This window comes from Macrotis lagotis, chromosome 8, assembly GCF_037893015.1.
Source record: "Macrotis lagotis isolate mMagLag1 chromosome 8, bilby.v1.9.chrom.fasta, whole genome shotgun sequence".
Taxonomy (NCBI): Eukaryota; Metazoa; Chordata; class Mammalia; order Peramelemorphia; family Peramelidae; genus Macrotis; species Macrotis lagotis.
In genome coordinates this window covers 134,268,414-134,412,592 of record NC_133665.1, presented here as the reverse complement: position 1 = coordinate 134,412,592, position 144,179 = coordinate 134,268,414, and the positions used below count along the sequence as shown (strand labels likewise).

The 144,179-nt window shown below is 37.5% G+C and overlaps 1 protein-coding gene across 1 annotated transcript; it reads left to right on the top strand.

Annotated features, from left to right (window-relative positions):
- Window positions 1–40,922: 40,922 nt before the first annotated feature.
- On the top strand, window positions 40,923–122,186 carry KBTBD12 (kelch repeat and BTB domain containing 12). The gene is made up of 6 exons (XM_074198423.1): window positions 40,923–40,970; window positions 56,320–57,497; window positions 60,930–61,200; window positions 68,132–68,282; window positions 104,326–104,523; window positions 116,660–122,186. Exons 2-6 carry the CDS (start codon window positions 56,416–56,418, stop codon window positions 116,833–116,835), a joined length of 1,878 nt encoding a protein of 625 aa, XP_074054524.1. The 5' UTR covers window positions 40,923–40,970; window positions 56,320–56,415; the 3' UTR covers window positions 116,836–122,186.
- The last annotated feature ends 21,993 nt before the right edge of the window (window positions 122,187–144,179 follow it).

The following is a 144,179-nucleotide window of genomic DNA, read 5'->3' as shown; positions in this document are numbered from 1 at the left end:
AAGATTAAAACTGAGAAATTACAAATCAGAGAACCATTAAGAGACAAACCAACTTGCTTCCCTTGTTTGAGCTAAAAGGTACCAAGAACGAAGCCTTCCTGCTTTGAGCATGCCTGGCTGTTCTGTCTCTGTGCAATCTTCTAAGTCCTGAGGCAGTTAGTTGTAAGAGAAAGGGAAAAGGGATTAAGCTTGCTATGCTTAACCCCAGAGAACTATGGGCAATGGTTGGAAGCCAGAAAAGCAAATTTAGAGTTGATATCAGGAAAAACTTTCTAGCAATTAGAACTCTTCAAAAGTGCCTTGAGAAGACATGGGTGTTAACTAGGCTTCCAAAGGAGATTGAGTGTCCACTCAATTAAGAATGTTGTAGAAGGGCTTCTTGGATGATACATTCTAGACTAGGTGATTCCTGAAATTTTTTTTCACCTCTGAAATTCTATTAAAAACCATATAAGATATAAGAAGAGATGAGTGATCAGAGTAGGGGAGGGTTAATCAGAAAAGGCTCTGTTTTGAAGCAAAATTTCAAGCTGAGGAAATAGCTAGCTTGCCAGACTGGAAGAGTAGATTTTCTCACTATTTTTAGCCTTAAATTAAATGGAATTTCACAGGCTCTCAGAACTGGCACCCTGTGTTGGTGTAGGGAGAAGGCATTGCCCGGTGGAGGAGGTAACTTAGGGGTTCAAATATAGGCAGTCACATACCCTTAATCTTTCAGGAAAGCATCACTGGCCAGACAAGTAAGTCATAATTCAGGCTTAATGATTTGAAGCAAAATTCTATAAAGACTCAGATTCGGCATGAGAAGACCTGGTATTAGTCTTGGTGGCTTTGCCATTTACTGACTACTTGACCCTAGACAAATCATTAAACTTGGTTTTCTCATTGGTAAAATGAGAGACTACGATTAAGCCACCTCTAAGGTCCCTAGAAGCTCCTACATTCTATGATTCTGAAGTATTCCTTTAAGGAAATAAAGGCCTCAGTAGCATTTGCCAGATTTTTCAGGGACAACTAGGTGTCAGAGTGGCTAGAGGGCTAGTCCTGGAGTGACAAAGATCCAAGTTCAAGTCTACTCTCAGGTGCTTACTAGCTAGGTAAATACAACTTTACCTCTGATTGCCTGTTTCCTCATCTTCTAAATGGAAATGATGATAATAGCATCTATCTCCAGGATTGTTGTAAGAATAAAATGAGATATTATTTGTAAAGTATTTTACAAATCATAGATCAGTCATTATATAAATAGCATAATTCAATAAACCTCATCATAGTCTTAAGCTGATCATGGCTCCATCCCTCTAATCCTTGACTTCTTAGAACTTGTTTAGCTTATGTGTGGGCAGCTAGGTGGCACAGTAGGCAGAGCATCCTCCTTAGAGTCAACTCCTGGGATTGAAGCCAGTCTCAGACACTTATTGGGTGATCTTGGGCAAATCACTTCACCCCGATTGCTTCACATTCAGGACCATCTCCAGTTATCCTGATTCATATCTGACCACTGGATCCAGATGGAGAGAAAGTGAGGCTGGTGACTGAGTTGACAGCACTCCCTCACTCAAATCCAGCTCACTTGTTTGTCATGTATTACCTACTTGATATCATGGTCTTCTTTGAGAATGAGAATTCCAGTGTAAAATCACATTACAAAAATAGACAAGTTTTATAGGAACAACCCACTTAATATGACATCTCACAAACTAATTTACCCATGAAACATTTTGAGGTGTGAAATATGGAGAAAGGATCTGAATGTTCTGGCCCAGGGCAGTTCCAGGGGTATGAGTTTGCCAAGAACTTAAGGGGGTGAGGAATTGGAGGAAATTGGAACAAAAAAAGAAAATTGAGCCTTTTCTTTCATACCCTCCAAAGGTCACACAGAGTAAATGCAAACATACAGATTTTATCTTTTAGAAGGGAAAAAAATCAGATCAATGTTTTCTCATGAATCTTTTCATTACTATTGCATGTGACACAAAGGTTCTGCCAAACACAACTCAGTTCAATTTAACAGTTATTTATTAAGGAGTTACAATGTGCAAGGAACTGGAGAGGTACAAGATAGAAAAGCATAAAAAGGACAAAATCTTTGACTTCAAAGGACTTGAATTCAAAAAGAAGACTGCCATATGCAAACAGATAAATATCATACAAGGCAAGGAAAGGGAGATCAGGCAAAAGACTGGAAATATTTGAGGAACTCAGGGACTCAAAGAGAACCAGGTGGAACAGTAAAAAGAAGGCTAGGCCTAGATTCAGGAAGACCTGAGTTCAGACCTGAGGCTCTTTTCTTAATAGCTATTTGGTCTTGGGTAAACCTTCTAAACTCTGTAAAATGGAATAACATTAGCATCTGTCTCCCAGGGGTGTCTTGATGTTCAAATAAGAAAATATATGTAAAGGTAATCTTAAAGCATTGTATAAATACTTGCTGTTATTTCGTAGAGGAGGTGAAAGTCCACTTGATTCTTAAGGAATAAGGCAGAAAAGAAGGAATGTATTCCAGGTATAGGGAAGGAGGATTGAACAAATGAATACAGCTCATGCTCAGTGATTTGTCCATTTTAAGATAGTGTTTTTGTATAGTAGTCACATAGAATAGAGTTAGAATGGAATCAGATTATAGATAGTTTTAAATATCAGATAAATTGAGTTTTCATTTCATTTTAAGGGAAGTTGGGAGTCACTGAACAGGGAAAAACAACCATGTCAGAACTCTGAATTAGCAAGATTATTATGCCATCTATATGAAGAAAAGGAAGAGGGGACAGTCAGGGAAGCCATGAGGAAATGAATTCAGTAGAATGAAAATGCCTTTTAGGACAGTGACTCCCATTTCATTTTTTGATTTTATATAATTAATACCTAAATCCATTCATCCTGGGTGTATCATAGGGGCTTAATAAAGGTTTACTGAAAGTAAGTTATTACCAACAAAGTCGGCGAGACATAATGATAGCCAGAACAAAAATGGTGGCTGAGTGAATGGAGATTTAGGAAGAATGTTAAGTGATGTCAGGGAAATAAGATTTATAAGACCTAGCAACTGATTGGATACGCTGCCAATGAGGAAGAGGGGAAAATCAGAGATAGGTAGGATGTTTCTAACCAGGGTGACTGTAATGATGATGGAGCCATCAACATAAATAGGGAAGACAGGTGACGGGGACAGATTTGGCAAGAAAAGTGCAAGGTGATGAGGAGCTTTTGACAAAGGAGTTAAGATGGTAACTGGGGCTGGGTATTGCAAAAGCCCAAGTAATGGTTCACTTTGGGTAAGCTCCATAAAACTGTAGTTTTGTTGTTATTTTTTAAGCCTCTGAGGTATCATATGGAAGCTTCAGTTGCTGCTTCTGCTATTTTTAGTCAGCCCTGCATGGGACTGAGCTAGCCACCAGGTGCTGAAGCTAGCAGACCGGCTGCTGCTTCAAGGGACATTTTTAGCAGGACCAGCCATGAACCACACACACACACACACATGCACACACACACATATTGGTGTAATGAGAGTTTATATAATATGTAATAAATTCTTTTCTTAATATTACACATTTTGTAGAAGAAAATTTCTCTACATGAGTAGTGCCTAGCTTACAGACAGGGTCACATTCCAAGCATTCATTTCCATGTCAGTTGTTAAGAACTTGGAATTTATTTTATGCTATTAGGAGCTTGGAATTTGTTTTCTCAGAGAAAACAATGAAAAATTATCCAAGAGGCAAAGTGGGCAAATGCCTTGGGGTCTGTCACACCTAGGGGACCTCGAGGTTAGCAAAAGCATTTAACCTGTATCCCTACCCATTCATTCTGGTGAAGAATTTGCTTCTTTGGACTCTTGGCTTCTCAAGATGAGAACATGGGAACCACAGATTTACAGGCCTGGTTTGAGGTTTGGGGGGTTTTAATAACTGGAAAAAACATAGAGATCATTTAGTCCAGGCTACTCATTTTACAGATAAGGAAACCAAGACCCACATAACTTGTCATCTCCTTCTCTGACAGCTTGTGTCCCACAGAAGCTAGAGCACTAGCCTCGGAACATGAAGACTTGAGGTTGTATCTGACCTCAGACACTAGCTCTGTGATATGTGGCAAGTTACTTTACCATTATTTGCTGTTAATAATAGAACCTATCTCCAGGGTAGTGGTGAGGCTCAAATGAGATACCATTTGTATAATGCATTTGATAAGTACCTGGAAAACAGTAAGCACTATATAAGTGCATATTCTTCCTGCTCACTCTGCCTCTTCCTACCCACCCACCCACCCATTCCACCCCCCACAAGCCAGGAAACTAAATCCACTTATTTTGAATATTAGTGGAGAGATTACTAATCAATGAGGAACCTGTGAAGCAGAGGGATGTGAACCCTTTCTAACATTCAAAAGGATCAAGTCTAGAAGGGGGGGGGGATGATGGTGAAATGTCTCATTTCCTTGTATCTTAGTGAGATAGTTTGAGTAACTTTATAGGAATCAAAGAGGAAGGATTCATCATCCCTATGATCTTGCCAGATAGTTCAATCAAGGTCAAAGGGGTTGGTGGATAAAAGCCCAGAGAGGGGTTAATGCTGTCTCTGGATAAACCCATAATTTATTTATTTTTTCAATTTGTTCTCATTAAAGATATTATTTGAGTTTTATAATTCCCCCCCACAGAAAGCAATCTGTCAGTCTTTACTTTGTTTCCATTAAACCCATAATTTAAATGCAATCCTGATGTTTGGAGTTTGGGGAGAAAGGGGGAGGGGAGACCAGATTCAATGTCCACATGGGCCCAAACTTCTGACCTTAAGTACTTTCCAGATCCCCTTCACTCCCTCTAGAGCAGAGGACCACATGATCAAGATCTACCACCTCACCAGACCCAGAGTTCTGCTTTTCCTACAACATTGCCTGCCAAGCCAGGAGGAACAGACCTTCTCTCTCGAAGCCATCCTCTACTCAGCTGCCAAAGTGATTTTCTTACAGTGAAAGTCACCCCACAGCTCAATAAGCTCCAGTGACTCCCTGTCATAGCCACCAGGATAAAATATAAAATCCAATTTGACATCTAAAACTCTTCATAGCCTGGCCCTTTCTGCCTTTCTGTATTTTCTTCTAGGCAGTCCACTAGCCAGTTATGCTGGTTGACTCATTCTTCCCCAACTGTTTTTGTACCAGCTGTCTCCTCCATTGGAATGTAAGCTCTTTGAGAGCAAGACCTGGTTTTTATTTTCTTTGCATCCTAAGCCCTTAATATAATACACAGGATAGTGCTTAAGAAATACTTTTTGATTGATGTAATAAGATCTACTATCTTTCAATGCTATCCAACTTCTTCCAGAACAAAGGACAAATATCACATCAGTAGAAACTGAGCACATCTCAATCCATCTTTGGTTAGCAAACACCCACTACCTGTTTATGAGTGAACTAAGAGATTATGTCCTTAGCTGAGTGGGAGGGGATGAGGGAGAAGTGGAAAGGTATAAAGCATTACTTAATCCTTGACCATCTAGAAATAAACTTCCAGATTCCAAGCCCAGTGCTCTATCCACTGAGTCACCAAGCTGAGCTCTAATTTCTTAGTCTTCCAAATCTATAACCTACTCCTAGACTTTTTCTCAGTTACACAGAAATTAATCTCACCTTGGATTTCACTATTACCCACAAGCATTCCATTTTCTTAATAAAAAGTAAATAAAAAAGAATTAAAACTCTGACATTCTTTTATCAGTCCATAACTTTCAATCACTTCAATTCTCCTTCATCCCCAACCTTCTTATATCTGTTATTAACTCTTATTTTTTTTGTTTTTTGTTTGCTAGTCAGTGGAGTCATGTGATTTGCCCAAAGACACAAAATTAGGTAATTATTAAATATCAGAGGCCATATCTGAACTCAGGTTCTCCTGAGTGCAGGGCTAGAACTCTATCTACTGTCCCACCTAGCTGCCCCTCTTCACACTCATTATTGTTATTGCCAACTCCTTCATCTTTCATGATTTTCTCAGATCTATACCATTTGTCCTGATTGTCCTTTCCTCCTAACCTTGACCCTATTTTAAACCAATTCAACCTCCCACTGTCTGTGAGAAAAATGAAACATGTATTAAATCCTATGTTCCAGGTAAGCCAGGTAGAACCTGATCCCCAGGAGCTTATATTGTAATGGGAGAAGACGAGACATAAAGGAAGAGCAGTAGGAGAAAATCTGATGAGAGTGGGAACAGAAACAGCAGGCCTAGAGATGATATCCAAAAAAGCGAGGTGGAGCCCTGATTCTAGCCAAGACAAAAAGTCAACTAAATTCTAGGGAAGCTTCAAGTATCTTTGTCTCACTCTTTCTCTCTATCTCTATCTCTCTGTCTCTCTTAGACTCTCTCTCTCTCTCTCTCTCTCTCTCTCTCTCTCTCTCTCTCTCTTTCTCCCCCCTCACCTGCATCCAATTTCCACTCATCCTTTACTAAACCCCAAGCCTGGATCTAGTCCCACTATCTATTTCTTCCACTCCTACTCACAGTCTATTCAATGGAGCAAGACGTTACAGGATACTTGCTGGGAACAGTACAATTTGTGTATCTAACCTCGTGGGTTCTAACTGTAGAATGATAATCTTATTCCTCCCTACCTCATTCCTTATTTTACTGCTTATAAAATCATTCAGAAGGTTATTTTTCTTTCTTTATAATTTCCACATTTCTCCCTATTCTTGCCCTCTCACCTAAGGACATTTTATTTCACTCAAAAAATTAAGATCATTTTCTACAAGCACCTCAATTGTCTCTCCATCATCCACTTCTCTCTAATCTTCAGATTTTATCTGCTCTGGCTCTCACATCTGCCTTCAAATGAATCCAAGTCTTACTTATTCCATAAGAAACTTTCATTAGGCTCTACCATCTCCTCAAGATATCATCTGTATCTCTCCTCTCTTTCTCAAACTCTACCAAAAGCTGCCCGTAATCATTGTTTCCATTGACTCCTCAAATCTTAGCAAGCTGGTATCCAATCTTCTCACTCAACTGAAATGTCTCTCTTAATGACCAGAGCTGCTGATAGTTTCACAAGCTTCATTTTTCTTGACCTCTCCCCTGGCTTTGGCAGAGCTGACTGCTTTCTTCCTTGATCCCATATCTTCCTAGGATTTATGATGTTGTTGTCTCTTATTTTTCTTACTACTCCCTTCTCAGACTCTTTTGATAGCTCATCCTGACTCCCTAACTGTGAATGTTCTGACTTGGGATCTCTTATCTCTCTCTGTCTGACTCTATCTCTGTCTGTCTTTCATACTCTGGGTGTCTGTCCCTATCTCTGTCTTTTTTTATGCTTTTTTCTCTCTCTAGCTAGCAAACTATCTCATTAATCTCTTGGTAATCAACAACTCCCGAGAATTAAAAGGATGATTTCCAAATCAACCCTCTCTTTGGTTTCCACTCTACAATGCCTACTGCCCGCTGGATATTTCAAACTAAATACTGTAGGGACGTCCTAAATTCTACTTGTTTAGAATAGAATTCATTAACTTATCTCACCATACAAATCCACCTCTCTATTTCTATCAAAGATGTCACCATTTTTCCAGTATCCCAGGGCTGTTATGTGCCAGATCTCACCAATTTCTGCTTCCACAACAGCTGTTATCAGCTCTATCTGATCTTTTCTCTATCCTCACCAGATCACAACCTTACTCTAGGCCTTCATCACCTCTCTCTCAGATTCCTTAAAGACAGCCTAATGAGATTTTCCTCCCTCAAGCCTCTTCTCTCCCCAATCTGTTCTCCAAGTACCTATCAAAGTGATTCTCCTTCAGCAAAGTTCTCACCATGTCCCTGTCCCACTCAATAAACCCTAAGGGGCTACAAAGTCTTCTGTTTCTCCCCTGGCTATCTTTCCAGCTTTATTATATCCTATTCTCCTACCTGCACTCTGCAGTCTAACCAACCTGGCTTTCTCTCTGTTCCTCTCACAGTTAATCTCTTGTGTTTTTGTACTGGTTAGACCTAAATGTACACAGTGCAACCTAAACTCACCTCCATTTCTCACTTTCCTCAAGAAGAATCTCAATCCCCATTTGCAATACAAAGACTTTTCTGATTCTTCCAACTGTTAGTGCCTCTCTTAATTATTCTCTATTTAGCCTAAATATGAGGGCAACTAGGTGACACAGTGGTTAAAGCACCAGTTCTAAAATCAGGAAGACCTGAGTTCAAATCCAGCCTCAGAGCTTGGGCAAGTCACTTAACCCTGATTGCCTGACATCCAAAGCTATCTCCAGTCATCCTGATTCATATCTGGCCACTGGATCCAGATGACTCCAGAGGAGAAAGTGAGACTGGTGACTTAGCACAGCCCTTCCCTAACTCAAATCCAATTCATGTGCTTGTCATGGCATTACCTTCATGATGTCACAGTCTTCTTGAGAACAAAGGGCAAACATCATCAGGCTAGATATATTTAGATAGTCCTTGTTATCTCCCCCAATAGGATATAAACTTCCTAAGACAGATTGTCTCATTTTTATAGTCACAGCACCTAGCAGGACTGGGTATGTGACCTTAGCCAAGTAGCTTAACCACTCTGGATCTGAGTTCTTTATCTGTAAAAATGACAAGGTTTGACAAGGTGATTTTAAGCTTCCTTTCAGCTTAACTCTCTGATTCTTGTTAATAGAACATTAAAAATGCCTTCTACCTATTCCAACCAGCAATTAAGAGTCTTAGACAGTTATCTGGAGCACAAAAAAATTGAACCCAGACCCCCAAAACCTGTATGTGTCAGGGTCAGGCTGTGAGCATAGACCTTCCTGACTCTTGACTCTCAGTCCAGCTCCCTTCCCACTTTGCCACACTGCCTCATGATCGCAATGGTACTATTACAAAACATCCCTGGACAAGGATTCTAATACAATTTCAGCTATATTATGGGCTTTTATGGACACACCTGAGTATCAATCAAGTCTCGTTTCTATGGAGAAAAATATTACCTAAGACATACTACAAGAAGAGATTGAAACAGTTCCCTGGATATCTCTCCTATTCTGTAAAAAGGGTCCTTGACTTTAAATAGAGGATTTGGGCTCAAATTCTGATTTTGATGTGCCCATTTTCTGGGGCCTCATTTCCTCCTCTGTAACATGACTAGGAAGATCCAAAATATCTGGAAAGGAATGCATGAAACCAAGGGACAGGCAAAGAGAAGAACATAATGATTTGCATGTTGTCTTTATTATGAGCTCCCTGAGAGCAGGGACCATTTTCAGCTCTTAGGACAGAGCCTAGAATGCAGTATTATTAAAAACTTGTGAATTTATTGAAGAAATTCTTCTTCCTCTCCATGGCTTTGGAAGGAGCTAACTCAGGTCCAGTATTCATAGGGGACATACATGGTATCTTCACCACTCAGAGGGAACTTATTACAAAAGGGTAACTGTACTGTTAGAAGGACATATTTGATATGCAAAAGTCAGTGAAAATAACCAAAACATTTTTCTATAATCTAATCATTCAGACATTGCCTCCCATATTTATTTTTCTTTCTTCCTTTTGTTTAATTAGCTTCTTCCTCTGGTCTAATTTCTTCACTGATATAATTCATTTCTTCCTGTGTTCACTATTTTAAATGTAACAATGAGGAATAGACCCTGAACCACTTAAGTCAATAAGGCAGCAGTCTGAAAAAAAGATTGGCTTGCAGATATCCTGATGATGATAGTAATTGGGGAAACAATCCAGAATTCATTGGATCATGAATTGGTGGCTAAATGGGATGGTAAAGAACACTGAATCTTATCACCTCATTTGACAGATGTGAAAACTAAGATATAGAGGGATTAAGGGTTTTTTCTAGGATCAAACAGCTAGTAAATGTCTGAAGTAGGATTTGAATCTAGGTCTTCCCAACTGCATGTGCAGTATCCTACTGCATCTCATTACTATGTGTACTTTTTGAAAAAATTGAAATGAATTACCTGGATTAGGCCCCACGAACCATTCAAAGAATGGTAAAATACTGTCCCTTTCTTTAAGAAATTTGCAACCCAGATAGAAAAATGAGATCACAGAATCACAGAGTTAAGCTGAAAGGAAGCATAAAATCACCTTGTCAAACCTTATCATTTTTACAGATAAAGAACTCAGATCCAGAATGGTTAAGCTACTTGGCCAAGGTCACACTGACAGTCATTGGCAGAGCAAAGATTTGAACTCAGATCCTTTAACTTCAAATTCAGTACCCTTTCCACTTCTGCATACTGCCTCCAAAGATATAAACATATTCAGAGTTAACTACCAAAAAATTTATTCATATCACAAGCAAGTGTGATAGTTTCTGAATTTTTAAATTCTAAGAGGAAGAAATCCAAAGTAAGTGAGAAGCTATTTTTGGGCTATCTTTTTAGTCCCAACATACCACCTGAGTGGCAATTTATCCCTGAAGGCCCAGTTAATTTAAAACCAAAAAAAAAGTATATAGCTGAGCTGTAGTTCTAGCTGCAAGACAACGCTTCAACTAGCAAAATGTTCTCTATAATCAAGACTTAAGGATTTTTCCCCTCTGGATTGAGTAAATATCCATAATTTCAATAAATGTATGGTTTCAATCATTGCTGAAACCCTGGAAATTCAGCTTTTGCTTTCATTTAAATTGCTTTAGAAGCAACTTAATCCAATCCTTCATTTTATAGATAAGGAAACTGAGGCTCAAAGACAGAGTCACTACTAACAATTCTATCTGAAGTAAATCATGAGAAATTCCCTCAAACTGAATTTTAAATAGAAATATATCTGAGAATTGAGAAATACACTGAACCTCAATACATGAGATCCCATTGGAGAAGTTTTCCCCAGGACACTGCCCTAAGATGGGGAGACAAAGGCCCCAGGACATTGGTTTCTATGTGACAACAGTGAAGGATTGTGGAGAAAAAGCAGGAGAACAGGAGAACACCTCTTCATGTGACATAATTTCTCCTTTTAACAAAATCTTTTTTCAAAACTTAGTTGCTTATATATATGGAAGCAGGACAAATACTATCAACAAACATTATATTTTGGTTCCTGGAATAAAACTCAGATTACAGTTCCTTAGTTACAACTCTACCAGGGTCACACATTTTATTAGGATTTGAATTCAGGTACTCTGGCTCCCAAAATGGTAATGGTAATCTTTTCATTGTGTTACACCATTCTCTCTCTCTCTCTCTCTCTCTCTCTCTCTCTCTCTCTCTCTCTCTCTCTCTCTCTCTCTCTCTCTCTCTCTCTCTCTCTCTCTCTGTCTCTCTCTCTGTCTCTCTCTCTACACACACACACACACACACACACACACACACACAAACACAGAGTGCTGGAGGTGGTATTTGAAAGGAACTTGTAATTTCATTTGTGCAATGGCCCACACTTACAGTGTGCTGTAATGAAAAAAATCCCTCTACCTAATGCAGATCAACAGCTGCTCCACAATGTACAGTATTAGAGAATTGCCCAGGACATTGAGAGATGAAGTGCTTTATTCAAGGAGGCACAGCTGCCATTTGTTGGACCTGGGCTTGGACCCAGGTCTTCCAGGCTCCAAAGCCATCCCTCTATTTCGCATTGCCTCTCCTAAGCTTAGTAGCCAGTGATATTGCTGACCTGATTTTCAAGAGTTCTTTCATTTCTTCATGACTTCCAATTCTGTGCCAATCAGTGCTGAACACATTGGGTGATGCAAATGATGGTGGCCATTGCCTATGAATGAACATCTGGGTGTATAGACAGATCAGTGTGTGACCAATAGTTCTTTCTCTTTATAAAAACAGTCTATGCATTAAATGAACCTTGACCTTTATTTTTTTTAGGTTTTTGCAAGGCAAACAGGGTTAAGTGGATTGCCCAAGGCCACACAGCTAGGTAATTATTAAGTGTCTGAGGTCAGATTTGAACCCAGGTACTCCTGACTCCAGAGCCGGTGCTTTATCCACTATGCCACCTAGCCGCCCCGACCTTTATTTTTAATTAAATTTTGTTTTCAGTTAATGAGAATCTATTCTTCTTACCTTCCAACTTTCTGAGAGAAAGAAAGAGGGAAGAAAGAAGAAGAAAGAAAAAAGGAAGGAAGATGAAAGAAAGAAAGAAAGAAAGAAAGAAAGAAAGAAAGAAAGAAAGAAAGAAAGAAAGAGAAAGAAAACCTTTGGGAGGACTCTATCACATAAGCCTAAAATCTGTTCAAAGTCTCTACTCCAAATGTATCCACAAACTCTATTCTTGGCACCTATTGTTGACGGTTTAGATTGGTTTTCTGATTTTTATCAGATACAGACTTGATCTGGCATGACATACATGGGCTCCAAGCATGTTTTAACTTTTTCTGACTTTCCTTTTAATGCTTCCTTCATTAATTAATTCAAAAGCAAATATTTTGAGCCCTCACTGTTGTACATTTACTACTGTTATGTTTTATTGGAAATTCAACAGCCATAATGACAGACCATAAGACTCCAGCTTGGTTTCAGCTCAATACAAAGAAAAGCTTCCTAACAAAGAGCCTGGGACCTTAAATAATGCATTAAGCTGCCTCTTGGCAACATCCTCCCCATCAATGAAGGTATCCAAGCACAGAGTTGAACAAGGAACAATGGGCAGAAGATGGTGAAAGAATGACTTGGATTCAATTGACAAATGGTCAAAGGGTATGCAAAGGCAATTTATAGATGAGGAGATCAAAGCAGTCCATAGTCATATGAAAAATTGCTCTAAATCATTACTTATTACAGAAATGAAAATTAAAGCTTCTCTGAGGTACCACCTCACACCTCTCAGACTGGCCAATATGACCAGAAAGGATAATGATCATTGTTAGAAGGGTTGTGGAAAATCTGGGACACTATTACATTGTTGGTGGAGCTGTGAACTCATCCAACCTTTCTGGAGAAAAATTTGGAACTATGCCCAAAGGACAATAAAAATGTGCATACCCTTTGATCCAGCAATACCACTACTGGGTCTATACCCTGAAGGGATGATTTAAAAGGGTAAAAACATCACTTGTACAAAACTATTCATAGCAGCCCTGTTTGTGGTGGCAAAGAATTGGAAATCAAGTAAATGTCCTTCAATTAGGGAATGGCTTAGCAAGCTGTGGTATATGTATGTCATGGGAACACTATTGTTCTATTAGAAACCAGGAGAGATGGGAATTCAGGGAAGCCTGGAGGGATTTGCATGAACTGATGCTGAGTGAGATGAGCAGAACCAGAAAAACACTGTACACCCTAACAGCACCATGGGGGTAATGATCAACCTTGATGGACTCACACATTCCATCAGTGCAACAATCAGGCACAATTTGGGACTGTCTGCGATGGAGAATACCATCTGTATCCAGAGAAAGAACTGTGGAGTCTGAACAAAGACCAAGGACTATTACCTTAAATTTAGGGAAAAAACTGATATCTTATTGTCTGATCTTGCTATCTCTTATACTTTATGTTTCTTCCTTAAGGATATAATTTCTCTCTGATCACATTCAATTTGGATCAATGTATACCATGGAAACAATGTAAAGACTGACAAATTGTCTTCTGTGGGGGTGGGGGGAGTAAGATTAGGGGAAAAATTGTAAAACTCAAAATAAATAAAATCTTTAATGTAAAAAAAAAAGAATGACTTGGATTCAATTTCAGAAGAAATGCTAACAGTTTGAGCTGTTCGTTATTGTAATGGTTTCCTCAGGAACAGAGGTTTACCCAGGGTGTCTGCTAGGAAGATACTTCCTCTGGTCTAGGTCCTTAGGATGTGTGGGTACACATCATGTGCCATTCTAGGCACCCCTGGGCTCACAAGGTAGCGAATTTATCTTCACCAGAACAATTCAAGACAAATCAATAAACATTTATTAAGCCCCCATAATGTGCCAGGCTCTGGGGATACAAAGAAGGGCGAAAAGAAAAACTATCCTCAAAAAAACAGTTCCTGCTCTCAAGGACCTCACAGTCCAATTATGTAGAATTCAAGTTATAAACAAATATATGTACAAACAACATATGTTCAGGATAATTTGAAGATAATCATAGAAGAAAGACACAAGCATTTAAAATGAATTATAAAGGGCTTCAGGAAGAAGGTGAAATTTTGTAACTAGGACTTGAGGGAAGCCAGAATGTGGAGGGGAGGAGGGAGAGTATTCCAAATATGGCAGACAACCAAGGAAAAAAGTCAAAAGATGGCCTATGGTGTAGGAAGTCACTGGATCACAGAGTATTACTTGTTGAATATCAAAGATTTAGGGCTGGAAGGCAAAAAGAGTCCATCTAGTCCTTCTTCCTCTCACTTTATTTGAAGAAATTGAAGCTGGAGAAAATTGACTTGGCCAAGATCACACAGCTGATAATCCGATGCAGGTGAAGGGATTCTTGATCAGGTAAAGCAGGTTGGGCTGAGTGAGCTCCCTTCCTACCTAGGTTATGCAAGTTGTGACCATATGTAGAAGGTGTGGAAAAATCACTAGATTTGAAATCAAGGCACCTCAGTTTAAATCCCAGATGTGCTGCTACCTGTGTGCCCCTGAGTAAGTCATTTACTCCTGATAGTTTCACTTTTCTTAGCTCTAAAATAAGAGGATTGGAAGTAGATTTTCCCTGGGCCCCTTTCAGTTCAGGTTTTCTGTAATCTTTTTAAAATTTTGGACTTGGGGTCAGAAAAACCTCAAATCATTTAGGACCTCGGTTTCACAAATATTCCTCCTTCTTTGACTTTAGTCTCTATATATCTAAGGAATTCCTTCGCTTCCATTTCCAAATATATTCAAAAGTCTTTTGTTAAATCCTTCACTGGACACTGTTTTCTCTCCATCTTTTCTGTGTCTTTTGTTCCCCATCTTTTCCTTTACCCTTTCTCTCATCTTTTCCACTTATCAAATCTGCTGCCTCACAAATGTACATTGCTTATACATCCATTTCCTTCTCATTGTTTTTGTTTTTATTTTGGGGGGTTTTGCAAGGCAATGGGGTTAAGTGGCTTGCCCGAGGCCACACACACACACACACACACACACAGCTAGGTAATTATTAAGTATCTGAGGTCTGATTTGAACTCAGATACTCCTGACTCCAGGGCAGTGCTCTATCCACTGTCACCTAGCCACCCCCTCTACATTGTTTTTAAATAGATGGTTAGGTCAGTAAGACTGTTTTTTTCCCCATCACTGTATTAAACTGATACAATTTAGATCTTACCATTTTACTTAAAAAAAAACAAACCAAAAAAAACCTCTCCTACTAAAATAGTCTCTTTCTTGTCATATCCCCCCCATGATCCTCAAAATTTTTTTTCCTCATCTCCTCTAAAATACTGTGTTCAAATCTGAGTCTATATTTTCAGAGAGATGTTGAAAAACTGGAATATAGTCACTTTATCCACTAGGATATAGCGGAGAGACTAAAAAATAAATAATAGAAAAATTGGTTGACATTGTTAAGACTCCTTAGTCACAAGGAGAAACTCCGAAGGATAACATATTCTACTCTGTGTTAGGGGGGTGAATTAGAACCAAAGAATGGAATTATGAGGAAAAAAGATTTCCCCTCCTTCTGAGGCACACCAATATAGCAATAATCATTATCTAAAAATGCTCTGGTCTGCCTAATAAAGTTGGTGGGGTTCCTCATCACTAGATGGGTTTAAGTAAAGGCTGGATGGTCACTTTTCCAGGATACTATGGAAGGGATTTATGCACTCAGCAGGAATTGGCCTAGATACAACGCTTCAATAATTTATGACTCTAAGATTCTGCCACATCTCTTCTCCTGAGACTGAAGGAAAGCATGAAAGCATAGAACTAGTAACAAAGTTATGTTGACATAACAAAGGGAAGTACATGGGGAAAACTCATCTAAGTCACTGGCCTCAGTCTTTATAATCAAATTTGATACTAAACCCTTCGCTGTAAGTGGATGGGAAGGGAGGAACACTGATACAAAGAATACAAGAAGGAGAATGTTTGGGGAATGAGCCAAGGAGTCCATAAGGAATTAATGATGAGATAGTTTTGCAACAAGAGAGCAACATCAGCATGTGAGAGCAGAAATGTATCTCTCTTCAATAAACAAACCATTAGTTTCCAGATAAAAGGTCAAGGTAGCCAATATTTAAGAATGTACTACTTTTCAGCTGGCTGCCAAACTTTAAACTTAACAAAGCTTCTATACATGGTGTGTGAATAGAAATATGCATACGTTTATGAATTGCTATTGTCTCTGATCACAAAAAGTAGGGAAAAAATACCTGTGCTGTTACCTGTTTTCACTACTTTGAGAGCAGCATTGGATGTGGAGCAAAAAAACTGGTGTTTCTGCCACTGTGTTTCTGAACGTTCTAGAGATAAATGAAAAACTCCTCCTCCAGGAACTGTCAAACCTATCATAAACCAAAAGCTCGCCAGACTTGTCAGTGACTGTGCTGCTCTCTGCTGCTTCTCCGCCTCTGGTTGCTCCTCACATCAATCCATCCTCCTCCAAGTGATTTTTCTTAACTCACAGATCTAACCATGTAACCCCCCTATTCTTTATTCAGTGGTTCCCTATTAGCTCCAGGATCAAATAGGAAATCCTCTGTTTGGATTTTCAAACCCTCCACAAACCAACTCAGCTTTTCCACACTTTGCTTGATTTTTTTTTCATGCTTTCTATTATACAGCTAACCTGGACTTCTTGCCATCTCTCACACACAACTCTCCCATTTCCCAGTTCCATGTCTTTCCTGACTGTCTGTCACCCATGCCTATCTCCCTCCTCACCTCTGACTCATGGTTTCCTTCTGGATTGAGTTCAGATCCCATTTTCTACAGGTCTTTCCCAGTCTCCACTTTTCTCCCCCCACTTAGTGCCCCCTTATGAGATTACCTCCCTTCTGAGGGTCATCTCCAGTCATTCTGATCCCAATCTGGCCACAGGACCCAAATGGTTCCAGAGAAGAAAGTGAGGATAGTGACTTCACCCAGCCCTCCCTCACTTAAATCCAAGTCACCTGCATGCCATGGCATCACCTCCCTGATGTCATAGTCCTTTTCGAGAACAAAGGACAAAGCACAACAAAGCACAACAAAGCACAACTACTATGTATAGATCTGCATGGACAGAGTTATTTACAATTTGTCTCCTTCACTAAAATGGAAGCTTCTTGACAATAGCCCAAATTGTTGTCTTTTTTTGTATCCCCAGAACTTAGCAAAAGAACCTTGAATACTTGATAAAGCCTGATGCCTGATTTAAGTCTTTGACCTCTGAATCATAAATATCAGATCATGTATTGATATTTCATATAATTTTATGATCGCCATCTTCTAGCTGTGTGACATTGGGCAAAGTCACTTAACCCTGACTGCCTCACATTCAGGGCCATCTCCAGTCATCCTGATTTATATCTGGTCACTGGATCCAGATGGCTCCAGAGGAGAAAGTGAGGCTGGTGACTTAGCACAGCAACCCCCTCACTCAAATCCAATTCATGTGCTTCTCACCACACCTCCCTGATATGATGGTCTTCAAGAATGAATGACCAAATCAAAATACCAAGAAATAATTTCATAACACCAACATGACTTGTCTTCACAAAAATGCAAAAAGTATATGTGAATTGATGGATAGACAATTAAAACTTCAGAGACAGTGAGTTTGAATTCTCATTTTAAACCTATGCTGTATTTTCTATCAAGAAATTTAAGTGTGATCTAACTTCCAAGAGATATCAAATTAATTCTCATTCCTCAGTGAAGGCCAAACCATCAACTGGCAGCAACAGATGCCTTACTGTGCCATTACAGAAATGTTTAGGAATGTCTGTGTGGGTTAAGGGAGAACAGAGTGGAGGGAGGTCCTTTTTGTAACAATAACAAATGTCTAGCCTATGCTAAATATAGGGGGAAGATTAACCTTAGTTTCCTACTTGATAGATGCCTTCTCATGAGTATAATAATGGAGAGACAGCATGGCAGAGTAGAGGGAGGGCCCAGCTTTGGAACTAGAAAAATCTGGGTCCAAGTCCTGCCTTTGAAACATACTATATGATTTTGCTTAAGCAACTCTAAAACAGTGGATCAGAGAATCACTTTTTGTGGGAGAGGGAGGGGGGCAATTGGGGAACCCTGATTTGCTCAGAATCACACAGCTTAGTAACTTATTAGTAACTCAAGATTATTCTTAAAAATTGAGGACCCGAAAGAGCTTTTGTTTATGAAGATTGTATTTATTTATTAATATTTACTGTAACTGAAATTGGAGCAGCTACTCAGCAGTGAGTAGAGCACCAGGCCTGGGAGTCAGAAAACCCTGAGTTCAAATCTATCTTCATGCACTTATTAGATATATGATCCTCAGGGGCCACTAGGTGGAGCAATGGATAAAGCACCAACCCTAGAGTCAGAGGGACCTGAGTTCAAATTTGAATTCAGGCACTTAATGATTATCTAGCTGTTTGACCTTGGGGAAGTCACTTAACCCCATTGCCTTGTAAAAACAAGGAGAAGGAGAAGGAGAAGAAGATGATGATGATAATGATGATGTATGACCCCCAGACAATTCACTTCACTGCTTGCGTTATCTGTCAAATGAGCTAGAGAAGTTAAATGTCCAACCATTCCAGTGTCTTTGCCAAGAAAACCTCAAATGGGGTCACAAATAGTCAGTTAAGAAGCCCAAAACAATGAAACACATTAAAACAACAATAATAGATTAAAACAGAAATATTTTATAATACTAATTCATTTAAAATAATGATTTAAGCCTATTGGATATTAACTTATAACAAAATTTTATGAAAAATAATTATTTTTCAAAGCAAAGAAGTGAGAGAAATACTGTTGTTTTACATATTTTTGCAAATCTCTTTACTGTCTGGCTTGTCAACCAGTAAGTTGGGATTCAGAAAAACAGGCTTACTAGAAGACAGCTGAAAATTTTCGAGTCTGCTTTGGCATTCAGTCTGTCATGATGCTGTTTGAGTTTAAGTACATGAAGAAAATCTCATCTCACATAGACATGTAGCTGGAAGAAGGAGTCATATTTTCATCAGCAAATAATATCTGTCTTATTATGAAAATAGCTTTAACCTCAAAGATCCCATGAAAGGGTCTTAGGAATCTGAGGATTTCCCATTTTTAGAACAATTGCTCTGGGACTAGAATTTGAAGAGAAGGGGCATATTTGCCCTTTCCTCCCTGAGAGTTCCTTATGTCAATAAAATCTCAGATATGGCCCAAAAATAATAATAGAAATAATTCTTCTTTGTTATGGTGTTCTATATTTTAAATGGACTTTCATACCAACTATCTCATGGAATCCCTAGCTTCCTCCAAAATTTTTCAAGCATAGCAAATACAAATAGAATGAAATGAATGATCATGAGATTACTGCTGAGAATCTACTATGTACAAGAAAGACACTGTGATTCTAGCTTCCCTGCTTCTAACCAGTATCCCTCTTTGACTACTAAAATTCCTCAAACTTATGGTTTCCAGGGATCCTTTCAACTTTTATCCACCCAATGCTTTTTTTTTTTAGGTTTTTGCAAGGCAATGGAGTTAAGTGGCTTGCCCAAGGCCACACAGCTAGGTAATCATTAAGTATGAGGCTGGATTTGAACTCAAGTACTCCTGACTCCAGGCAGGTACTCTATCCACTGTACCACCTAGCCACCCCCACCCAATGCTTTCTTAACCTCCTGTAATCTGCCTTATACTCACATCATGCTACCCCAAAGAGATCAAAGAAATAGGGAAAAAATCCACATGAAACAAAGTATTTATAGCTGCTTTTTGTGAAGGCAAAGAACTGGAAACAAAGGAGTACTCATCAACTGGGGAATGACCTAGTAATTTATGGTATATGAATGTAATGGAATATTATTGTTAAGTAATAAATGGCAGAATAGATTATTTCAGAAACACCTAAGAAGACAAACTTCTGCAGAATGAAGTAGCAGAATCAGGAGAATAATTTCTACAATAAAAGCATTGTAAAGACAAAACAATTTTTAATTTTTTTAATTTCTCTAGTGCCTTATTTTTAAAAGTGTTTTATATTTCCCTATTACATGTGAAGACAATTTTTAACATTCATTTTTTTAAAATTTGAGTTCCAAATTTTTCTCCCTCCCCTTTCCCTTCCCTAAAATGGTAAGCAATTTGATATAGACTATCCATGTGTAAGTGGGTTGAACACTGGCCCTGGAGTCAGGAGGACTTTAGTTCAAATTCGATTGGGAGACTTAATAATTATCTAACTGTGTGACCTTGGGCAAGTCACTTAACCCCACTGCCCTGGGGGGGGAAAAACAAGAGAGAGAGAGAGAGAGAGAGAGAGAGAGAGAGAGAGAGAGAGAGAGAGAGAGAGAGAGAGAGAGAGAGAGAAGGAGAAATAATATGCTTAGATCTGCATCCAGACACCACCACTTCTCTGGAGGTGAATAGCATTTTCTATCATTAGTCTTGAAATTGTATTAGATCGTTGTATTACTTAGAAGAGTTAAATCTGTCATAGTTGAACATCACACAATGCTCTGCCGTTATTGTGAACAGTGCCCTCCTGGTTCTGCACATTTGACTTTGCATCAGTTCATGTAAAGGAAAAACTCTAAAGGTTTTAATAAATGTGGTGACATATCACATTTCCAGGGGGCTGATGATAAAGAATAATTCTCACCTCCTGAAATGATGACTTCAAGATATACAATGAGACATACATTTTTGGCATGGTCAGTACAAGAATTTGTTTTGCTTGACTATGCATACTTTATTATAATGACTTTCTTTTTCTTTTCAATAGAGGAAAAAATTATAATTAAAATTTAATATGAAAAGCCCACATAATTATACTTAAGTTACAGCCTTTTTCAATAAAACTCACAACTTGGAAGGACAGCTAGGTGGCAAGTAGATAGAGCATTGACCCTGGAGTTAGGAGGATCTGAGTTCAAATCTACCTTCAGACACTTAGTAGTAGCTGTGTGACCTTGGGCAAGTCATTTAACCCCTTTGCCCCACCAAAACCAAAAAAAAAGAAAGGAAAAAAGAAAACCTCACAACTTGGATTAGTTACAAGTATGCCACACTACTGCTTCATAGCAAAAACTTTCAAATATTCTGGATGTACTGTAATTGTGAAGTTCCCCTATGCCCCACAACCACAAGCAAACCCACAGGGCATCTGCCCCTCCCAACCACAAACAGCTTGGCAGTGGGAGTTATAAAATGCTTCTTTGTCTTTCTGGGATATTACTTGAAAAGTAATCAGAGTTAGATACTCAAATGAATTTGTATCAGATGGATTCTACTGAACAACTCTAACTCTTCAGTATTCAGAGATCATTTCACTCTGCTGTAAGAATTTGACTCCTGAGTGGAACAAGAGCATATATTTTGTCCTTTATATTCCTGGGACAATGTGGATCCTGATGAGAGGCAGTGATTATGTGCCTGTGGAAGAAACTAAAAAGGAGTTCAGTGTTAGTCAATATAACAGGGGCTGTGACCATTTGCAAACTTTGGACTAGTTGGATAGACTTGAGCTTGAGGATGGTGTCCTGAGACTGCATTAGCATCATGTTGTAGAGGAATTTTGCAAAGAAACCATCACAATAGAGACAATCTTTTGAAAATGTGAGCCAAAAGAGAAGGAAAAATGTAAAATGTGACCTAGGAGACCATTAAGATTGAAAAGGAAAATTTTATGTTAGAAAGCAGAAAGGAAGGAATCAATGGGATGGGAAGAATTGAAGATAAAAGACAGAGACAGAGACAGAGAGAGAGAGAGAGAGAGAGAAATAGGAGAACCCAACCCAATGTCTTGGATGTCTTAGAATCCAAAGTATAAGAGTATAATATATAGAGAGAATATAATATATATAGAATCCAAAGTATAAGAGAAGGAGTTAGATTTATAGAGGAAAGTTCAACTATGAATGTTCAAGTATAAACACAGGGAAAAAAAGATTATATTAAGGTAACAAGAGGAAAAGCCAGAGATACTTGCAATTAATAGTCTCAGTCACAGAAATGCTGAGTTGGATGGCATCCCAGATGTCATACAGTCCAAGCCAATGCCTAAGCAAGAAAATCCCTAAGTGATTACCTGGCCTCTTTTTAAATACCTCCAATAATAGGAAACTCACTCCCTTATGAGATCAGCTTTACTTATTAAAAAGTTCTGTCAAACTTTTACTTCTTAGTCCTAAATCTCTTTTGGAGCCATGCAGAAGTCTAATTCTTCCATACAAATACTTGAAGACATAAATAATACTATGCCTTCTAGACTTTTTTCTTTTCCAGACTAAACATTCCTGATGCCCTCTACTAATCTTCATTTGACACATCTTCAAGTTCCTTCACTTTTTTGATGAAATGGAGTTAAAAACCAAAAAAAAGATCTTTGGCATGATTAGGGTAGAGACAGAGGTACTAAGAGTTTAGGGAAAAGGAATGTTGAGAATGAGCCATCATGTCCAAAAGAGAGGAGTAATAAAGCTGATTTACAGTATCCAAGGCCAAACTATAGTTAGAGAACACAAAATTATATGTGTTCAATAAACAAACCATTAATTTTCCAAAAGCAAGGTTAATAGTGGTGCACACTATGAATGTGCTACTCTGAAACTAAACAAGAGCTGGCTACAAAATTTTAGCTGTAACACATTTCTGTATGATATGTATATGTGGTACACTAATTAATTATTATTGTTTTATGGGGTCAAAAGAAGCAGGAATAAGCATTGCTAAAGCCCAAATCTTTTTTTTTTAAGTTTTTGCAAGGCAAACAGGGTTAAGTGGCTTGCCCAAGGCCACACAGCTAGGTAATTATTAAGTGGCTGAGGCTGGATTTGAACTAAAGTCCATAGTCTTATCCACTCCTCCATTTGGATCAGCCTTGGTGTTTGGGGCAAAAATCTGTGTCCTGGGGGGCAGCTAGGTGGAGCAGTGGATAGAATACAGGCCCTGGAGTCAGGAGGACCTGAGTTTAAATTTGGCCTCAAAAACCTATTAATTATCTAGCTGTGTGACCTTGGGCAAGTCACTTAAACCCCATTGCCTTAAATTGTAAAAAAAAATTTAAACTCTGTGTCCTGGGATCTTTGAGATACCAGCTTTGGTTCTCTTCCCTGTTGCCACATGGGAAAAGTCTAATTCCTCTTCCATATATGGCTTTTCAAAGGCAATGGAAGATAAGGTGGCACTGCTAAAATTACTCTTCTAAAAGTTCTAGAGAACATTTAGAAATTCTACCTTCAAAAACTGTCAAATTCAGGACTTTTAAGGACCCAGAAACTCAATAGTAGGGTATATATGACTTAGGCATGAAAATGATAATGATAATAGTTATAAATGTCATGTATAGTACCTATGAGATAGGTACTTTAAGTATTATTAACCCATTTTACAGATGAGGAAACTGGGAATCAGTTACTCATGCTGAGTTACTCATGCACATGGTCACTAGTATCAGAGATGAAATTCCAGGGCTCTCCCTTCTTCAATGCTAGCATATTTTCCATTATCCAACCCTGTCTCTCAATAACACAATTATGATTTAGATGAAAAATTACCAATAAATCATAGATAGTAAACTCTGACTCTGATTGCATCACCTGCTCCCATTACATTTTAATGTGGGAGTAAATTCCAAAAGAGATATAATGTATTTCTCTGCCTCAAGAGAATATTGAACAAAATATATAATACAGAATAGCATATGACTCTGTCATTGCAGAGATCAATGAGGACAAAAGTGCCCCTTTATATTCCATTCAGTTGCCTGATAAATACCTTTCTGCAGTGAATATAACAGGAAGAATAACTTAAAAGTTTCCTATATAATATACTCCTGTTCTTTAGTGCAATAGCAACAACCATAAAATGACCCTTTATCAGAACCATAGCTCAGATACCTAGTACTTGGAGCAAATTCAACTGAGCAGTGTGGACCAGAGTGTTAAAGACATGAGAATTTCTGTCTGAGGTTGAGAAAGACTGGAGACCAAGATCACAGAATTTGATAAGGTTGAGAAACTAGGAGGCCATTTATGGAAAGGAGTAGGAGTGAGATGGACAAAAAAGATCAAACCAGATAATGCACTTCTTGGAGAGGAGGGCAAGTGGCCTGATCGTCCACAATGACAACATCCACAATCTAGAAAGAGTGGAGAAAATTCTAAAAAAAGAAGGGTGGGTTTCTAAGTGATGGTGGCAGAGGGAAGGGTTGAAAATAGGTATGGGGAAAAAGTAGTCTACTAGACTCTTGACCCTTATGTGCCATCAGAAGGAGGACAGTCAGTTTTGGCATCTTCAGGAGAAAGCTACATTTCAAGGAGCACCAGAAGATGAAAGGAATGTGTGAGGAAAAACAGTGCTCCTGGGTCTCAGTGGAAAGGAGGGATAAGGGCAGTGGTGGGATTCAGCTAGTTTGCACTGGTTTGGCATAACTAGTACCTAATTTTATATTGAGTTCATTGAACCAGTTGTTTAAATGGCACTTATGATCAGGGTTCTCTCTAAGTTGGGCTCCTGGGCAGTCACCCAATGTAAAAATCACAAATTTACATTCCTTACTCTTTTTTAACATTCATCTGCACAACAGTGTTTTCTAAGCACCCACAGTGATGTCCATTCTGACCGTAGGAAAAAAAAATGATGGAGCTATTCTTGTCATATTTATTTATTCATTTCTTAAAACTCATTATACCTTTAATGAAATACTACAGTCTAACTCCCTCATTTTTGTTACTTCTGTAAACAAACATATAGCATAAAGAGAAAAAGTGCCAACAACCAGGGGGTGACAAGTTGTCATTTGTTTCCACCCTGTGTTACACCCCAAATTCCCCTAAGGTGTTATGAGTATGCTAGTGTTCCCTGAATGGTGAAACCAATGGGAAGCTAGGACAAATGAATCAATAGAAATATAGATTTCTAAGGTTATCTTATAGCCCAATTTGGAAGCCATGGAAGTGGAAGGAAAAAAAGAGAATTTCTATTGGTTCTTGCATTGGCTGTTGTGGTCATGTGGCTGCTTTCACTACATAAAGATATGTTTGCTTATTGTAAATAATATAATCTAGTTTTGTGTACCTCTTTTACTGTTCTTATTTAAGTATTAAATGAATGTAATATTAAACTACCTTTAGGTATAACTTTTTGTAGAATTAAAAGTCATTAGGGCAGAGAACCAGTTGTTAATTTATTTGCAAGCCACCACTGGATAAGGGAGGGAAGAATTTACTGTATTTACTTGTACAAAATACAAAGGCAAAAACATAGTCCATCTCTCAAAGAACAATTATGTATATGCAACTCAAGTTTCAAACTTGTAGCATCTGACTAAGATTTTCCATATTGCTGGAGAGTGATGGCTCAACACACATGCTTGTGTAAGAAGTAGTAGACCACAAGGTGGTGCCATACATGGAGCATCTGGCCTAAAGTCGGCAAGATCTGAGTTCAAATCCAGACTCAGATGCTTGGGCTGGGTGTTCCTGGGCAAGTCACATAACCCTGTTTGCCTCAGTTTCCTCATATGTTTCTTTCCTAAGAAAATCCTTAACAGTCATGTAGTCAGGCATGAATGAAAAATGACTGAACAGATCAGGGAAGCTAGGTGACATAGTGAATAGAGCACCAGCCCTGGAGTCAGGAGGACCTGAGTTCAAACTTGGCCTCAGACATTTAATAATTACCTAGTTGTGTGGTCTTGGGCAAGTCACTTAACTCCACTGCCTTGCAAAAAATAAAAGAAATATTATTCATGTGTAGGAGAGAGAGAGAGAGAGAGAGAGAGAGAGAGAGAGACAGAGAGAGAGAGAGACAGAGACAGAGAGAGAGAGGAGAGTAACTCTTCTCTTCAGGAAGGTATTCATGGAGAGAAAACAGATTTTGGAAGGCAGAAGTGTAGGGGAAAGCCTCAGTATGTCCCAGAATTTTAGCTTGCTTCCCTAGTGCCTAAGGGATTTCTCCTTGGATAAGATCAAAGCCTATTTTTCTGATTAACCTAAAATATTTTACTCCCAAGGAAAGAAATTATTCATTCTCTATACTTCCACATGCATTCTAATCTGTATCACTTCTCTGATTTTTATTTGTTATCTACTTGGATAAATGTATTTCCCCACTACTCATGATTTTAAATGGTTTTTGTGTGGAAAGTTTATCTTTAGTGGAAGATATCAGCCTTATGCACATAAGCTTGGGGTACACCTCCCCTTTTAGAGGACAGCCAGAAAAGTGACTTGAATATAAAAAAATCATTTTCTTCAATGAGTAATAATTAGTGAGGGAGACAGTTATAGTTTAAGACTAGCACCCCTTTCTCTCTGAACAAATTGATCAGCCTCATGGTCCCTTCCCCTGCTCCTCTTCAGTCAGGAAACCAGTTTCCCTTCAAGAGGAGTGGGCAAGACTCCAAAGATTCGGGTCTCTCTAAGAACTGCATTTCAGCAACTATGCAAAGAAGTCATCTGCACCATACATGCATATAAGACAAATACAGAGTAAATGGTCGATAATCTCAGATGGAAGACATCAGCAGCTGGGAGATGGAGACTAAGAAAAATCTCCTGCAAAGACTGAATTTAAGGTAACTCTTGAAAGAATACAGGAAAGCCAGGAGTTGAGGAAGAAGAGCATTTCAAGGAGAATAACCAGTAAAAAGACATGAAAAAGGAAGATAGAGAAACAGTGTAGACCAGTGTAACTGAATTGTAGAGTATATGAAGGAGAAGACTAGAAAGTGTGTGGGACAAATGTCACTTAAATAAATTTCAGAGATTTCTCAAGGTATGAAGAGAAAGTTTTATTCATTTCTCAAGGAATGGACCCCAGTCAATTAGAGAGAGACTGAGGCAAAGCAGAAGATCCAAGAATCATTTTTATCCTAATGCAATCCCCTCCACTGACCCATTCTCATTAGTTAAGAATGTGGTCTTTATAATCTAAACACATACGATAATTTAAATAATGCAATCAGAGACTTGTGTCTCCTTCCTGAAGACTCAGTAGATAAGGAACCAAAGTCAGTTGCTCTTTACATTCCTGTCTAATAACACTCACTGATATCCCAAAAGTTGTTTGTCAGGGGAAGTGGGGCAGAAGAGACACAATTCTAATCTATAATATTCTACTGAAGAAATCTCAGATTTTATCCCTCTCTTTAGGAAGGGGTCAGGTTGTAAAGGTCTTTAAATGACAAACAGAATTCTATACTTGATCCTGGAGCTAAATAGAAATTCACTGAAGTTTATTGAGTGTGTGTGTGTGGGGGGTCGGTACAAGGTTTTGGAATAATTTCACTTTGGCAACTGCTGGATGGGTGGAGTGCAGTGGAGAGAAATTTGAGGTAGGGAGATTAATTAGAAAATAGACATATCCAGGGGTCATTGTACTAGAGGCTGTGGGGGTAGAAAGCACAAAAGATGAAAACAGAATACATATGTGGGTGGGGTGAGTGCAAATGAAGAATCAAAGCCAAACCCTGAGTTACTAGAAAGATGGTGGTACCTTTGTAAGTAAGAACAAAGTTGGGAATGGGGGAGGTGAGGAAAGATAATGCATTCTGTTTTGGACATGTTGAGTTTGAAATACCTCTCAATTTGAGAGAGATAGTGCCAAGAATATTATGGAGTGGGGTGAGAAGGGAAGCTGGTCAACCCATGCTATCTTCACTACTAGTCTGACACTATCCCCGAACAAGGGTCCCCAAGCCACATAGATTTTCAGGACAATCAACCCCTAGTGAAAGTTGGGCTTGGGAAAAGGAAAGTTGAAAGATCCTAAAGGTGTTCAGTATATAGTATATACTCCAGTAAGGCAAACAAAGCTTTACCAGGAAAAGGAAGCATGCTTCACCCTCTGGGATTGTCACCTGGGCCAAAGTCCAGTCACCCCATGCTATTTCTGGCTCTGCCTTTTGTTGCATTTTATACTTTACCAAATGCTCACATACCCACTATCTCATTTGATATTTTTTTAGGGTTTTTTTTTTTGCAAGGCAAATGGGGTTAACTGGCTTGCCCAAGGCCACACAGCTAGGTAATTATTAAGTGTCTGAGAATGGATTTGAACCCAGGTACTCCTGACTCCAGGGCCAGTGCTTTACCCACTGCACCACCTAGCTGCCCCAAGTATTCTTTTTTTTTTTCTTTTTTAGGTTTTTACAAGGCAAATGGGGTTAAGTTCATTTGATTTTTGACAATAACTTAGTGAAGTCAAATATCATTATGTCCAATTCACAAATAAGGAAATTCAGACAGTTTATAATACCTCAGTTCAAACTAGTAAGTGGCAAAACCAGAACACAATAAGAAAGGTCAAGATTTATTTCATAGAATAAAAGATTTGGAACTATAAAAAAACTTAGAGGTTTAACCTCCACATTTTGTAGATGGGGAAACTGAGGCCCAGGGAAATAATGTGCATTACCTAAGGTCACACAGTTATTAAAAGAACTAGAACCTATGTCCTTAGATTCTAAATCCAATCATTTTCTTATCTACACCAAAGTTGCCATGATTAAGAAATTCTGCAACTAGCTGAGGGGATAGGTCTTTCAGCACCTATCTAGGGTTCTATCTCCATTTGTGAGCTCAAAATCTTTCCAGCTTCATAGAACATGTCAGAGCTTGTATCCCACTGGTACAGTCTTCAGGACCATGGGACAGTTCACCATGATGAAATATTAAAAGGAAGTTTTTAATGCAGTTACTTTATAGGAGTGTTTAGAAGTTATAATTAAACTACATACATATGCACACACACACACACACACACACACACACACACATATATATATATATATATATATATATATATATATATATATATACATATATTTCATATCTCTGGTTCCCAACAGGCAGTATGGCATGGTAGATAGAACACTGGACTTGCCAGGAAGACCTAGAATTAAATCTTCTTCATAAAGTTTACTATGACCATGGGCAAATTTCTTAACTTCTCTGAACCTTGATCTATCTGCTAAGTTATAGATAGGAGGTGATCTTTATGGGTGAAAGGCATTCTTTCATTGATGAAATCACAGATCTTGATGTACCTCCAGCACCAATTTAGAACATTTCACATAAGAGGAAATTAATAAGCAATTAAATGGCACCATAGTATACAGAATTCTGGAGTCAGAAAGATCTGAGTTCAATTCCAATCTCAGACACTTACTAGTTGTGTGATTCTGAGCAAGTCACTTATACTCTGTCTCAATTTCTTCATGTTAAAAAAAAATCACACCTACAACCCAGGATTGTAAGGATCAGAATTTGTGTTTTATAAAACTAAAAGTGATACATAAATATTAGTAATTAAAAATAATAAAAATCTGTGTTGCATCCTGTCTCCTAGTTTGGTAGTCTGTTTTTTTATACTACCTTTCAACTATAGCAAATCAAAACTAAAGCAACAAATACGCATTAGGTGCCCATTGCCCACTTTACTATGGAGAAAGGGGGTATAAAGAAGGAACATGGCTTCTGCTCCCAAAGAATTTACAGTGCAGTTAGGGAGATAAGACATGTAAAGAAAGAACTACAATTACAAAGCAGAATATATCATCAAATGGATGAAGAATGCCTTTCATCCATATTATGCAATGCAGTGTATGGACCATGGATTGGTCCATCAATGCACAGTCATGGATAGACACTGCAGGTAGATTATGAACCAGACCTAGAATTATACAGAGGGAAGACAGGAGATGGACTGCATCTGGAGACATGCACAGTACTTTCAACAATCTCAAACTGCTCTCTGTAACATGGATTCATCTCTTCAATACCAATATTCTTCTACATGTGAATGGTACTAATGATAACTAGCACTTAGTCTTAAAAGTTTACAGACAATTTTACATAGATAATATCATTTGATCCTCACAATAATTAGATGAAACCAACACTATTATTGCCCCCAGTCTACTGATGAGGAATTTGAGTCTCACAGAAGCTAAGTGACTTGTCTGGGGTTACACAACTAGGAAGCAGCTGAGGCAGGATTTGAATCCAGGTCTTCATGTTGTTAAGTGTAGCACTCCATCCACTACCACCTACTTTCTGAAGGATCAAAACTACAGACGAACCAAAGGGCAATGGAGAGACTTCTGTTGGGCAAATTAGATTGCAGCATATTTCCAAAGATAATTTGCATACAAGAAATGAAATAACCAATATCACCAAAGAGAAATAGAACTAGAAAAACAAGCAGACTGGTCATGGAGTAAAAGCAAAGAAAAACAGATGGACAGTTAGAGTGATTTGTTGGTGTTCCATTATGTAAAAGATTCAGAGCAGTGCCTTTAATATATCGAGTAGAGAAATGACGGTCATGACTCATGCAAAGAGAAGATGTAGATAGATTTTCATCTGCAATGGAAGGAGCACCTCCATGTATGATATCATCAATCCATTAAAAAGTATGATATCATGTAAGTAGAAGAAATAACACATCTGCTCAGGGTCATAAGAATTAGAGATGGAAGGAATATTAGAGTTCTTCTAGTCCACTTTCTTTTTCATGAATGGAGAAACTAAGTCCTGGTGAGATGAAATGATTTACCTAGGGCTACATAGTAGATAGCAGAACTAGGATTTAAGGAAGCCTCTGTTTTATGACTCCAAAACCAGTGTTTTCACTAAGATGCAATTAAGAGTCTGCTAGTTCTCAACTTTCCTAACTCCTTGTCTCCCATAATGGTCCCTATACCTTTCCTTTCTCAATTTGGTTTAGCAAGACCACTATGGGAGTGGAAGGTAACCTTGAAGGCCAGAGTTGGACTGAAAACAAAATTCTCCTGGGAATAATTAGCTTTTTCGGGGATGAAATGGAATTTAGAAATGTTGTCAGATCAGTCATGAGGATAGACAGAGGAGGCTTTGAAGTAGTAAAATGGGGCAAGATTACTTTTGAGGTGGGTCTTAAGCACATTATTTTACTGAAGATGAGAAAATTGAAATGGAGGTAGAAAGTGAAGTGACTTCAGTTGAAAGGAAAGGCTAGCAAGAATGAGGACTGATGAGAGGAATACTTAAAATTTCTTCCTGCTGTTTGAGGCAGGCTGAAGGCAATGAAGGATAGGCAGGGAGGTACCATCAAAAACCATTGATTAAATATTCAGTCACATATAACTCTACTACATTTTATATGAACAGAATTAGCCAGACCTTTAAACCCCAAAGGACCTCATAATTTAAAATAATTTAAGTCAGGAATGCTTAACCTTTTTCAAAGAACAAACTTGACATTTCTCTGAAGTTTTGAGATCATAGGAAAAGAGATTAGAGTTGGAAGAAAGATGAAATAATGACAGTCAAGTCTTTAAATGTTAGGTAAGAAAAGTTATATTTAGTGGCTGCGATTCTTTCCCTAATGCATGTTATGGAACACCTTTAAGAACACCATGAGATTAAAAGGAGTTGCATAACAATAGTACCTATTTGGTACTGACCTACAATGATCCTGACCTGAAGAAATCCTGATCTAAAGGTTGGAGAAGGTGCTTTCCAAAGTACCTTCATAAAATTCAGAGTATGGCAAGTACATTAGAAAGATGTATAGAGTGGGTTTACCTAAGCATTATCCTGAGTCCTCCTTGTCCCTCTGTCACTTCTCTCTGTTCTGGCATTAATGATATTCCCTGAACAAGGACAATGCTGAGTCCTTAAATTCTTTTCTTGTCCAGAGAACTAGTTGCCCCATTGACAGTACAATTAATAATGATGACTGGTGGATGATTCTCAGTCAGTTTAAATTTTTGAATTATGGCCTTGAGTTTTAAAGGGGATAAAGAATTTCTAGGTATAGCTCCAATGAGGTCAAAAATAGAAAGAAATTGTCATCTTTATATCAAAATATCCCAAATCATACTTTTGTGATAGTAAAAAAGTAGAAACAAAAGTGGTTATCTAAAGATTGGATAATGGCTAAACAAATGGTACATCAGTATAATGGAATGTTATTGTGTTATAGAAAGTAATAACTTTCAGGAATTCAGAAAAATATGGGGAAACATATATGGTCAAATGCAGAGTGAAATAAACAAAATGAAAATATTTATTACAAAAGCAAAAAAAATCTGAATAGTAATGTAATTAAAATGACTAATCTTAGTCACAGAAAAGTTAAAAGGGGTTATCTTTGGAGAGGTAAGGGACTATAAGTGTCAAATATTGCCTACACCAATGTGTTGGTTTCTTTGTCACCAGAGAAGTTTCACAGGGGTAAGGGTGGGAAGAAAGGAAGGAAGGAAGGAAAGGGTATATCCAGAAATTATTCTTATAAAAATAAAAAACCTAAATTTTTAAAAAATTAAACAAGAATAACAACAATAATAATATGATAATTGAATAAGACAGAAAAAGAAAAGAAGATGAAGAGCATTACGCACATATTGATGAGCAACATGTACAAAGTACAGACTCTGTTCCCTGGAAGGAGTCCTGTACATTGGTAGGATATCTCCAAGGAACCAGGAGGAATTTCAATAGATGGAGGCAATGTCAGAACACCGAGTAAAGTGCTAGACCAAATCCCTTAGGTTCAGAAGAGGAATTAGAACAAGAGGAGCAGTCTGACTCTACCCACTTTCTGGATCAGGTGAAAAATGTTCATACCGTATAGGAATTAGAGGCAAAGAACAGCAAGGAATAGATCCAAAATGTTGCTGCTGTGTTACAAGGACTGTGAAGGTCCAAGAACAGTGAGTGGTTCTCTAGTGACCCCTAAGTTCTTTCCTCTTGTGGGAGATACAATCCATGGTAAAATACTCCTAGGGGGAGAAGGCGATTACTAGAAAGACAACTAGAGAAAGAGAATAGGAAGCTTGGGTGCAATTCCTTTAAGGTTTTTGATTAAGTTCGATAAAGTCTGTCCTATATTTGATGATTTGTTAGCCTTTGTGTTTATCTGGGAGCTGAAGGTCCTTTTTCTCTTGTGGAATTTTAGACAAGAAACAAAATTCTGATAAACTCTGGAGAAAGCACTAAGTAGGTCATGAGCCAAAGAGGGAAGTTTTCAAAACCACACCCAATACATGGTCAGCTCAGACCTTTAGTTCAGGATGTAGGCTATATTTTTAACATTTCTAGATAAATGAACTTTTGAAACTTTTTCTCCATCTTTTTGTAGAGGGAAGTAATAGAAATCAAATGAAGAACAAAGAGGAGAAAAGTAGAGAATAGTTTAAAATGCTTTATTTTCTTTTTGTGTTATTTTCAACAAGAAATTCCATTGGTATAAGAAATGAGGTGTTTGGGTTTTCTTTATATGTGCAAAACAAAGCACTTTGCACATGATGAAACATGATAAATGTTTTTCATACTTCTGGTATAACTCCAACAGTTTTAGACTCTGGGGTAAAGGGCTTTATGACCTATGTCAAAGAAAAAAAAATGAATACTAATACTATACTTTGCCATTTAGGCTCTAGTCTACCAGAAACAATTTTATTAATTTACCATTTATTTAGAGTCAAGCAATTTCTAAGTTGGAGAGAAAGATATTCAAAATAGCATAGTCTCCAAGTGCCCTTCAACATGGTTCCCTTGCCCCAAAACAATTTAAGGTAACATTTGGGAATTTTGAACAAAAAAAAGATCACAAAATATTAAAATATAGTTACATTCCTAAATAGTCACTACTCTGTTTATTTCTGGACTGTTTCCCTTAAGGAGTTCCTGTAATCAAAATCTTAACTTTAAATACAAAAGAAAAGGTCCTTATGGGGTTCTTGGCACCCCTTACTTCAGAGAGTAGAGGCAATAATTTTATTGAGACAAGAATTAAGCTTAGTTATCACCCTTTCACCATTTCCCAGAAATCTTTCCTAAAAGGAAAAGTCTGGAAAGGAGTTTAGACTGGAGAAATATGATTTCTTAATACTTCTAGAAGAACTAAAATGCATATGCTTCCATACCTAATTGAAAGAATAGTTGAGATGAGAATCAGGAAATCTGGCTTCTGATCCCAGCTCAGCTAATTTCCAAAGTAATCGTGATTTATTTAACCTCCCTGAGTCTCAGTTTTTCATCTGTAAAAGAGGGGTAAATATTACCTTTACAACATGTTGCATAGAGTTATTGTGAGGACCAAATAAAATAATGTGTATAAAATGTTATATAAACCTTAAAGTATGTAAGCTATGAGTAAAGAGGAAAATTATTTATTATCTATTTGCCTCAATTTCCTCATCTAGCAAATGTCTTATCCACCATACTAAGTAGTTTTGAGACTAGCACAGGTTTACCTGTGCTAATGAGTGATGTATCCTAGGAAGCAGAATGAGAAGAAAGAAGAGATCAGAGAGTTCAAACTACACTGTCACTTCAAGAACATTCAAGGATAGCCTCTTGTTGTTCATCAATGATGGGAAACCCTCTGCCTCCTAAGACGGGTAGCTCATTCCTCTTTGGAATAACTCTAATTATTAGAACGTTATTCCTGATGGTATTACTGAGTTGAAAGTTGCCTCTGCAGTTTTTTCCTAATTCGGTGTTCAGGGGCCAGGCAAAGCAATTCTAATCCCTCCTAAACACTAAGGTCCTTCCTATCCTTGGAGACAGTTATTGTGCTCCCCTAGGTCTTCACCATCCTCCATGTTATCTAGCTCCTTCAGTTGACACTCTTAACAATATCAGCTTCTGACCCCTCAGCATCCTTCTTACCATTCTCTAAATTCACTTTACATTGTCTTCTCTAAAAGAAAAGCTTTAATGTCAACAGCAGTGAGAGAGGATTACTTGGCTAAGCAGAGCTCAGAACTCTCCCCACCTCCCAACCCAACTTTAACCAGGGGGAGGGATGATTTCAGCTGTCAGCTGAAAATGGGAGTTTTATAGGAGAGGAGTGATAGAAATAAGACAGAAGAGAGTACAGCAAAAGGAAGGGAGGAGGGGAAGGAAGGAAGGAAGGAAGGAAGGAAGGAAGGAAGGAAGGAAGGAAGGAAGGAAGGAAGGAAGGAAGGAAGGGAAGGAAGAAGAGAAGGAAGGTAAGGAGGAAAGGAAGGAAGGGAGGGAGGGATGGAGAATGGAAAGGAGGGAAGAACTATCACCATGCCAAATTTATATACTATGTAAATCAGTTTGGGTTTTTTGGGAGGGGAATGAAAGTATAAAAGAGAATTGTAGCAAAAAGAGACTTGCCCACCTGCAGGTGCTTTTTATCTAAAGACAGTGAAAGATTTTCAGCAGCACAGGGGTCAGAATTTAAACCATATGGTTCAAAAATGCAACTGAATGTAAATGTGAAATCAGGAACATGGTTTTAGACTGAGAACATTGTTGCAAACCTCCAGAGTTTTGGGTAAAAGAAGGTTGGGAAGCTCTTTATGAGCTTATTGGCAAGGAAGTACTCATTTATGGCAACTAGTAAAAATTGTTGCCACACAGGGGAATTGGGTACAGATGAACCAGATTTGAGGGAATGAAAAGGAAATTTAAACAATTGAGCTGATGACCTTTACCCAAAATAATATAGGAAATTTATTATGGGTGGGAACAGATGGGGATGGAAGTAAAGGGGATGATTTGAAGAAAGAAACTAAAAAAAGATAGATTTCAAGAGATGTCAGTTAATCTAGTAGGTCGATCTGAAACAGTCCAAATGAACCTTGAATTGACCCCAGAGCTGAACATTGAAGACTGGATTGCTTTCAGGTATCTCAAAGTTCTTTTATTGTACTCATTTCTCATAAAAATAAGGGCTTACCTTTTCAATGTTTGACAGTGAGATATGAAATACCACTGCCTAAGAAAATTCAGATGTGTATGGAGAAGACAGTGGAGAAGCAAATGATGGATGTGAACAGGCTCCACTATACAGCCAGTAAGAAACTCTGAAAAACAAGAGAATAGAATGTCATCAAAGAATGTGATGATAGGAAGAAAATCTGGACTGGTCATGTGGCATGAGTAAGGAATGACAAGTGAACAGCCCCAGGGCTCCACTCTCACAGGTTAGGAGAAGGCAAGAATGTTGGGTGGACCCCCATCTCTTGTGGAAAACTTTGGGGAGTGGACAGATGACTTGTGCAGGATGTACAATCAGAGGAAGAGTTGGGATTTGCATTACTGGAAGAAGCTGCAAAAGCAATGAGATCACACATCTATTTCAGATTGGTAAAATAGCAAAGGAAAAGAGAATATTAGCTAGAAAATATCAATAGGAACAACAAGAAAACAGAAAGCAGAATCAGAGTCACATGTAGAAAGGATCTCAAAGATCATCTTGGTCCACCATTTATTTTATAGATAAATATAGAGGTCAGAAGAGGTTGACTAGTCCAAGTTTTGACAGAAAGGAAGAGTATGATTAGCATCTATATCTCCATTTCTCATTCCAGGACTTTTTTTTCATTCCACAGTTCTTGCAGAGTGCAATGGGAGACAGGCTAATGGGAAATCAACCAAAGGGAAACCCATCTAGTCCTCCATTATGAGGACTATAATCTTGCAACAAAATCCAGCTATTGAGGGTGTCACTATTCTCTCAGTCAACCAGACTTGCCCATCTATTAAAAAATTACATGAGTTACCTATGAAGAATACAGACTTTTCATCTATTATCCTTCACTCTATGTGACAGACATTTTAAAATCCTACATCCTGAAATAAGTTGTGGTATGGGAATGCAATGGAATATTATTATGCAGTAAGAAATGAAGTAATGGGGGCAGTTAGGTGGCTCAGTACTCCTGAGTTCAAATCCAACTTTAGACACTTGATATTTAATTAGCTGTGTGACCTTGGACAAGTCACTTAACCCCATCACCTTGCAAACAAAAGAAAAAAATGAGGCAATGAATTATTCAAAGAAAAACATGTGAACTGGTGCAGAGTAGAGCAGAATTGGCAGAACAATTTTCACTATAACATTAATATTATAAAAATAAACAATTTTGGAACCTTTTATAAAACTGATGAAGAATGAAATGAGCAGAACCAAGAGAACAATTTTGATAACAACACACAAAAGATAAATAACTTTGAAATTTGAGAATTATGATTAATACAATGACTCTCCATGATTTCAGATGATCAGTGATAAAATATACTAACCACTTCCTGATATGAATGAGGTACAAACATACATATATACACATATATATGTATGTATGTATATACTTCATTCTGGACCCTAAATCTATCATTATATCTCTATATAATATATAATTTTATATCTATCTAGTTCTCATATAATCTATATATATCTCTCACATATAATCTCATTCTGTACCATATATACATACACACATATGTTTTTATATAGCCAAAGAAAGGATTTATTTTGTTTGACTATGAATATTTGTAACAAGGAATTTGATCTCTCTTTTTACTTTTTTTTTCAGTGGGATGGGCGGTGGGAGAGAAAACAGAATTCTCAATTAAGAAAACAATTTAAAAAATAAAGAGGTGCTATAGTTGAGGAGCATTGCATATGCTTTCAGATAAATTCACAATATTGTTAGTTTTTATTGAATTGTTTTGCTTTGCTATAAGAAGGTGTATTCTTTGTAATGTTTGTAATGTAAAAATGTAAAAAAATAAAACACATCAATAAAATTCAAGAATATTTCCTAGATATCTTTTTTCTACTTCTTGTATATATCATTGTTAGCAGTAAATTGTAACTTCCTTATGCCAACCATATATATTGCCATTGTCATTTGCATCTCCCACAAAGAGTATAATTTTTTTTAATTAAAAAAGGTTATTTTTTGTTTTAGGAGTAGTTGAAACTGCTGAGCAATTTCCCAAACAGTCCTGGCTGGAACAGAGTAGGAAATGGAGAACTGAATGATGAGCATAAAAAGACAACAACAAAGCACTAATAATGACGTACTCGGATCCCAACTCATTGTCTACAGTGTCTGTCCAAGGTAGTGATGAACTAACACTGCAGGAACACCATAAGAATAATAGCACCAGGTTCATAGTTTATTGGATTCAGAGGAAAAGGAAATAATGAAAAAGAAGGGGAGAGAAAACAATGGAGTAAAGATCTCTATGCTAGATTCAAAATCAGAAGACCTGGGCCTGACTCCAACCCTTACTTTGACTATTTATTAACTATGCAACCTTGGGAAAAAACTTTAGCTTACTCAATTTCCTATTCTGTAAAATAAGGGGGTTAAGCTAAATGGTCTCTGGGATCTACTCCAGCATGGATATTCTGTGTATATGAGGACTGGTTGTATATCTAAATATGTAGGAAATGGGAAAAATTGTTAGAGTTTAAGAAGAGTTGCAAAAAATATAAAATGTAAAAATATAAAATAAAAATATAAGATATTTCATTGTAAAAAAAGTTTAAAAATGAATAAATAGAAGCTCATTTTAAAAGTTAAAAAACACTTTACCAATGTAAGATTTTGCAGAGGTTTTATGTTCTATTTTTGATAACACATAGGAGAGTGCTGTGCATATAGGTAGCATTTAATATGATTCAACAAGGAGTCATTTTATCTCAGTAAAGGAAGGTCTCCAGGTGGAAGAAAGTTCCTTCTCTTTCACATTCTGGAGCCATTCCAAAATTTGCAGTCATTGTAAACTGCCCTTTCTGTTTTCTCAAATGCAAGATACAAGGTTCAGTCATTTTAATGGATACCAATCTAATCTGACAGTCAGAAACAATTTTTTACACTTTGAAGAGAAGCATGGGGGTAGGTGAGAGAGAGAGAGACAAAGGCAGTCAGAGAGAGACAGACAGACACACAGACAGAGAGAGAGAGAGAGAGAGAGAGAGAGAGACAGAGAGAGAGACAGAGAGAGACAGAGTCAGACTCAGATACAGACACACAGACACACAGGGAAAGAAGCTTGGAGATTCCCTACTGAGGCTGTCCACAACCAGGCCTCTCTCTCTACTTTGATGGCTAATGGAGGGAACCAAATACCAGAACACCAAAGGCAAAACTCGTAAGAGTCATCTTTGAAGAGCAAGGAGATCTGACTCTTTGAACCAGTCCCTGAACAAGGAAGGGAAATATTTGTCTTGGAATTTGAAGACAAAAAAGGTCTATGTCTCTGTGTTTGAATTTTTGCATAGCAATTTAATTAAAATGTGAGAAGCCTTTCAATATTGACAGCTTCTTCTAAAGAGATTAAATAAGGACATAATAACTTGATTTTCCCTCTCCCATTTTTTGGTTTCTTTTTTCCTTTCTTTTGGCTAAGACTTATAATTTCATATGTGTATATAAGTTCCCCTAGGGAAATTCCCTCCACGCATGCACATTGGCAGCTCTCTTATAACTTAAACCCCTTAGAGAGAAGACTCATGAGGGAATCCGTTTCAGTTGTAATATGGTTGGAGATAAAAACAATCTAGTGTTAGGTAGAGGGTTATGGTCAACCATTACAGGGAAAGATAAAATTGATCAGATAAAGGTAATCCCACTAGTAAAAACAACTTGCTTTTTTCCTATGTCTGTAAAATGAAGAAAATGCTTTCTATAGAAACTGTGCCTTAGTGTATGTTGGACCTACCCTCCTCTAACTCTTTCAGGGCAAGGCTTGTTTCACGAAGATAGGATTCATCTAGATATTTGCATTATTGCATGTTGTTCTCGATGAACAATATTACAACATATGACATATGTTGCTTCCCTCTGGATAGGACTTGGAGTTTTTGAGGGTAAAGACTGTTTCATGAATTTAATAAATAGGCTGCATGTGTTTGCACCTATTGTTTCCCCTCTGGATTCCTCTCCCCAATATTTAGAGAAGGGTCTGTGTCCCCTGTCACATTAAATGCAAGGAGGGGAGACTGTATTTTCAGTCCTACTGGGTGCTAAATAAGTGGGCAAATAAGGAGAAATTGTATCTCTCTAGCCCTAATAGGTGCTTAATAGTAAATAGTGTGAATGAGTAGGGTCTCCAGTTCTACTGGGTGCTTAATAAATGGGAGAATGAGAAGAAATCTCTAGCCCTACCAAGCATGTAATAATTGCATGAAAGAGGGGAGAATGTATCTCCAGTCCTACTGGGTGCTTAATAAAGGGGCAAATAAGAAGAAATGGTATCCCCAGCCCATATAGCTGATTAAATACATGAAAAAGGGGAAACTGTTATCTCCAGTCCTGCTGAGTGCTTAATAAAGGAATGAGAAGAATCTCTAATTGCATAAATGAAGGGAGACTCTCTCCAGTCTTCCTTGGGTGCTTAACAAATGAATGAATAAGAAAAAACTGTATCCCTAGCCCAACTAGGTGATTAAATAAATGCATGAGGGAGACTGTTTCTCTGATCCTACTGGGTGCTTAATAAATGAATGAGAAGAATCTCTAACCTTACTAGGTGCTTAATAATTGCATGACTGTTAGCAGACTGTATCTCTGCTCCTCCTGGGTGCTTAATAAATGGACAGATAAGAAGAAACTGTATCCCTAACCCAACGGGTTGCTTAATCATTGCACGAATGAAGAGAAAGAATGTATCTCCAATTCTATTGAGGGCTTAATAAATGGGCGAAGAAGAAGAAACCATCCTTAGGCCAACTGGATGCTTAACAGCTGCAGGGACGCCGGTGAGTCCTACCAAATGTTTAGTAAATGGGTGAGCAAAGAGAGCTTTAACAAATGGGTGCATAAGAACTGCGTCCCAGCCCTAGTAGGAGCTGAACAAAAATATTATCGAGGGAGACATGGAAATATCCTTGCCACAAGGCCAGGATCAGGCAGAGGGGGGATTTGAACCCGGGGCTTGGCACTGAGAGCCCTCCAGCCGCCTCTCTGCGCTCTGCCTTTCAGCAGCCCCCCTTCCTCTGGGCACAGCCCCGGGGGGCCGCAGCGGCCTCCCCCTCCCCCCTTCTTCAGCAGCCAGCTCCCCCACCCTCCCCACCCCCTTTTCTATTTATATCGCTGGCGGCCGCGGGGAGGCCCATACTGGGCCGGGCGAGTGTCCGGCGGGGCTCCTGAAGCCGCCCCTGCGCCCCGGCCCGGTGGGCGCCCACCCGGGGCCGCACCCCGCTCCCGGGAAGGTAGAGACTGGGGGAGGGCGGAGGAGGGGCGAGGTCCTGGAGCGGGCTGGGGCTGGGGCCGGGGCCGGGGGCTGGTGGGCTGCGGCGGGACGGCCGGGGGCCGCGGGGCCAGCTGGGCCGGAGAGCTGAGAGGGCCCCCTGGGCCCGAAGAGGCCTGGAGAGGGCAAGGGGCCGCGCCTGATGGGAGCCTCGGACCTGTTTCTCGCGCCGGAGCCCTTTCCTGATGCCCCTCCAAGCTGCCAGCGGCTTGTGGGGCACCGGGGACGGAAATAAGTGAATGACTCACTCAGGGAGGCGATTTAGGCACGTCTAGGACTAATAGCAAGGAGGCTAACTAACAGCACGCGGTGCCATACAGGGCCCTGGGGTTTGCCAAGCGCTCCAGCCAATGGAGAAACTTGGCATCCACTTGCAGTGTGCTGTGGAGCTCACCCTCTAATCGGGAGGAATGTCCCAAACAGCTGAGGACCAGCAGAGTTTAACTTGGAATACCTTGATTCAAAGAAAAGTTGTCTATAGGCAGATGGAAGGGCCTGGAAAGCCTAAAGGGGTGGGTGATGGGGGTGGACGACAATATATATGTTATTGTGTGTCTGTGTGTGTGTGTGTGTGTGTGTGTGTGTGGAGGAGAGTAAGGATGAGAAGAAAAATGACTTTAGCTATGGTTGTAGTTCCTCCACAATCGGGAAATGGAAGTCTGATAGTGGGAATAGTGAACCGTGTTTATAAATAACCTGAGTGTATGATTTGTAATCACAATGAAATGAGAGACTAGAACAAGACAACACTTCAAAATGCCAATCCAAGGAATTTTCCTTTTATCCTAAACGCAATGGAAAATTGCAATTTCTTCATTAGGGAGAAGCTTGTATCCTCTAAGAACATTAATTTGGCACTGGGGCAAAATTTTGAAGAAGAAAATAACTGGATTCAGGGAGGTCAATTAAGAGGATATTGCTGGGGCAGCTACATAAACGTAGTGGACAGAGCGCTGATCCTCAAGGCAGAGGATCTGAGTTCAAACCCAGTTTCAGACTAGATGTGTGATTTTAGGCAAGCCACTTAACCCCATTGCTTCAAAAAAAAAAAAAAAAGAAAGATATTTCAATAGCCCAGGCAAGAGGTGTTTGTATTGGACAGAGTGTGACAAAGAGAATGTAGATCTACAAGAGTTAGCAACTCATCAGAGTTGGAGAGTGGATAAGAGGATGACCCCAGGGTCTTGGACATGAGAAGAGTGTTAGTCTCAGTAGAATTAGGGAAGTTAGCAGGAAAGAGACGTCTAAGAGGAAAGATAATTAGTTGTGTTTTAGAAATGTTGAATTTGAGGTGCTTGTGGAAGAACTGGTGGAGATGTCAGTTTGAGATTCAATGTCAAATTTAAGAGATGAGGATTGTGTCATCTGCCTAGAAATGACAATTGAACCCGTGGGAGCTGATGAGATCATCAAGAAATAGAATGCAAAAGAAAAGAAAAAAAAAGAAGATAGCCCAAGACAGAACCCTAAGAGATACTCACATATAGGGGACTACAAATGTATAATAATCTTTCAAAAAGTCCAAGAGGTAGGAAAAGAATCTCTTGTTTGGACTTTTGCAATTCATTTCCTTGCCCTAAGTCTCTTGAGTATTCTAACCTATCCCTCACCTAGCCACTAAAGTGACTTTTCTAAAGAACAGAATTTATTGTGTTACCCTCCCTCCTCAATTCAATAAACTCTGGCGGCTTCTTATGACCTCTAAGATCAAATATAAATTCCTTTGATTGGTATCTACATCATTACTCCATCCTACGTTTCTAGCCTTCTTATATATTACTCTGCCCTTTGCCCAGTGTATTGTCCAAATGTGCTGATCACTTACCCTTAACCCTCCATCTCTCACCTCCATGCCTCTTTATTGGCCATCCTCAATGCTTGGAATTTGCCTCCTCATTAACTGCTTGGGGGCTAGGAATCCCTAGCCTTCATAGAAATTCTTCTTTTGCAGACTTGGTACACATTAGTCATCTTCATTCAGTCTTTTATATGTGTTTCATATGTATCTATCTGTATACATTTCTTTCCCCTTAGAATGTAAGTTCCTGGAACAGCTAGGTGGCATAGTGGATAAAGCACCAGCCTTGGAGTCAGGAGGACCTGGGTTCAAATCCGGTCTCAGACACTTAATAATTACCTAGCTGTGTGGCCTTGGGCAAGCCACTTAACCCTGTTTGCCTTGCAAAAACCTAAAAAAAAAAAAAAAGAATGTAAGTTCCTTGAAGACAGGAATTGGTTTACTGAAAGAGGTGAGCTTTGGAGAAAAGATAAGGTTTTCTGTTTTGGACAAGGTTAACTCTGGAGGCAGTGGAGGTACTAGAGCTTAAAAGTGGAATTGGGAAAGATTGAAGGCAGAAGGAAAAGGAGACAACAGAAAAGGGACATAACTAGATGGTGTCATGGAAACAATGAACATGAGCTTGGACAGGCTTTGGGAAATGGTGTGGGATAAAAGGCTCTGGAGTACAATGGTCCATGGGGTCATGAAGAAACAAACATGAATGACTGAACAACAGGAAGGAAGAGACCAGGAAGCATAAATGAGGAGACAGAAAATTAAAGAGAAAAGGACAGAAATAGAAAATAAACCATCCTGTGAGAGTTCCAAGTAAGTCGGTCAATCTGGTTAAATCATATAGAGTGTGAAGAGAAGTAATATGCAATTAATATGGAAAGGTAGGGATTAAATAGAGACTAAAGACTGCAGGAAATAGAAATGAAAAGGACGAACATTCTAGTTAGGAAGGATTGTCAGGGGACAGCTAGGTGGCACAGTTGATAGAGCACCGGCCCTGGAGTCAGGAGTACCTGAGTTCAAATCCAGCCTCAGACACTTAATAATTACCTAGCTGTGTGGCCTTGGGCAAGCCACTTAACCCCATTACCTAGCCAAAAAAAAAAAAAAAAAAAAATAAGGAAGGATTGTCAGTGAAACAATTAATAGTAATGCAGGATATAAAATAAACTCATATAAAGCATCATCATTTCTATGTTTCACTAACAAAGACACAGTAGCAAGAGACAGAACGAAAAATTTCATTTAAAGAAACTATAGACAACACAAAATACTTGGGAGTCTTCCTGCCAAGACAAGCTCAGAAACTTTATGAAAACAACTATAACACACATCACAAATAAAATCAGATTTAAATAACAGGGAAAATGTCCATTGATCATGGAAGTAATATAATAAAGATGACAATTCTACCTAAATTAAATTACTTATTCAGGACCATACTAATTACACTTTCCCAAAAAATTATCTTATTGAGCTGGGGGGGGGGAGCTACTAAATTCATATGGAGGAACAAGGGAATTAATGAAAAAAATTCAAAGAAAGGTAGCCTAGTCATACCAAATCTAGAATTATATTATAATTTAATTATAAATTATTAATAAAATTAATGTTATAAATTAATTAACAATTTATATAAAATATACAGAATATATAAATTTCTATGAAATAATTTATACAATTATGAATAAAGTTAATATTATAATTATAATTTAAAAGCATCAGGCATCAAAATTGTTTGGTATTGACTAAGAAATAGAGTGGTGGATGAGTAGAATAGGTTAGGTACAAAAGAAACAGTAGTAAATAACTATAGGAATCTGTTGTTTGATTAAGCCCAAAGATTTCAACTTCTCAGGTAAGAACTCACTCTGATAAAAACTGCTAGGAAATCTGGAAGATAAGTATGGCAGAAACTAGGCTTAGACCAACATCTCAGATCCTGTACCAAGAAAAGGTTGAAATGGATACAGGATTTAAATATAAAAGGTTATATCATAATCCAATTAGGAGAACAAGTTCATCTATCAGATCTATAGAAAGGGGAGCAACTTATGACTAAAGAAGATATAGAAAACATTATAAAAATCAAAATGGATAATTTTGTTTACATTAAACTGAAAAGTTTTTGCACAAATAAAACCAATGCAACCAAGATTAAAAGGAAGACAGTAAGTTTGGAAATAATTTTTAGAACTGGTGTTCCTGACAAAGGACTCATTTCTAAAATATATAGAGAACTGAGTCAGATTTATTCCCCTTGATAAATGACCAAAGGATATAAAAAGACAATTCTCAGACGAAGAAATTAAAGCTATCTATAGCCATATAAAAAAAATACTAAATCATTATTGATTGGAGAAATGAAAATTACAACTCTGAAGTACCACCTCGCATCTATCAGATTTACCAAAGTGATTAAAAAAGGAAAATGATCAATGTTGGAGGGTGTATGGGAAAACTTGGACACTGATGCATTGTTGGTGGAGTTGTGAACTGATGCAACCCTTCTAGACAGCAATTTGTAATTACACCCAAAAGGCAATAAAACTATTCTTACCCTTTGATCCAGCAACACTCCTGCTAGGTCTGTTTCCCAATGAGATCACAAAAAAGGATAAAAAACCCATATATGCAAAACTATTTATATCAGCTCTTTTCATAGTGGCAAAGAATTAGAAATTGGGGGAGGGGATGCCCATCAATTGTGGAATGGCTGAGCAAATTGTGGCATATGAATGTGATGGAGTACTATTGTTCTACAAGAAATCATGAGAGACAGAACTTCAGAAAAGCCTGGAAAGACTTGCATGACCTTATGCAGAGTGAAGTGAGCAGAAACAAAAGAACATTATACACATCAACAGCAACATGGGATGATGATCATCTTTGGTGAACTTGTTCATTTCCATAACACAGAGACAATTCTGCAAGACTTATAATGGAAAATGCCATCCATATTCAGAAAAGGGAATTTGGAGTTTAAATGCAGCTCATAGCTTGTTAACTTCAATTTTTTAAAGTTGTCTTATGTATTATGCTTTTGTCTCTCTAATTTTTCCCCATTTTGATTTGATTCTTTCACAAGATGATTAATATGGATCTGTAGTTAGAATGATTGTTTGAGTAGGGTCTTTGTTAGATTGCTTTCTGTCAGGAGGGAGGAGAGGGGAATGGAAAAATGTGAAATTCGAAACCTTGCAAAAAAAGTGATTACTGAAAACTGCCATTGCATGTAGTTGGAAAAAATAAAAAAAATATAATTTTTAAAATGTCATGGAGGGAGTGGCTAGGTGGCACAGTGGATAGAGCACCGGCCTTGGAGTCAGGAATACCTGGGTCCAAATCTGACCTCAGTCACTTAATAATTACCTAGCCCTGTGGCCTTGGGCAAGCCACTTAACCCCATTGCCTTGAAAAAGAAATCTAAAAAAGATTGGAGACAGGAGATGGAACACAATGTGCAAGGAATAGCAATTGACTATTAGGGCTGGATCATCAAGATCGTGAAGAGGATTAAGGTATAAGATTGAGAAAATAAAACAGATTAATGTTGTAAAGAGCTTTAAATGCCAACCAGGAGTATATGTCATCCTATCAGTGATAGGCAGCCTTTAAAGTTTGTTGAATAAGGGAGTGACAGTCAGATTTGTGCTTAGGAAAATAATTTTGGCAGCTATGCAGAAGATGTATTGGAGTGGGGAGAGACTTGGGACAAGAAGATAAATATGAGGTGATTGCAAAAATCCAGGTGAGAGATGATGAAATCCCTGAACTAGGATGGTGCCTGTGTAATCTGAGAGAAGGAAATATATGTGAGCAATGTTGTGGAGGTAGAGATGTCAAGATTTGGCAACTGATTGGAAATGTGGGGAGGAAATGTGAGGAACTGGGTGTGATGCTAAATCCGGGTGATGAGAAGGATGATAGTGTCCTTGTCATTAATTAAGCTTAAGAACAACCCTGTTGCTATTTGTCCTTCATTCTCTAAGAGGACCAATGATACCAGGGAGGTGATATCTGAACCTGCAAGTGAATTGGATTTAAGTGAGCGCAAAGCCTTACTCTCTCCTCCAGACTCTTCTGGTTCCAGTGGCAAGACATAGATCAGGATGACTATAGTTAATACAAGTCTTATCATCTCCATTTTGCTAATGAGGAAACAGATGATCTTTTGTCACCCAACGATTAAGTATCAGAGGAAAGATTCAAACCCAGGTATTGCTGACCCCAAATCTAGCATTATGCCAGAGAGATCAGAGGCTTTAGTTTAGGGTGGAGACAGAATCTAAAGGAGGAGAAGAATGAATTGGGGGCATTTGTAAGAACTCTAAGGTCTTAAGAATTCTTGTGAACCCATCTTTCTAGACTTATCACACAGTATTGCCCTCACTTAAGTCACAGTGCTGCTTAACTGACCTATTCCCATGTGATATTCCATCCCCTGCTTCCATACATTCGCACATGCTGCTCTCCTTCCTTCTATGACCAAACTTCTCAAGAAAGTCTCCTTCATATGGTGCCTCCAATTCTTCTTCTAGCATAGTGGCTAAAACTCCAGGCCTAGAGATTCAAGTTCAAATCTAGCTTCTGACACTTACTAGCTATATGATCTTAACCTCAATTTTCTGATCTATAAAATAATGATAATAAGAGCAACTACCTCCCAGGACTGCTATGAGGAGCATATAAAGTAATAATTATAAAACATTCAGCACAATGCCACATAAATATTGGGGATTTGTTATTATCATTATTATGATTATTATTATCATACCCCCTGCAGTCTGGTTCCTAATTACATCATTCAACTGAAATTTCAATCTCCCGTTACCAATGATCTTTTAATTTACTAAATCAAATGTCCTTTTCTCAGACCTCATCCTTGATCTCTTTGCAACATTCAACTCTTGTCATCTCACCTAGAGACTGTCCTCGCAGAGATTACTCAATTTACCTAATTACTTCTTCTCAGAATCCTTTACTCTTCAACAATATCAAATTCATTCACCATGGCAGTCCACTGAGGTTCTATCCTAGTACTCTTCTCTTTTCACTCTGTACTCACTCATTGATTGAATTAGCTTGAATTATCATCCCTGAGCAGATTCTCAGATCTTTCTATAGAACCCTAGTTTCTCTTTTGAGTTTATTTTTAAAATCACTTCTTAGACATCTTGAACTAGATTTCCATAGTGATCTCAAACTTTGAAAAACCCAACAACCGATTATCTTCTCCCTAAATTTTGTCCCCACTTCCCAACTTTGCTTTTTTGATTTGAGGACACCAGCCCCATGACCTTGGTATCATTCTCAATCTTTCCTGTTGGTTCCCCTGGCTTCCTTCAAGATTCAGCTCGTGTCCTGCCTCCTGCCAGAGGTCTTTTCCAGTCCCCTCCTTATCTCCTCCCAGCTATTAGTACTTTCTCTCTCACTCTATCATCCTATATATTTCTTTTATCTGCTAAGTTCTTTAATTGTTTTTTCTTCCATTAGAATGTACCCTCATCTGCAATGAGGTATTTTATCTTACTTTATATCTCTAGTACTTAGCATTGTCTCTGAAATATAGCAGATATTTAATAAATATGTATTAACAACCATCTTCCATACCTCTAAGTCATTTCCTATCCATCTTCTCTCTCCTAGAATCCTTAGTTTCCCTTGAAGCTTGGTGTAATTATTAATTGTTATGCAGGAGTTGAGTTCAAATCCAAGCTAAGACACTTAGTATCTGTGTGATGATCCTGGTTAAGTCACTTAACCCTGATTGTCTCCAATTCCTCAAATGTAAAATAAGCCAGAGAAGGAAAGAGCAAACTTTCCCAGTATCTTTGGCAAGAAAACCTCAAATGGGATCACAAAGAGTCAAACCCAACTGAACAACAACAGTTCACTCAAATTGTCTCATTCAAATTGCCTTACATTATTTTCCTTGTATGTACAGGATGTTCCAAAAAAAAAAAAAATCTTAGTGGAGTTTTAAGCTTTAATATATTAAAACTAGGACTTAGGACATCCTGTATTATGCATCTACTTATGTTTGTACATGTCAGCTTTTCCCATATAAGATCTTTGGGAACAGAGACTGAATCATTTTTATGTTCTTATCCTTAGTGTCAACAGAATAAAGTGTCAGCACAGAATATGTACATAAATGGGGGAGAGAAAGGGAAAGAAACAAGTATTTATTATATTACAATCACTATGCTTAGCCTGTTATAAATATCTCATTTGAGAATCATAGCAACCCTAGGAGATAAGATTATCCCCAATTTACTGATTAGGAAACTGAGGCCACCAGAGGTTGTGACTTGCCCAGGGTTATATAAATATTAAGTGTCTGTTTGGATTTGAACTCAGTCCTTCCTAACTTCAAGACCACCACCTACAGTACTGAGACAGAATGAAGTACTGACCATGATTTTCATATATGATAAAGATCATCAGTGATAGGGATCTAATCTGAATAATGAAAACTTAAAGAATAAATTAAAGGTTGTCTTGTAGCCATGTACTCCTAGTCATTTGAAGTCAGTTGGATGGTTAAATTGATTAAAAAAAACTAGGCTGTTTAAAAACTTTGAATTTTCAGTTAATTTCAACATAACTGCATGTGAGTACACTGTGCTCTAAACTATTACCGGTTGTTTGACAATAGCCACCTTATCCCTTAGAACCTATAGTAAAAACAGTGATTATGTGTTATAAACACTGCTCTAACCTCCTCCACTAAAGTTCCACTCAAACACTTGGTTACTCTGATTCCTCCAAGGTGAGTTTGGTTGGTCCTACCTATTGGCTGCAAGCCCAGTGATGACTTTTGGTCTGTTTTCATAGACTCAATGCAACTAAGTATGAAGATGCTCATCATTATCTTCAGGGTAATAAATGTTTCATCCTCATATATTCTCAAGACCATCTATAATCATTGGTTCTCTTAGAGAATGAAGGACAAATAACAACAGGTTAAACTTAAATGAGATAAGGTGCTTGGTAAACTTTAAAAGTACTCTATGTTGATTATGGTCCTGCATCAGTGAAGGGAATGCCCATGCCAAGTGACATTTCAGGCCAGTATAATGCAAATGTCTTGCCAATGGCATTTCAAAGTACTGAAGTAACTGAACCATTCTATGAACAAATGGAACCCAATGGCTACTTGCAAAGGAAAAATTAATTTCAGTGTCAATGGAAAAATAGACCCACTCTCCTGCAAAACAGCAATGGAGGTTCTGGGTTGAGACAGAGCTGAAGCTAATTTAAAAAAGGTGAAGATAGAAGTTCTGAGGGCAGTTTCCCTACACCCACCGTTACCTCTTCTCCTCCCCCCATTAATAAGATGTAGTGACATTTCCTATACAGCTAAATCTAGATGAATGTGAATAATAAATCGCCTGAAGTGGTCAATTGTATTTGAATTCCTACTATTCTAAGTTATAATTATTTAAAATATGGGAATGAGTTCCAGTCCAATAAATAAGCAGTGCAAATTCATGTAACTTCAGGGAAATCTAGCAATAGTCAGTCAACTTGTTTTTATGAAAAGTAACCCCCATGTACCCTGAGAGTTGGGGGTACACAAAAAGGCAAAAAAATCCCAAAAAACAGAAGACCCTTACTTTCCAAGAAAGAGTACACAGCCTAATAGGGGAAACAGCTACACATAAACAACATAAATAGGACAAATGAGGGGCAGGGATTGGGGGATTCAGAGGTGAGGAATTTTGGAAAAGACTCCTTGAAGAAGGAAAGACTTGGGGCAGCTAGGTGGTGCAGTGGATAGAGCACTGACCCTGGAGTTAGGAGTACCTAAATTCAAATCTGGTGTGGCCTTGGGCAAGCCACTTAACCCCATTGCCCTGCAAAAAAAAAAAAAGAAGGAAAGACTTTAGCTGAGACCTGAAGAAAGCCATAGAAGCTTGGAAGTCAGGATGAGAAAGGACAGGGTTTCTAGGTATGGGGGGGAGCAACCAGTAAGTGTGGGCATATTATACATGCAATCGTATTGTTATGTGGAAAGTTTTGTATCATTAAAAAATTAAGTTTAGAGATTGAGTAAGAATTATAAAAACAAACTATTTGAAAAGCAAAACAGCAGCACTGGAAATAAATCAACAATTTTACTCCAATTTGAAGTACTATTCATTGGAAATTTGTAATTGAATCCATTTATCAAAACCACAAATGACATAACAACATTTTGGATTTTTGGTGACATTGCAAGCAATTAGATTTCATTCTTTTGATTTATGTTTAACTTTGCAATTTACATTTTTATTTATTTTCTGTTATAAACTATTATTAATATGAATGCCCAAGCTTAGTCCTCTATAAATTGGAGCAAAAATGACTGTCATCAAAGGTAGTTATCTAGCTGTATGATGCTAATGAAAGGAGTAACTCTCACTGTCCTTACCAAAAGAAAAATTCTCCAGCTGTCATTTACCTATGCTTTGTCTATACTTTAAAACTGTATAAATATGCACATTTCCTAGACTCTGCCATGTATACACAGAGTATACACAGGAATGCAGAGAAGATACCTGTGTATTAATATACCCAGAAATGTATAACGCTGAAAGAATCATTAGTAATCACTTAGGCTTGTGTGTCTTAACCAAATTATATTTTTGACTAGTTAAATATCTAAGTTCTCTGTAGCGCTGGACCAGTTCAGGGTCCCAGAGGAGGAAGAAGCTAGAGGAGAGAGATTCTGAAAGAAGCCAGTTTTTTTTTTTTAGGTTTTTGCAAGGCAAATGGGGTTAAGTGGCTTGCCCAAGGCCACACAGCTAGGTCATTATTAAGTGTCTGAAGCCGGATCTGAACTCAGGTACTCCTGACTCCAGGGCTGGTGCTCTATCCACTGTGCCACCTAGCCGCCCCGAGAAGCCAGTTTTTTAAAGTTTATGGTTTTAAGAAGCAAGGATATTTTGACAAAATAAAATTTATAGTAGGCTTTTCTGTGGAGCAATACTTGCACATCAGCTGACAGAAGAAAAACTTGGATTGGAGATCATTTTACAGATGAGAAAAATGAGGTCTCTAGCAGTAAGTTGTACAAGGTTACACGGACAGTAGCAGAACCAGGGCCAAAACCTAGGTCTCACTCATTAGTCCGGTGTCCTTCTCTGCTACTTGATCGCTGTTCAGCTTTTGCCAAAGATTTTAAGTTCTATGATTCAACAATATTTATTCAATGTCTACTATGAGCAAGGCAATGCCAGGTGCAATTTAAAACCTGTGGGTGTCTTGTCTGCAGACTGATAAGAATTCCTAACAGTAAATCACTACGTTCCATAAATTTATAGTAAAGTGGGAAAGCTTTTAGGAATGGAAGCCTTTGGGAATATATGTATACAAATGTTTGTCCATTTAAAATAAGATATGTAACCACAAACAGTTCTACACAGTGGGGGAAGCAATTATTTCTGTTTGGAAAGTTAATTCTATTGGAAAAATGTTTTGACTTTTGGGGTGCGTCCAAGTACACAATTGACTTTAAAATGTTTTGTATAGAACATATTTGCCAAAGTAAAGACAAGTTGTGTGTGTGTGTGTGTGTGTGTGTGTGTGTGTGTGTGTGTGTGTGTGTGTGTGTGTGTGTGTGTGTGAGTGAGTAGATTGGATTCAATTTTCTCATCCATCTAGGGATCGTGAAAACTAGCAGATCAATATCAAAACAAACCAGGATCCCTTATAGGGATCTATACCTTAAAGGAAACTGTTTCTAGATCTCAATACAGCAAAGGAAACACCTTTAAGGTAATGATAAGTTTCATGTATGTCTCAAAAATTTGATATATATATAAAATATATACATGCATGTGCATATGTGTATTATATATAATATGTATGTGCACATGTTTATATAGAGATATATAATTGTATACATGCACATTCATACCAGCATATGTTATAAATGGGACAACTAAGTGACACAGTGGATGGAGTGTTGGACCTGCAGTAAGGAGGACTCATCTTCCTGAGTTCAAATTCAGTCTCAGACTCTAACTAGCTGTGTGACCCTGAGCAAGTCACTTTAAGCTCTTTGCATCAGTTTTCTCATAAGTAAAATGAGCCAGAGAAGGAAAAGACAAACAACTCCAGTACCTTTGCCCAAAAAATTCCCTATGGGATCATGAAGAGTGGTACACAATTGAAATGATTTGTTGTAGTTCTGTCACTTCAGTCGAACCTGATTCTGTGTAGATCATATGCACATATACATACATACACACACCTATATGTACGTATGTACAAATTATTGTGTGTATGTAAGTGTGTATGTGCATACATGTAATGCCTATTGTTGGCAAGGCACTGCTATGTTCAGGGGGATGCAAAACAAACTGACAACCTCTTGTCTTTAGGAACTTACATGGGGGGGTGCATTTCTTCTGACTAAGGAGAAGAGAAGGCAGGATATAAAGATTTGAGATAAAGATAATAACTCAAACCATAAGGCTTGGATGAGATCACCAAAAAAATGTCAGGAGAAAAGAGGTTCCAAGAGAGATCATGTAGGAATTCCTTACAATGAAAGGGCATAGTCATGAATAATGATCCAGCACAAGATCAGTAAGAGGAAACAAAGATAGACAGACAGAAAGAATCCATAATATAATGTTTGTCCTTCATTCTCAAAGAAGATATGACATCAGGGAGGTGATGCCATGATAGACACATGAACTGGATTTGAGTGAGGGGGACTGGGCTACGTCACCAGCCTCACTTTCTCCTCCAGAGTCATCTGGATCCAGTGGTCATATATGAATCAGGATGACAGGAGATGCCCTGGAGGAGAGACAATTAAGGGTGACTTGACCAAGATGACACAGTTATTAAGTGTCTGAGGTTGGATTTGAACTCCCATTCTCCTGACTCCAAGGCCAGTACTCTATCCACTGCATCACCTAGCTGACCTAGACAGAAAGAAAAACAGAGGGGAGAGCAGGAGAGAAAGAGGAAGGAAGGGGAAAAGAGAGACAGAGACAAAGATATGTGGATGGAAGGAGAAAGAAAGGGGTGGTGGTGGAGGGAGAGAGCAATATAGGGGAAGGAGAGAAAGAAACAGAAGAGGGAATGAGAGCAAGATGGGGAGGGACAGAGACAGAGACAGAGAGAGAGAAGAAGAGCAATGTCATGAAAACCCAAGGAAAAGGGAATATTCTAGAGGAGTAGACTTGATCAGCAATGCCAAATGCTGCCAAGAGATTGGGAGGATGACCACTGAGAATAGATCTTTAGATTTAGTTATTAGAAAATTGACAACCTTGGAAAGAGCAGTTTCAGTTGAGTGGTTCTAGTAGGACATGGATTGTAAGGGGTTGAGAAGGAAGTCATAATGATTGAAGATAGGCAGCATTTATGAAACAATGTCAGACTTACAAAGTATTTGATTTTCATTTTATCTTTAAAGCAACCTTAAAAGATATGGTGTAATTATTATCTTCCCCATTTTACAGATGAAAAAAGTACAACTTGAGAGAGGTTAAATAATTTACCTATAACCATCCAATTAATAAATGTCTGTGACAGGATTTGCACTCAAGTCTCCCTAAACTGCAAATCCAGTGTTCTATTCACTAAAATACCTAGATGGCTAGTTGAATGGAGAGAAAATGTAAACCATGAGGGTTGATGGTGTTTTAGAAGAGTTACTGTAGAGAAAGATGGATAGATAGATGATAGAGAGATAGATGGATGGATGGACGAACACAGAAACATGGCTTTATGCCCATCTCACATTTGAAATGCAATAATCCAACCCAACCTAAGGCTTGGATTATTTTCTCAGTAATCTAAGATGAGAAGCAAGGCTATGATTCAAATTTCTGAATTACTAGGAAAGAATTCTATGTTGTAATACTCTACCTGCTTCTCTCCCTCTACATTACTCTCGGGGTTTCAAGAAAAGTACCTCTTTATATGGGGTAGCTTGGCAACATAGTAGATAGAGTTGGAATCAGGAATGCTTAACTTCATGAGTTCCAATCCAATCTCAGACACCTATTATCTGTGTAACCCCGGGCAAGTACCCTGTTTACCCCAGTTTCCTCATCTATAAAATGAGGTGGAGAAGGAAATGACCAACCACTTCAGGATCTCAGCCAAGCACACCCCAAACAGAGTCTCAAAGAGTCAAGCATTGGATAGAGCACTGGCCCTGGAGTCTGGAGGACCTAAGTTCAAATCCAGCCTCCCACAACTTGATACTTACTTAGCTCTATGACTTTGGACAAGTCACTTAACCCCACTGCCTTACAACCCCCCCCCAAAAAAAGAGTCAGGCATAACTGGAAATGATTCAACAACATCAGAGATAAGAAGTGGGGTTTTTTTTAGTTAATAGGGCAGAAATATGCAAATAGAGAGAGATATTTATTTTAGCCAGTTTTATGATCACATAAGTGTTATGTTATCACTTCATCATAATTCCAGTTGTAAACATTTGCAAATTGTAAATATTCATTTTGAGATCTCACAAAAAAGCATGTTTAAACATCATCTGACTTCTCAAAAGTTGATATGCAATTGTGGGCAAAATATGATTGTGGCCTAAGAGTTACCAAATTACCCAAGCATCGAGCCCCAAAAAATTGTTAAATGAAAAGAGGACATTCAGAATGTGTGCAGATAGAGGGATCAAGAATTGCATCTCCAAGGGCTGGGAAGTATGGCAAATCTCTGAGGAATAACAACATATTTATTTTCATCTGGGAGAAAAATCAAGATTTAGAAGATTCATGTTTTTCCACATCCTAGTTTAAGAGTTAAAGTGAAAAAAGGATAGGGTATTGGAAAGAGGCTGACTGTAAATCAGGAGACCTGAATTCTAATTCTTACCTTGCCATTAGTCAATTCAATATCATAGTCATTTGTTCTTGAGGCTCAAGTTGTTTCAGTCATATCAAATGATTCATGATCCCATTTGAGATTTCATGGCAAAGATGCTGGAGTGGTTTTCTATTTCCTACTCCAGCTCATTTTACAGATGAGGAAACTGAGGCAAACAGGATTAAGTGACTTGCCCAAGGTCACATAGCTAATAAGTTTCTGAATTCAGATTTGAACTCATGTCTGTCTTCCAGACTCCAGGTTGAATATTTTATCATGGCACCATTTAGTTACCCTAGGTCTGTACTAGATCTCTAAAATCTTTAAAGACTGGCATTCTGTGAGCCTATGTTGAACAAATAAGCTATTTCTCAGCTTATATTTGCTTAAGATCAATCCATCCATCTGTCCATCCGTCTGTCCATCTAGCTAGCTAGCTTTCTATCTCCTCCACTGTTAATCTAAAACAACAGGTTATTTCAGAATTCAGAAATAAACTAAACATAACAAATGAAATCAGTACATTTAACAATAAAACTATTATTCATAGGTCAGATCAAATAGCATTTATTTGTAGCTTGCCCTTGGAATCCTTTATACTAACTAGATTTGTCATTAACATAAAGTTATAGAAGATTTTTTCTTATAAGATAATTGTGCTTTTTCCTCTCCCTAGGAATGGTTTGTGGCGTCTCTGCTGCCTTGTGAGCTATTAAGCATGCAAACAGCCCCTCAGAAATCAAATTGAATTCGAAGAAGACTCTTTAGAAGTATGGCATGTTTCATAGAGAGCAAGATTGTGGGAAAAGAAAAACAGCAACATAGCTTGACTTTACTTAGCAAAATTAAGAACATGAAAGAATTAGCGGAAATGATAGATGTAGTGCTCATAGCAGAAGGGAAGAAATTTCCCTGCCATAGACTGATTTTGGCTGCCTTTAGTCCTTATTTCAAAGCCATGTTCACCTGCGGTTTGCTTGAATGCGCCCAGAGGGAAGTTATACTCTATGATATCACAGCAGAGAGTGTATCTATAATATTAAACTATATGTACAATGTGGATTTGGACATCAATAATGCCAATGTACAGACTGTGGCTGTTGCTGCCTACTTTATGCAAATGGATGAAGTCTTTAGCATGTGCCAAAAATATATGATGGACCACATGGATGCCTCCAATTGCGTAGGAATCTATTATTTTGCCAAACATATTGGGGCGGAAGAGTTGTCTGAGCAAGCCAAGAAATATTTATATCAGCACTTTGCTGAGGCAAGTTTACATGAAGAAATTCTAGAAATTGATATGGACCAACTGATGGGGCTTATTAAATCAGATGATCTTAATATTTCCCGAGAAGAGAGCATTCTGGACTTGGTTTTGAGATGGGTAAACCATAACCGAGAATTGCGTCTGGGGTCCCTTGTTGAACTTTTGAAACAAGTGAGACTGGGACTTGTGAATCCTTCTTTTTTAAGAGAAGCATTGAAAAGGAACACAGTGCTTCTCTGTAACTCAGACTGCATCGATCTCATCCAGGGAGCCTTAGATGCTATCAAGAAATCCAAACAGCATTCTCTAAATCTCCGTTATGGAATGGAGACCACTAGTCTTCTGCTTTGTATTGGCAACAATTCCACAGGGATCAGATCAAGGCATGGCAACTATGGAGATGCCAGTTTTTGCTTTGCTCCTACAACACGGAAGACATACTTCCTCTCCTCTCCAAAGTATGGAGAAGGTTTAGGAACTGTGTGTACCGGGGTCGTTATGGAAAACAATGACATCATTGTGGCAGGGGAAGCCAGTGCCTCTAAATTATCTAGACAAAAGAACAAGAATGTAGAGATCTATCGGTGTGTACCTGAAGGTGAAATCATTACAATTTGCAAATTTGTTAAAATTGTCATTTCTTGGAATAGATAACATTGATGCCCAAAAAGACAACACAGATACCCAAAATAAGCTATTTCTTAGCTTATATGCTATAAGGTTTAACCCATAGCATTGGTCTTTTATAAGTTTGATTTTACTTTTTAACTAAAACTTATTTCTAACAAAAAATAGGTGGCATAATGGTTAGAGCATCAGACTTGGAGTCAGAAAGACCCGAGTTCAGATCCAACCTCAGATCCTGGGAGAACCTTTATCTATAAAATGAAGATAATAACAACACTTGCCTCCCAGAGTTGTTTGTGGATCAAAGGAAATAATCATTGTAAAGTGTCCAACACATAGAAGGCACTATATAAATGCTGACTTATTATCATTATTATTATTATTATTATTATTATTATTATTATTATTATTATTGCAAGGCAATGGGGTTAAGTGGCTTGCCCAAGACCACACAGCTAGGTAATTATTAAGTGTCTGAGACCAGATTTGAACTCAGGTACTCCTGACTCCAGGGCCAGTGCTCTATCCACTGTGCCACCTAGCCGCCCCAAGTGTTATTATTATTAAAAGGCATAGTGGTGCCCAAAATATAAGTGCTACCTGTCAACTATTATTACCATTTAATATAGTTTTTATATTAATGAAAAGAAAATGCTTCCAATAATGCAGATACAATTCTTCCATGTCAGTTATCATTTTCAGAAGTAGGCACAGTGAATAATTTTATCAATAGAGCTAACAATCCTCTCTGAACTCAGCTAGACTGACCCATAGTCAGTTCATACACTCAATGGTCATTGAAGTCTTTTCAGAACCTTCCAAATTTTACACTGTGACTCTGGCATAAGATTTGAGAAACCAGAGTCCCCTCCACACTAGAAACAAGCATTGATAGAGTTTTTTTGTGGAGATCCCAGCATGGTTCAATGTAAACATTTCTTTCCATTGTAGCCAATTTCCATTCTGTATTTTTTGGTAGATCTTTGTTTCTCTGATATTAAAAATTATTTTTATTTGATCTTAAAAGAGTGGCAAGATCAGAATAAAGTTTTCCAGCCAAGAGGTTGACATGACAGTTAGATGAGAAAAGACATATATTACACATTCATTGATTATTCAGCAAAATTGAAAATCATTTATAGTGATAAGTCACAAATACCAAACAAGTTATTTGCAATCTTGGCATAATGAAGATTTCAAGTTTCTATATTTTAAAAAATATATATTGAAAGAGAAGAGATGGGAGGAACTAAGAGCAGAGTTAAAACTTGCCCTACTTTGAACCACAGGGATGAGCAACTTTCTCTCTCTCTCTCTCTCTCTCTCTCTCTCTCTCTCTCTCTCTCTCTCTCTCTCTCTCTCTCTCTCTCTCTGTGTGTGTGTGTGTGTGTGTGTGTGTGTGTGTTCTCTCTGTCTCTGTCTGACTCTCTCTGTGTCTCTCTGTCTCTGTCTCTCCCTTCTCCCAATTCTTTCTATAATTCTCTGTCTCTCCTTCCCTCCTCACCTTCTTCCTCTCCCCATTTGTCCTGCCCCTCAGATGCAGCCAAGCTCCGCATCTCATTTCCACCTTTCAACATTACTCACAAAGGTCCTCAACTGGATGTTTTTAAGTATTCCTTATGTTTGCCTAGTTAGAACTTTAAAAATTTTGCAAAGATCATTTCTTTTGATTCATCTCTGTGAGGTAGGCAGGGCAGATATAATAACTGCCACTTCACATGTAAAAACAAAATACAGAGAAGCTAACATCATAGTAATCATTAATAATGATAACAATAATGGTATTTATATAGGCTTTAAGATTTTCAAAGGGCTTTATCTATATTAGCTATTTGGGATTCATAATATTCAGATAAGTGCTACAGATATTATTCCTCTGATTTTATGGATGAGGAAGCTGAGGCTCACTCACCCAGTTGGTGAGTGGCCCAGATTGGATTTGAAACCAGATTTTCCTGTAAGTCCATGACTCTTCCTATTATGCTCCTGTCAGCTATCAGTTACCTAAAGTTACACAAAAGCACACAGATTAAGTCCCATTGTCTCATGGTGATTACTAAATCAATAAGACTTTTTTTGTTGATTAAAATACTGATTGACATTAGCGTATGAAGGGTAGAGGGGTGTATTGTTATTTTTGTTGTTGTTTTGTTTTTTGCTTAGGATAAAATAATAGAATCAGTATTTATTTGTCTTAGCCAAACAGCACCCATTCTCACCTTTGTTGGGAAGAATTGGGGAAAATAATGATAATAATAATAATAATAATGTTTGACTTTCATTTTTGAAGAAGATCATGACAAGCACGTGTATTAGAATTGAATGAGGTGGTGTTGTGCTAAGTCACTGGCCTCACGTTTTCCTCTGAAGCCATGTGGGTCCAGTGGCCAGATATGAATCAGGACAACTGGAAATGGCCCTTATGTGAGCTAATAAGAGTGAAGTGTCTGAGGCTGGATTCGAATTCCTATTTTCCTGAATCCAAGACCAGTGATCTATCCAATGTGCCATCTAGCTGCCCATGATTGGAGAAAAGAGGGCAAAATTACCCTCCAAATTGATGTGGCATGCAGGGAAACTCCTCCATGGCACCTCCAATGCTGGCCCTTTTTGACAAGGGGAAGCATTACACATCCAACCATTCATTTTGGAGAATCTCTGTATTCTTCTCTTCATTTTTGCAGTTTCCACTCTGGATCATAAAAAAATGAGTGCCAGATAAATGAAAGTTATAGGGGAGTGGCAGATATTTAGAAAAGCTCTTTTTCCTTTTCTGCTTTAAGAAAATTCTGAATTGTGGTTTTTGATGTGAGTTTTGATATGGCTTAGAAATGGTGCTTATTCTCTAGCTAATTCTAGCTTTTTTGATTGGCTTTGATTTTAGGAGACTAACATTATTTGATGGTTTGTTTACCCCAGAGTGTCTCCTGTTGAATTTTTCAAACTAATTGTTGAGCTCTCTGCCCATTTTCTAATCTTAATAGGGTTTCTTGTAATTGTTTTCTCTCCAGAATTGGGAAATCAAGTCTGGTCTTTAATAATTTATGTTTCTCAACTTTCTGCCTTTTTTTTTGTCTCAGCTTTTTCTTCTCTTATCAGTTCTACAAACATTTATTAATCACTTACTATTCCCTTTGCCAGGCACAATTATATTACTTTTATTTTAAAATTGTTCAGATAGAAGTTGTCATACTTTTTATGTACATTCCAAAAACCATTTTGGCAATCTTGGAAAGAAAATCCTTTTTTTCCCCCTTCAGTGTGAATAACCATATCACATTATTTATGATTTGGAAAGGGATTTAAGTAGTTTTTCAAGGGCAAGATGTTTTGGTGTCTAGCAAGCAATGTCATCTCTAATCTCATACTTTCTATCTATTCACTTACAGGTACCACAACAGGGGAAACAAATTTTGGGAAAAGTTATGTGCCACTGAGTTTCGGGAGCTCTATGCATTTGGCAGTGTCTATAGTGACCTTTATGTAATAGGAGGACAAATGAAATTGAAAAACCAGTATCTTGTGACAAACTGTGTCGACAAGTATTCAGTGGAGAATGACAATTGGAAAAGGGTGGCTCCTCTTCCAATACAACTAGCTTGCCATGCTGTGGTAACAGTGAAGAATAAACTGTATGTGATTGGAGGATGGACCCCACAGGTGAAGAAATTTCCTCTATATCTAACCAGCATGTTTGCATGCAAGCTGTCTTCTCAATTTAGAATGCTGATATATTCACTGAAAACTAAAACACTGTGCTTTCACAGGTTAAAAAAAACACAAAAACAAAAACTTTCCCTATTTTAGAATGTTAAATGTAAAGCTTACATAGGCATATAGAAGACTAATTAAATTTTAAAGTGAATTCAACATAGAAATGAATTCAGTTAACATTTAAGCTATGTTCCCCCCCACACCTTATTTGTCTTCCTATTTTTGCTCCTTTCAAAGATATGTGTGTTAAGGGACCTGGAACCAGGAAGAACTGAAACAAAGTGAATACCTGGGACAAATCATTAACTTTTCAAGATTGGTGTCCTTATATTTAAAAACAAAAGGAAATAGACTAGATAGCCACAGCTCATTTCACATTTCTATAATACATACAATTGTCTCATTTGACCCTTAGCATAATTCTATTAATTGGTTAGAGAAAATACTATTATCCTGTTTTATGGGTGAGGTAACTAAATGTTAGAGAGGTTAAGTGAGACCAGATGATTAGGTATCATAGGGAAGATTAGGATCCAGGTCTTTCCAATATTCTGTAAAACCAGGAGAGGAAACATTCGGCCCTTGGACCACATAAGGCTTTGAAATCATTTGATCTGGCACTGCCAAGGCAACCACAGTGGGGGGGGGGGTTTGAAATTTAGCAAATCTAGGAGCTTTTTGAGGGTGAATTAATTAAATGTTTGACCAAATATGATGTTATAAATATCCAAATGGCCCCTTGGCAGAAAGGTTTCCCATTCCTGTGTTCAATCCTAGTGATTGAGAAATTTCAAAGAAGGGAAACCACTTTTGAGCAGTTCTAGTCATTTCAAAATTTGGCCTAAACTGGCCTCTTTGCCTCAATATACATATTACTTTTAGTTTTACCATTTGGGAGTCAAATCAGAACAAATATAAACCCTCTTTGATGTGAAAACCCTTCAAATATTTCAAAAGCCATCATTGCTCCTTTAAGTCTTCTTTTCTCCAAGATAAATACCACCAGCTAAGTATCATCATTCCTTCAACTGTACTTTGATGAGCAGGAGTTCAAGAGCCTTCACAATTTTAGTTACTTCCCATCTTACTGCTATCACTGCTAAAGCAGAGCATCCAAACTACATACAGTAGTGATCCAAATGTGATTCAGCTAGACCAGAGCATAGAAGCAGTAGCACTTCCCCAGTTACAGACATTGGGATTTTCTTTCTATTAAAAAAAAAAATCACATTGGACTTTTTTTTGGCTTTTATATTACCCTATCTATTCATACTGAACTTGAATCTACTAAAACCCACATATCTTTTTCAGAAAAATTTTATGTTGCCACTTCTTCCACAATATTTGCTTGTAGTATTTATTTTTCAAACTCAAGTACAAGATTTTACCTTTAATAAGATCTTGTTAAAGTCTGCCCGATATTCTGGCTTATCAAGATCTTTTGGGTTCCTAACTCTATTAACCAGTTCATCTACAAATTTGATAAGCATATTAACTATGGTTTTATCTGAATCACTGATTAAAATATGAAACAGAACAAAACCAAGTGCCACTTCCTGGGCAACTCCACTAGAGACCTTCTTCCAGGATGATATTAAACTGTTTTTTCTTCAGTATTTTTTTGTATATCTTTCACCAAGCTTTTGATTTGGTTTTCATGATTTTTCTGCATCGCTCTTATTTTTCCTCCCAATTTTTCCTCCACTTCCCTTAATTGCTTTTCAAAGTCTTTTTTAAACTCATCCATAGTCTAAGCCCATTTTCTATTTCTCTTGGAGGTTTTAGATATGGAAGCTTCAATTTTGTCTCCATCTGAGTATGTGTTTTGTTTGATCTTCCATGGGACTAAAGTAACTCTTCTTTTTCCTGTTGTTTACTCATTTCCTCAGCCCAAGACTAATTTACAGCACTTCCAAGGCTTTAGGGTTTTTTTGGGGGGAGACACCCTACTAGGACTTGTATTCCTCCAAGTTCTTAAGCTCTGTAGCCTGTGCTTTGATAGGTTGATGACCCAGTACTTCTCTCTGCCCTGGGGCTATAAGGAGGCACCCAGCTTGGTTATTTAGTAAGGAAGCCCAAACTGAAACCTGGGTCTGAGTGTAGACAAAGAGCAGAGTCCTACCCCAGGGAGGGCAAAGAAATCTCTGCAGACTTCCCTTACCATCTCTGGGGGTGCAGGCTGATTTCTCCCAATTCTCACTGCAGATTCTGCGGTCGTGCTCCTCACTCCACATTCACCCAGGTGCACCAGAGTTCTCTCACCACCCCTTCAAGCTGCTGTGGATGATCTCTGGGCTGGGCTGGGCTAGGCTTCACCATGGCTTTTTTCCCAACCCCCTGTCCTGGTGAAACACACCTTTCCTGAGAAGTCCTAAATTATCTCGGACTGGGAAAATGGTATCACTCAGTCTTTCTGTGGGTTCTGCTCCTCTAAATTTTGACTAGAGCCATCCTTTGTTTTTTGGGGGTTTGGGGAGTCAGAGTTCTTAGGAAATGCTGCCTTCACACCACCATCTTGGCTCCGCCCCGATATTAAACTGTCAATAACATCTAAGTTGACATCAAATTATTAAACTAATTAGGATCTGGCTGGTCAATAAGTTCTGAATGTACTATGCTAATGTCTAGCTCTCATCTCTCCATCTTTTCCACAGGAATAGTTTGAGAAACTTTGTTAAATGCTTTTCTAAAATCTTAGTAAACTGTTGTATACCACATTCCCTCATTTTATAATCTAGAGTTCAAATCTGACCTCAGACTCTAGCTGTATGATCCTGGGCAAATCACTTAACCCTCATCTGTAAAATGATTTGGAAATAAAATTGGCAAAACCACTCCAGTATCTTTGCCAAGAAAACCCCAAATGGGGTCAAGGAGAACCAAAATGACTAAAAACAACAATAAGATCTTGTTAAAAATATGAATATGAATCTAGCCTTTTGTAATCTATTCTTGATGAGTTTATTGGGTTCATTAGGTTCACTACTTCCTTATCTAGATGTTCATGAACAATCTTTTTAATAAACTGTTAAAGCATTTCCCCAGGAAACAAAATCAAAATAACTCCACTCTTTATCCACCCCTTTTTTAAATAATCAAGATATCTTGTCGTTCTCCAGTCCTCTAACACCTCTCCTATTCATCATGATCTTTCAGAGATCACTGACTTTTGCAGCAATGTCATTTGTCATTTCTTTCTATAATCTAGGATACATCTTTGTCCAGTAACTTAAACTTATCAAGGACAACTAGATCCTCTTATTTTCTGTGTTTTTGTCTTGGGTAACAGCCCTGTTAACTATTTTTGTTTTACTATTTTCAGCCCAAATATAATTTTTCTTGGCAAAGAAAATAAAATTATAATCTAAGCATCTTTGTTTTCTCTATGTAATATGTTATCATCATTCCATCCACCCTGAACAATGATCCTAATCATTCTTTGATTTCCAAAATAGCTTAAAAATTGTTTTTTGTCTTCTTTAGCTTTCTTTACCATTCTAAATTTTAATGCTCCTGATATTTTTTATAAAACTGGTCAGAACCATACATACTTTCTCATTCACCTTCTATTACTTGCCCTGGGTGCCTATCATCATATAGATATATAGATATGAGTATAGATATATGAGAGACATATTCCAGATGTGTGTGTTTTTTTTCCATCTAAATTGGTCAAGCATTTCTCTATGGATCTATATCAGTCTCTTTAGACCAATCTGCCTATTCCTGTCCAATGAAATTGCTTCTCTTTTTTGGCTTTAGACTTTCATTCTTAGACTAAATTCTGTAGAAATTTTGTTTCTGGAATTCTTCCTATTATTTTTCTAAATGCTTTGGAACCTACTCTCCCAAAAGCCTGGGTAAATGTCAGATTGTCAGACCTCTTCTTCTTTATGAAAAACTGAAAGGTTGAATAAACACTTTTTCCCACTCTTCCCAACTTTTCCACCCCCATTGGCCAAATTTTCTTTTTGGAAGATACTCAGATCCAGAATAGATATTTCCCCTTATTGGTTCCTATACCTTTTGAAGGAAGAAATCATCATGGAGGAAAAGTGAGGAAATTATTAGTTGAATTGCTCCTGACAGAAAGAGAGCTCCCATAGATTCCAGATCTACTACTAAATTCTACTCCATGATGGGCTTGTGATCTGTCTCCCAAACTCTTCATCTATTTCTTCTTTCTAACCTGGTGGTCTATAGTATATGACAATGATAATATAACTTATGTTTCTGCCTTCATTGATCTTCATCCAATGGTCTCTACCACCCTGAGTTTCTTCACATGACTGTATCTTCTTAGTATAATCCATTCCATCTCTCTCCCTAGCCATTTACCTGATCCTTTTAAATAAAATAAATTAGGTGAAGTGACTTATCTACAATCAGACAACTGGCTTTAGAGGCAAGTTGGGATCAGAACTCCCAAATCTGTGCTTTTTTCACCCTAATATGCTGCTTCTCCTCTTGGACAAGATTTTGTTTTGTAAACAGTTCCATATACTTCATGCCTTACCTTCCTTCCTTTCCCCAGGAAGGACTAGTGGGAAAGAGGACTACTGACCCATCTTCCCCATAGGGTTACATATCAACAGGACTTAATGATAACCATGCCTAACCTCAAAGGCAAGCCTGTGGGAAAGATTTGTTGAAAGTCAGATTTTTCTAACCTTCTGACTCAGATTTAATGAAGACATGTATGACAAGCAATAAAGATAATTTATTTCTGTCTTAATATTTTGTTCCCCAATAGACTTGAAAAACTTTTAATATTGTCTTATTCAAAAAAAGATTCAATTTGACCACTTAACCACCGTGAATCACAAAAGTTTTAATCTTACCACATTTTATATTCTGAATTTGAAAAGTGTTATATAGTCTTCATAAGGCAGCTAGGTGGTGCTTATTAACTGTGTGACCCTAGGGAAGTCACTTAATCCTGTTGGCCTCAGTTTCCTAATCTGCAAATTGAACCGGAGAAGGAAATGGCAAACCACTTTAGAATCTTTATCAAGAAAACCCTAAAGGGAGTTTTCAGAAAAAAACAACTGAACAACCACATAGACTTCATATTAGCTCATTTTCAAGGCTTCTCAAGTTCATTATAACTAAAATTATTAACTAATCATCACCTAAAACAGCAATTATAATCAGAATTTCCATGACAAAGCTTCAGAAAAACAATTCAGGATCTATTCTTTTGCTAAAAAAGAGATCGAATAGTTAAATAAAGAAGGAAATTTAGAATAAGAATGCATTTAACATATTGGTTTGCATAGAATCTTTGGCTTTAAAAAGCAGAAATGTAGAACTTTATTATGCAACAGTCTGTTATTCAACTAGGCACCTACTTCTTATTCCCCCACCCCAAGTTCTATATTACTTCAAAAGAGATTATAAATAACTTTCACTTTAAGTAAATTCTCAAAATCCAGATTTACAAAAAAATTATGAGATGATTATTCATTTCACAAAAGAACACTTTATCTAAGGATTCACCACAATGTCATTTTACATAATAATCTCCATTTAGTGTATTTTAGATATTTATTTAATTTACAAAAATTAAATTTGAAGACAGCTTTCCTAAGACATATCCATTGTCCTTAAACAAGAAAAAAAATTTGGTTGAAAAACCCTTAGATTTGAAAGCCCAGCCAGGTCTGTGAAGTATAATGGAGCCTCAATATAGCCTCTGAAGATATAGCTATTCAACTAGCTTGATAGCTAGTGTGTCCTTGATGAAAGTAAGTGAACATGAATAATTAGAAATTATTTAGACATGTAATCCATTTATCCCTGGTTGTTGATTCATGGGTCAGAACTTGTGATTCAAACTGCTAATGGATAGAAATAAAGATAGAGACTTTCTTTTAAAATTTATGTTATGAGCTAGACATAAAAGAAATAGTTTTTTTGTTGTTCAGCATTCATTCAACAAATACTTATTCTTCCTATTTTCTTATTTCTATAATGACTAAGATGTTTGTTACTGAATATGAGTGTGCTCCATACAGTAGTGGATGACAGATTGTAGAGCCTTTCTCCAATGCATTTGTGGCCTTTATATGTGATCCTTAACTTCAACCGGGGCCCTAACAATTTCATTATGCTTCCCTTTGCCCTCTGAATTTCAAACATAATCCCAGGATTGAAAAGTCTAGACAGACACTCACAGTCACTAAAATGAGACCTTCTTTCTTCAATTCCATACTTATTCAGGTCCTACAGCATTCATGGCACATTCTTCCATAACAGAAAGGACAATTTCTTTCCTTGAGGAATGTATAAACAATAGAGCCAAGGTGTACAAAATTTTTAGTCAAACACTAAAAAAGTCTTTCTGTTTAATAAATTCCAGTTATGAGAAATTATAGTTGAAAGTGTATAGAAAATTTTTAAAACAAAATATTTTTGCCTAAATAGATTTGCCTAAATAGATTTAGTATATGAAGAAGAAACCTTTTGCAATATGGAAGTTTTGCCTTTCAGGTCCCGTCTTCAAAGCCACTACTCTATAGTTTAACAAAATAGATATGTGCTTTAAAAAATTGGCTGAAGAAGTTTGGCTTCATTTTTAAGACTCAGTTGCTGCTTCACAAAAAAAAACCACAACTATGTTATGACAGTGTTATAATCACAGCTTGTTTGTTTTAACCTAGCATCTCAGCCCCACTGGGCTAAGATATAAATTCATCTGCTCTTGACAGTGCACTTATAACCACACGTCATGGAGAGTTGGTGAATTTTAGTGAGTCTGAGTCACTTCAGCTCATGCTATTTATCTACTTGGCTGTCCAGTTTGATTAATTGCATTCGTGTTCTCACATCCATCTCTAAATGGTAAGTTGTTATATAGTTGTCATATTTCATACAGATGGATCTCCCTGATGATGAACCTGATCGATTAAGCAACCGACTGTTGCAGTATGACCCTGGTCAAGATCAATGGAGAGAGCGAGCACCAATGAAGTACTCTAAATACCGATTCAGTACTGCGGTAGTCAACAGTGAGATTTATGTTCTGGGTAAGGAGAAAAAGATTTTTTTAACTGATAATATAACCACTTTTTCTTTTCTCTAGCTTTTCATCTCAGTAAAATGAAAAACTCTTCTTTCCTTTTGTATCATAAGCAAGGGCAAGTAGAATTTGTTGTAGTGTTATTCTCTTGTTTTCTAGAAACTAGGTAGGTTAAGTTGAATCACATGTATTAATTTATATGTGCCTGGTGGTTTTACAAAGCCCTATGCATGTATTGTTTCAATTGATAAAAGTCTATTGTCTTAATAAAAGCAATTTTTGTTAATGATACTCTAAAGTGGACTAAAAGATATGGAAGGAGATGAGAAAGATACAGACTGACAATATTAAACTGGGAATGTGTCTTTGTCTAGATTTCTTGTCAGCAAAAAGTGACCTCATAAGTCCTAATACAATCATCTATGCTAATAGTGGAGATCAATACCATAAGAAATTGAACCAGGAACATAGAATGTCAGAATTGGAAGGGGTTGATTTTCAGAGTTTTATAGTTGGATGGAAACTGAACAGCTATCTAAACCAAAGGTTCTTAACCTGGGGTCACCAAGAACCTCTGGACTCCATGAATAGATTTCAGGATATCCATGAACTTGAATGGCAAATGTATTATTTTCTCTACCATTTACCTGAACATTTGCTTTTCTTTCAATAATTTAAAAATATTCTGAGAAAAGGTTGTAGCCTTTGTTAGACTCTAAAGAGTTCCATTGCACAAAAAAAAAAAGAGGTTTAAGAACTCTAATCTAGGGGCAGCTAGGTGGTGCAGTGGATAGAGCACCGGCCCTGGAGTCAGGAGTACCTGAGTTCAAATCCAGTCTCAGACTTAATAATTACCTAGCTGTGTGGCCTAAACAAGCCACTTAACTCCATTTGCCTCCTCTAACCCCCCTCTAATCTACAACTATGATGTATTTAACTCCTCTCAGCATTCAGAGTTCAAGGACAATTCTAAAAGACTTGTGATAAAAAAAAAAAGCCATTCACACCTAGTTTAGAAACTATGGAATATGAATGCAAACCAAAGCATACTATTTTTGCTTTTTTAAACTTGTTTTATGGTTTTTTTCTTTCTTATGGTTTTCCCCCTTAGATCTGATTCTTCTTTCACAACATGACTAATATGAAAGTATGTTTAAAATGATTGTACATATATAATCTATAATCAGATAACTTGATCTTGTGGGGAGGGGGAGGGAAGGAAGGGAGGAAGAAAAATGAGGAACCCAAAATCTTACAAAAAAGATGAATGTTGAATTCTTTGAATGTAATTGGAAAAAATAAAATAAAATAGCATTAAAAAAAGAATTCTGATCTAGACCTAGTCCATACCTGAAATTCTTAATATGACCATCATTCCATTATGTTCCCATATGATCATTCAACCTCTGTTTCCCAATCTCCAGTGAGAAGGACCCCAATACCTCCTGAGGCAACCTATTCCACTCTAATTGTTAGAAAGATTTTTCAGAGATTAAGCTTAAATTCATCTCTTTGCAACTTTTACTCATTTCTCTTTATTCTGACCACTAGGTCAAAACATAACAAGGCTAATCCATTTCCTCATGATGGTTCTCAAATATCTCTTGAGTATTCCCTTCTCCACATTCAACATTTCAGTTCCTTCAGCTCATCCTCATGGGATGTAGATGGAATGTTTTTCACTATCCCTGATTGTCCTCCTTGAGGTATTCCACAGATCGTGGAATATTTGTAAACTTGAAATTGAAAGGAATATGGTGGTTTGGTAGAGGAGTGGGTTTGGTAAGGAAAAATAAAGGAGTTTGGTTTTGGAGTAGTTTCCTAAACTGCAGCACATCAAAATCCTTGGAACTTTTCTAAACTTCCATCTAATCATATTTCCCTGATCTTGTAATTTTGAATTCAAGTTTTTAAGCACGTGTTAGACTTTACATCTATCCCTTCCAAGTTTTATTTTAACAGATTTAACCTAACAGTCTAGCTTTTCAAGGATCCTTGACTCTTCACACAGTGTATTAGCCATCTCTCCCTGCTTTGAACCATTTCCATTACCTATATCTGAGTCTCTGATGAAAATGTCAAAGACCTGGGCAGCTAGGTGAAGCAGTGGATGGAGCACCGACCCTAGAGTTAGGAGTACCTGAGTTCAAATCTGACCTCAGATACTTAATAATTACCTAGCTGTGTGGCCTTGGGCAAGCCACTTAATCCCATTGCCTTGCAAAAACCTTAAAAAAAAAGGAAAGAAAAAAAAATGTGAAAGACCAAAGATAGCATCTTAGGGCACTCCACTAGAGACCTTTTTCCAAGTTGTCTTCAAACTCTTTGGATGTGCCCGTTCAGTCACTTCTAAATCCACTGTACTATTTCTTGACAAGAGCAGCCTGAGAAACATTGTCTGAAGCTTGGCTAAAATCTAGGTAAATTACATCTGCAACATTCCTCTGATTTAACAGCTTAGTAATCTTATGTGTATGTTTCTTTAATGAAATTAGTTTGACGTCCTGCTCTTGATGAAACTGTGCTGGCTCACTATGATTACTACTTCCTTTTTTTTAATTAAATTTTATTTTATTTTCATAAAGGTATGCCTTCTCTTCTTCCTACCTCCCCTTCCCCACACTGATAAAGCAGGAAAAACAAAATTCCTCTTACAAAAATGCAGCAAAACAAAGTCCTACATTTACTATATCCAAATATACACAACACATTTATAGTTGTGGTAGTATTGTTTAGCGCGCACACACATACACATACATATATGTGAAAATATATACATATATACACATACATTTAGGGTTATATTGTTAATATTATATATACACACATGTAACATATATATACATATACATATGTAGCATATATACATATGTTACATATATATATATATATATATATATATATATATATGCATTTAGGGTTGTGTGAGTACTGTCTGAGATCAAATTTAGACTCAAATCTTTCTGACTGCAAATCTAGTGCTCTTGCCACTTCATCACCTAACTATCTCCCATTAGTTATTTTTGTTTTATCATGTTCCTCCTCAGCAGAAAAACCAGGAGCTAAAGAAGAATTTCTGCTTCTCTTTCACATCAGTTTTCATTGTGATCATACTGAATCTTCTTTAACCCTCCTTTTTCCCCAGTATTTCTTAAAAATAATTCTTTTGCTATACTACATTTTTCTCACCTGTGAAGAATTCAAATTCTGTTTTTCCAGATTTATATATATGTATGTATATATATATAATATATATATATATATACTATATATACCATCTTCCATTTCCTGATCTTGCTTCAACATGTGCAAACATGTTCTAAAAACCTGAGTTGGTTGCTGAGTTTCCTGTGTATCCATATTGTATTTTTTAGACTTTGGAGACCTAAGGCCAGGGAATAGCTTGAGCAAAGTCATAGTAGCAGAAGTAAGTATGATATGTGGAGGAAAAAGTGACCAAACTAATTTGATTGCAATGGTCAACTTATTCCAACAATTGTAGGGTGACAGATAAGACTCAGCAAGGAACAACAACAGTTTAACCAAACATTTGTTAATAAAAAAGGAAAATCCTTTTGTACAGACTTAGAAATAAGCTTGAGATCAATTATTTAATTATCTGAGTGTTTGCTTTTTTTAACCTTGGATCATTTAGAAGGTAGTTCGATACAGTGGGATTTAGAGTTAGGAACCCAACTCTAGTTTGACAAGATTGATCAAAACCTTGCTACTTTCTCCTCTCTGAGTCTTTGTAATGTTGCTGTTTCTAGGTTCTCCTCCTACCTTCCTGACTACCCCTTCTAAGTCTCCTTTCCTAGTTCATCATCTATAACAGGCCCAGTAATTGTGGGTATTTCCCAAGACTCTGTCCCTCTTCTAATCTCTCACTAGTGGCGACTTCATCAACTCCCTTGGTATTGGTTAATTTTTCTATATATCTGATTCTTAAATCTAGATTTCCAGCCTTGCCAACATCCTGAACTTCATTCACTTATCTCTAGTTGTCCATTGGCTAGTTCCAATTGGATATTCGATAGGCACCTCAAATTCTACTCCAAAGCCAAACTCCACTATCTTTCCTTACCAAACCCACTCCACTACCAAACCACCATATTTCTTTCAATCATCAATCACTGCACTTCCAGTAACTCTGATTAGCAACTCTTCACATTCACACATGACCTATCCAATCAGTTGCCAAATTGGGTTATTTTTCATTTCTACACCATCTCTTGCACCCTTCCTTTTCTGGTCCTCATATTGACACTACCTAGTTCAAAAAAAGGTGATGAGAACATCACCTTTCCCTTAGACGATTAGCTCCTAATTCATTTCTCCCCTCTCCAATCCATCCCATGACTAATCAAGTGATTTTCCTAAAAAAGTCTAATTAATTGTTTGATTTCCCCATTCAAAAAACTCCAATGTTCGCTATTAACTCTAAAACTAAATATAGAAGCTCCTTTGTTTGACTTTTAAAGATTTTCACAAGCCTGGTGCCAAACTATTTTTCAATGTTATTCTATATGATTCCCCTTCCCATACTCTAAAGACCAGCCAAATCAGCTTTCCCACAATAATCCTATCCCTGTGACTTTATCCTGGCTAATCTCCATCTTTAGAAAGGACCCCCTCCTCCCCTCCACCTCCTGAATTCCTTTAAAATTCTGCTGGAGTGCCACTTACTACATTAACCTCATCCTCTGACTCTTATCCCTCTGTTCTTGTGGTTATTGTTGAGTTGGGTCTGACTCTTTGGTACCTTGTGGGCCACAGAAAATAAATTCTGTCCATGTGATTTGCTAAGCCAAGATACTTGAATGCTTTGCCATTTCCTTCTCCAGTGGATTTAGATAAATACAAGCTAAATGACTTGTCCATGATTCCTCAGCTAGATAAGTTTTTGAGGTCAGAGTTGAATTCAGGTCTTCCTGACTCCAAGCGCAGCACTCTTAACTGCTGAGCCTCCAAGCTGCCTTCTGCCAATCCTCTCTCCTTAAAAATTTATCCTAAATATATTATTATATTTTGAATATATTCCAAATTTATTTAGATGTATTTTTGTATTTGGTCTCCCTTGAATAAATGTAAGATCTTTGAGGGGTGGAGCTGTTTCATTAATGCATTGATAATTCTAGCATCTGTAGTACCACATTGTCTGGTATATCAATAAATCAGTGCTTATTAATTGACCTGGGTGTGAATCCCACTTTGGACAAATCACTTCTCTTCTCTTTCTGGGCATCAACTACTCATCTATAAAATGTGGGAATTGGAAGAGATAGCCTTTAAAGGTTTCTCCTATGAGTCAGTGAAATTAAGAATTAATCGTATTGAAACAACTGAAAGACAAAAGGGATTCTTGCAGCTATTAAATGAAATAGAAATTTTAATAAGGTTTCAGTTGATAAAGAACCTGAACATGGAGCCTCCTAAAGGGAGGGACAGAGCTGAACTAAATGCTTGGCTTACGCAAAATGGAAAGACTACTCATCCTAGAGAAGGAGAAGAGAATGGAATCTGCCTCCATTTTGCTTGGACAGAGCTGAATTAAATGCTTGGCCTAAGCAAAATGGAAAGACTATTCATCCTAGAGAAGGAGAAAAGAATGGAATCTGCCTCCATTTTACAACTCTTGGTTTTTTGCCCTCATGTCCATTGAAATGAGAAGGGCTTTGCCCAAGATTATACAGCTACTAAGTGATGACAGCCAGATTCCAATCTTAATCCTCTGATTACAAGCAAGTACTCCTTCCAATAGAATGGACTACCTCATGTGTCCCTCACAAGAACTGTCCTTTATATATTAGCAATAAGCCAAACTTAAAAATCTTGTGGTCCCTGGTCATGTAATCCTTGTTGAGAGACAGAAGACTTCATGGTTAAGATCCAGTCCATGTCTTTAATCAATTCTCAGAATTAGGGTTGATTATCCAGTTTGTAGATTCAAGTTCCTTTCCTTTCCCCCTCCTGCTTACTTGTCATTTCACTTAGGAACCAGGGAAATTAAAGAATCTACAATTCCTATTACCCAAGGGGTTTTTGTTAGTTTGTTTTTCAATAGATCTGGTAGAAGTGTTGGTTGGAGAAGGGGTATTCAATTATTAGTAACAATGGGGATTGAATAAGGCATTGATTTCTGGAATATCTATTTTGTTCCCTCTTCCCTGAGAAGCCTGAGAAATGAAAAGTTGGCTTTATAATCCTAGTGGTTTGGTTTGAAGGAGGGTATGAGAGACTGTGACATTGTGACTAGAAATTAGCCTCAGAGCCAGGAAGACCTGGTTTATATACCGTGGCATATACCATCTGTGTGATTCTAGCCATGTCATTTACATCTCTGTGTCCCAGTTTAAGATTATCTGATACCAAGAAGACATATACCTGCATTTGTAGAAGAAAGAAGAAATTTTCTCTTCTGGGAATTCCCCATTTTAATGAAATCCCAAGTCTATTCCCCTATCCTCTATAATGCCAAATTAATTTTTAATTTCTTGGATTTCATCATTGGTCATATGATAATAATATAGTAATATGAAAATCATGAATAGTTACAATCCATATTTTAAAAAATTGGAGTTACAAAACATGTCATTGGAACAGAAGGCCAAAGATGTTCTCTATGCTGTGAGAACTTAATTGGGAGGGGGGGAAAAAACACAAATGACTAGAAGAAAACAGTATTAAAATTCAAAATTAGTCCTGTGTAGGAAGTGGGAAAAAGGAGGCAGCAAGAGCCTAGAAAGCTTGAGGAGAAGATGCATCAGGAGATGTGTGAATGAAAGCAGACCTCCGCAAAATGGAAGAGGAAGAAGGGGCATTTTTGGAATGAGAAGAAAGGATGCATGAGTATTCGTGCCTGCATACATATATAATGTCAAAAGATTAATTCAATGGGGAAAAAAACTATTTTAGTATCAGGGTTATGATTCAAATGGAAGGTTCTAGTGTGTAGAGGTGGTGAGCAGATAGTGTTTTAAGTTATAAGAGGGAAGTTGAAAAGGAGTATAGAAGAAGTTTGATGAAATAGTGAATAGAATGCTACATATGATGTTAGGAAGACTTGAATAAAAGTTTTGGTTCAAATATTAATAGCTTTGGGACCTTTGGTAGACAAGATACTTAACCACTCTTTGCCACCATTTTCTCATCTTTAAAGTGAAGGTTGTTATAGCATCTACCTCATAGTTATTCTAAGCATCACATGAGATAACATGTAAAGCTCTTTGTAAACATTAAAGTATTATATTTTGGTATTGTTATTGAGTCACTTTTCAATCAAATCTGATTCTTTATGGTCCATTTAAGGTGGCAAAGATCCTAGAGTGGTTTGCCATTTTCTACTCCTACTCATATTACAGATGAGGAAACTGAGCCAAACAGAATTAAATGACTTGCCCAGGGACACACATCTAGTAAGTGTCAGAGACCAGATTTGAACCCAGGAAGAGGAATCTTTCTAGCTCCCAGCACTCTATACACTGTGCCATCCAGCTGCCCAAAGTGCTATATAAATTTTAGCTATTGTGGTACTTGAATTCCCAGAGGGCTCTACATTCAAATTGCTCATTATGTAGTCTATACTTTAAAACTTCTTTAAAGTTTAATTAACTAAATAAATTAATATCTATTGTCTTTACTTCACTTTCATTTCCAAAGACATTCCTTTCCCTTCTCTAACCCAATGAACCATCCTTTGCAACAAAGAATTTTTCAAAAGAGGAATAAAACAGCCCAGTAAAAATAATCAACATATCTAGAAACAAACCTAACTACATATTCAGTGTTCTACATCTTTAGTCTCCTACTTCTGAACAGAAAGGAGGTCTATTTTCTTATCTCTCTTCTGGGCCAAACAAGGTTATTATTCATCCAACATTTATTATCTATCAAGACATTTCATGCAGTAGGATTCAAAGTAAGTATGAAAACCTCTGCTCATAAAAGTTTATATTCTTCTTGTTATAAATAATAGATCACTGATACATGGAATATAAAATCTATATTCTCTAGCAATAGAACAGAAGCAATTGAATTATTCAGTATCATTAGAGAATGAGAAGTTCCTTCTAAGTAATCTATATATTTATTTTTTTTAATTTTTATTTATTTAAGGCAATGGGATTAAGTGACTTGCCCAAGGTCACACAGCTAGGCAATTATTAAGTGTCTGAGACCAGATTTGAACTCAGGTTCTCCTGACTGCAAGGCTAGTACTCTATCCACTGTGCCACTTAAGTAAACTATAAAGCTCAAGATAAATTCAAGGTTGCTTTCCCCTCTTTATACTGTTTCTAAAAAAAAAGAATACATCTCTAAGATATATATATATAAGATATATATATATATATATATATATATATATATATATATATATATACAGAGAGGTTCCTCATAATCTCATCAATATCCAAATCCCTGTAATTATGAGGTTGTGTTTTGTTTTAGATTAAACTTGAGATTTCACTGGTTTGGTGAATTCCAGGAGGAAAACCTCTCAGTACAGGACAGACCAATCAATCAATCTATCAATCAAACTATATTTATTAAGTGCTTTCTTTTGGCTAGACACTGTCCACAAACCCTGTTCACAAGTAGTTTACATTCCAACTAGAGAGAGGAGTACATATGAAATAGATATACAATATAATCATAAGTAAATAGAAATTTGGAGTTTGTATTTTAGACTTTAAGTTTAAAGAACCAAATGGCGAGTTGTGCACTTAAGGGAAATTACTTTGGCAACCTTATGTGATATGGTCTAGAGGGTAGAGAAACTTAAGGCAGGGAGACCAATAAGAAACCATTGTAGTAATCTGGGTGAGATGTGAAGAGGACCTGAACTAAGATAGTAGCTGTTTGAAAGGAAAGAAAGGGTTGAATGCAAGAGGTGTTATGGAAGTGAAAAACAACAAGATTTGGCAATTCACTGAATATGTGGGGAGAGAGAATATTTGGGAAAGTCCAGAAGAATGCCAAGAATATGAAATTGAAACATTGGAAGAATGATGGTGCCTTCAGTAGAAATGGGGAAATTTGAAAAGAGGGGAGGATTTAATAGGGAAGACAATAAATTCCGTTTTAAATTTGTTGAATTAGAGAGATCATCAGACATTCAGCTGAAATGTCCAATAGCCATAGTCCAACAGTCAGAACTTAAGGTCAAGGAAGATACTAGATAGATATAGGTATGGATATAGATATAGAAATACAAAGACATCTTTACATATATTTATAATGTCTGTGAGTCTTCATTAAATCTTTGAGAGTTCATGTGTTTATCAAGACAGTATAGAGAGACAGAAGAGATGAGAGTCTTGGAGATCACTCACAGTTAGAGGAGATAATATGAACAATTAACCAGCAAAGGAAATATGGACGGAAGAAGAGAACTATGAAAGAATAGTATCACAACAACCTGGGGAGGAAAAAATATCTAGGAGAGGGTAGTTAGCAGTGTCAGATACAGCAGATAAATCAAGAAAGATTGGGATTGAGAAAATACTGTCAGATTTGGCAATTAAGAGATCCCTAGTAACTTTGGAGAGAACATTTTCAGTTGAGCAAAGACATTAGAAACCAGAATGCAAAGTATGAAGTGAGAGGAAAGAGGAGGCAGCAACTGTAAACAGTTTTTTTCAATGCCTTGGACTAAGAAGGATTGTAGAGATATGAAACAATGGCATGTGGGGATAGTAAAGCCTAGTGATGGTTTTTTGAGGATGGGGGAGGCTTGAGCACATTTAAATGCAGTAGAAAAGAAACCAATTGATAAAGAGAGGTTGAAGATAGTTGAGGATCATTCCTATGAGAAGATTGGAGGGGAAGGGATTAAGTGCTCCTCTAGAGGAGTTGGTCTTGAGGAGTGTAAAGGCCACCTCTTTGTTAGAGGCTGGAGGAGTGAAATAGGAGTTAAATTGTGTAGAAATAAAGGAATTCTATTGCTACTAAGAGTACCCACTTGTGGATGGATAAACATGAATTTATAATGTGCTCAGTCAGCAAAGTTATGACTTCCTCTAACTTCATTCAGCAGATAATGAATTAAAGCAAAGAAGAGACAAATGGTCCAAGTAAGTTAGGACTAAGGTTTGTAAGAAAAGAGAAGGAAAACTGGGGCTATGAAATTAAAAATCTGAGATGGTGTCAAACAATCATGTTGAGGTTGGAGAAAGAAGAAAATGAAGCTGAGACTAATGACCTGAGTAATACTGAGAGGTGAAGGGAATAGAGGGCTTGATTAGAATGAAGGATAACTATGGGAAAGTTGAAGCCTAGGGAGAGATGACAAATTATGATCATATAGAAAGAGTTTCCCATTGGAAAAGTGAACACTTGTGTGTACTGGCAAGCTCTAGTATATGACTAGTTGCGATATAAAAATAGAATATGGGAATGAAAGAATAGGAAGTTAGGAAATTTAGCATTAACATATTAAGATCCCTTAATATAAGTCCAATTTAAGAGAAGGAGGTGGAAAGCCAAATACTCAATTCTTTAAGAAAGGAGAGAGAATGACCCGGGAAGTATGCTGTAGTGACCATAATTTTGACCAGGTTGAAAATTTTAATAGAGTGGACTTCAAAAAGGAAAGAAAATTGAATGAAGGAGGCAAAGGGAGAGCCTAGAAGTGCCCCCTCCAGAACCAGTATGAAGGCTAGAAAGATTAGAAAGTGCTATAGAGGAGCGTATGATGCACAATTCTCAAAGAGAAATCAGCTCTGAATGATAGCTAAGAGAAAGAAAGAGGTCTAGGATGCAAGGGAGAATTTTGTCATGGAACAGGAATTCCAAAGAGCACAATAGGAGTTTGGATTGGAATTTAGGTGCAGTCAGTTTGGGAGGGGGCAGTAGAGGTGAGTGAACAGTTTTCTCCAAAATGACCAATGCCTCACAAATCACAAGGTTAAGAATAATCTTTCTAGGGGTGGCTAGGTTGCATAGTGGATAAAGCCCCGGCCTTGGAGTCAGGAGCATCTGAGTTCAAATCCTACCTCAGACACTTAATAATTACCTAGTTGTGTGGCCTTGGGCAAGGCACTTAACCCCATTTGCCTTGCAAAAATCTAAAAAGAAAAATAATCTTTCTAGTACTGTCCACTCAAACTCCCATTTTGGCATGTTTCCCATCAAGATTATCAGTTGAATCAATTAGCCTTCAGCAGTTATTAGAAACAGATATTTTACTAACATGGGACAATAAGAAAAGCTGGTATTTCAAAGTTTGCAAGATACTCCTGTCATGGTTGGGGGAAAGACCAAATGCTTTCCCTTATCTGCAAGAGATTTTTTGTTTAGGGACTTGGTTGACATGAAATGAAATGAAATACTCTCTTCTTGTTTCCCTCTTCACTAGAATGCAAATCTTGTCAGGGTGCTTAAATAAATTGGAATTGGATTCTGAACTGTTCTGTTTTATAGATGACCCACAGGACATGACTCAATTTCTTCAACCAATCTGAACATTCTTCTTAATAGTAGTCATTTCAGGACTAATTTTCTCTTCACTTAAATTGTTTGGTTGATTAAGACTAGTTCTCATTTGGTTAAGCTATAAAGATATCTTATCTCTTTTCCTAAGTGAGATGACTAAATTGATTTATTCAGTTAGCTGCACCTATACATAAGATAAAACATATTTTCCAGAGTTTTTATTTCATTTTCCAAGATAAAATGTCAAACTCTTTTCTCTAATTATTATGAAATGTTGGTTTTCATTTTAAGCAGACTCACTTTCTTGTGCCGCAAAGTTATCCTTGGCACAAGGAATATTCTCTATGATAATTATGCTCCCATATCTTATTAAAGAATACCCTGAACATAATTTAACCTTTTTCTTGATGATTCAGGTTTATTCTTATGAGTATCAGTTACTGTGCTGTATTGAAATACAATGATCCTTTTAAGCCACTGAAGGCTGTGTAAGGCTATTCATTCAAATTCACCTAAATGGCCCCAAATTGCTAGACTTTAATAATCTTCCCTCTCTTTCTTCTATGATCACCAGTCACATGCCTACTTTTCTCCACAGTGTGACCTTTATACACAATTCTAACTCAGTAGACTGGTTAAGGGTCTGAAGGTGGCTATAGCTTTCCTTACCAAGTAAGTGGGCTTTGTGACAGCTATGTTGCTCAGAGATCTTTTTTTCTCCCATTTATTCTGGATTTTAGGACAGTGTTCTAGATGGAGGAGATCTCTGGAAGCCTGGCCTCCTTATACCAGAAGGTAGTTGTCACCACGAATTTTATTAGCGCCCTAGGTACCCAAGAGCATTTAATATATCTGACCTATTACCAAAAAGTGATTTAGACACCAGAGAGAATTTATATCATTTAATTAATGCCAATTGTTTAGTCTCCATGGTTATAATCCTCTTCTCAACAGTGTAGAGCACAGTTTGAAGAGTCTTTGTTATACCTGGGACAATCACAGAAAGTCCTTATTCTGCAGGAAAACATGTTTGTTTTATAATTAACAAAGGATTTCTTTCTGAAAGTTTGTTGGAGTGGGGGTTGGAGGGGTAGAGCACTTAGAATTTGAATTTATACCAAATATTCAGGCCAAGTTGGCACTTTGAAAAATTACAATCATCCTTACTTACCATGGTTCCTGCTATGTAACCATCCAGGAATGATCTTGATATATCTGTCCAATTAGCTTATATTTATTTGCAGGGTTGGGGAAGAACTTATCTAACATAATGAACATTCATTTGATCATTACAAATATTCATTGAGCATCCACTGTGAATTAATGTGCACTCACTATGCCAACATATAGTTTAGACAAGTCTAATATCCCCTCTAGAATGTGATATACTAGAAGCATCTATTTTTATGTTGCACCACAAGATTGTTCCATACATTATGGACCTAACAATTTCATCAGGGGGTTCCTGGTATGTCTCATAAAGTCTTTAACTGATAACTAGAGAAGTGGGTTTTACTACTTCCCTCTATTCTTTCTAAGTGCATTTCCACTTCATGGTGATAATACTAGAGCTAAAAGATCGAACCATTCAGTGTGGACATTAGTGAATGGAGTCTCCTTGGCTTTTTCAGGCATACCCATTCTGATTTGAAAGAGGAAGATAAAGTCATGGACCTCTGGAGACTAGGTACCACTGGTGACTAGACCCTACTCAGGGATGCTTAGCTCTGTCTTGGAACATTGGGGAAAGATCCTTTGATTCCCTTCTGTTGATTGTAGGGACCCTCCTTTGGATCTCATCTTGGGTTGGGGGTACACCTTTCCTATAATATCATAATGCCAATTTCCTTTATTTTTCTTTCCTCAGAGAGGCCATTTACTCCATCTCCTAATAGCCTGAAAATAAATTTATAGCATTGTAGAAAGTGATAAAAATGATGTTTAACATTGACCTTGATTTTTTTAATTGTAAATATCCTTTAAAAAGCAAAATTTCCATTTGAATCTTACTTCCATAATTAGACAAAAACATTGACCTTAGACAAAATTCTGAACTATGTTTTTATTGTGAAAAGTTGGTTTGTGAAAATGTGTTGGCAAAGATATTTCCTATGAAGACTTTGAATTTAGGTGGAAACCACTCCTGGCATCATGGCAAGCAAACTGAGGGCATCTCTTTATTGGACAGATGTTGAATAATCTAATCTGAAAATCTTAAATGAAAATAAGATTCAAGGTGAGGCTAGATTATGTGGTTAAGCAATTCCATTGTCCATGTAACTGGTTACATATCTATTTTACTGGCTTTATTTAGCACATAGGAATCAACTGTCCTGATAGATAATTTCCTAGAGACTATAAGAATACTTAAATATAGCATATGTAGCCCTTCTAGGTAAACAAATACTCAAATATGCTTACCTAAGGTTCACATCCCTTTGTTCTAATTTACAGTTTGCTGATCTTAATTCTTTTTCAGAATGTTTTCCCAGGAACATAACTATATTTGTTAAGAAGTGCAAGAAAGAGTGGTATTGTGTCCCTAATGACAGAACCAATTGAGATACTTTTGGAAAGGAACCAGATGGAAGGGTTTCGTTTTAGGTCATGCATTTTAATATGTTAAAAAAAGAAGTCCTTTTCATTGAGGACTGTGAAAACTCATTATAAGTAATAGTTTAGCTACCATAACAAAAAAAAAAATAACTCAACTCCTTCTAATCTAAGCATTTTCAAAAGAACTACAATCTACAAAATGTAGGTCAAACATAAAGTATTACATCACTGTGAAAATGTTAACTGTGTTTTTGTAAATAAAGTATATGAAGAAATCTGAGAAAACCTATTAATAAAGACATATAAATTGCTTTACTAATGATAGATTCTCAGTTTATGCTTCTTGCTGTCCTGTCCCAACTCATTAAAACTTAGTTCTCCCCTGAGGTCTTACTGGGAGCTTTTGAAGTTTAAGTTTTAAGTAGTTAAATGAAATTCAATTAAATTCTGAATGTCTCTATAAAATACTGATCTGAATATGGTACTCAGGGGTCTTGGGATGGGAGAAGTTTGTATAAGAGAAACTAGGAGAAATCTTATCATTCAGACTCTGCATTTGAATAAATGAGCTGGAAAGGAATGGCAAACTACTCCAATATCTTGCCATAAATTTAAATAAATTGTTTGCTTTTGAAGTGAGTGCTTAAGTTTAATTTTTTAAAGTATTTTTCAAGTGTTTATTCTGTGCAAAAAAAACTGGTAGGAATTGAAGATGGAAAAGCAGGGGAAAAAAACCATTTCTGCCCTCAAGGAGCCTTGAAGAAGGGAATATAACCTACCCAGCAGGACACAGAGGTAATTTGCTGAAGCAGAGAATACTAGTTACTGCGAGAATCAGGTGAGGTTTCATAGAGCAGATGGTATTTCAACATATCCTTAAGAAAAATAAGGATTATTCTGACAGTTGGAAATATGGGCATGCATTCTAGCACTTACAAAAACATACAGAGGCAAGCAATAGACTGACAAGTTCAGAAAACAGCTAATAGTATTAGAGATTGTTATCAGGTAATTAAATTTATCAAGTTCTGTGCAGAAATTGCTTCAGTTAGCATAATTTAGTGGCTAGAGCACCCAACCAGGTCTCAGGAAAACAGTCATTTCTAGATCCCACTTGGTCTCTGTTTTACCCTCCAAACTCAGCTCCTGTGCCTCAGGTGCTTTTTTTTCCCACCATCCTTGAAGCCCTCTTCTCCCAATGGTGAGTTCCTACCCTCTCTATTTAAAGGAAGGACTGACTTGGCCAAGTCAGGCTTGCTTCACTCTCCTGACTTCACCCCTATGCCTTCTGAGGGGAACTCCCCTTTCCCCCAGTTTTTCAGGTCTCTTTTTTTTTTATCTTTTCCCATTAGAACATAAAGTTTCTTAAGGTCAAGGACTGTCTTTTTTGTTTTGTTATTATTTGTATTCCCAATGCTTAGTACCTAATAAGTAATTAATAATTGCTTGTTGTGACCTAGGTAAAGCAACTGCTTTTTTCTTGGGCTTCACTAATAAAACAAAGAAACTTGGATAAGAATCCTTCATTGATGCAAGACACATTTTATTAAATAAGTCGCTAGGCTAGATGGTAGACATATAGCTCTTATCCTCAAGGAAACAATTCTAGTGGGAGGGTGGATCAAGAAAGGGAGAGAGAATACATGAGTACAAGTAAGTATATGCAAAATATATTTCAAAGAGAAGAGGATGCTAAAAAAAGTCAGGGCGCAAGACAGGGAATCAGGAAGGATACTAGGGATACTACAAGGTAAATGTAAAGAAGATGTACATTCTAGTGACAGAAACCACTTATACAAAGATATGAGTCCCAGGAAACAAAGAGCAAGCCAATAGGAAGCAAAGCATATCTGCAGACAAGTTAAATAGTGAATGATTGATTGACAAGGTAGATTTGTTGTTGATGTTCAGTCATTTCTGACTTTTTGTGGCCCCATTTGAGAAGACACCATCTGCCTAGCCCATGGTACTTCAAATCTTCTGCAAGAATATTATGAGAACTATGGCCAAATACAACTGAAAAAAAAAGCAAAAGAAGCTACTTATTACAAACATGGATAGTCAAGCAACACAAGAAATGTCTCATTTTGTACAAGTTCCTCTGGTGGTTAGCATGCTTCAACAACTGTCCTCTGGAAGCATGCTTGGCCATTGTATTGATCAGAACACTTAAATCTTTAAAGATGCCGTTTTAATGTTATTGCTATTTTATAAATTATTCATCTGCTTCTGCTCCAAGTAAAAGATTTTTAGGTATAGGGGAGACTTGGATATGTTTGTAGGAGGTGAAAAAGGATCCAAAGCATAAGGAGAAATTTAAGATGGGAAAAAGAGAAAGAATGACAGAAGAGGAAAGAAACAAGAAGAGGTCAGATCAAGAGCTTTGTGGTCTTTTGGAAGATTTGAACTTGGCAAGGAGAAAACCTTCCCTATCAGAAAGAGCAGAGAAGATAGCAAAGGATAATGAATAGAACTTTAAAAGTGTGGAAATCTTCTCCAAGTAATCATTTCTTTGATAGCTATAGAGTATTTTGGGGAGAGAGAGAGAGAGAGAGAGAGAGAGAGAGAGAGAGAGAGAGAGAGAGCGAGCATGTAGAGAATGTTTTAAGGTTTGCAAGGCTAATTCATTTGATTCTCACCACAACCCTGTGATGTTCTATGATCCAGTTTAACAAATCAATCAGAAAAGTGAAGTAGAGAAACCCAAATGCTTAGAAATATGATCCATTTAGCAAATCTGAACTCCTAGACCTGTTCAAAGGCCTAGACCCTTGGGAAGGCAACTTTTTGCATCATATCAAAAGGAGTTATATAATAAAAGCTATACTTCTCTTTGGAAATTTTCAAAAACAAGCAACAATAAAAAAGGTAGAGCCTTTTCATTTCCCCCAAGTTAAGAAGATTACCGATACCCAGCCTTAACATTTGTTTTCTCCAGGAATTCATTTTGCTGCACTAGTTTACTAAAAGAGTATCAGCCTTTATAAATGGTCTCTCAGCTTGAATGCTATTAAAGAGCAATGAAGGGAAAAGTTTCAGAAAAGATTGGAGTCATTATAGCCATTATGCATTTCAAAGATCACTTAAATGGTGAATTATTTTATAGGAAAAGAAAGCTTAGATTTCAGTTTCCTTTTGAGAAATCTTTTCTTCCTTTCTTACAAGTAAACACATTTTCAAAATAAGAATTCAAGCAACTTTGGGGCTTTATAGTCCCAAATGATGAGTTACATGATGGAACCTCCTCCAAACTGATAATATCCTCTTTCTCTGAATTATTCAATTCAGCTGTATATTGTCTGTTTACTAGGTACTCCATTGTTCTTAGTTGGAAATGGGTATTTTGTCAAAGCAATTTCTATTTTAACCTGGCAACCACCATTAGCTAAAACATGTTGTCAGTAAAGACCTTTGTCTTGATTGATAAAAGTCAGTTCTGTGGACATTTTGAACTTGGATGAAATATCTTTTGAGTTCAAAGTTCAATGAAAAGAAATTCAGCTTTGGAGGGATGATAGAATGTTCAGAAAATCTGGACAAAGACTCCGAATCCCTTTCTAGTCTTTTGGTTAAGCCTGTTACAGACTGACTGATTGAGATGACTTTGAGTCTAGTTAATATAATTCACCATGTTTTTCTAAAGTCTCCCATGAATCAACTTTTCAGTTTTGCATATAGTTTATTTTTTAATCTTGGTTATTTTAAACCCTAAATATGTCAAGTTTATTTTCTTGTTTGATCAATCGGTCATATCTGACTCTTTGTGACCTCCTTTAAGATACTGAAGTGGTTTGCCATTTCCTTTGCCAGGTCATTTTACAGTTGAGGAAACTGAGGCAAACAGATGACTTGTTCAAGGTCACACAGCTAGTAAGTGTCTGAGACAAGATTTGAACTCAGGCCTTCAATGGCAACATCCTAAAAGTTCTGAGTTGATGCTTCCCCTGGAAATCAATGTACTTGCAATAATATGGCTTTTGTCACATTGTGCTCTCCCATTCTTTTGTCTTTCCACCATTCCTTCTCAGTCTCTCTTTATTTACTCTCTTCCAGGTCATTCATTAACTGGGTATCCAACTCAGCTCTGTCCTGGGCCTTCTCTTTTCTTTCTTCTTTTCAAACTTGATTTCATCAACAACTTTGGGTTCAACTGTCATCTCTATGTACACTCCCCAATGTCTGCCATGTAAAATACCAATAATAACTGTTGACTGAATGACTATGCAGATGATTCCTAGATGTCTATATCCAGCCCTAATCTCTCTCCTGAGCTTCATTCCCACATCACCAGCTGCCTTTTGGGCATCTTGAACTGGTTGCTTCATAGGCTTCTTAAAAACTAAAATGACCAAAACAGAACTCATTACCTTTCCCTCTAAATGTTCTTCTCTTCCCAATTTTTCCATTGCTATTGAGGTTACTATTATCCTCCCAAGTCATTCAACCTCACTTACACCCACCCCATATCAAGTCTTATTATATCTACCTTCCCAGCATCACTTGTATAGATCTCCTCCTCTCCATCATAGAGCCACTATCCTCATACAGAGATCATCAATACCTCTTCTATTTCAATAGATTTTTAATTGATCTCCCCTTCCCCAAATCTCTCCTCATTCCAAACTGCCCCTCACACAAAGGGATTTTTCTAAAGTACAAATCTGACTCTGTTACTTCCCTATTTAATTTATTACAGAAGCTCCCTATACCTCCAGGATCAAGTATGAAATCCTCTGCCTGAGTTTTAAAATCCTTCACAACCTGACCTGTGCCTACCTTTCTTGTCTTCTTACATTTGACTGCTCTCCATATATTCTGTGGACCAGGTACTCTGGGCTGACCTCCTCCTATTCCTCCTATTTGAAATTCCCTCTCCTTTCTCTGCACCTTTTCCCTTGCCTTCTCTCATTCCTGGAAAGTTCTCCTACTGCTCATTTTCCTAACTTCCCTGACTTGCTTCAAGATTCAACTCAAATCTCACCTTCTGCAGGATGCTTTTCCCAGTCTCCCCTCTTACTTATCCCTTCCCTTAGAAAGTACCTTCTACAGTACCTCTTGTAATAATACAGGATTATTATAGTTATTTGCATCTTAGAATCTCCATTAGAATGTAAGCTTCTCAATGAGAGTAAGTGTGTACTTTTGCTTTCCTTAGAGTTTTTGCTTTTCATTGGATTCTTTTCATTAGTACAATGCCTGGAACATAATAAACACTTAATAAATGTTGGATTTTATCAAAGCAAGTAGAGGAAAGAAGGAAAGGAAGAAAATAAGCATTTATGTAGCACATACCATATGCCAATCACTGTTACATATTATCTCATTATCTCACAAATATGTCAAATATTTTCTCATTTGATTCTCATAACAACCCCATGAGGTAGGTGCTGTTATATTATCTGCATTTTACAGTTTAGCAAACTGAGGCAAGCAGGGATTAAGTGACTTGCCCAGGCTCTGAGTTAATAATTGTCTGAGTCCAGAAATGAACTCTGGTCTTCCTGCCTCTGGGACCTATTATGACCACTCTTAGCTGCCTCTAAAATAAAATGCTTTATTGAGTACAATACAGATTATACAGTAGTTTACATATATACATAATATACACATATACATACATCTATATATGTATACATGTTTTATCTCCTCAACTAGATCAAAGTTCCCCATGACTGGAGAGGAAGTGATATCTCCTATTGAATTTATAAGACCAAGCAGACAATGGTCAAAAAACACTTAGTGGTGGACAGAAACTAAGAAAGTAAAATCAAGAACCATTGTTGAAATAAATGACTGTCTAGAAAACTGCTCAAAAGTCAAAGGATGTAGAGCAATGATATTATTAAGAGCTAGAAAATAACTTAGAGGAAGATGGCTTCAGGCATTGATTTGCTAAGAAATTAAGACACCAAACCATCTAAAAATCATGTTCTACATTACACATAAACAGAAAGGGGTGGGGGAAGCAATGAAACTGCTATATCCTAGAATCAAAAATTTAGAATTGGAAGAACATTTGAAAACATCTAGTTCAGATAAGGAAAGTGATACAGAGAGGGGTTAAGTGATTGCCCAGGCTCATACCAGTGGAATCTGAATTAGGTTTACCACATTCCAAGTCTAACATTCTCGTAATTTGATCATACATCCCAAACCCTCCATATCTACAAGAGTAATGATTAAAAAAAATTATGACTGAAAACTAGTCATAACCCATCCTGATCAGAAGCCTCAGTCTGACTTCTTTGATACTTATTGAATTTCCTCCAAACTTCTTTCCATTACAAATTGATCATAATGATAATCTTGCTTTCTAAATTAATTGATTATTAAAGTTCTGTGATAAAGAAGGGGAAATTTCTGTCATTTTGAAAAAGTTTAAATGAATTGTTGGGGGGGGGGGGTTAAACAGGTTTCATTTCTTCAAGAACCAGCCTTCAGTTACTGAGAAATTTCTGCTATATCTATCAAAGGTATCCCCATCCGTATTTCCTCATTGGAAATAGTGTAGGGAATCTAATTCAGGCTTAAGCTAAATTTTTTGGTCTGATTCCAATTCTAGTAGTTCTTAGTTGGGTAAATATGTAAATGAACTTTGAAAAACTTTGAAAAAATAACTCACATAATTTAAACACAAAATGTAGGTGTTTTAGCACCTGTCATCATGTTTGTTCTTTGAGTTTATTTCATATAACTTTTAATTAATTTTTTTCTTACTCATCAATAAAGATCCCTGTAAAGGTTGGATTCCAGGAATTTCTTACATTCTAAAATTATGGAATAAAGTTGATTTATATTAACTTAGTAAAAACTAATCCATAACATTACTTTCAAGACAGATGCTACAGACTTGGTCAAGCTACTGGTTCCAGAAATGATTGAAAATAAGAAAAAAATGTAAAGTTAACAATTTGTCACCCATAAAATCTTCTACACAAAGACCATAGAGGATATATATAAATATACTTACAGTGGCTTCCTCTTCCTCTTTCATTCTCCCCACTTGCCTGCCTCTTGTGATCATCTCATATTTACACACACACACAAAACACACAGACACACACACATAGTTGTATGTATAGTTATACAAATAGATATGCAGACCTATATACAAATCAATATATTACAGAAAATGACCTTTTCAGCATGATTCTCCAGTTCTAAAGAACTTAAAAAAAGAATGGGTCTTCATAGTGAACAAGAGAGGACTAAAGAAGGGCAAGTGCTATCCTTATTTTCTTAAAAAGAGAAGAGAATAGTTTGCACACCCTAAATCAGTTAACTCTTTTATATTTTACAAATTTCTAAAAGGTGTTGTTATTACTGTTGTCTTTCAGTCATTTTTCAGTCATATCTGATTCTTCATGACCCCATTTGGGGTTTTCTTAGCAAAGATACTGGAGTGGTTTGCCATTTCCTTCTCCAGTTTATTTTATAGATAAGGAACAGGGTTGAGCATCTTGCCCAAGGTCACACAACTAGAAAGACTCTAAGCCTGGATTTGAACCTCATGAAGAATGAATCTTCCTGACTCCAATTAGAGATAGATTGTTAATGAACTTTTAAAAAAGGAAGCAGTGATCATGAAAAGCCAGCATGTCTTTGTTAAGAATAAGTCATGCCAAACTAACCTTATTTCTTTCTTTGACAGGGTTATCAGTGTCAAGTGCCTCAAAGTCTTGGAATTTGTTGACAGTACCTATATGAAAGGCAAGAATTTGGAACAAGGGTTTTGAGTAAAGTTCTAGGCTTATATCCTCACATCCACCTATCCTATTGTTCTTGCCTTCCTATATACATTCATTAGCCTGGCTAGACTCAAAGGATTGTCATTTAACTTCTCAGTGACTCAGACAGTACTTCCTCTATAAATACAGATCTGTACCTTCTCTAAGATTGAAACTTTCAAGTTTTAGAGAAAGTACCAATCTTCCCTATTATATTGAGAGAATGGATGGATGGATGAACAAATGAATGAATGAATAAATGAATGGAAAGTATTGAATACCTACTAAGTTGCCAAGTGTTGTATATATATAATTATAAATGTGACATAATCATGTACTCTGACACCTTATATTCTAATGTAGAAAACAATTCATAGTGGTAGCCAGGCATGAGTATTTTAGAATGCTGAGTCACAAGGACAGTGAGTGGAGCTCTAGTTGCCTCTGACTGACATGATCTTTTCAGAAGCAACAGTAGTATTTGTGATTACTTATTTCTAAGTAAGAGGTGGACATTGGTGAGGACATTAAAAGGGAAAGAGGAAAGGAACAGGATAAGGACAAGCACAAGAGAATGTCCTGAATGGAAACTGGGATGGTAATAGTAATAATAATTATTGTCATTGTTTCTAGCATATATATCATCTACTCTATGTCAGACACCATATTTTTAGGCACTAGATATTTTTAAAATATCATGGTATTTTAAGTATGTTTTCATCTAGCCTCAGTTAGATATGATGGATTATATATGAGTTTGTATTCAATTTATGGAGCACTAGTTCCCTATTGCTCAGATAAATAGCTCAGTAGATAGAACTCTGGGCCTGGAATCAGAAAAATCTGAACTCAAATCCCACCCCAGACATTTACTAGCTATGTAACCCTGCATCCATCATGTAACCTCTGTCTGCCTCAATATCTTCATCCATAAAATGGGATAATTTCTCCATGGGATTCTTGTGAAATCAAATGAGACCTAGACCAAAATAGACATTAAACACTTATTTTCTTGCTTTTATGAAGGTAATTACAGATTATGCATAAACATCTATAGAGAAATTCTACACAGAACTCTGTAGGCCTTTCCAAAGTAAATCATCATATTCTTTAATATTTGAGTAACCATGTGGTTAAAGAGGTTAAAGAAGTAATCCCAATTAGGAAAAAATATGTTCAAGCTGACAAGATTATGTGATCCTAGATCCATGGCTTTAATCTACCAGTGCCACTTGCCTTGAACTTCCTAAACTTCAGCTCTCTCTCTGCAAATGTAGACCTAGAAGTAGGTCTGTAAGACTATAGACTTCATCTTTCAGAGATGGTGCTTATCAACATCTAGGGAAGAAACTCCGCTCCAGGAGCTCACAGATCTAATCAAACAACAAACAAATGAGCAATCCAGAAATATTTTAATGGTTGGTGGCTACAGGATAAATGTGGGGATAAAGAATGACAACAATATCAACAAGAAGAAATAAGGAGTAAAACTCCAGAAAGGCTTCCAGATTATCAAGAAGTCTCATGCCTGTGTACCGTGGATATTTTCCTCAAGGGGAGAGTAGTAGGAAAACACAAAACATGGAAAACACCAAATAACATCATCAAGAGCAGAAAAACAGACAGAAAATGACTGGTTAATGATGTGGGAGTCATTCCCTATGGAGCTATCTATGGGCAGTTGACCCACCGACTTTTTAGAATCTAGATTAAATCCAATACCAAAAGAAAGAAATAAAATCAGGAGCTATGATACATAACTGAGGCAATTGCATTCTGACTTAATTAAGTTGTTGATGGAGGGAAAAAGTAAATTAGTAAAAGAACAGGAACTGCCATGGATGACTACCATTTCCTAAGGCAATCTGACTAATATAAATAAATCAATCACCAAAAGGAGGAGATCAGAAGAATGCAGGAATTGCTTCAGCCTGGAAAGGTAACTCTTTGCTGAGATGCATCCTTCAAGGACATTGATTTAAAATATAAACTGGCTTATAAAATCTAATGAAAGAGGAGGCGGCTAGGTGGAGGCTAGGTGGTGTAGTGGATAAAGCACCGGCCTTGAAGTCAGGAGTACCTGGGTTCAAATCCGGTCTCATGCACTTAATAATTACCTAGCTGTGTGGCCTTGGACAAGCCACTTAACCCCGTTTGCCTTGCAAAAACCTAAAACAAAAATCTAATGAAAGAGGATAGTGAAAATGGGATGATGGGCAATAGGGTCTCATAATAGAATGAAAAATGGTCAGGGATTAATAAGTTTTCAGAACAACTAACAAGAGTTTCTGGCATCTAATTGAGAGAGCACCTTAAGTTGAAATGGAAAGAAGGACCCCAGATGAAAAATGAAAAGTATATAATTAAAAATTCTCTTCACCATCCTTTCTGGCCTATAATATCACAGTCCTAGATGTGACTAAGAAAGTCCCTAAGAAAGAAATGTCTTTGGGGTGGCTAGGGGGCGTAGTGGATAAAGTACCTGCCCTGGAGTCAGGAGTACCTGGGTTCAAATCTAGTCTCAAACACTTAATAATTACCTAGCTGTGTGACCTTGGGCAAGCCACTTAATCCCATTTACCTTGCAAAAACCTAAAAAAAAAGTCTTTGAAGAAGACAAAACAGCTAGACCCTATTCTTTACCAGAAACATCAGCTAGACCAAGTCTACATGAAGGTCTGTGCAACAGGCTATAGTTTGAGGACATCAAAGGATTAATTCTCAAAACACCTGAGGAAAGGAGACTTCCAAAGGCTTGAAAAAAAATTATTTTAGAGATTATTATCCCAACAACAAAAGGGAAACTAATGAAGCTATCAAAAATATTGATCTTTCTGCCTACTTTCCTTTCCTACTGTGTCTTTATGAAAATATCTACAAATAAAGGTTTCCTTAATGAAGACATGATAAAAGAATAGGGAGGCTTCACAAATGACATTATATAGTAGACCACGTTTTTTTTATAGTAACACAGTTGACTGAAAGGAATAAAGGCAAGATTCCTCTATGCTTATTGTTTGATGACTACAGAATAGCATTTGATTCAATAAAACTTTAAAAGCTTCCCTTTAACAATGCATTTGCTTGCATATGTCAAAGAAGAGCCTTTGAAAGATTTAGCAGAAGTAATATTGTTTGATGGTCATTTGATTACTAATATCAAATGAGACACAAAAGAGAGATACATAGGAGTTTTCTAGTGATAACAGAAGACATTGTGAATGGACAAGAGTTGAAATTTGAACCAGATTACTTTCAGGAAATCATACCATACTTTTCATGATATTAAACTTCTCCCTAAAGCAAGGGCCTAGATTAATAATAATTAATATTTATTGTTATTAATTCTTCTGGTAATTCTATATGACAATGAGTAATGAAATATTACAGTTACAAAGCATTAAAGTTGAAGACAATATCAAAGACACTGAAAGATCTTACTCATGGTGGATATAAGTATTATCAAGATATCAATATTATTATCACTAAGTCACAAATTATGAATAAAGAATTGCCCAGGAAAGATGGTGTAAAATGACATCATGAGAGGTATATATGATCAGAAGAAGTGGGCCTTTCTTGTTGAGAGGTAATGATAACTCATGATACACATGGTCCATTGGTATCCACAAGATGACAAGAGAAAGGCCACCATCATATTGGTTGAAACTCTTGTAGAATTTCTATCTTATGGCAGAATATGAATAAAACTTAGATGGAATAAAAAAAAACTTAGATGGAATCCTGTGATAGATTGCTACCATCATTAAAGAAAAAACATGCTGGACTAAGGTCACTGATACATTAATACAGATGGGTAGATTGGGGAAAAGGTAGAGAGGTGATGTAGTGAATAGAATACCAGGCCTGAAGTCAAGAAGACTCATCTTCCTGAGTTTAAATCTAGTTTCATACACTGACTAGCTGTGTGACCCTGGGAAATTCACTTAACCCTGTTTACCTCAATATTTTCATCTGTAAAATGAGTTTGAGAAGGAAACAGTAAACCACTTCAGTGTCTTTTCCAAGAAAACCCTGAATGAAATCCACAAAGAGTTGGATAAGAAATAAATGACAAGATTAGAGGAATGCTGTAGTTTTAGCTTACCTTGATTTTAGAAAAGTATTTGATTATCACTTTAATAATATTCTTTTTTTTAAGGTTTTTTAAGGGAAACGGGGTTAAAGTGGTTTGCCCAAGGCCACACAGCTAGGTAATTATTAAGTGTCTGAGATCGGATTTGAACCCAGGTACCCCTGACTCCGGGGCCGGTGCTTTATCCACTGTGCCACCTAGCCGCCCTCATTTTAATAATATTCTTGTAGAAAATGTAGAGAACCATGAGCTAGACACTTGGGTGGATTCTGAGCTAGTTATTGTCCTAACCAAAGAACAGTAATTAATGGATCAATGTCAACTTAAGAAGAGGTCTCCAATAGAGCACCCCAGAGATCGGTACTTGGCCCTGTGCTCTTTGTCATGTTTAGCCATGGTCTGGAATTTACATATGGCACAGAGTTAGAAGGGATAGCTAACACAGATCACAGTCAGTCTCTGAAAAGATCATGGCAGGTTAGACTGTTGGGTCAAAAGTAATAAATTAACATAATAAAGTCTTAGAGTCTGCAAACCTACTTTATAAGATATTAGAAATACAATTGGGGAAGATGGGTGGCACAATGGATAAAGAGCACTGGCCCTGAAGTCAGGAGGACCTGAGTTCAAATTTGACCTCAGACACTTAATTGCCTAGCTATATGACCTTGGGCAAGTCACTTAACCCCAATGCCTTAAATAAATAAAAAACAAACAAACAAAAAAGAAATACAATTATACAATAATTTATTTGAAAATGAAAAGGCAGAATAAATATAGCTGGAAGACCACTGACTTGATTCCAAGGACTTGAGTTCAAATTCCAGCTGTGGCAAGTTGCTTAACACCTCCAGACCTCTTTTATCTTTAATACGCTGGTGCTGAACCAAATTAGCTCTAAGGTTTCTTCCAGTTCTAAATCAATGATCTTATAGGATCTGGAGAGAGGGGTGTCTGTGGGCAACATATTCAATGGGAGTCTTCAACATACTAAAGGAACAGAAAAATTAATCCAACTTTAACCCACATGAAGAAAACTTCAGTCTAGAGAGGTGTTGGCCTCACTGTACCTTATCGGTACTGTATTAAGTATCATATTTTAGGAAGAACCACTGATAAGATGGAGATCATCCAGAGAAAGGTAACCAGGATGAAGTCTTGTAAGGGCAGATTGAAGGAACAAGGGATGTATATAGCCCTGGAGCAGAGAAGAACATGATGACTGTTGTCAAGTCTTTGAAGGACTGAAAAGGGTTTGGGACCCAACAAGCAGAACTAATGAGCAACAGATACAAGTTACAAGAAAGTAGATTCAGAAAGAAAGCATTCTCTCATGCCCCTGTTGTACACTGTAGTACCCTCCCCCCACCTTAAATATAGGACTATGATCCCAGCTTGCCATAGGGTAAAGAGAGGGCAAGGAGAAGTGGTCACCTTCATGGACTTTTTTAAGAGTAAGGGCTTTACTCTTTTTTTTAGGATTTTTGCAAGGCGAATGGGGTTAAGTGGCTTGCCCAAGGCCTCACAGCTAGGTAATTACTAAGTGTCTGAGACCGGATTTGAACCCAGGTACTCCTGACTCCAAGGCTGGTGCTTTATCCACTACACTACCTAGATGCCCCAGAGCTTTACTCTTGGGACACATATTTGGGCTTAAGTTTGACTCAAAAAGGGAGACTTTTGGCCAAGATGGCAGAGAGAAGACAGACACTGTGATAGTACTCTCTCTTTCCCCTCAGAAATAACATGAGAGAAACCTCCTAATAGCAATTTGATCAACAAAACCCAGAAAGAGAAGCTAGAAGAACGCCTACCAAGAAGGTCTGTCTTAGGGGACCGTGGGTAAACCAGATGAGAGCAGAGGATCAGTGCTGGGGATGGCAGCTGGGGGAGGCCAGAGGGTCAGCCTCAGCCGTGGAGACTGAGGTGAGTGGCAGGTAAGAGATCCAGCTTTAGCTGTGTAGTCTTTGGCCAGGGAAAAAAGTCTGACTCAAAAAAAAGAATGTCATTCATTCTATTTTTAAGTTGAGTCTTGTGCAAAGATAGTAAAGCCATAATATATTTGAGTGGTGTGTGATACACAAGGAATGGGGGACATTGTTAGCAGTCAGTTTTCAGCCATATCCAATTCTTCGTGACCCCATTTGGAGTTTTCTTGGAAAAGGTATTGGAATAGTTTGCCATTTACTTCTTCAGTTCATTTTACAGATGAGAAAACTGAGGTATAAGAGTTAAGTGACTTGTCCAGGGTCACATGGTTAGTAAGTACCTGAAGCCAGATTTGAGTCTCCTTAATGCCAAGCCCAATGCTCCATCCACTGCACCACATAGAGCCCACAGCAAGTATTATATTAAAATTCCAATTAGGGACTGATCAGAACCTAGGATGTCTCTCATCAAAAGATGCACCTTGTGACTGTAGCTTATGAATAAAGAATTTTTTTTTAATTTAGCTGTTTACTTACTAGGAATATTATGTTAAATTTATGTTCATCAGATCTGCAGCTGTCATCAACTATTCTTGTAGGCTACCCTGCCCAAGTAAGAGAATGTTAAGGTGTTTAGAGTCCAAGATAGAAATGACCTGCTGGCCTATTTTCTTTGTAGAGTAGATTCTCCAAAGTGCCTGCCAACTAAAGAGAAAGGGCATATATTTAAAAGGTTAGGATTGTTACACTAAGGACTGTACACAGTAATTAAATCCACCTTCATAACAGAACAATGAAGCTGACAAGCATATTATTATTCTGAATAGCAAAAGAATAATACCTATTCTTTCCTTGTATTGTACTGAGGGGAAGTTTCTCTAATGGGTTTTTAAAGGAGATATTCTGAGTCAGAATTCAGGATTTCACTGCCTTCCTCTGCCTCTGCCTAACTCACAAAGGTGACCCTTACTTCACCTCAGTTTGCTTCGGTATCTTGGTTTTTAAAATGGTTCAAATAATATTTACTTACAGCTGAGAGTCTTCTAGGTTTAGAGAATTAAAGGTCATCAAATCTAATCCTCTTGTTTTATAGATGAAAATACCAAAGTCCAGAAAAAATGATAAAAGTTGGCATTTGAATCTAGGTTTTCTGATCCTGGATCTAATGAGGAGTCTACTTTATCACTGATAGAACAAAATCAAAAATAATAATAACCAATAAACACTTATTAAATACCTACTATGTTCTGAAAGGCAAATTAAGTCAGTTCTGCACTCCTTTGCTGGATGATTGCTAGCTTCAGTTCCTAAAAGTGAATTGTCTTTCTTATAACCTTCTATGCTGATGTGAAAGTCAACTTCACTACTGGTTAAGAATTTAACTATTTGTCAGAGAACCCAGGATTGATTAAGGGCAGGTAAAGAGTCAAACAGCCATATGAGTGCAGAGAAGGGAACATATCGTGAAGGCTCTGTTGCCTGCTGTACAAGTAGGAATACATTTGAGAGTTTGAAGGGAAAAGATTTAAAAATTTTTAACCATGGAGAAGGAAGAAAATTATTAAAATTTTAACATGGGAAAGACAGAAAAGTTTTAAATTTTCTCTCTTGGGAATGAGCTAGGGATCCAATGAGAATCAAAAGAAAATAATGTCTCCTACTTTCATTATCACACTCTTTCCAACAAACAACGTTGCCTCCCTGTAAATAAATGAAATAGGAGTTGGATGATAATTTAGTTTTAGAAAAGGAAATTTAAACTGTAACTACACAGTGATATCATTAGTTAACTCATACTTCAAGCAGGCATGTACAAAGAGAAATGAGTGTAAGTGAAACTATAGGTAGCATTTATTTAAGGATCTCAAAGCACTTTATATACACCATCCCATTTGAGTCTCACAACCACCATTGTGAGGTAGGTATTATTTTTATCTCCATTTTACAAATGAGGAAACTAAGGCTGAGACAGATATATACACACACAAACATTACACATACATAAATGCATAAAAATTATTATAAAGCAGAGAAAAGGTCCCATTAGAACAGTGTTGGAAAGTATAGAACCCAATAGATATTAAAAATAATAAAAATGATTTCCATTTTAACAAAACTTTTACCTTAATAGTCTTTTATTTTTTCCAATTACATGTAGATTAGTTTTCAAAATTCATTTTTATAAAATTTCCTCCTCTTCCTCCTCCCCAGGACAATAAGCAATCCAATATACATGCACAATTATGTTAAACATATTTCCACTGAAAATAGCGTTATAAGCTATGTTGGAGATAAAAGTCAACTCTATATTGACCCTAAATTCTTTCTCCACATGGGAGAGAGAACAGAGACATGTGTTCAACCCTGGGATTAAGTCTGGAGAAACTACATATCTCAATACCTTAGGAAGTGATTCTCACTAGAGAATGGTTGCTTGACTCCTTAATAACCATGAGCTCTTTCCCCACTGTGGGGTACTTTAACTCAGAGACTCTACAGCTATTAAGAGAAGGCAGAGCCTATAAGACAGTAAAACTTTTTTAGTTGCCTTGGGGGCTTAAGCAAAAATCCTTTCCATACTGTGTTTTCTGTGTAATACTTTTATTCTGTTCCTTGCCTTAGTAGTTTAGTGCTTACAAGGGAACTGAGGACACCTAGAGGAGAACTAGAAACAAATTCAATTTGGGTGATTTGGGGAAATACCCATGTTAGAGCACAAAATATAATGATTTTATTCAAAATCTCTCAAGACTAAATTCCACCTAAGTAAACCCATAGCTTCAATATGGGCTATGGGTAACATATGAATTATGGTCATTAGTCTTTAGAGGATTTCAATATAGACATAAATAAACGAAAAGTTAAGCATTATAAAGGATGCCACATGGCAATATCTGTTTGTCAAATGAGTGTTAGAGATCAATGCTTTTGAGTTCATATTTTCCTTTGGTTTTAATCTTTTCTTTTTTTAGGTTTTTGCAAGGTAAATGGTGTTAAGTGGCTTGCCCAAGGCCACACAGCTAGGTAATTATTAAGTGTCTGAGGCTGGATTTGAACTCAGGTGCTCCTGACTCCAGGGCCGGTACTTCTCCACTGCGCCACCTAGCCACCCCCCTTTGGTTTTAATCTTGATAATTTTGAATAGACCAGACTAGAAGTAAAAATAAGAATTTGCCATATGAAATGAAGGCAAATCAAACAACCTATATAGTTGTTGGTGCCAAAACAAGGAAAGTAGATAAAAGAACAGACAGTAACACAGATTATCACCACTTTTCTATGAAAGTCTAACTGATATAAATTGCCCACCAGAAGAGAGAGAGACTAAAAAGCCTAGAAGCCTAGTTAGAAAATACTTGGCTCTCTCAATAGACAAAAAGGGCAGCCAAGAATAAAGCCAGTTTAGTAATTCAGTAATTCATAAAACAATGTCACTTATTATGAAACATTTTAATTGATGGAAGAGAAAGCTTATAAAATCAACTTAGATTCTGCAAACCTACTTTATAAGATATTAGAAATACAATTGGGGAAGATGGGTGGCACAATGGATAAAGAGCACTGGCCCTGAAGTCAGGAGGACCTGAGTTCAAATTTGACCTCAGACACTTAATTGCCTAGCTGTGTGACCTTGGGCAAGTCACTTAACCCCAATGCCTTAAATAAATAAAAAACAAACAAACAAAAAAGAAATACAATTATACAATAATTTATTTGAAAATGAATTATAAGATTATAAGACATAAAGCAAAATGCCATATAAACTCATTTATAAAATCTTGTAGAGGATGATATTGAAAGATTAAGAACAGTAGCACCACATAAAATATGAGGAAGCAACAAAAAGTAAAGTTAAATTAGTGAGAGAAAACTTGGCAAAAGACTCAACTAAGTAAAGTCATTTTTAAACAAAAGAATTTAAGAAATAAATCTGATGAAATGGAAAAGTGTGAAGATTTTATAAAAAGCTCTTTTCACCATCAATGACAGTGGAGCTGTCAAATGTGAATTCTAACACCCCAGTGCTCAATAAGAAAACCAAAATGGTAGTAAGAAAAAATGAGTAGATAGATTAAATCAGGCATACACAAAGGACATCTATGCTACAGGAAACTGGAGCTGAGGTTATTAAGGGATGAATTGTCAAGGTAACCAAGGAAGGAAAGAATACCAAAGACTAAGGGCAAAAAAAAAAAAATCTCACATTTTATAATTACTCTCAAAAAAGACAATCTCAAAAATTTCGATAGCTATTTTCCCATCTTTATAAAATTTTTATGAAAATAATCCACACAAGCATCAAAGCCATCCTCAGTAAAGTTATGAGAAGGAAGGCAACTACACCTCTAGAGCATACAATTGACTGAAAGGTGAAGTGAAGCTACAAGAAATGACTTCATTCTTATGCCCTTGAGTAACATGTTGTAAATATTTTGGATTGAGGTAGCTGTAGAACATTGGGGTTGACACAGTGCTACAATACAACGAGACTCACCTAGACAGCTACTGGTCCTTGACTAATTCCATCACTTATGATACCTTAAAGCAGGAAGGATATTGGCAGTTTCCCTTTTTTTTTGCAAGGCAATGGGGCTAAGTGACTTACTCAAGGTCACACAGCTAGATAATTATTAAGTGTCTGAGGCTGCATTGGAACTCAGGTCCTCCTGACTCCAGGGCCAGTGCTCTATCCACTGCACCACCTAGCTGCCCCTGCAAGAAGGATATTGGGATTGGTTTCCTACTTGTATAAAAAACTCATAGTCACAATGGAGAGACCCGTTGAGCTATTAGGAAAATAACAAAAAATATTAATGTCTCAACACAATGATGAGGAAGAGAGTCAAGGTACACAACAGAATCTAATTGTGTCAAGTCCAAGGTAGTCTTCTCTTTGGAAGAGATCCATGATCTCTTTGTGCAACAGTTCAGGACACCCAATGGTGACTTTTCTGGTGACTGAACTCTAGTTCTATCTTCTTCTCTGTCTCTGCCCCCTTTATCCTCCTGCTTCTGTGTATTTTGTTTTTGACTTAGCCTTTTCTTCCATCAGCTATAATGTTTCACAATAAAAGACATTGCATTATAGATTAGTGATCTGTATGATTCGTTTCTGAAACTCTAAATCCATCATTACTGCTAGGAAATAGGACATGTAGAATATAAGATATTCTACTTTACTAACTTGGTTATTAAAAAACAAAATTTTTTCAAAAACTTTGATTTGGTAAAACGAAATGCTACCTTAGGGGGCAGCTAGGTGGTGCAGTGGATAGAGCACTGGTCCTGGAGCCAGGAGTACCTGAGTTCAAATCCAACCTCAGACACTTAATAATTACCTAGCTATGTGGCCTTGGGCAAGTCACTTAACCCCATTGACTTGCAAAAAAAAAATGCTACCTTAGGATTCTTCTCCATCAAAGTATCTTTGATATATATGTCAAAATCATATAAGATTTCTTGAAAGATACAAGAGAAAACTTGATTCAATACAACCTTCTGATTAATATTAAGCAAGCCATAAAACAAGAAAGTATACATTTACCAAAGTTGCTTTCCACTGTCATAGGGGATGTCCAGAGCAAAATTCAAGTGGAAGAGTTTCCCTATATATAGTGAGGTCCTCCAGAGGAGGACTCTACTAAGATCTACTACTTACAGACACCAAATCTGTGAACATTCCAGAATCTCTTAAATAAGATACATAATCACTAAGAAGAGATCAGTTTCTGGAGAGCAATTTGAAATTATATCCAAAGGGCAATAAAAAAGTGCATACCCTTTGATCCAGCAATACCACTACTGGGTCTATACCCTGAAGAGATCATGAAAAAGGGTAAAAATATCACCAGTAAAAAAATATTCATAGCATCCCTGTTTGTGGTGGCAAAGAATTGGAAATTGAGTGAATGTCTGTCATTTGGGGAATGGCTGAACAAATTGTGGTATAGGTAGGTTATGGGACACTCTTGTTCTATTAGAAACCAGGAGGGATGGGAACTCAGAGAAGTCTGGAAGGATTTGCATGAACTGATGCTGAGCGAGATGAGCAGAATCAGAACACTGTACATCCTAACAACAACATGGGGCTGATGATCAACCTTGATGGTCTTACTCAATTCCATCAGTGCAACAATCAGGGACAATTTTAGGCTATCTGCAATGGAGAATACCATCTGTATCCAGAGAAAGAATTGTGGAGTTTGAACAAAGACCAAAGACTATTACCTTTAATTTAAAAAAAGTTATCTTATGTAATTTTGCTATCTCTTATATTTCATGTTTTCTTTAAGGATATGATTTCTCTCTCAACACATTCAATTTTAGTCAATGTATAGTATGGAAACAATGTAAAGACTATCAGAGACTGCCTTCTGTGGGGGTGGGGGAGGAAAGCAAGATTGAGGGGATAATTGTAAAATACAAGAAACAATAAAAAATGAAGAGGTTAGTCTATCTATCTATCCACATGGGAAAATTCAATTGGATGAAAAATGTCTATTATCTAAACTAGGCTATTCAATTGGATTGACAGCCCATATAACAAATCTAGCAGTGCATATTATCTTGGAAAGATGCTAGGAGAATTTTAATTAAATGTCTCTTTCTTCATTTGATAAAAGGATATAAACAGGTAGTTTTAAAAGGAAGAAATACAAGCTATTAATAGTCATATAGGAAAAAAATGCCCCATATCATTATCCATGAGCTGGGCTCAAAGTTGAACAGGAAGGAGGGAAAAGACTGGATTATCTCTGAGAAATTGCACAGTATTTTGAACAATAAATGAATAAATGAATGGAAAGGCAATTGTTAAGCATTTACTATGTTATACAAATACAAATGTGAGACAGTCCTTGCCTTCTAATTCTAAAAAGGAAAAATTACACATACTGGCCAAAGAGTTTTAGTCAAGGACGTGAACATCCATTTCTAAAACAACAGTCATTGCTGTTTGTCCATTTTCAAAGATGATCATGACATTATGATGATGTCTTCATTTGGATATGAATTGGATTTAAGTGAAGCAAAGTTACACAGTCTTCAGCCTTATTCTCTCTTTCTGAGTCATCTAAGTCTAGGAGCAAGACAGAAGTCAGAATGACTAGTGATGGCCCAGGATGCAGTGTCTTGGTGTCTTTGATATCTGACCAAGCAGTAGGTACTTCAAAACACCTACTTCAATCACTTTCATGACTATTAGAACAAATTGTTCTCTTCTGGTGATTCTGCTGGAGAAGTCTTCACATACTTGGGCTAGAAATCTCCCTAATTTATGACAAGTTTGAGGACTACCAGTTACCCTCCACCTGGTTTAACCCATCTGCTGAGAAGGGTGCTGCAGTACCAGTTACAGCTGCCTGAAGCCAAGATTAGAGTTAAGTGAATCAGGTGGCTCCAAAGATGGATAACAACCCTGGAAAGGACTCTGTAGGTCTGCACACCAAAAGTGCTAGCCTGAACACCCCATATATTTAAAGTAACAGAAACATTGATTTAATTGTTGAACCCAAAGCAAGAATTGAGGCCAGAAAGAAAGTAAAGATATAGAGAATAGGGAAAATACATGATAGAAAGGTAGAAGGCAATGGTCAGGGTGTAGCACTTGACAAGGGGTAGAAACAGGATAATACTAAACTTCTTTTCTGAAAGATTCTGATCAGAGGCACATCTTTTTAACAATAATAATTTAGTGCTACTATGTGACTGCAAGTCACCAAATGCTATAACTTCTGAAATTTTTCTAGATTTCATTCTAGACTTTAAAAATCTAGATTTAAGATCATCTAAAAAGTTAATGGGGAGGTCAACCACATGATAGATGTAAGCACGCTGTAATACATTATTTATCAGTGAGGCAGAGGAAACTTCATAAAAGGTATCATCAGAGAGAAAAAAGATGGGTGAATCATATAATGAAAACAAAGAGTAATCAATAATTAACTTGAATGTCCATTGCACTGATACCCACCCAATATCAAGGGTTCAACAGGAAATCCTCTGGCTCTCCTAAAGAATTTATGAAAATATATGGACAAAAGTCAGCCAGTATAGCCAAACTACTAACCACTTATTTAGCCACTTCTATTTGGTTTCAATCAGGAAGTACTATATGAAAACTAGACAAGTAGATATGATTTTTCCCTAGAAATCATCTTGCCAGTAAGTAGTTGGCAGGAAAGAAGGAAAAAAACCCAACAGGAATTACTTAAGAGTGTGATACAAATCTTCCTGAGAGTGTTCTGACTAATGTCGATTTTTGTCTTTGGTCCTTGGCCATTTCACTGATCAATATGTCATCTTTTGCAGGTGGAATAGGCTGTCTGGGTCGAGACAAAGGCCAAATTCGAAAATGCCTTGATGTTGTGGAGATCTACAACCCAGATGGGGATTTTTGGAGGGAGGGGCCCACGATGCCAACTCCCCTCCTCTCTCTTCGAACCAATTCTACCAATGCAGGAACAGTGGATGGAAAGCTGTATGTCTGTGGTGGTTTTCATGGAGCAGGTACTCACTAAAATGGAAATTTTTTCCTGCTTTAATGATCTGACTTGCATTCCAAATTCACAAGTTGTGGGATCTAAGTACCTTTTGGGTATTTATGTCTGGTCAGAATCTGAATAGTACCAATGTTCCCATAGAGCTCCAATGGCCCAAACTTCAGAGTTGGCCAGTCATGGGAGCAGAATCCCATTGAAGTCAGTGATAAGAAATTGTTTGTTTTCTGGATTATCTTCTTTAATATTAAAACCCCTGGAGACTCTGGGTAGCCTTCAAGGATCGATTGAATCTTCCAATCCAGGGAAAAAAAGGCTGGCTCCATGACCTAATTTATCAGAAAAAGGGGAAGCCAAATAAAAGTATCATGGAAACCAGACAAAGTTTGGCTTCTGGATTAAAGAGGAGTTGGATACTAAGCTCACTCTTGTCCATATCCTGACCTGGACTGAATTTCTAAATTTTAGGGTTAAAAAGCGATGAAGTCAACCAATTAGTGAGTTTACATGCCTTTATTAAGTGCTTACTATGTGTGAAGTACTACGTTAAGTCAAGAGGAAATAAAGAAAAGCAAAAAACAGTCCTGCCCTCAAGGAGCTTACATTCTAACCGGGGAGACAATATTGCCACAATAATGCACATACAGAGTATAGACCAATAAATAGAAGGTTATCTCAGAGGAAAGGTGCTTTTATTGAAGGGGACTAGGAATGACTTCTTGCAGAAAGATTTAAGCTGTCTTGAAAGAAGTCAGAGAAGCCAGAAAGTGAAAATAAAGCAGAGCTTCTGGGCATAGGAAATAGCCCAGGAAGTGTTATATTTGATGAATAACAATGAAGGCCATTGTCATTGGATCCTGGAATGTACATAGAAGGGAGTAAGAAGCAAGAAGCCTGGATAGGAGGTCTCATTACATAATTCCCTCTTTAACTCAGATGGGAGTTAACTTACAATATTGTTGTGCTACCAAAATGGAGCCTTGATTCTTCCAAATTGTAGAATAGAAATAGAATTCAGAGGACCAGATCCATACTTGTTTTTATCTCTGTTCTCCTCATGCAAGTAGAATCTTCCTTTTAAAATTATTATTTTAATCCTCATTCTCCCCTACTGCTAATGCACGTATATATTCATCAATTTAATTTCTTTAAAGTCTCATTTTTAGCATTGCCATGCATGATGCAAAAACATTGATTTGAATGAACCATCATTATATTTGCAGGATGAGTCCAGTTTCTCAATGTAACACTCAGATATTAAAATGGGCATAAATCTAGTAAGCAAAAAGCTAAAAAGATTGATGGGTTGCATCAGTAAATGAGGTCGCTATATTCAGGATGACTAACTGTTTAATTCTAACCTCACTAAGAGGAGCACTATGCTAACATATCTATGAAACACATGCCTCAGGAACACTTATGTTCTGGCAGAGAGCCAAATAAGAGATCTCTGTGACAGAACAAGGTAGAACCTTTTTATATGCTCATGTTCATGTTAATGAATTCATAATCAAATATAATTGGAAAGTTTTCTACTTACTCCTCTGAGCACTTTCTTAAGAGATGAACAACCTGGGGCGGCTAGGTGGTGCAGTAGATAGAGCACTGGACCTGGAGTCAGGAGTACCTGAGTTCAAATCCGACCTCAGACACTTAATGATTACCTAGCTGTGTGACCTTAGATAAGCCACTTAACCCCATTTGCCTTGCAAAAAAAAAAAAAGATGAACAACTTTCTTATGAGGTCTGATAAAAACATTGCATGGCAAGAATGCCACTTAACCCCACTGCCTTGCAAAAAAAAATAGATGAACAATGTTCTTATGTGGACTGATAAAAACATTGCATAGCAAGAATGTATATTGGTAGTTTGTCCAAGTAAGGAAAGGTGAGTTTACTAGAGGAAGGAAGGAAGGAAGGAAGGAAGGAAGGAAGGAAGGAAGGAAGGAAGGAAGGAAGGAAGGAAGGAAGGAAAGAGAAAAAGAAAAAAGAAAAGAAAAAGAAAAAGAAAGAAGGAAGAAAAAAGAAAAGAGAGGGAGGAAGACTGAGAGAGAAAGAAAGGAGAAAGGAAAGCAGGCAGGAAAGAAGTAAACAAGCTGGGTTTGACATCAGTAGGAGTGTTGCTTTACTCTGATTAGCAAATCAACAGTTTCCCTCATGCTACATAGAGATTCTTTCTAAAGTCTTAGCTATGAACTGAAAATTAGAGACATGTAAAGGAATTTACATGTTTGTAGCTTCTAAATTCTTTTCTCCTCCACTTCCTGGAATGTCTTCTTTCTGTGTATCTCCCCCTAAAGAGTATCTGGAACCACACATAACTCTCTTCTAAGACACTCTGCAAGGATAGGCAGTGTCCTACTCAGTTTTTTCTCCATCAGTCTGGAGTCCATCTCCTTCTAAACATTATTTAAATACAAAATGCACCAATCTTGCTTGAAAGGCTGACTACAGATAAATAAAAATAAAAATAAGTAAGTGAACACAAAGAAACTAAGAGATAAGGAAGGGTCTAGAGGAAAAACTAGTACTTAGGCTAAGCTTTGAGGGGAGACTAATCAAACATGGAGAATATACTGAACAAGAGGTAGATAGGGACTGTGGTGTATGAGGCCCAGGAATTAGGACAGTTTGTCTGGAATATAACATGAATGAGAAATTGTGTAAAATTAGACTGAGAAATTAAGCTGGACCCAGATTTGAAGGTATTTAAATACCAATAAAGGAGTTTCTGGTTTATCCTAGAGGCAATCAAGAACCATTAAAGGCTCTTGAACAAGAGAATGATACGGTTAGATCTATGCTTTAGAAATATCCATTTCACAGCTATACCTTTCCTCTTATCTAATAGATAACTTGCTTTAAATATATTTCTTTTTTGCATGTTGTCTCCCCCATTAGACTGTAAGTTCCTTGAAATTTGACTTCTTTTGGTATCCTCCATGTTTAGCATTGTGTCTGGTACATAGTATATGCCTAATAAATGTTTATTGATTGATTGATTGATTGATTGGAGGATGGATTGAAAAAGGAAAAGATGGGAGACTGATTAATAGGTTATTGTAGTTATCCAGGTGAGAAGTGATGAGAGTCTATGTGCATTGACTTCATCCTAATCTATCACCTTGGTGATTTATCACAGTCTTGTCTCTATACAGGTATGTCAAATCTTTCATGATTCTTCATGAATCATTAACTTTTGGCTAATATTGTAGTGTTTAAAAAAGTTTGAGAGACATGATTTCTGGGTAACTTAATAAGGCCAGCAAGTTATTACTAAAAGGATGGTCATTTGGCCATTTCTCTTAGACCAAAAACAATCATGGAAGCTGGACCACAGTTTATATATCTACCATGTTTGCTGAGGAATTAAGAGTGACATCATATCAAAAATGTTGCTACACTCAGAACATAATGGACTTCGCCCATCTTGGATTAAATCCTTGTAAAATTGGGTGGGTCCAATCAAGATGAGAAGAGTTAATGCAATCTCATTATCTTTAATGTCTTTCAATAAATTAAACTTTTTAAAATAGGAAATTTAGAAGAAAAGGAGAGCTCTGAATCTCCCCAAGATATTGGATATTAATAATAATTTCTCTCTATTGTTAATGTTTAATAATGGAAAAAACTCTATTCCCTGGAGTCTTTCAATAAGAGTATTTAACCCTTCTGGAATCTGACCTGTTTTGACTTGTTTTTTGGGTGGGGGGTGCTATAGAAAAATCCATGGTGTCCAAATCATTATAAATATTATGCACTGTTCTTTTATGTGCATTAGGCTGTGGAAATTGCTTAGACCCATACAAATGTATCTCATTTACATTTGTTTTAGGATTAAAAGGGTCAATAAAGCTTTATCCATCCATTTATTCAGTAAATATTGATCAAGTATCTATCCCATGCATTATCATATGATTTTCTATTTTAAAATTTATCTTTATGTTTAATGACCCATAAAATCATAGATTTGGAGCTAGAACATTCCTCCTTTCTTCCAGCCTCTTTTTTTTTACTTTAAGTAAGTTGCCCAAGGTCAAAGAGGTAATAATTTGTAAAGCTGCTGTCAACCCAAGTCCTCTACCACTTTTATGGCCAGATAAAATAATTGCATAACAAGAATGTATTTTGTCCAAGTAAGGAAAAGCATGTTTTCATGATGTTACATTGTCCCTACTTAAATATACTGACGACTTGAGTACTCTAGATCCAAGTATTCCTTTCTTTTGTATAGTTTCAAGGAAAGGACCCAACCCATTAACAGACGTCATTACAAAAAAAAGCAAAGAAATCAGGTGCCATAGCCAAGCTCTCCATTAAGTTAACCAACATGCAGCCTTTTAAAATAATGAGACAAAGAGATAAATAAGGTAATACTTAGAAGAAAAATGAAGGGATTTCAAAGTTGAGTTATTGGGGCAGTGACAGAGTTGTGATTAGACATTCTGAAAATAAGGAATTTTGAGCTTTGTTTGCAATAAGTTGATCAAGGACTTTCTGTTCTGACTCAAGATAGCAAAGTTTCTCATGGCACTCTAGGAGAGCAGCCTATCACCCTTTGCAGTAATAGCAAACTCTCTAGAAGAAGACGAATAAGACAGACCTAGACTCCTAATTCCACAAATACTTAATCAATATAAGCTTGACTGAGATAGGCATTCACAATTCATAACTTAAAATAGCATGTCTTCTTATGGAAAATGTTTTTACAGGGCGGCTAGGTGGCACAGTGGATAGAGCACTGGCCTTGGAGTCAGGAGTACCTGAGTTCAAATCTGGCCTCAGACACTTAATAATTACCTAGCTGTGTGGCCTTGGGCAAGCCACTTAACCCCGTTGCCGTGCAAAAACTAAAAAAAAAAAAAAAAGTTTTTACACAATAGTAGTTGACTTCTGGTGGAAGTATAAGGGCCTTAATTTGTTCATTGAATTTATAGTTTGGTAAGTACAGAAATAAAGTGGCTCAATGGATAGAGTCCTGAGCTTGGAATCAGAAGATTCATTTTGTTGACTTCAAAATTCCAGCCTCAGACACTTACTAGCTAAGTGACCCTGGATGAATCACTTCAGCCTGATTCCCTCAGTTTCCTCATCTATAAAATTATGTGGAGAAGGAAATAGCAAATCACTCTAGTGTCTCAGCCAAGAAAACCCAAATGGGATCATGAAGAGCTGGACACGACTGAAATGACTGAACAAAAATACAGAGACATTCACCTTGAGAATATTTCTAACTATACTAGCCAGAGAGTGGAGAATAAGGGACGGGTAACCACTATATAGCCAGGAACTATATTAGGCACTTTACAAATATTATCTCATTTGATCAATGCAGACAATACTATCATTTTCAATTAAGAGTTTAATTAGATAAAGACTGGAAAATGAAACCAAGCTCTCTGATTCTTGTTCCTCTTTGGGGGACTAGTAATATTATTTTCCTATTCTTTATTTGCCATTTTTATTTGTCATTTTATCATAAAAATGCCAATTGTGCTGTGTATTTCATTAGCAGTCTTAGTATCCATGTTTTGCTCAGTAGCTATGGAGTTAGTGTTGTGTATCATCACCGTCTGATAATTGGTCATCTTCCCTGTGGAGCTCCTCAATTTTTCTCTGTGGCACACGAGAAAAATTGTCAGTGAGGTTAGAGAGGTGGTAGAGACCCCAGTTACTCCTTGTAACATCATATCTGAAGGCCTCTGAGGGTCTAAAGGAGCCTAGAAAACCAAGTCAGGAAGCTTTAGATAGTAAATCTTCTGAAATGGGATACTTGAAGCCTCCAGAGATCCAGGACCTTCCAGAAACTGCATCCAGAAGCTCAAAGTTGTTCCAGTGCTGGGAACCATTGTAAATTATTATTATCATCATCTGATGCCTTTGAGCATCAGGAGGTTGTTTGGCTAAAGTCCACAGGAGTGGGAGTGGATTAGAGACTGGTATTTAGGCACTGTTGCTTTGGTGAATAAACAGAGCACTTGGAAATCTTGATGGAATACTTGTCTCCTTTTTAATCCTTGTCTCCCCTCCCTCCAAGGCTTGCCTGGGGAAGATTGAGAGTCCAGAAAGTGGGACTCTACACATTGGTGCCCGAACAGGGACTAACCATATGTGTGTTATCTGAGTAAAGTCCGGAAGAAGGACATAGCAGATACAGCAAGAGAACCAGGCAACATCCCAGGGCAGAAGATTCTGGAGAAAGTATTTGTTACTTAGGGGACTGACCCTTAAACAAAGAGGAACCAGCAAAAGTGAGAAAACAAGTAGTTAACATTAAGTAGTCAGCTGGAAGAGTCTCTGAGGCAGTACCCCAGGGGATGAAGCTTCTTGCTCAGCAGGAGTTGGTACCAGCACCATGAACCAGATGTAGAGGGCCTGTTGTTCTATTTGGCCGCAACTGCCTGCCTGACCATGTGCTCTGGGCACAACCCAGGCCCCTGGACCTGTGACTGACTGCAGACATCTCTAGATGCTGAAGCAGACCCGAAGCAGACCTTGATGCCCACAACGAATTTCACTCTCCCCAATGGTGTTGACTACTGTTTAAAAATGCAACAACTCTAAATTGTACTATCAACATCTCAAGTAAGCTCAAAGGCTTTCTCTCATTCTCTGCAGTTCCCATCCTCTGCAGAGGGAGAGGGGAGGAAGAACAGAAATCTTCCTTTGTGAAACTTCAAAACTCAAACCCAAGTCTCAAAAAAACTTATTTTAGAAATCAAGGGACCCCCATGCCTTTTTCCTGGTTTGGGGAGGGGGTGGGCGGGCAATGACTATGTTTTTCAATAGGTTATTGATTGGGAACTTTCGTGGTTTAATTAGTATAGTGAAAAGGGAAAGAATTTTTTTTTCAGGGATTGGGAAATTTGGATTTTGTTTTATGAAGTCTGTACCTATGACTCATATTTCTTTTGACTGGTCTTAATTGGTGTGCCATGTGTATGTGAATTTAATCATCAATAGGACATTTTTTACATCTCTCCACTGGCCCGGAGGGGTGGGAAAATGTTTCTATATCTTGAGATTTTGGTGCTGGCCAGGATCCAACAATCTCACTTTGATGTTTGAAATACAAGAGTTGTTTCCTGTGTCAAGAGTGTGTTAGTGTCTAAACTGAAATAGTTGGGTAAAGGTGAACGTTACTCCTTTTGATTTGAATTTTGAATTTGATTGCTTTGAAAGGTTTTTTTGTTGGCAAAAGAAAAACTTTATAATCTTTGTCTATTTGTAAATTGGGGTAATCTTTGTAAATTGGGGGGAAGGTATTTCAAGGAATTTGAGAACATTGGTTTTACTATTGTTTAATTGACATTTGTACTATTTTTGAACTTTTGCTTACAATTTATGTGGCATTCATTATGTCATGATTTCATTTCAAAAACAAGAAGCAGGGAAGGAAACAAGGTGCCTTTGAGCATCAGAAGGCTGTTTGGCTAAGTACCAAGGGAGTGGGAGTGGATTAGAGACTGAAAAGGTGTTTAGGCACTGTTGCTGAGATCTTGATGGAGTACTGGTCTCCTTTGTAATCCTTGTCTCCCCTCCCTCCAAGGCTCCCCTGGGGAAGATTGAGAGAATCCAGGAAGAGGACTCTACATTTCAGTAAAGAAATCATTACCAATTACATTTGATCCTGAACTGAATTCATCAACCATTCTCATATGTGGTGTGTGGTGAAATGTAAAACTGGTGAAATTCATTCTGAATGAATTTATGGTGAAATGTAAACTGCTACATCTCTGGGTCTAAATCTAAAGGCAAGGAAGTTCAAGGGACTCCAGAGACCTCCAGAATTGGGCTGAAGACAGATTGTTCAGCCAGATCATGGTCCTTTTTAACCAACAAAAGCCAGGTCTATGACCAAGTAATGTAGAGAGCTTCATAGCTCATTCTAGATAAGGGAATGAAACTGAGGGGTATTTCTTTAAGTTTTTTTTTAAGTTTTTTTTTAAGTTTTGGTTTGTCTCGTTTTGTTGTGGGTTTTTTTGCAAGGCAATGGGGTTAAATGGTTTGCCCAAGGCCACACAGCTAGGTAATTATTAAGTGTCTGAGGCCAAATTTGAACTCAGGTACTCCTGACTCCAGGGCCAGTGCTCTATCCACTGTGCCACCTAGCTGCCCCTAGAGTGTATTTCTTAATTTTTCTTTTTATCATTGTTCACTTTTAATGTCAGAAAACATCATTCTTCATGGCACATGAATATTTGGTGATGTTACATGTGTGCCAGGGACAGCCCCAAAGTAGGGTACGGGTATTTGGTAATAAACTCTAAGCTACATAAAAGGCTTTTTGAGGTCCTACCCACCTGAAGTGGCAAATCTCAAAACACTACACCTCCAGAAGTGTCAGCCTTCATTTGAATATTTGAATTGTAAAATGTTAAGGCTTTAGGGATCTTACAGATCATTCAATTCAACTTTCATATGGGAGATCTCCATATCAATATGGATAATTTAAAAGTACCTAAGAATATATATGTATGTGTGTGTATATATACTCTAGTTTGATGTAAATGTACATATCTAGGTGTGTCTGCAAACTGCTAATAAGGTGTGGACTTATCTTCCACTATCATCTATCTAAATTATCCCATCAGAAGCAAATTAAAAAATCAGGATATCTCTTGGTTTACAAATGTATAGTCCAGTGTTATAATTTCTGTGTTGTAATTAAGTCAGCTTCCTACTGACCTAATAAGTTTGCAGCTCAGAAGCCTCCTTTTCTGACAGCTGCAGTAAGGGGTTATTTATTTTGACTAATCTCTCATAAAAGTTTGCTCTCTTCCAGTCTCATCCATTATGTGATTTAGATATGAAAGTATATAGATTAGAGTAGTTATCATACATTACTGAAAGAAAATTAAATTTAGACATGCCGAATGATGGAGCTTGGCCCAGAGAATGCTGTAATTGAAACATTGGAGGATATAGGATGATATAGATAAATCATTTCCGTGGTATTCAAGCATCAAGTTTTGTGATATCCACTGGAATGGCTCTACCTAATTTGGGTTAAAAGCAGTAAGTGTCCAAAGTTCTCTCAACATCTATTTATTAATTTTTTAATAAGTCACCTATTATCTGAGAAGGGATCCAGGGGTTTGAGGACAGGACTGACCTTGTACATGACCATGTGACAGACACTGATTCACAAATCAAATCCATGCTCTCTGCGTGGAAATGATACTGAAAGATGATCTTTCATCTTATCTTTTCAATGCCCTTAAAAATGTCATAGTTGAAGTCCTTAAAGATAAGAATAAGAACTTCCTAGAACAGATGGGGTGGGAGCTTGGGGGGGTGTTGAAGTGTACCCAGTGTAAGTTCCTCCAGTAATGATTCAGTAGCTAATGATAAAGTGTTGTGTTAGTTAATAAACACTCTAACAATGCTCATCCATCATCTGGGACAGACTCCTAAGATTAAGGTGTCAATAAATTACCAGAAGTAAATGGTCGGTAGCTGAATAAGTCGATAGATATTTAAGGGACACATGTGTAGGGCCAATAATGTGCTGGTGATATTTTATGCATTTCAAAGGAGGGGAGGAGGGTATCAGGAGAGAGGTAGGAATCAGGTTTGTATCAACCCAGATAACAGTAGATAGCATTTACAGAGACCTCAAAGGCTTGCAACGCATTTTATGATTATTGTATCAATTTGATCTTCATGACAACTCTGAGAGGCAAATGTTATCACCGTTTTTACTGATGAAGAAACAGTGACTTGTCTAGAGTCACACAGGAAATTTCTGAGATCAGATTTGAACTCAGCTCCACACACAGGTAGCTGCTTCTAATTAGCTGGTCAGACAAGACCCTCCATCTCCCAGCTCCTGGACTTGTTGCTGGCTGTATCTTGTGTATGGAATGTTCTTCATTTCCATGTTCAGGCTTCCCTGATAAAATCCCACCTTCTATCTTCCCTTGCCCAATCCCTCTTAACCCTCATGCTATGCCACTGCTGATTCCCTCCTATGCATCCTCCATATGGCTTGTTTGTATAGTTACTTGTATGTTGTCTTCCCATAATCTGTGAGCTCCTTGAGGGCAAGGACTGTCTTTTACCTTTCCTGGTATGTTATCAAGGCTTAGCAAATAGTAGGAGCTTAATTAATGTTTATTGACTTCTGACCAACTGACATATATCTTAGATATGGAAGGCAGAAGAGGAAGACCTAATACTAGGAGGGCCCCTGGATGGCCAGGGAACAGAATAAAGGGGCATCCTCCAAACTGCCACAGCTGGGGTGAGCTCTGCAACAGGGTCCAGTGCATAAGGGAGTCATTTGCCTTCATTACAGAAAGCTGGGGTGGGGGGAGGGGGGGAGAGAGAGAGAGAGAGAGAGAGAGAGAGAGAGAGAGAGAGAGAGAGAGAGAAGGAGAGAGAAAGAAGAGAGGGAGGGAGAAAAGGAGAGAGAGTCAGACAGGAGGGAAAGAGACAGAGAAATGGAGAGACAGAGAGGAAAGGAAGGAGAAAGACAAAGAAGGAAAGAGGGAAAGAGAGAGACAGAGAGAAGAAGGAAGAGAGAAAGAGACAGAGGGAAGGAAGGAGGGAGGGAGAGAGTAAAGAGAGAGGAAGGGAGGAAAGGAGAGAGGCATAGAGGGAAGGAGAGAGAAAAGGAGGAGAGGGAGAGGAAGGGAAAGAGAGAGGGAGGGAGGGAGAGAGACAGAAAGGGAGGAAGGAAAGGAGAGAGAGACAGACAGAAAGAGATGGAAACAGACAGACCAACAGAGGGAGGGAGAAACCGAGATAAACAGAGACAATGACATCAGACAGGAAGGGAGACAGAGAGAAAGAGGGAGAGACAGAGAGAGAGACAGACACAAGCAGACAGAGAGGGAGAATATTCTCCATGTCTTCTTTCTCTGGCAGGGAGAAAGCTGGGTGGGCTGCAAGAAACCTTTCCTGCCTTCCTGTGGGTGGGCTTGTTGGCTTTGTGATAGGCAGGGTCTGCAGCCCTGTGCCAATACAAGCACTCTCTGGTGCGCCCACCACCTGGCCCTACGCAGGCTGCTTCCAAAACACAATGACATTCCTCGGTGGGTTCATGCCTATTACAGACTAGTAGCAACTGGACAAAGAAGAAAACTGGACCAGAACCTTGGATGACTCCTACTTTCCTGAAATGACTGAAAGAACTGAATCTAGCAACATGAAGGGCACAAACAAATAGTACCCTGACAGATAAAATGAGTTTTATAGCTAAACTAGGTTTATCTACAAAGCCTTTTCCTTGGGGAAAAAAAATTCATTTCAAAAACAAGCAAAACAGCCTTGACAAAAAAGATCAGTTGCAGCAATAAATAGAAATGAAGGTAAAAAGTGGGGGGAGGAGGGAAGTGGTGAAAAAACTCACCAAAGTGAATCCATTCCAATTTCTGGATTCAAACCCAGCCTCCTGCTTGTCTCACACACTTCCCTCATTTTGTGCCCTTGTGATGCCAGTTCCCAACACATGCAATTCTCCAGTTCTCTTCCCAAAGCATGGATGCCAGGGCATCACACAAACTCTCCACTAGTTCTTCCTTGCTCTTATTATGGAACCAGCCCTTTTTTCCTCTAGTCGAATATTTCTGAGATTCCATCTTTTTTTACCCCCTCCTCTTTCTTATATAGGATTGTACATGTTATGTGTTGGAGCCTGCTTGACCCCACTATATGCTTTCTTCATTCTCCTCTGGGTTATCTTCAGTTATTTCCTTGGAAATTGTCAGATTCCATAATTGGCTGCCAAAAATATTTCAGGAATCTATTGATCAATTAATCGACAAGTATCTTTTAAATCTCTCCAAATTCACTATGTGGGCCAATCCCATTGGCCAATTATCTTTAATATAACCCCTGTTTGGGGGTTGGGGGTAGGGTGGTTCCTTTCTATATGTAGTAGCCTCTAATTGTACATGTCTTTTAGCAAGTGGCTCACCAGAAGGGGCCAGATTTCATGCTCAGTTCCCAGGAAATGACCTACTAACAGATCAAGAAGCATTCCCATAATTACCCCCAGTCTAAGTGCATAGTATTACCGTAAATATGGCTCCCAATTAGACTGTCATCTTCACGAGGAGAACTCTATTTGTTCTAAAATTTAGTCTAATGAATTTGGCTAAAACCAGTATCACTTTATCTTACCTTTCTCTGTTTTTCAGATCGACATGAGATTATCTCCAAGGAAATCTTGGAGCTGGACCCATGGGAAAATCAGTGGAATGTTGTGGCCATCGATGTCCTCATGCATGATAGCTATGATGTCTGCCTTGTGGCCAAGATGAATCCCAGGGATCTCATTCCCCCACCTTCAGATTTAGTAGAAGAAAGAAGTTAAAGTTGAAATACTATTACTGTAGAGATGACAGATTAAGTTGCAAACAAAGAGTTTAGAACAGAGAACACTAAGTTCACCTTTGTTCATTCAATAGGTATTGACTACCTACTGTGTCTGAGGCCCAATAGTGGGATGAGCCAAGCACTAACCTTGCCCTCACTGTGTTTATAATCTACAAGGGGAGATAAGACATGTTCACAAATGAACAACTTGCAGTACAAGGTAGACTATGATAAGTATCCCCCATAAGAGGAGCAAACTGAGGTCTTTGGCATTCCTAGGGATGGGGAGAGCCATTATAAATGGATTGATCAGGAAAAGACAATATGGAGGCAATGTCAGAACTTGAAAAGACTGGTCATCACATCCCTGAACTAGCTCATTCAAAATGAACCTCAAAGAATGAGTAGACCTTCGATATATAAAAATGGGTTACAATGGCATTCCAGACAGAAGGAAGGGCATAAATGCAAATATCTAAGGCAGAAAAGCCCAATGTGTACTTAGGAAATGCCAAATAGGCCAAAATGACTCTGGCACAGGGGGTTAGTTATATTATAAGACTGGAAATATAGTTTGGAGCCTAGTTATAGAGGTTGTGAATGTGAAGATGAGTTTTTTGGTAGATTGTGAGAAGCCAATGGGAATTTTTAGGAAAATTCTACTATTTTCTTTTCTGTTTTTAGTCTTGATCTTTTTTATTAGTCTTTATCATCCCATTTAGACTATGGTTTCTTCTTGGCAACACTGACAAACAGCATAGAGAATATTGAAATGGGAAGTCACAGTGTTTTAGAGTCTTTGACCTTTCCCTGAGAGTTATATCTGGATCATGGGAAGAGGGCAAGGAGGTCCAGAACCCCTAATCCAGTCTATGGCACCCTTTCCCTAGAGTAAATTGGTTTATCCCAGAGACATCTCAAACAGAATATGCCCAAAATTGATCTTATTACTTCCCCTAAATCCTTCCCTCTTTCAAACTTGCCTTTCTGTTCCCTCCATTCTCTGAGCTTCCCAACCTTGGTATTATCCTTGACTCTTCACTTTCCTTCACTCCACATATCCAATCATTTGCCAACTCTTGCCATTTATAACTACGATGTCTCTCAAATCCAATCTCTTTTCTCTACCCACACAGGTACCACCTCAGTTCATACCTTCATGCCCTCTCATCTAGATTATCAAAATCATCTCCTAATAGATCTTCCCAAGTCTCTCTTCACTCTGAGCCAGCCTATGCACTGCTACTAAAGTGATTTTCCTTAAGTGCAGATCTGATTACATGATTTTCCTGCTCAGTACACTCCAGTGGTTCCTTATTGTCTCTAGGATAAAATATGAATCTCTCTCTTTAGCTTTTAAAGTCCTTTTCCATCTAGCCCCAACTTATCTAAGTCTTCATTATGTATTACTCTCTCAAGTTCTTTGATTCAGTCAAATTGGCCATACACATAACCCTCCCTCTCCTATCCCCATTCCTTTACGCTAACTATCTCTGACTTCCGTGTTTCTTACAGAAAACTGTCAGTTTGGATATGATATCCTACTTGAGAAAAAGAGTATCACTGAATTGAAGCAATCCTTCCGCAATGAAACTATATCGGCTGCAGTAGTATTCTTTTTCAAATGTTATAGCACTAAGTCCCCACTCACTATGGACCCAAGGAATATGTCCCAGCAGGATTATGCCTTTTGGAGTTGGCTGCAGATGCTGCTTGGAGATTTGTGCTGACCCAGTCTGTAGAGGCTGATTCAACAGGGACCTAGACCAGTTGAAAATATGTTCAGGAGAATCTGCTTATGGCAACACTGATGGAAATGAGGAGAACAGATGGTAGGGCTGGTGACAAGGAATTTTGTTATCCATAATGCTGAGCAGTTTGAGTTCCCAGACATGTCCTGCTGTGGCATTTCCCAGACGTGCCCTGATGCTGTGTTTCTAAATGAAGAGGTCATGCCTCCTGGGAAATGGCTCACCAAAGTCTGTCTAGAAAATCTAAATGTTCTCTTGTGACATAAATGGTATAACCCCCTGGGTTGTGGGGTGGACTTTCTGTGGAAGTCAGAGACATGAGATTGCCTTTTTTCTCTTCACTTCCTTTTGTACCTATGGAAGAAATCGCTGTCCCCACCTAAAATATCCATTGACATGCCAAAGGCTGTCATCCCATCTCCCTTAGTTTGAAAAGGCTTTGTTTTTCCAATTGTCTTCAACAGACATTTAGCATTCATACATTTCCTCCATACTTCAACCAGAATACCCATGTCCTTTCAAAAACAGTCAATTTAGGTGATATCTCCAATCATAGAGATAGTTACTGTGTTCCGATGGTACAACTTCAGATGCCCATGGTCAATCAACAAATATTCATGAAGCACCTTTGTGTGGCAGAGGCTGGGGTAGGTGCAGGAGATACAAAGTCAAAAAGTGAACCAATTCCCTGTCCTCAAGGTGTTTACATTCAAGTTGGGAAAACAGTAGTTACATATATAAATACATACAAGATGGATACAAGGGAATGGGGGATCATTAGCAGCTAGGGGGATCAGGAAGAGCTGACTGGTGGGGCCACCAACCTAACTTACATTCTAGGAGGGGAAACATCAAGTAAATAACTAATAAATAACATAAATATATGCAGAATAGATGCTGGTAGTCTGAGAGGGAAGGCACCAGCATCTGGAAGACTGATGGGATCTGAACCAGTTCTGAAGGAAGCCAGACAAACCAGAGGGAGATGGAAAAAGAGAGTATTTCAGGCTTGGGGAGATTTCCAACACAAAGGCAGAGAGAGGGGAGACTAGAATTTGTGGAAGACAGAGGATGAAGGAGAGTCAAGTTTAAGATGACCAGGAAGATAGAGAAAGATCAGATGGTCAAGGGCAAAACAGAACATTTAATATTAATAGAGTGTGGCATGATCAGACCAGCTTTAAAGGAAATCACTTTGGTAGCTCAGATTGAAGTGGGGAGAGACTTGAGTCAGAGAGACCCAATGAAAAAGCTGTTTCAGTAGTTTAGAGGTTGTAAAAGCTCTCAAGAGAAGTCCATGACAGATGCTGTGAAGTTGGAACAATAGATTTACACTGACTAGCTGAGGACGGAGAAGATATTTTCATCCCCCTCTCTTACATGATACACTCACATGCCATCCCCTGGGATTTCAGTTTGAGTCATTTGATCTCAAATGGGGAGGAGTGGGTTTTATGTGTCATGTAAATGAAAATTGCATGTAATCTTTTATCATCTGCAAATGCATAGAAGAATTATAAAATAGGAGCTTTGAAAGGATCTCTGAAAGCTTTTTTTAAAAAAGCTTTTAAAACTTAAACTTGCACTGAGACTTTTGGGACAGCTTGTATAATAAGAATAATTTACATTTCTCTAGCCTTTTACAAAATGTTACAAAGCAATCCTGCGAAGAATTGATAGTTCAAGTATTAACATCCTTATTTTACAAATATAAAAACTGAGACTTTTCAAAATGACTTCTTACTCAGCCAAGGTCATATGACTTATCAGATTTAATGACAGACTTTTTCATCACTCATTTAATGCTCTTTCCATCATAACTGTACTACCTTTCATTCTTTTATCCAGCGCTCTACAGCACCTCCAACTCTTGATTCTTCTGGGATCTGCTATCTTCCACTATGACTAGAGAAGATAATTGTTCTTGTTAATCAACTATTGGGTTTAATAGTTAATCACAAAGAGAAAAAATGTCCTTTTTTTAATGTGATAGGGAAGTCAGACCTCCTTTCTGAAATGAATAACGTAATATTCGTTGGGTTTGTTGAAATTCATTCATTCAACAAGTATTTCTTGAAGGCCTATTGATGGCAAAACATTAAAAAAAATGTCTGAAGCAAATGCTCAGTGAAGCATTCTAAGATAGCAAACCGAGACAGTGCCCTGCCAAGTGCTCCCAGAGAACTGGAGAACCTAACAAGCTGATGTTTAATTAAAATAATTGGCTGCCTGCCCTATCATTTTTATTCTACTAAGTCTAGAATAGGAGGTCTTAAGCTTTCTTGTGTTGTGGACCCTTTGGTAGTCTGGTGAAACATATAGATTCCCTTCTCAGGAAACTATTTTTGAATGTATAAAAATAAAATACATAGGATTACCAAGAAAATGAATTAAAATTAATTGAAATTAAAAAATTACAAAGGAAATAATTGAAATTGGGTTATCAATTATTTCAGTTAAGTTTACAGACATGAGATTAAGTATCTGTGATCCTGTGTGATACAATGGCCAGAGAGCTGGCCTTAAAGCCAGGACAATGAAGTCCCATCTTTGAGCCATGCTGGCTGTGTGGCCCTGGGGAGCTCACTTAACTTCTCAGGTGCTCCAGACTCTAAATTTCAGAGGATTTAGTAGAGGAAATTCTTTGTCTAGAATTGCTTATACCAGAGAAATCTCAAGTCTAGTCTTTATCCTAGTCTAGGGCTAGGAAACAGTAAATGTGGTCTGAGCTATCACCAAGGAATTTTTTTCACATGAAAAATGCCCCAAATCAATGATAGTTTGACAAATATCATTTTAAGAATATTTGGTACCTCATTAAATATTCCCAGATATTGTTTCAAAAGATATCTTCATTAAATGTCAAACTGACTACCTAATAGACCAGAGTCTTTATTTCTTTCTCTAAAACTTTCTCTCCTCTCCCCTTTCTTTTCCCTGTGTATCTTTGGGATCAGCTATACTACTTAAATGTAGTCTGTGGTTTCCTTAAGGTCCTCAATTTAACTTATGATTTCTAATGGTTCCTATGGGCAATTAAACCCTGGCATTCATAAGGACAAAAAAAATGTAATTTGGTCATATTGACATTTAGGGAAATGTCTAAGTTAGGAAATGTTTTTGTATAAAGGCATGTTCAGACTTCCTGGTTAGATAACCAACAGGAACCAGTGGGCAGGAGGCCGGTGATCTAAAGATCCAACTATATGAGTGTACCCACAGAGCTCATGGGGAACCCACTTATAGTTTTCTATTTCTATTCATTTGTTCAGTACCTTTTAGTGAACTCAGAATCACTAAGTAGTAGGTGATGCTTTAAAAAAAATAAAACTTTGAAAGAGCTTAGAGGAATGAAAGGACACGAGTCACCTGGGATCTTGGGAGGATATACATGGGTCAGAAATAGCAACCAGGATTTGAAGTTCAGTATTAGATATAAAGCTATTTTTACTTTTTAAGTAATCATTTTTCTCTAGAGGGAAGATTAAGGGTTCTGCAGCCTCACTAAGTCTACTCTTGTTCCACCTTCTGGAAAAGTTTGCTTTTGGTATTGGGAAGAAAAGAGAAAGAAAAAAAAAGAGAGAGAAAAGAAAAAGAGAGAATGAAAGAGAAAAGGAAAAAAGGAAAGAGAGAGAAAAAAAGAAAAGAAAGAAGCAAAGGAGAAAGGAAAGGGATAGAGGAAAGAGGAAGGGAAGGGGGGAAAGGAAGGAAGGGTGGGAGAAAAAAGAAGGAAAGAAAGAAAAAAAAAGGAAGGAGGGAGGAAGAGAAGAATGAAAGGAAGGAAGCCTCCAAAATCTGGAAGAAGATGGAAATTATCTACATTAAGAAGGCATAACGTTTAGGGAAAAATAGCACAAACACAAAGGTCTGGGAAAGGTTTAACTAAGGCGTGGGGTAGGAGTATGGGGGTATCAGAGATTCTGACAGAAACATGACTTCCTTTTTGAAAGAAGCAATTGGTTCAACAGACAACAACCCCCCCCCCCGAAAACAATGAAGAAACCCATTCTCTTGCTTTTCCTAATTCCATATCATAGTATCAGATTTAGAACTGGAAAAGGCTTCAGAGGTTGTCTTGTTCTATTTTATAGACAGTTATAAAATGGCAGTGACAATGAGCTCTCAAAGGAGACATCAGTGGGTCTGGTAGGTTTTGATTTACAAAAAATAAAAACTTTCCAGTATAATGTCAGTGAACAGAATATTCATCCATTGTCTGGAGAACAAACTACCTCACTTCAAAAGTTACTGGGGATGGATTTGTTGACTGTGTAACCTCATAAACATGCATGGGTTGTGACCTGTCAGTGGAGCAGATACTAATATTTTACACAGATAGTAAATATTAGGGCTGGAATTGGAATCCAGACATTCTAATTCCAAATTAACTGCTCCCTCCACTTTCTTTGAATTAGATATTCTATACTAACATAGGCACTGATTGGGTGGGGGGGGGGGCAGGGAGCGGGAGAGAAACAGCAGAAGAGTAAGATAACATAAATACAGAAAATAATGACAAAGAAGTTACTAATAGATGACCAAGTTATATCACATAGATCCTAAATTTCCCCTCTCTATTTTGTGGTCAATCTGCCTAAGCCTATAGATGTAACCTTGATAAGAAGGGAAAGGAGAGAGGAAGTATGCTAGTAATTTCTAAGCATTTTCTTTCTAATTCTTCTAAACATTTTCCAGGATACTGGGAATTCCAGTTCAGAAAGTCTATGTAGCGAATGTTTTTCAAGCAACTTAAAATACTTGATTCTTGGGGAAAAAACCATGATTTCAACAGAATTTCAGTTCGGTAAGCATTGTCTATATGGGGAGTATTTTTCAAGCCCTTGGAAACTTCAAGTATCTGGTACTTAGAAAAATCCATGATTTCACCAGAATGGCACACCTTCCATTGACAGTTCATAGCCCATTTGTGTTTCATGAGGTGACATAGCCACAAAATCCATCCCTTAACAGCCAACCTTCTACCACTACCTTTCTTTGAAGTGAGGTAGATTGTTCTTCAGACAACAGATGAAAATTCTGTTCACTGGCATCATCCTGGAAACTCTTCAATTTTGATAAATCAAAACTTAGCAGACCATCTGATCCACTGATGTAGCCTTTGAGAGCTCATGGTTACTGACATGGGACACAATGGGACTTTAGAATAAGGGACTTTCAAGTACTAGATGGAATTCCAGAGAAAAACATTTGTGTCAAATATAGCACATAGAGCTTGATTCTAGACATTCCATGGATTATGTACCAGTTACAAGATGAAGTGTCCCACATCCCCACTAAAGGCACAATTTAAATGATTCCTAATTTCAAATGACTTGCCCTAATAGTTTGAATCTGGACTTTTTAAGAGAAAGGAATGACTTCATTCCTCATTAAGTCACTGAGTGGCTTGTGATATCCTGGAGGGAGAAAATTCATATTATCTTGCAGAGGTCTTAACATAACTTACATTGCTTTGTGGAGGTCTTGCATAAGACACAAAACTCCTGGGTTTGGGAGGAACTATCCCTCCTGGCATGTTCTCTTGGACATATTTCCCAAGAGGTATGTCTGATATCCAGTCCTATCTTACTCCCTTGAGGGACAAAGCTAGAAAAAGCTTTTCAGATCCTGCCTAAGATAGTGAAAAGGCATAAGAACCCTTCTACAAAACTTATTTTGGTATTCTGGGTCTCTAGCCAGGTCCCCCACACACTCCTATGTAATCAGTGCACATAGAGAAATATTAATAAATGTGAATGTTTAACCTAATTCTGTTTTGCTCTTTCTCGAGGTCAAACCCTGGAGGTTATTGTTTCTCCCTCATTAAGGGAAATTCTGAAAGTTAACAAATAGTTAATTTAATTATCAATTTTAAGGTCAAACTCTCAGAAGTCATTATTATATGATCCATCCTTAGCTGATGGAGGGATAGTCCACAGTTAAATGTTCTTTTGGAAGTTGATCCTTTTCCTGCAGCTGCAAAATTAGCTTTTCCCATGAAAAAAGTTTATTTTTGAAACAACTCTGAAACACTTATCTGCTCTTTGGTTTGTTTGTCTTTTTAAGCTGTTGGGAAAGTAACCTTGGGGGCTCAGAGTTGACCTGACCCCACTTTTATGTCAATGGCAAAATAAGGTGATAAGCTACTCCAGACTCACTCCCCAATGTGTCTCTCCAGATGTCACTTTCCAAGAACAAAGCTTTTTTCCCAGAAGCTTGGCATTTGATGGAAATGGATAAAAGGCAAATGAAAACATATTTCACCAGGAAGGGAGTGTTTGGAATTTTAATCAATTTAACAGTATATTTAATTCTTCAAGGAATCCACTTTTCTAAGTATGTATAGCGATCCACAGAGTCATTCACTTATTTGGAACAAGTTCTGAATAAATGAGTGAATTCATTCATGAACAAATGGAAAAAAAATTAATGAATGAATGAAAGCATTTATGTAGGGATTTGCAATATGCCAGACACTGCTAAACTGGGGATAGACATCCAAAAGCAGAATAGTGCCTCCCCTCAAAACGCTTGCATTCTAAATCAAAGGAGAAGACAACACATGGAAAGAAATGGTGCCAGAGAAAGGTATTTTGTTCTGGGAAGTCACAAGAATGGGGAGTGAAGTAGTAGGAAAGTCAATTGACTCACTCTTTTATTTGTGTGAAATTGGATGAACCAAAACAGAATCCTTTTAAAATTGTGTTGTGATCACACAACTCTTACTTCAGCTGATCCATTTTCATCTGACTGTACTTTCATAGCTAAGCTGATGAAAGAATTCATCAACTCCTAAAAAGCATTATGAATTTAAGTAACATACTCCTACCCAAATGATCTGAAGGTATTGGTATTAAAATGCAAATTAGGAATCTTTAACTATTTTAGAAGAACTCTCATGTAGGTAGATGGCATCGGTTAGAGTTCTGAACCTGGAGTCTGGACAGTTTTAAGTTCAATGTACCCTAATTGTGTGACCCAGGGCAATTCATTTAACTTCTGTCTACTTCAATTTCCTCATATTTAATCCATCCAGGTACCAGGGAAAGTTAGGTGGTGCCGTGACCCACAGCAAGTCACAAAATAATAGCTAATATTCATATGGAGCAGCAAGGTTGCACAGTGTATAAATTAATGGGTCTGGAGTCAGGAAGATTCATTCATGAGGTCAAATTTAGCCTCAGACACTTCCTATTGACCCTGTGCAAGTCACTTTACCTTGTTTGCCTCAGTTTCCTCATTTGTGAAACGAACTAGAGAAGGAAATAACAGACCACTCCAATATCTCTGCCAATAAAACCCTAAATAGAGTTATAAAAAGTTGGACACAGGGGCAGTTAGGTGGCACAATGAATAAAGCACTGACCCTGGAGTCAGGAGAACCCAAGTTCAAATCCAACCTCAGACAATAATTAATTATCTAGTTGTGTGACCTTGGGCAAGTCACTTAATCCCATTGCCTTACAAAAAGAAATCCAAAAGAAAAAAAGAAAAAAGAGCTGGACAACAATATTTATATAACTAAAAGTTTACAAAGAGTTTTACATATATAAGAGAGATTGTACCACACCCCTCAACCCCAGTTAATGTAACTGATGATATTCTTTGATTGATGCTGTTATCAATCAAAACCAATTCTTTGATTGAAACACAGAGTTAATCAGTCAATCAAAGGTGCAAACTAGATGTAAACACAACCTATAAACAATATCCCCTCTCTTTTCCTCTCAACAATACTCAACAGTCTACCTTCAGATCTTATCATTTAACTGAAACTTTCTCCAAAATTACCAATGATCTTCTAAATTGACAAATGTAATGACCTTTCCCTCAATTGTTTTCTTTCTTGACCTCTGTAAAGCATTTGATATCAACAAGGTCGCCCCCTTTTCTTTGATAATCTTCTCTTTCTGTTCTATCATTCTGTCTTAACCTGATGTCCTCCTCCTTGTCTGGCTACTCCTCAGTCTCATTTGCTGAATCTTTTACATCTGGTCTCCACCACTGCTACTAATGGTGAGGCAGCTCTTACCAAGACTATGCCTAATATGTAGGCATCCTTTTGGGCTCTGTCCTGGGTCTTCTTGTATCTCTTGATATTATTTCATTTGGTGAATTTATCAGTTCCTATAGATTCAACGATTTGATGATTCATATATTTTATCCAACCCTTACCTCTCTGTTGATTTTGTAGTCTCAAGTCTCCAACTATCCATTATTAGACATCTCAAACCATAAGTCCTGAACATCTCAAATTCAGCATGTCTAACACTGAGCTCATTTTCTTTTCTCCCAAATCCTCCCATCTTCCCAACTTTCTTATTACTGTTGTGGGTATTACCATCCTTCCAGTAACCTAGCCTCAAAATATAAGCTTTAATCTCAACCCTCACATTTTCTCTTACTCTCCATGTCCAATCTGATGCCAGGTCCTTCTCTCCTCTGACAACATCACCACCATGGTGAAGAACCTTATCATCATGTCTGGTCTATTGTACTATATACCTGTTTCATCTTTCTGTCACTATTCTCCCCCTTCCCTACCCCACTCCAATCCATCCTTCATTCTGCCTGTCAAAATGATCTTCCTAGGGCACAGGTCTGACCTTTATACTCAATAGACTCTAGTGACTCCCTAGCACCTTTAGATTCAATTACAAAATCTCTATTTGGCTTTCCAAGTTCTTCATAATCTCTCCCCTTACCCCAAACCTTTCCACTCCACTCTATACTTTTCAAACCACGATACTGGCCTCCTAGATGTTCCTTGAACAAGATATTCCATCTCCCAACTCTAAGACTTTTGACAGGTTGCCTACCATGCCTGAAGGCTCTTCTTCCTCACCTCGGCCTCCTGTCATCCCTGACTTCCTTCAAGTCCCAGACAAAATTCTGCAGGAAGGCTTTCCCAATCCCTTTTCATTCTGGAACCTTCCCTCTCTTGATTATCTTCTGTTTAGACTGTCATAAATAGACCCAGATGGCTCCAGAGAAGAAAGTGGGACTGATTACTGAGCACAGTGCCCCTCACTCAAATCCAATTCACTTGCTTGTCATAACATCACTTCCCAGAGATCATGGTTCTCTTCAAGAATGAAGGACAAATATCATCATCATCATCATCAACACAACTGTCTAAATGCTGTTTCCTCAGACCGTGAGCTCCTTGGGGCAAGGATTGTCTTTTGCTTTTCTTTGTATCCCCGATATTTAGCATCCTATGAGATAGGCAGCATTATTATCCCCATTTTACAGATGAAAAAGCTGACACCTGAAGAGGTTTAAGTCACTTGACTGGGTCATATAGGATCAAACTCAGGTCTCTGTCTAAGGTTCATCATCTGTCAAATGAAGGGACTGGACCTCTAAGGACCTCTTAGTTTTAATTTTATTAACTTTATTTAAGCTTATTTTTGTTTTCTTTGTTTAGTTTGCACCTATTGGGAGCACCATGGTCTATGTAAGGGCAAAGTCCAGATATCAGAAATTCAATCCTGCTCACCTTTTTAAGCCAGTTAAAAACTAGTTGGGAAAAAGTAAATTGATGAATAAATGTGCCAGAAACTTATGCAACTTTTCCCCCCATTTGATTTTCAAGCCACACACTGTCTCTGTGCATCATCTTTAAAGCTAATTTTTCTTTTGAGGACGGACCTAGAAACAAAAACACAAGGCCCGGGTCTCATCCGGCTCCACCTCCCATGGAGCTCCATGGAGACCAGCGCTGTCCCCACTTCAAAGGCAGCTCTACTCTCAGAAGAGCTCGGCAGGACCCAGGGCCAGATGAGAAAGGGCCCCATGTGAGTCAGGGCAGAGAAGGCTTCTCCTGAGGAGGCAGGCAGCCCAGAAAAGACTTGTTTTAGGGGGCAGCTTTCAAATCATCAGACTAGGTCACTTGCTCCCCCTGGATTCTGACAACCTATTTCTACTGACAAGCCCCCAGCTCAATTAAAAATATTGCCATTTTGGGGGCCAGCTAGGTGGCCCAATGGATAGAGCACCGGCCCTGGAATCAGGAGGACCTGAATTCAAATTCAGCCTCAGACACTTAATAATTGCCTAGCTGTGTGATCTTGGGCAAGTCACTTAACCCCAATGCCTTAAATAAATAAATTTTTTTTAAAAAAAGAAACTCAAAATATTGTCATTTTGGAGGGATTGACTGGAAGAACATTCTGCCCTTTCCTTGTGTATATTTTCTCTGTGATGCTCTCTGTAGGTGGAGAAGCCTAGAAGAATCTGCTACTATCTAGAACAAGGCCATAGCAACAGCTAGTGTCAAAACCTCTGAGTTGGCACCCATAAGTTCCTACTCTGAGGTAAAATACCAGTGACCGTTCCTTGTTATGGCTCTGTTGGCCACCAAAATGAAGAGGGGTCAGAGGAAGGTAATACAGGACCATATGACCCTGTAAGTAGGAACTTTGAATAATTCCAAGGAATTCTAATTGGTCCAGTTATTCCAAAACCTCTTTACTTTCCTACTTTAAACCTACTCAGTCCATTTCTCTTTCAAAGTATTTAACCTCTCTTCTACCTTTGCTGAGAAAAAAAAAAAATCTATTTTCCCTGCACTTTCTTAAGCAAATAATAAACAATTATTACATACTCTGTTTAAGGCACTCTGCTAAACTTTGAAAAAGTTATTACTGAGTCATTTCAGTTGTGTTGGACCTTTATGATCCCATTTTGGAGTTTTCTTGGCTAAGATACTGGAGTCACTGATCATTTCCTTCTCCCATAGATTAAGGGAAGCAGGGGTTAAGTGACTTGCCCAGTGTGGCACAACTAGGGTCTGAACACACAGCGAGAAACTAAGGTCAAATTTGAACTCAGATTCTCCTGTTATGAGGACCAGTTCTCTAACCACTGCACTATAGAATATATAAAAAATCAATTCTCTTCCCAGCTGACTCACTCCCTACCTGTAATTCAATTCAGTAAAGATTTATTAAGAATCTACCATGTGCCAAGTGATACAAAAGAGAAAAAGAAAGATAGTCTCTGCCCTTGGGGAGTTTACAATCTAATGAGGAAAAAATGATACCTAAAAAGAAGCTGAAAAGGGAGGGTTTAGAACTCTGGAGGGTATGGCGATTTACTGAATAGAAACAGAGCAGAGCTGAAGGAGGTTGAGAGGGAGAAGGGAGAGAGAGACAGACAGACAGACAGACAGACAGAGACAGAGACAGAGAGACAGACAGAGACAGAGAGAGATAGTCTTCCAGTCAGAAGGAAGAGGAAACCAAGGGAGTTGAGAAGGTATTGTGTATAAAAAATTGAGTCAGTGCATGGTAATTATATTTGAAATGATCAGTTTAACCTAGGGGAATTGGGATGTTCTAGGGAGCTGAAACCAAGCAGAACTACTAAGAAAAATGATGCAGCTATGTCTAGGTCTACCCCATTATGAAAGGAAAACTTATTGAACAATTGTTACCTCTTCAAGCCATCATTTCACCTCTCTCCCAGAGGAACCCCTCCAAAAAGCAGTTCTGCCTTTGTCACTAATGGTCCCTACTTCCTCAGCACAGTCATTTTAACCACTTACCATCCAATAAACCTATCAGTATAGGTCAAACTCATGGGATTCTTCTCCCTTTGATTCCCTGTTATAATAACTATGATTCTACCATATTTAAATTGTTTCTTTGACTTCTTGCAAAGTTTTCTCCTTGACTTGGGAGCTCTGGAATTTGACTATATTCATATTAGAGGCTTTCCTTTCCTTTTCTCTTTCAGTAGACAACTGATGGATGATTATTATTTTACCCTCTGCTTCTAGAATGTCAAGGAAGTTTTCTTTCACAATTTCTTGTAAAAATTATATCTATATATATTTTTTAATCTTGGTTTTCAATTAGTCAAATAATTCTTTTTTGTTTTTAGGCTTTTGCAAGGCAAATGGGGTTAAGTGGCTTGCCCAAGGCCACACAGTTGGTAATTATTAAGTGTCTGAGACCAGATTTGAACCCAGGTACTCCTGACTCCAGGGCCAGTGTTTTATCCACTATGCCACCTAGCCACCCCCAAATAGTTCTTAAATTATCTTTGCTCAATCTATTTTTCCAGTTCCACAGTTTTTTCCAATGAGATACTTTATATTTCTTGCATTTTATCACTCTTTTTAATTTTTTTTGATATCTCATGTAGTCATTAGCTTCCATTTACCCAATTCTGTTTTTTTAAGGAATTATTTTCTTTAGTGAGCTTTTATATCTCCTTTTCCATTTGATCAATTCTGCTTTTAAAAGAGTTCTTTTCTTCAGTGAATTTTTGTATATATTTTTTCCATGGGGTCAATTTTGCTTTTTTTTAAGGAGTTTTTGTCAGTGAGTTTTGACAGCAGAATGCTGTCAGAAAAACCTGTTTTCCCACCAGCCAATTCCTCTTTTTAAGGAACTGTTTTCAATGAATTTTTGTGCCTCTTTTTACCATTTGTTTTTTTAAAGTATTATTTTCTTCAGCATTTTTGTGCCTCCTTTACCAAACTGTTGACTCTTTTTCATGATTTTCTTTTCATCACATCCATCCCAATTTTTCCTCTACCTCTGTTATATGATTGTTTTTCTTTTAGGCTTTTTTTTTTTGCAAGGCAGTGGGGTTAAGTGGCTTGCCCAAGGCCACACAGCTAGGTAATTACCAAATGTCTGAGGCCAGATTTGAACTCAGGTACTCCTGACTCCAGGGCCAGTGCTCTCTCCACTGCGCCATCTAGCTGCCCCCTCTTATATGATTTTTAAAAATATTTTTAAATGTTTCCAGAAATTCTTGTTAGACCCAAGACCAATTCATATTTTTCTTTGAGGCTTTGGATGAAGTTTTCTTCTTCTGAGGTTGTGTTTCTATCTTCCCTGTCACCATAGTAACTTTCTATGGTCAGATTCCTTTTTATGTCTTTTGATCTTTTTCCAGCCTATTTCTTGACTTTTAACTTTATATAAAAGTTGGACTTTGTTCCTGGAGTGGAGAGAGCAGTGTCCCAAGCTTCAGGTTTTTGTGCAACTAATTCTGCACAAAAGTTCTGCACTTAGGGGCGGCTAGCTGGCACAGTGGACAGAGCACCGGCCCTGGAGTCAGGAGTACCTGGGTTCAAATCATGTCTCAGACACTTAATAATTACCTAGCTGTGTGGCCTTGGGCAAGCCACTTAACCCCATTTGCCTTGCAAAAATCTAAAAAAAAAAAAAAAGTTCTGCACCTAATCTCAAAGCTTGTTCTAGTTCTATAAGTTTTCAATTCTTCCAAGGTATGAAGAGGTGTGTTTGGTATTCTCCTGGCTTGTGTGCTGGTCTTTGAGTGACCACATGCACTCTTTTCTATCCTGGAACTATGACCAGGGTTCCACTCCCTTGTCAAGCTAGTCCTCCTTCTTACCCTGGGATTAAGACCTAGGATTGTGACCCAGGTCCAGGTATGTGTAGTACAACAAAGTCTTACTCCCAGTGCCAGCAAAGAAACTCTTGTAATCTCCTCCTTACTAGTAATCCCACACCTTACTGACTGGGGACTGAGAATCCTGGAAGATGTAGCTACAGCAACTGATTCAATCACCCCTGGATTGCTGGGGTCCAGTCTATACTGCTGTAGCCTTCACTGGACTGTGCTCCACTCTCTCCTTAGGTGCAACAGACCTTTCTTGCTAACCTTTGAAATTTTCTTGGGTTGGAAAATTGTTTCATCCCATCCTTTTGTGGGTTCTGCCCCTCTAGAATTCATTTAAAATACATAAGATTATATATTGAAATAAAGTTATCAGGGGTGGCTAGGTAGTGCAGTGGATAAAGCACCAGCCCTGGAGTCAGGAGTACCTGGGTTCAAATCCGGTCACAGACACTTGATAATTACCTAGCTGTGTGGCCTTGGGCAAGCCACTTAACCCCATTTGCCTTGCAAAAAAAAAAAAGAAAGTTATCAAAAACATTTTTAAAAAAAGTTCATGGACTTCAGGTTAAGACTCCTGCGAGGGGTGAGGGTGATATATATTAAAAAATACTCTTATATAAAGAAATCCAGGAACCCAAGAAAGGAAATGTAATGAAAATCATTTGGGTAACAATGACAGAAAGTAAAAATATATTTTTTGTAGGAAATATATTACAAACCACCTGTACATAAAGAAAAACTAGAAGAGTTTGAGAAATGTTATAAATAGAACATAGAAGCACAATATAGTAGGGGACCAAATGCATTTAGGAACTTTCTTCCAAAAACAGGGCAACTAATGCTTTAATGAGTTGTCTTCATGATAAATTTCATCCTTCAGAAGTTAAAGAAAACAGCAAATATGAATACTGTTCTCAACATGATTCTAACTAACAAGGAGGAATTGGGAACTCAAAGTAGGAATGACAAGTATCTTAGGGGCAAATGACAGCTTCATAATAAGAGAATAAGAAAGTCGGGCATAGTCTGACATGTACTCTAGGTTGGGAGTCAACAGAGAAAACAACTTTCAAGAATTCAGAGGAAGGCGTGATCCAATGTCCTGACTTCTTGAAATATGCCTAAGAAAGATGGCAATCTCTCAAAGATGAAATGTTGAAAACAAAAGAAATCATTCTTATAATGATGAAAAAGACTGCCTAAGGGAGGCAAATAAGACTACAAGGAATTCACGAAGGAAATGAAAATAAATACAAATGAATGACCCCATAAAAAAATATTTCAGAACAGAAAAGGAAAATGAAAAATGTGAGAAAGGAGTCAGGAAAATTGGGACACTAATGCACTATTGGTGAAGTAGTGAACTGATCCAAACATTCTAGAGAACCCAAAAGGCTATAAACTAAGAGCACCCTTTGACCCAGCAATAGCATCTCTAGTGGGGCATATGGGGTATTCAGGAGGACTAGTACCTCTAGTGTATGCTGAGTCCATTTCAGGGCTATTTATTCATCTTTAGTGTTCACCTTTCACCCAACTCTCATCTGTGGCTCCAATAAGCTGCAGCCTATGCCAGTAGCCAAACCACTGCCTTGACAGACATGTTAACCCTGAGTTATTAAGTAATTATGAAAGTAATTAAAAAGCCTCAGATGCATTGGTGAATTAGAGAGATATCTACTGCAATCATGTGAAGACTTCTTCCAGAAGAATGGGCAGTTGAGAACAATTACTGCTGAAATTGGTCCGATGTGGAAGGTGCCAAGGTCATCCACTTCATCACAAGCCATCATCAATCATTTTAACTGCCATTAGGATCTGCTGACTCTGGAGGAGAGGATGAGACTGACCACCTTGTGCAATTCTATCTCACTTAAATCCAATTTACCCACGAGTCATAACATCACCCAAGGACAAACAACAAACAACAAACACCACTACTGGGTCTGTATCCAAAAGAGATTTTTAAAATAAAAAAGGAAAAGTTCATAATATAAAAAACACTTATAGTACCTCTTTCTGTGGTGTCAAAAAATTGGAAATTGAGGGGATGCCCATCAATTAGGAAATAAGTAAAGATATTGTAGAATATGATTGTGATGGGATACTATTGTGTTTTTAGAAATGGTAATCACAATGCTGTCAGAAAAACCTGGAAAGACTCTTATGAACTGATGCTATGTGAAATGAGCAGAACATTGTACATCTTCCCAACAGTAGCCTTGTGTGATAATCATCTGTGATAGACTTAACTCCTCTCAGCAATATAGCAATCAAAGATAATTCTAAAAGATCTGCTATGTAAAATGCCATCCACATCCAGAGAATCAGAGAATCAGAGAATCAAAGTATACTATTTTCACCTTTTTAAAATTAGTTTTTTTGCTTTTTTGCTTCTCATAGTTTTTTCCCCTTTATTCTGATTTTTCTTTCACAGTATGACTAATATGGAAATATGTGTAACACAATTGTACCTGTAATAACCCACATCAGGTTACTAGCTATCTAAGGTAGAAGGGAGAAAACTTTACAAAAATAACTATTGAAAACTATCTTTAACTATAATTGAAAAAATTTAAAAATATTTTTAAAAAATAAAAGAACAAAAAGAAAAATGAAAAGAAAAGAAAACTTGGAAAGACTTATCTGAACTGATGCAAAAAGAAGTGAGTACAACCAGGAAAACATTGTATATTGTAACAGCAATGCCGTGTGAATGTCAGCTATTCTCAGCAATGCAATAATTTAAGATAGTTCCAAAGGACTCATGATAAAAAAAAAAGTTAGCCATCTCCTAAGAAAGAACTGGTGGAGTCTGCAGATTAAAGTTTACTTATCGAAATGTTCCTTATTTTTCTGGTTTTTTTTTGGGGGGGGGGGAGAAGTTCTTTATTTTCTTTCACAACATGGAAATATGTTTTGCATGACAGCATATATATAATCGCTAACAAATTTCTTACTTTTTCAATGAGGGATGAGGGAAGGGAAGAAGGGAGAGAATTTGGAACTCAATTTTTAAAAAAAGGTTAAATTTTTTTCATATGTAATTGGAAAAAAAATGTAAGTGGTTAAGGAAAAAAAGAAAAGAAATATGTCAAGAGTTTCTAAAGGCCCAGAATGACCTAAGACAGATCTCTCAGCAAAGATAATGTAAGACCACATAATAGCACTTTTCACTCTTTCTAATCTTGTTCAATCCCCATTCGCCCACAAATCTTCCACAAGTGGTCCACAAAATATTCAAGGATATTTCTTATAAAACTGCTAACATCTCATGGTTACCAATGGAACATTTTAATTATCCACTTGTTTTTCCTCACTCTTAGTGTAGGATTTGACATCTCCTCTTCTGCTCATGGGTCATATTTTGAGAATAGTTTTCATGGCATTTTCAGTGTATAAGGTAACATTGTTAGCAATTTCATCATGTCCACTATGTATCTTTTCATTTTCTTTTGGATAGCCTCTAACTTTAAGTCTTCAGAAACTGTGATTGTCCATGATACGGGCATATAATATATCATAGAATAGCAATGCTGAAAAAAATGTACTGTATAATCAGACTAGAAGGTGAGATTTTTATCAGGTTGGGAAAAGTTTCAAAAACCAAATGAAAGGATTAATGTTTGAGCCTAGAGCTAATGAGAAGCCACAGGAGGTTATTGAATAGGAGAGGGAATAATAAAGTTAGATGCATTCTTTAGGAAACTCACCTTGGCAGGAATGAGGAGAGATTTGAAGCAGGGAGAAGTCATTGCAGTAGTCAAATTGACAGGTGATGAGGACCTGACTTAGGGCAAGACCATGAAGAGTGGAGGATAGATGTGAGAAATGTGGTAGAGACAGAAAGATCCCCTTCTTGAATATTAGTGAAAGGGGGAAGTCAAGGATTATGCTGAAGGTATGATCCTGCATGAAGGGAAGACTGTCCTTGCCCCTACTGGAAAGGCATAGATTTGAGAAAAGAAAAGATCCGTGATGCCTGCTTTTAGTCAGTAATTTTCAGTGATGTCCAACTCTTTGTGACCCCATTTGGGGTTTCCTTGGCTAAGGTACCAGAGTGGTTTGCCATTCCCTTCTTCAGTTCATTTTACAGAGGAGGAAACTGAGGCGAAGAGCATTAAGTGAATTGCCCAGGGTTGCACAGTTAATAGGTGTCTACTCGCTTGAATGCCCAAAATGAGTCTTCCTAACTCCAGATTCACCACCGTGCCATCTAGGATCTGCCGCAATGCTTGCTATAGTCACAAAAATTATATCGGGGGGGGGGGGGGGGAGCAAGGGATCAGTATGCTGAAGCTGTGAAAGAGGGCAACTTTGTTAGAAGTTTACAAAAGGTTGAAAGGAGGTTGGAATGGGAGTAATAGGTGAGGAGTAGAAGTGACTGGGTCAAAGACAAGACCCATGGTTAGTTATCATGAGAGACTGGGATGTGACCCATGTTCTCACCCATCTATTGAAGTCACACAACAGCCTCTAAAACAGCCAGTCTCCACTTGGAAGCTCACTGTTCTAGAGGTTACGGTTTGTCCTTTGTTCTTGAAGGAAGACTATGACATCAGGGAGGTGAGGCCATGACATAGACATTCACCCTATAGAAATCACTTGCATTCTGACTTTATGTCAGCCCTTCTCCATGACAATAGAAGAACATGTAACACGTGACCCAAACACTTTTAGCAAGTACTCCGCTCCTTGTTTGCCACAAGAAGCTGAATCATAGAACAAAGCTATCTCTGCCACAGCATCTTTCAAAAACAATGAATGGTTTTAACATATGAATGGGAGACATCTTGTAGGAGGAGAGCCTGCACCCTGGTAATTTGTTTATCAAGTAAAATGCTTTTGTAGCAAGAAGCACTGAATGCTGGAAGATCTTGTGTTCCCTGCTTCTTTCAGTCCATTGTGTATCTTTGGAGATGTGGTCTGCTGTGGAATACTATTTGGAAAAGTCGACCTATTCCTTTCTCATATATTTATCAAAGATACTCTCAGTTCATGTAATAGAGACCTGTCTGGTTGATCCCAGCCATGAAGTTAAAAAGCCAGGGAAAATGAAAGATGTGACCTACTTTTTGGCCACAGAAACAAGGAGCTGAAACTCTGAAAATCTGAAATAGAAGATGGAACAGATAGCTGACTATTGGAGAGTTTCCATCTGTGTCTAGTCTCTCTTGACTTATTCATTAGGATTCCTTCAAAACTAGCAATCAGTAAAAGGCAGGTTTTAAGCCATTTTTGTGTTCATGGACCATGTTTGAAGTCTGGGGAAGCCAAATCCCTTCTCAGAGTCATGTTTTTAAATGCATGAAATAAAATACATAGACTTACAAAAGAAAGCAATTCTATTGAAATGCAGTTATCCAATTTTTTTTTAAATCAAATTCATAGACTCCTAGTTAAGAACCCTTCTCTAAGTTCTTTACAGTGGACTGTGTATACCCCAGGGGAGTATCCTAAATTAGATCATGGATGGAAGTTGGAAGAAGTTGCAGAGGTCAAATCTGCCCCAAAAGATGTGTGTGTTGTTAACCATAATTTTCTTAGGCGAAAAATGAAATAACAAAAAGTTGGTTTTATCCATGAAGTTTTATTCTCTAGGATCTTACTAAACCCATGGGTGGATGATCTCAATAAAGAGGTCAGCACTGATAAAAAATTTAGGGGGTCATTTTATACAGAAAGGACAAAGAGTTATAAACTGAGTTGGGGGCAGCTAGGTGGCGCAGTGGGTAGGGCACTGGCCCTGGAGCCAGGAGTACCTGAGTTCAAATCTGACCTCAGACACTTAATAATGACCTAGCTGTGTGGCCTTCAGCAAGCCACTTAACCCCATTGCCTTGCAAGGAAAAAAAAAACCCTAAAAAAATAAAAAATAAATTAAAAATAAATCAATAAATAAAAACTGAGTTAGGCAACCAGTGACATTTCATAAAGACAACATAGTTGATCCTCTCATAAGTTATCTTTGCTTCAAATTCCTTTTTATAAGAATCCCCCTCAGTTTAGAGAAGGATTATTTACAATTAATCATAGGATTTCTCTCTCCTCATCCAAGATGCCTCTTGTGATTTGTTGACCCAGGTAAAGGAATTTATTGGTGCTATTACAAAGCTGACCAAGGTAGTATTGACCTAGGCCAAGTCAACATTTAGAAGTAGGAGACAGACCTTGACATGGCAGTTTAACATTCAAATTTATAACTATTAATTAGAGTCTAAGAGAACAATTTTTTAAAATTAGAAATATAGAATATATTTTAAAATTAGAAATATAGAATAAGACATAAATGAATATGTGTATATAATATGTTTATAAACATATATAGGCATACATACAAATACCTATATATGCACATATATAGGTAGATGGGTATATAGCTGCAGACATGCATATATATTCATTTTATTTTTTTAAATAAGAAAGAAATTAAGCTTCACTAAAATTTAATATACATATTCACAGTGATTCCTGACTCTAACCATATGTCAGACATTCAAAGGACACATAGCACACATAAGGTAGAAAGGTAGAAAGGGAGTTCCACAGTACAGAGAGATTGATGGTGACTCCTTCACATGTAACCTGGAATTTAAGGTCATTAGTAGAGCAGAATTACCTTATGCTCTGTGCCTGTGTGATGGGCAATGTTAGCAGGAGCTAGATGGAAAGAGGAATCCTTGTTTTTCTGGTTCCCAGCATCAATAGAGAGAACAAGCAGTTGTAGGCTATCTTCAGGGAGAGATCCCTCAAGCAAGAAAAGAACCAGAAAGTGTTGCAGGATTCAAACATATTATAGAGGTTGCAGTAGAACCTGAAACCATGCATTCTCTCTCAAAGCTGAGAAGCAAAAATATCACGAATTCTCTTTTCTCAAACTCTTGCCAACTCCATCCCTGGCACAGTCATGGAACAACCAGTAAGCATTCTCCACCAATAGAGTATCTTATGTAAATGAGCTTGAACCCCCAGAGTACAAACATATTACAAACACTTTACATGTCCCCCATAAAGTGGATTTATAGATTACATTACCTAATTTTCTCTAAACTAACCCACACAAAAATAGACAAGTGGCTTAAAAATATTACTGCAAAGGAATTGTGGATTACAAAATTAAATGATGATAACAATACGAATACTAAACATCAGCAAACAACAGAAAATAGAAAAAAATGACATTTCTATTCCTAATATGAGATCTTCATCAGCCACATTACAAGGTGAAAAAAAACAATGATCTAATTAAGTCTTAAAAGATGTCAGGGGAAAAATTAAAACTATCAAGATAATTTGAAATATGAATTTTCATCCTTTATCATTGACAGTGAACCTCATCTTAAGTGTAAATTGCTCCTTGAGATATTAGCTAATGATGGCAAGAAACCATCCTGATTAGCAAGACATTTAAAGACTAAGCTTTTGTTATAGATCCTGATATGTGTGTCATCTATTAAAAACTCTCATATTGGCACACTTACAACATTTGGAAACAATTTTGAAACCCACTTAAAAATCTTCCAAATTGTAGGGTATTAGTTAGGATTTTGAAACCATTTGTTAAAAATGTAGAAAGGAAACACTTTCTGATTAGTTTGAAAGAACTGATTAACATCTGAGAAGATGAAAACTTACTAGCTAAGTTTCAACAAAAATATCACTGCATAATTAGTGTATGGGACTGAAAAATGAGCTGCCAATAATACATTTCCCATTTGCCTCACTTATCTTTGAGAGGTTATATTTTTCAGCAATGACAGCTACTAAAAACAAGTGTTGAAGTGTTAAGCCAAGATCTTTAAATAGTAAAACATTCAATTATATTACTGTCACTAGAATACTATTGCTAATAATGTTACTAATAATATTTAGCTAAGAATTTTTAAAAATTACATCATTATATTTTATCTCACCCTTTTTCATTTGTTTTCCTATATATTTTAAGGTTTTAAAGTACTAATATAATGGTCAATATATATAACTTACAAATCAATGTAAATATATTGGGAATATGTGCTCAAAAATTGTTTACTGATAGGGATTCTTTCAGTCAAAAACAATTGGAAACCTTGCCCTGGATGCTTTTATTTTTATTTTTTAATTGATGAAAATCTTTTTTTCTCTCTCTTCCCTTCCCCATTGTAAAATCCTTGTAACAAATAGGTATGCATATTCATGGATAACAAAGCATTCCAACAATAGTGAAGTTCAAAAAAAGCAGATGTCTCCTTCTGCACTCTGAATCTATCATCTCTCTAATAGGAATTGTTTTGTCATTGCATTGATCAGAGTTCTTAAATTTAGACATATCTTTTGCAGATGACATTATAATATTGTACCAAACCCTGGAAAAGGTGCCTCCACATATGTGTGTGTGTATATATACACACACACATATACATATATATGTATATATATGTGTGTGTGTGTGTGTGTGTGTGTGTGTGTGTGTATATATATATATATATATATATATATATATATATATATATTTTTGTCCTTCATTTATGAAGACCATAACATCAGGGGGGTGATGCCATGACAAGAACATGAATTGGATATGAGTGAGGGGGCTGGGCTAAGTCACGAGCTTCACATTCTCCTCCAGAGTCATCTGAATTCAGTGGCCAGATATGGCTCAGGATAACAGGAGACAGCAATGTGAAGAAATCAGGGTTGAATGACTTATTCACACAGCTAGTAAGTGGCAAGTGTTTGAGTCTGGATTTGAACTGGATTTGAATCCAAGGCCAGGGCTCTATCTACTGTATCACCTAACTGCCTTTGTATTTCAAATTATTTTGACAGTTTTAATTTTTCCCCTGACATCATATGACTTAATTAGATCATTGTTTTTTCACCTTGTAATGGTGGTTGATGAAGAGCTCATATTAGGAATAGAAATGTCATTTTTCCAATTACTACTTGTTAAGTGAGACATCATGAAACACATATAGATAATGATAGGATGACAAATAGACATGGAAAACCATTGGATCTAGAGCTTATTTATGTCTTCTGTTGTACTCCATTCTGCAATGAGGAGCCTCAACTTGGATGTAGCCTTCTGAAGTCCTTCATTGAGTAACTTGCCCTATTAGATGGAGGAGTTAAACATTAGTTTGGGAATTCTTGTGTTTCATTTGCTCACATGCAGGAGTGATTGTGAAGACATAAACAAATTAAACTGTGATTTTTCTAGAAGTCCAAAGGTCATAAATTTAGAGCAAGAAGAGACTTTGGAGGTGATCAAGCTCAAGCCTTCATTTTACATTTACCAAGGCATAGAAATATTGAGTACCGGGGCGGCTAGGTGTCGTAGTGGATAAAGTACCGGCCTTGGAGCCTTGAACCTGGGTTCAAATCCGGTCTCAGACACTTAATAATTACCTAGCTGTGTGGCCTTGGGCAAGCCACTTAACCCCATTTGCCTTGCAAAAATCTTAAAAAAAAAAAAAAAGGAAAAAAGAAATATTGAGTACCCAAAGCTACGCATAGCTAGTGAGTATCCAAAAAAGTATTTGGACCCTGGTCCCCCTGTCTTCAGATCCAGTTCTCTAGTCACCACATCATCCTACCTCTTACCCCAGTTTTATAAAAGTTTATGTACTATCTGTGGGCTATCTGGATCTCCAAGAAGTTATAGATGTATACCTGTGTAGTAGATAACTTTTTTCAGCCCTGTTAAAGAAATGAAAAAGACCAAAGAGATATGGGCTAGATAATGATGACAGTGATGATAACTAGCATTTCTATAGCCTTAAGGTTTATGTGATGCTTTACAAATATGATCTTGTGCCTTTTCTTTGTTTCCTACCACCAAGTTATCTTGTGTATGGTTGTTTTCATGGCACATCATTATTTCTACATCTCCCCCATCAGATTGTGAGCCCCTTAAGAGCAATTACCATCTTTGCCTTTCTTTGTGTCATTGGTACTTGGTATATAGAAGGCTCTTAATAAATGTCTATTGACTTACTGACATTTGTTCATAAAAGGGTGACTAGAAAGGTTAGTAGATTGGAGAATATGCCATACAAGTATTGATTGAAATAACTGGAGATGCTTAACCTGGGGGCGAGAATACTCAGGAGGGAGACAATAGCTGTCTACATGTATTTCAAGGTCTGTCTTGTTGAAGAAAGAATAGGACTTCCCCAGAAAGCAGAACTAGCTGATGTGTAGCAATTGGAGAATCTGATTTAGACTTAAAGCAAGGAAAAACTTTCTGAAAATTGGAGTTAGCCTAAGTGAAAGGTCCTGCTTCCAGAGAAGCATCGTAGGTTTTTCTGACAAAGGCTGGATGATTACTTGTTAGAGAGGCTGTAGGCAGGATCCTCGGTTATGTCTTAGTGGCACCAGAAACCTTGGAGCTTCCTTTTAAGTCTAAGACTCTGATCATTCCAAATCTAAGAACTGATGAGACTATAATTCTCCCTTATCTGGGTCTCTCCAGCTCTGGGATTCTGTCTGTAAACTATAACTCTGGAAGCAGAACCAGAACCATGGATGAACATGCTGACTGTTTTAGAATTTATTTTTAGATTAATTTTTCTCTTAGCATAATCTCCTATCAGATAAACTGCCTTAATTCTTCATCTTCCAAGGTAGTGCAGTGGAAAAAAAGAAGTGGAAGTAGCCAAAAATTTATTAAAGAATTACTACAGACCTGGAACTGTCCTGGTAGAGTTTACATTCTAATGCGAGAAGACAACATGTAAAATGAAGAGGAAAAGGGATGAGGGAAGATGTATTCACATAGGGGAATGGGAGGGAAAAAAAAGCCCAGAGAGTCAGCAGCTCAGAGAGGAACAAAGGACCAAGGTTCTTTTTTTAAAGGATAGTACCAAGGCTCTTTTTTTAAAATGGAAGAAAATGAGTAATCAAATGAAGAAGTGATAAGGGACAACTTGGTGATGTCTTTTTTGATTTAGAATTGAGATTTGTGAAGAGAAATTCCATCCCCTATGCCCCATGGGAGGAAGGGGCAAAGACAGGTTCAAGTGGCTATGATCAACGCCTAGATGAAAGTTACCTTCTTCCTCCTTGCCCTCTTCTTTATCCTACACTTAAAATGTAGGATGTTTGCTACCATATTGCAATCACCAAAACCCAGACTCTTTACAAAAGATAGAGGAGGACCAGGGAGCTGTCACCCAAAGGTCAGATGCATTTTCTCAACACCACTTGCCTTCTTTCCTCTCACAGGATATGCAAAATACCACTCTTCTGGCCTCTCCTTCCAGCAGTACCAAGTTAAAAATACCTAGTTAAATACCAAGTTAAAAAGGACATTGATATTGAAAATGGTGAACCATTGAAACAAACTCTGGTCATTTCTGGAGTCTGATGTCTCCATGGCAGTCCTCTCCAAGCAATAGTCCCAGACTGAGAAGTAAGACTTTGTTTCATGATTACTTTATTGCTTAACCATTTCCCAGTTTTTAGTCACCTATTTTCTAAAGTCACTTAATTTCTAATTCTTTGCTATCACAGAAAGGGTTGCTATGAGTATTTCGTTAGCTGTAGGATGATTCTTTCTGTGTTGGATCTCCTTAAGGATGTGCCTCAAAATCTCCTGCTCGAGGACAGATGAATGGTGAGAAGTGAAGCAAAATAACAAAAAGAAAGGCAGTAACAAGAGCAGGAACAACTCATGAACTTAATATTCTCTCCTCCCTAATACTTCTCTGTTCTAATTGAGGGTGCCACCATCCTCCCACAACCTAGATGTCATTCCCCAGTCCTCACTCTCACCCCTCATATCCAATCTATTGAAAAGACTTCTTGATTTTAACTTTGTGACATGTCTTGCATATGGGTCCTGTCTCTCGTCACCAGACCTAGTGCAGACCCTCATAACCTCATGCCTGGACTCTAAGTTTAACCTGCTGGTGGGGCTGTCTGCCTCAAATCTCTCCCTACTCCAATCCAACTTAAATTCATCCTTCTAAAATATAGATCAGACTATGTCACTTCATCCTAATTCAATAAACTCCAGTGGCTTTCCATCACTTCCAAGATTAAATATAAAATCCTCTCTTTGCCATTCAAAGTCCTTCACAACCTCGTTTTTCCAACCTTTCCAATCTTCTGACACCTTAAAACCTACCATATATTCTTTGATACTATGATACTGGTCTAAGTGCTATTAGGGCAACTAGATGGTGCAGTGGATAGAGCATTACCTTGCAGTCAGGAGGAC

Coding starts and splice junctions, on each gene's coding strand:
- KBTBD12 (XM_074198423.1), top strand. CDS start 56,416: ATGGCATGTTTCATAGAGAGCAAGATTGTGGGAAAAGAAAAACAGCAA. Junction 68,283..104,325: donor CAGTGAGATTTATGTTCTGG/GTAAGGAGAAAA, acceptor CATCTTTTGCAG/GTGGAATAGGCTGTCTGGGT. Junction 104,524..116,659: donor TGGTGGTTTTCATGGAGCAG/GTACTCACTAAA, acceptor TCTGTTTTTCAG/ATCGACATGAGATTATCTCC.